At 46.4% G+C, this 109,932-nt stretch overlaps 32 pseudogenes; 15 read left to right on the plus strand and 17 right to left on the minus strand.

The window, feature by feature from the left end:
* Positions 1-25,088: 25,088 nt before the first annotated feature.
* Positions 25,089-25,207, minus strand: LOC143948431 (5S ribosomal RNA; annotated as a pseudogene).
* A 98-nt stretch (positions 25,208-25,305) lies between these two features.
* LOC143949206 (5S ribosomal RNA) lies at positions 25,306-25,425 on the minus strand (annotated as a pseudogene).
* Positions 25,426-27,477: 2,052 nt separating this feature from the next.
* LOC143944919 (5S ribosomal RNA) lies at positions 27,478-27,596 on the minus strand (annotated as a pseudogene).
* A 355-nt stretch (positions 27,597-27,951) lies between these two features.
* Positions 27,952-28,070, minus strand: LOC143949184 (5S ribosomal RNA; annotated as a pseudogene).
* A 5,033-nt stretch (positions 28,071-33,103) lies between these two features.
* On the minus strand, positions 33,104-33,222 carry LOC143949404 (5S ribosomal RNA; annotated as a pseudogene).
* A 99-nt stretch (positions 33,223-33,321) lies between these two features.
* Positions 33,322-33,441, minus strand: LOC143951880 (5S ribosomal RNA; annotated as a pseudogene).
* A 99-nt stretch (positions 33,442-33,540) lies between these two features.
* LOC143944424 (5S ribosomal RNA) lies at positions 33,541-33,659 on the minus strand (annotated as a pseudogene).
* A 101-nt stretch (positions 33,660-33,760) lies between these two features.
* Positions 33,761-33,879, minus strand: LOC143951836 (5S ribosomal RNA; annotated as a pseudogene).
* Positions 33,880-33,978: 99 nt separating this feature from the next.
* On the minus strand, positions 33,979-34,097 carry LOC143942938 (5S ribosomal RNA; annotated as a pseudogene).
* Positions 34,098-36,451: 2,354 nt separating this feature from the next.
* On the minus strand, positions 36,452-36,570 carry LOC143957511 (5S ribosomal RNA; annotated as a pseudogene).
* A 101-nt stretch (positions 36,571-36,671) lies between these two features.
* LOC143950023 (5S ribosomal RNA) lies at positions 36,672-36,790 on the minus strand (annotated as a pseudogene).
* Positions 36,791-37,112: 322 nt separating this feature from the next.
* LOC143945945 (5S ribosomal RNA) lies at positions 37,113-37,231 on the minus strand (annotated as a pseudogene).
* Positions 37,232-39,951: 2,720 nt separating this feature from the next.
* Positions 39,952-40,070, plus strand: LOC143948409 (5S ribosomal RNA; annotated as a pseudogene).
* A 299-nt stretch (positions 40,071-40,369) lies between these two features.
* On the plus strand, positions 40,370-40,488 carry LOC143950986 (5S ribosomal RNA; annotated as a pseudogene).
* A 13,049-nt stretch (positions 40,489-53,537) lies between these two features.
* On the minus strand, positions 53,538-53,657 carry LOC143950377 (5S ribosomal RNA; annotated as a pseudogene).
* A 95-nt stretch (positions 53,658-53,752) lies between these two features.
* Positions 53,753-53,871, minus strand: LOC143944435 (5S ribosomal RNA; annotated as a pseudogene).
* A 4,761-nt stretch (positions 53,872-58,632) lies between these two features.
* Positions 58,633-58,751, minus strand: LOC143955103 (5S ribosomal RNA; annotated as a pseudogene).
* Positions 58,752-58,853: 102 nt separating this feature from the next.
* Positions 58,854-58,972, minus strand: LOC143954078 (5S ribosomal RNA; annotated as a pseudogene).
* A 316-nt stretch (positions 58,973-59,288) lies between these two features.
* LOC143943094 (5S ribosomal RNA) lies at positions 59,289-59,407 on the minus strand (annotated as a pseudogene).
* Positions 59,408-61,536: 2,129 nt separating this feature from the next.
* LOC143947846 (5S ribosomal RNA) lies at positions 61,537-61,655 on the plus strand (annotated as a pseudogene).
* Positions 61,656-77,071: 15,416 nt separating this feature from the next.
* LOC143950200 (5S ribosomal RNA) lies at positions 77,072-77,190 on the plus strand (annotated as a pseudogene).
* A 3,552-nt stretch (positions 77,191-80,742) lies between these two features.
* Positions 80,743-80,861, plus strand: LOC143955861 (5S ribosomal RNA; annotated as a pseudogene).
* A 323-nt stretch (positions 80,862-81,184) lies between these two features.
* LOC143954166 (5S ribosomal RNA) lies at positions 81,185-81,303 on the plus strand (annotated as a pseudogene).
* Positions 81,304-88,157: 6,854 nt separating this feature from the next.
* On the plus strand, positions 88,158-88,276 carry LOC143956075 (5S ribosomal RNA; annotated as a pseudogene).
* Positions 88,277-88,596: 320 nt separating this feature from the next.
* On the plus strand, positions 88,597-88,715 carry LOC143943361 (5S ribosomal RNA; annotated as a pseudogene).
* Positions 88,716-89,047: 332 nt separating this feature from the next.
* Positions 89,048-89,166, plus strand: LOC143953924 (5S ribosomal RNA; annotated as a pseudogene).
* Positions 89,167-89,486: 320 nt separating this feature from the next.
* On the plus strand, positions 89,487-89,605 carry LOC143946078 (5S ribosomal RNA; annotated as a pseudogene).
* A 101-nt stretch (positions 89,606-89,706) lies between these two features.
* Positions 89,707-89,825, plus strand: LOC143949305 (5S ribosomal RNA; annotated as a pseudogene).
* A 6,034-nt stretch (positions 89,826-95,859) lies between these two features.
* LOC143957095 (5S ribosomal RNA) lies at positions 95,860-95,978 on the plus strand (annotated as a pseudogene).
* Positions 95,979-99,960: 3,982 nt separating this feature from the next.
* On the plus strand, positions 99,961-100,079 carry LOC143944446 (5S ribosomal RNA; annotated as a pseudogene).
* Positions 100,080-100,174: 95 nt separating this feature from the next.
* Positions 100,175-100,294, plus strand: LOC143947314 (5S ribosomal RNA; annotated as a pseudogene).
* A 98-nt stretch (positions 100,295-100,392) lies between these two features.
* Positions 100,393-100,511, plus strand: LOC143947735 (5S ribosomal RNA; annotated as a pseudogene).
* The last annotated feature ends 9,421 nt before the right edge of the window (positions 100,512-109,932 follow it).

Genomic DNA, 109,932 nt, shown 5'->3' on the forward strand with positions numbered 1-109,932 from the left:
GGAATTAAATTTCATGTCTATCTCACATCTCTAATGCAATTTGTCTCTTTGCCATTGTCATACTTTGCCAGTTATTATATTTATTCATCCTTAAAGACACGTAAGGATTCTGAAAAACTATAGAAACCTAGTCACGTCGTTGCTGATATTTCATGATTACAGCAATCATCTCATCTAATTGATATTCCGACATTCTGCTTTGGTATTACTTTGCAACGCTCTATTGAACAATGTAAAGGTAAGCTAGATATTTTGTGTATTTCCACTTAAACTCGACTTTTATATACTGTCTCAATATTATCCGTTCTAATTTTGCTAAATTAGATTGTAGAGTTTGCTATGTCTAAATCCAGGTTACCTACTCACCTTTATTACGTATACTGCTAATTTTAGGGTAATACAAATAATGCAATGCTACCGTGAACAGTTTAATTGCTCGTCTCACATTTAGCTGGTATCTCTCTGCTATAGGAAACTGATTTTGTACTACAACGATCACTCATCTAACATCAGTCCACTCAGTGCTACCGGGATAACTTTTACATTTAGAGTAATGAAATGATTTCTCAGTCATTTTGGAGCTACTGCAACTAACGCTTCCGATCTCATTTCGACTGCAATACTTAATCTCTGCTATTGCAGAATATTTAGCTGCTTAGCTCACACTTTGCTGTACGTAGCCGTGGGGATTGGCATTTCATCTCTAATTCATATTCACATTTCTAATGCAGTTTGTCTTTTTGCCATGTCATCCTCTGCCAGTTATTATCATTTCTCATCCTTATGCTATACACTTTTTAACAGCACCAAAATATGAAAAAAGCACTTTACATGTTTCAGAAGTAATTGCATTAGCAAAAAATAAAGTCCTGTCTTCTTTACACGCTAGCTTTTCTGTATACATTAATCTCTCTGTGTACACCAGCCACTCAATATAGACTAGCCTCTCTGTCTTCTGTATACACGTGCCCGTAATCTATATACACTAGCTTGCCTTCTTTTTACAATAGCCTCGGTGTCCCAGCCTCTCTGCATACACTAGCCTCACTGAATTCCCCAGACTGTCTTCTGTATACACAAGCCTATCTGTAAAAAAAAAATAGCCGGTCTTCTGCATACTCTAGCCTCTCTGTGTAACACAGTCTCTCTCTGGATTCCCTAGCCTCCATCTCTGCATACCCAGGACCTTCCTCTGTATAATCTAGCCTATCTGTATACACTAGCCTGTCTTTTGTACAAATTAGCTTCTCTGTAACCGGTCTTCTGTATACACGAGCCTCACTGTCTACTCTTAGTTGTCTTTTGTATACACTAGTATCTCTTTATACATTAGCTCTCTGTATACCCAAGCCTCTCTGTATACACTAGTCCACCGGTATACACTAGCAAGTCTGCATACACTAGCCTCTCTTTGTAACCCAACTTCTCTCTCTGTATACCTTAGCCTCCATCTCTGCATACCCAGGACGTTCTTCTCTATAATCTAGCCTATGTGTATACACTAGCCGGTCTTCTGTAGACATTAGCCTCCCTGTATAAACTAGCTGGTCTACTGTATACACTAGTCCGTCTGTATACACTAGCAAGCCTGCATACACTAGCCTCTCTGTGTAACCCAGCCTCCATCTCTGCATACCCAGGACGTTCTTCTCTATAATCTAGCCTATTTGTATACACTAGCCTGTCTTTTGTACACATTAGCCTCTCTGTATAAACTAGCCGGTCCTCTGTATACACTAGTCCATCTGTATACACTAGCAAGTATGCGTACTCTAGCCTCTCTCTCTGTATACCTTAGCCTCCATCTCTGCATACCCAGGACGTTCTTCTGTATAATCTAGCCTATCTGTATAATCTAGCCTATCTGTATACACTAGCCTGTCTTTTGTACACATTTGCCTCTCTGTATAAACTAACCGGTCTTCTGTATACACTATTCCGCCTGTATACACTAGCAAGTATGCATACTCTAGCCTCTCTCTCTGTATACCCTAGCCTCCATCTCTGCATACCCAGGACGTTCTTCTGTATAATCTAGCCTATCTGTATACACTAGTGACCATCTTGGCATGTGTCAAGAGGGTTGAGAGTGCACAAAGAAATTGCCTACGAGCACAACACCCTGAAAGCGCCCAATCTCGTTTGGTCTCAGAGGCTAAGCAGGGTTGGGCCTGGTTTGTACCTGGATGGGAGACCGCCTGGGTTTTCCAGATGCCGCAGGCTTATTTTTATGTTGTTGGTATTGACCTGTTTTTTTCGCTTATTTCCCAAAGTGATCATCTTGGCATTTGTCAAGAGGGTTGAGAGTGCCTAAAGAGATCGCTTACAGCCGCATCACCCTGAAAGCACCCTATCTCTTCTGATCTCAGAGGCTAAGAAGGGTTGGGCCTAGTTAGTACTTGAATGGGAGACGGCCTTGGAATACCAGGTGCCGTATTCTTCTTTTTATGTTGTTGGCGTTGACCTGTTTTTTTTCGCTTGTTTCCCAGGGTGACTATCTTGGCATTTTTCAAGAGGGATGAGAGTGCCCAAAGAGATTGCCTATGGGCACATCACCCTGAAAGCGCCCAATCTCCGCTGATCTCAGAGGCTAGAAAGGGTCACGCCTTGTTAATACCTGGATGGGAGATCGCCTGGAAATACTAGGTGCGGTAGGCTTCTTTTTATGTTGTTGGCGTTGACTTGTTTTTTTTGTTTGTTTCCCAAGGTGACCATCTTGGCATTTGTCAAGAGGGTTGAGCGTGCCTGAAAAAATCTACTATGGCTGCATCACCCTGAAAGAGCCAAATCTCTTTTGATCTCAGAGGCTAAGCAGGGCTGGGACCTGGTTAGTACCTGGATGGGAGATTTCTCGATGCCATAGGCTTTTTTTTTAAGTTGTTGGCATTGACTTATTTTTTTTTTTTGTTTTATTCTTTTATTAAGTATAAGTAGAACAACATAAATATAACCCAGGGGCCAGATTTAACCCAGGGTCACAATTACATGATAACAAAAAATAGGCAGCCAAATAACTCTGGGTTCTCAGAGGGGAGTCCTAGAGTTTCATGCAGAAAAGAGAGAAACCCCACCTCGGACATGTAGTACAGTATAACTAATGCAGCTCCGTTCGGACAAATGTAATCATGGAGAACAACTGGGACCACAGCGAGCCAGCTTACCATGACCTATGTGAACCAGAGTAAAATATGAGCCGGTCGTGTCCAGAATCCTGGGGTTCTTCTGGGTCCCAAAGGCTAGTAAGGAGACAAGGCATAGTCAAAAGGGAGGACGGGGGAAGAAGAGAGTGCAAAGACGGAGAGAGAGGAGGGGGGGATGGCGGCGGGGAAAAATAGAAAAATAAAGACAAAAAGGGAGGGGTGGGAATGCCACCCAGGGCAGACATGGCCTACGTAGGTAAACGTTAGATGTTCAGTCTTTTTCTGGGACAGGGGCGCTGCTCACCTCCCGAATGTAGTCTCAAGTACCAGTAAAATACCTCCAGGGCCTCCATGTAACACTAAATGCCTCTTCAGTGTTGTGAAGGGTGGCGGTCAATTCTTCCATCCGGAGAATATGATTGACTTTGGAATACCACAGCACCTTGGATGGGGGCTGAGGCTGCCTCCACAGTGTGGGAATGCAGGCCCGGGCGGCGTTCAGGAGTTGCATCGTGAGGGTTTTTTTGTATTTTCGAACAGGCTGTTCAGTCAAGTGTAGAAGGCATGCTGCTGGATTGTCTGCGATATCTACATTTCTGAGAGTTTTTATCATCCCGGTCACCTCCACCCAAAAGTTCCTCAAGGCCGGGCATGCCCAGAAAATGTGTCCCATGGTCCCCGTATCTGAATTGCACCTCCAACAAACATCCGGGATCGATCTATTCATTTTATTCAGAAGGTATGGGACTCTATACCAGCGTGAGACTATCTTGTATCCTGATTCTTGATATTGGTTTGCGATGGAAGCTTTATGTACTAATGTCAGGATCTTCCCTATCTGTTGTGGGGTAAATGTGATGCCAAAGTCCCTCTCCCATTTGTGGATAAATGGTGGGGTCGACTCCTCCTCCTGACTACTTAATAGGTTGTACAGGAGGGAGAGGGTGTGTCGCACAGGTTCCTTTTTGTGACAGATGGATTCATAGGGCGTCAGGTCTCTAGGAGTGTAGGGGGCCCTTTGTATGGCCAGATGAAAGTGACAAAGTTGATAAGCACTAAACAAGTCAAGCGGAGGGTCAGAAAGCTCGGCGACAGTTTGCGTGGTCGGAAGCCCTCCCGAGGGCCACACCTCTCCCAGACGCTGTTTCCCCACCACTGTCAACTGTCGCAGTTTCTTGTTGGTAAATGGCCTCTGATTTCAAGAAGTATCCTGTATATCTGGAATTCCCGAAGGAGATTTGGCAAGGAAACTCTGGGATTCGTCAGCGAGAACAGCATGTCATCCGCGTAGGCAGATATCTTCTCTCAATAGTACCCATTTGGAGTCCCGTTATGTCTGAGTTTTGTCGAATTGTGGAGAGAAAGGGTTCCAATGACAGTGCGAATAATAGTGGCGACAGGGGGCAACCCTGTCTGGTCCCATTCCCGATGTCAAGGGGAGATGAGAGCACCCCATTCGCTTTGACTTGAGCTGAAGGGCGTGAGTATATCTTACTTATCCATGCCAGCATCTGTTCACTCAGACCTATATTGCGAAGGACAGAGAACATGAATGTCCATTTCACCCGATCAAAAGCCTTCTCGGCATCAGTACTCACGAAAAGACAATGGGTCCCAAATGACTTTGCTTTATGGACCAGGGTAAGTACCTTAATGGTGTTGTCCCTATCTTCCCTGGTGGGAATAAAACCTAACTGGTCAATATGTATAAGGGACTGCAAGTGTTGTGCCAATCGCGTGGCGAGGATTTTAGAGAATAGTTTTAGGACCGAATTTAGGAGGAAAATGGGTCTGTAGCTCCCACATAGGCCCGGGTCTTTGCCCTTCTTAGGTATCAACGAGATGTGGGCTCTAAGGGTATCCTCAGGAAAATCCCCATTCGAGCTCAGAGTATTAAATAAATTCACCAAGCGTGGGCCGAGAATAGGGATAAAGGTCTTATAGTATTGTGCGGTATATCCGTCAGGGCCCGGAGCCTTACCCACCTTCGGAGGTCCCACGGCCATCTGGACTTCTTCCAGTGTGATCGGGTCCTCCAAGTACTCCCGTGATTCCGATGAGAGGTTTGGTAGACCAGAACCGGTTACATATCTGTCTATATTGTCCTGTCCGGACCCTGAATCGGGCAGGTTGTAGAGATCAGAGTAAAATTTTTCAAAGACTTCAGCTATTTGGGTTGGGGTAGAGGCCCTCTGGCCATTCTCATCTATCAACTGTGGTATGTAAGAGGCAGATTTCAACTCCTTTACCAACCTAGCTAAGATTTTTCTGCATTTGTCTCCTGACTCCTACGTCAGTTTACGATAAAACTGGAGTGCCGCTTTCGCTTTATAATGGAGTAGGTCATTAATCTGGGTACGGAGTGTCCCCAATTCAATCTCTAAGGTCCGTGAGGGGGCATGTTTATGTTTCGCTTCCACAGAGACAAGTTCACGAAACAGATTAGCAAGCTGTTCCTTCCATATTCGTTTGATGCGCGCCCCGTGCCTGATAAGTACCCTGCGGAGTACTGACTTGTGAGCCTCCCAAATTATCCCCAGGTCGCAGTCCTGCGTTTAGTTTTCTTGGAAATAAAGGTCCAATTCCCTGGTCACATCTGCTAAAACTTCCGGTATCTGGAGGAGGCTCTCATTAAGGTGCCAGAATAGAGACCTAGGTGAGGGGTTCCCAGAGAGGGTGTAGGTAAGGGCTACAGGAGCGTGGTCGGACCAAGTAATATGGCCGATGGAGGAAGAGCTCACCAAGTGCAGTTGGTCATGTGGAATCAAGAAGAAGTCTATCCTAAAGTATGATTTGTGAGGGGAAGAGGCAAAAGAGTAGTCCCTTTCCCCGGAGTGTTGCAGACGCCAGACATCAACTAATTGGTCATTCAGTAAACACTTAGTAATCCGCTTTCTAGAGGAAATGAGGAGCGAGGAGCAAGAGGCAGAAGTGTCAACCGATGGCGAAAGGGGACATTAAAGTCCCCACCTAATATCAACTGGCCCTTCCGAAAGTCACATAATCTGTGCAGGGTAGTTCTGAGGAACGTGTCTTGGTGATCATTGGGAGCGTACACAGTGGCAAATGTAAAAAGGAGCTCCCCAATTTGGCCCCTAAGAAAAAGATATTGGCCCCCAGAATCCACCAGAGAATCCTGGATAACCCAGGGGAGCCTGCTAGAGATCAGAATGGAGACTCCCTCTTTCTTAGAGGAGGGGTTAGTAGAGTGGTAGACCTTAGGGAAGGATCTCGACCATAGAAAGGGGAGGCTAGTATTTTTAAAATGTGTTTCTTGTATAAAGGCCACATCAGTACAGGAAGTCTTCAGTTCTCACAGGAGGATCCTGGGGAGTTCAGTCCCTTAACGTTTAGAGAGGTGACCTTGACTGAGTCTGCCATTGCTCCTCGGGGAGGGGGAGGGAGACGTCAGAGAAAAGCAAAGAAAGTTGAACCAAGGTAGGTATTGGGTAGGTAATGGATAACGGGAACTAAGGGGGAGAAAGGAAGGGCAAATGGAAGGAAAGGTAAGGGGAAAAAGAGGCCGGGCACCTCAACCCCAGGGGGAGAGGGAAATTAAAGGTTGTCCGCACTCAACAGTACAGGAAGGGTATACTAAAACAGCACAATTATGCTATAGCGCTTACCAGATGTACACTGGGTTTAAAGCGCCATCCTACTTGGGTTGGTGGGTAGACAGGTCAGAGAGGGAGCCCCCGGATCCCAGTCCCCCCAGTCCCGGGAGTGGTAAATGTCACGTCTGATACCGGTATGCAAATAAAAGACAATCAGTAACATCATAGAACCAAAAAACAATAGTATAATCAAAACAGAGGTAGAGCATATAACTGTCAGCACTGAAGGGTCTCCTCGGCTCGCCCTAAACGTAGGCATGCACGAGGGAGCCCGTCACAACAGAAAAGGCATCACAGAATGGGATCCACCATGTGTTAGCCTCTCTGTATAAACTAGCCGGTCTTCTGTATACACTAGTCCGTCTGTATACACTAGCAAGTCTGCATACTCTAGCCTCTTTGTAACACAGTCTCTCTCTCTGTATACCATAGCCTCCATCTCTGCATACCCAGGACCTTCCTCTGTATAATCTAGCCTAGCTGTATACACTAGCCTGTCTTTGTACAAATTAGCCTCTCTGTATAAACTAGCCGGTCTACTGTATACACTAGTCCATCTGTATACACTAGCATGTATGCATACTCTAGCCTCTCTCTCTGTATACCCTAGCCTCCATCTCTGCATACCCAGGAAGTTTTTCTGTATAATCTAGCCTATCTGTATACACTAAGCCTTTCTTTTGTACACATTAGCCTCTCTGTATAAACTAGCTGGTCTTCTGTATACACGAGCCTCTCTGTATACCCTTGGTTGTCTTTTGTATACACTAGCTTCTCTTTATACATTAGCTCTCTGTATACCCAAGCCTCTCTGTATACACTAATCCGTCTGTATACACTAGCAAGTCTGCATACATTAGCCTCTCTGTGTAAACCCAGCCTCTCTCTTTATATACCCTAGCCTCCATCTCTGCATACCCAGGACTTATACACTTCTGTATAATCTAGCCTATCTATATACACTAGCCTGTGTTTTGTACACTTTAGCCTCTCTGTATAAACTAGCCGGTCTTCTGTATACATGAGTCTCTCTGTATACCCTTGGATGTCTTTTGTATACACTAGCTGCTCTTTATACATTAGCTCTCTGTATACCCAAGCCTCTCTGTATACACTAGTCCGTCTGTATACACTAGCAAGTCTGCATACACCAGCTTCTCTGTGTAACCCAGCCTCTCTTCTCTCTGTATACCCTAGCCTCCATCTCTGCATACCCAAGATGTTCTTCTCTATAATCTAGCCTATTTGTATACACTAGCTTGTCTTTTGCACACATTAGCCTCTCTATATAAACTAGCCAGTCTTCTGTATACACTACAACACAAGATACTAGCGCTTTCATTTTTTTTTTTTTGTATATGATTTTTATATGATTGTTATATGCTTGATCTCTCGGTTTCTGTACACACAGAACTTAGGTATATATTTTAACTGTGAAGGTTCGTAAACAATTTTTCTTCCCTCCTTCTTTATACATATACCTTTTTATACACATATCTTTTAAACAAAATTTAATCGCATCACCTATATCAATTATGACGCGAGTTTTCACATACAATTGTCAAATATTGATCTTGTATCTCCACCATCAACATCATTGTCGTGCGTTTAAAAATGCGACTAAGTCGCAGTCTATCTGTAATTGGGCTGATGATTATATGTTATCATCATGAGTTTATTCTTCATTTATAATACCTCCAACCAGTCAAGATTTATTATTAGTAGTAGTGGTGGTAGTGGTAGCATTATTACTATTACTACTATTGTTGTTGTTATCTCGCTTATATATTAGTGATCTAATTTCTCTCCTCGTTTCTCTCCTGGAAGGACTGCGATCCCAATGCCAATACCCTTCCCCTCCTCTCCTTGGTATATATACGCATATGGAATACCTTGTTTTTATGTATGTGATTTCTCCTTTTTATGTATATGATTTTTATATAATTATGTTTGATCTCTCCGTTTCTGTACACACAGAACTTGGGTATATATTTTAACTGTGAAGGCTTGTAAACATTTTCCCTTCCTTCCTCCTTTATACATATACCTTTTTATACGCATATCTTTTAAACATAATTTAATTGCATCACCTCTATCAATCTTGACGTGAGTTTTCACATACAGTTGTGATATATTGATCTTGTATCTCCACCATCAACATCATTGTCGTGCGTTTAAAAATGTGTCTAAGTCGCATTTATCTGTAACTGGGCTCATGATCATATGCTATTAACATGAAGTTATTTCTTAATTTATAATACCTCCAACCAGTCAAGATTGATTAGTAGTAAGAGTAATGGTGGTAGCATTATTGCTATTACTACTATTGTTGTTGTTATCATTATGATTACCATGTTCACATTATTCAAGCCTTTAGTTGTTATCAATGTCTCTATAGGCATTCCTCAATTTGGCCTATTATCAATACTTTTGAGATCTAAAATTACCTACCACCTATAAATATACTTACTATTACCATCTTTATATTTATAGTTATTTTCATGTTTATTTTTAATTTTTATATTTATCTTTATTTTTATTATTATCATTTTTTCCTATTATTATTAATATTATTATTATTATTTACATTTTCATTTTCATCTTTATTCTCATTTTTATTTTTTATTTTATTTCCATTACTATCACTATTTTTGTTATTTTTATTATTATTATTATTATTACTATTATTATTATTATTATTATTATTATTATTATTATTATTATTATTATTATTATTATCATTATTAATTTTATTAGTATTTTTGCAAACATTTATTTTATTTTTATTTATTTATTTATTTATTTATTTATTTATTTATTTATTTATTTTTTTCTCATTTTCATTGTTTTTTTCATTTCTGTTCATTTTCCACAACTCTTTTATACATACATTCTTTGTTCCCTATATATATATAACTCTTCTCTAAAACGTTTCACCTTTTTCAAGTTCACCTTCGTTACCATATATTTTACTCACTTGCCATAGTATTATCATTAGTATAACCCTCTCAACCAGCTTGCATCGATTATAGGGTTAATTGCTATCTTGTCTGTCATTATCTATTTACTCTCCTATTTAAGAGCAGTCCACTGCAGCATTGCCTATACCTGCACTTGAGAAAGGAGCGTGCATGCCCGACGAGGCTTGCGCAAGCTCAGAAACGCGTTGTGCTTTTGGGTACCCCCCCGGCTGATGTCACACGCTGCCTACGAGCCAGTCTGAGTCTCTGTGCATCACAGAACACAGCAGAGCTTCCCCTAGCGCGCTGTGGAGGAGGATTCATCCAGTAACAGCACCAGCGAAAGGGAACAGTGATTTGACTATCAAACGGAGGACAATAATAATTATGGATGTAAGTGAGACTTTTATTAATTGTATAAAATAAATGCACTTTTTACTGATTTGGCGCTCTTCTATATATTCCTTTTCTGTATACACTAGTCCGTCTGTATACACTAGCAAGTATGCATACTCTAGCCTCTCTCTCTGTATACCCTAGCCTCCATCTCTGCATACCCAGGACATTCTTCTGTATAATCTAGCCTATCTGTATACACTAGTGTATACAGATGGACTAGTGTATACAGAGGACCGGCTAATGTGTACAAAAGACAGGCTAATGTATACAGATGGGCTAGATTATACAGAAGAACGTCCTGGGTATGCAGAGCGCTCAACTTCAAGGTATGGCCAACGTGAGTAATATGAGGGACACTCCTCACCCCCGCCCCCACCTACCAGATCTGACTTTCATCCCCTTGCCCTCTCTGCCCCGGTCATCTGGTGTAAGTTTTATGCACTCCTTGGCCCCCACCCAATCATAATGCTTACCGACCTTTCCTTCCGCTGCTCACAGGAACACACTGGATGACTTGTCTACTTAACCAACTTGTACAAGACACCGCTATCCTCCTGTCTGACACCGGTCCCCCTTGGAGGCTTTACCCCTCACTGTTTGGGTGGTCCCTGCCTCCCCCTGGATGCTCCACATATACCCCGACGACATTGTCGGAGGGGCACCACTTGACAGGACACGAGGCTGTCACGTCGGTGGCATCTCCCATTGGAGGAAGGGATGATGGCCCCAACCCCTTGGCAGCAGTTTCTTTCATGTACATACCAGGGCGGCTCATCTTCCCTTCTGGAGTCTTGACCTTAGAGGGGGGAGTTGCACTTTGGGGGGTCTGAGTGATACTGGAAGGGCTTGACATTCCCGCATATGTGTCCCCTCCCCCTGGTTGCACCCCTCATCCCCCCCTCTGGCCCCCACCTACTCTTTGCCGACATTGCCTTCTGCAGCTTCGGGGGACCCTGGATGATTTATTTATTGAGCCTATTGGTACAAGACACTGCTTCCCTCCAGTGTGACTCTGGACCCCCCTGGAGGATTTACCCCTTGCTGTTTGGGCGGTCCCAGCCTCCCTCTGGATGCTCTACACAGCCCCCAATGGTGATGCAGGAGAGACACTAATTGGCGGGCCCCAGGACTGCTGCTCGGGTGAAGTCTCCCGTTGGATGGAGGGATGGTGGCCCCAGCCCCTTGCCTGCCAGATTTTCCATGTACCGACCAGGGCTGCTCCTCTTTCATCTTGATGTGGTGACCATGGAGGGGAGTGGGTGAAATTTATGGGGTCCGGGTGGTTGCTGGTGGGAGTGCGCTAAAGGACTTGACATTTCCGCATGTTTGTCCCCTCTCCCCACCCTTCCCTTCCCACCCTTCCCTCCTTTCCCTCCCCCATTCCCCCTTCCACCCCCCTTTTCCCCCCTTCCCTGCCCCTTTTCCCCCTGGGGCGTGGACGGGGGAGAGGGGGTAAGGAGAGGACAATCTGCCAAAGGGAGAAATGCATTTGTTCAGGGACTGCATGTACTTTTGGGGTATGGGACGGGGGGTGGTGGATCCCATTCTGTGATGCCTTTTCTGTTGTGACGGGCTCCCTCGTGCATGCCTACGTTTAGGGCGAGCCGAGGAGACCCCTCAGTGCTGACAGTTATATGCTCTACCTCTGTTTTGATTATACTATTGTTTTTTGGTTCTATGATGTTACTGATTGTCTTTTATTTGCATACCGGTATCAGACGTGACATTTACCACTGCCGGGACTGGGGGGACTAGGATTCAGGGGCTCCCTCTCCGACCTGTCTACCCACCAACCCAAGTAGGACAGCGCTTTAAACCCAGTGTACATCTGGTAAGCGCTATAGCATAATTGTGCTGTTTTAGTATACCCTTCCTGTACTGTTGAGTGCAGACAACCCTTAATTTCCCTCTCCCCCTGGGGTTGAGGTGCCGGCCTCTTTTTCCCCTTGCCTTTCCTTCCATTTGCCCTTCCTTTCTCCCCTTTAGTTCCCGCCATCCATTACCTACCCAAAACCTACCTTGGTTCAACTTTCTTTGCTTTTCTCTGACGTCCCCCTCCCCCTCCCCGAGGAGCGATGGCAGACTCAGTCAAGGTCACCTCTCTAAACATTAAGGTACTGAACTCCCCTGAAAAACGGTGGATCCTCCTGTGAGAACTGAAGACTTCTTGTACTGATATGGCCTTTATACAAGAAACACATTTTAAAAATACTAGCCTCCCCTTTCTATGGTCGAGATCCTTCCCTAAGGTCTACCACTCTACTATCCCCTCCTCTAAGACCAAGGGAGTCTCCATTCTGATCTCTAGCAGGCTCCCCTGGGTTCTCCAGGATTCTCTGGTGGACCCTGGGGGCCGATATCTTTTTCTTAGGGGCCACATTGGAGAGCGCCTTTTTACATTTGCCACTGTGTACGCTCCCAATGATCACCAAGACACGTTCCTCAGAACTACCCTGCACAGATTATGTGACTTTCGGGAGGGCCAGTTGATATTAGGTGGGGACTTTAATGTCCCCTTTCGCCATCGGTTGACACTTCTGCCTCTTGCTCCTCGCTCCTCATTTCCTCTAGAAAGCGGATTACTAAGTGTTTACTGAATGACCAATTAGTTGATGTCTGTCGTCTGCAACACTCTGGGGAAAGGGACTACTCTTTTTGCTCTTCCCCTCACAAATTATACTTGAGGATAGACTTCTTCTTGATTCCACATGACCAACTGCACTTGGTGAGCTCTTCCTCCATCGGCCATATTACTTGGTCCGACCACGCTCCTGTAGCCCTTACCTACACCCTCTCTAGGAACCCCTCACCTAGGTCTCTATTCTGGCACCTTAATGAGAGCCTCCTCCAGATACCGGAAGTTTTAGCAGATGTGACCAGGGAATTGGACCTTTATTTCCAAGAAAACTAAACGCAGGACTGCGACCCGGGGATAATTTGGGAGGCTCACAAGTCAGTACTCCGCAGGGTACTTATCAGGCACGGGGCGCGCATCAAACGAATATGGAAGGAACAGCTTGCTAATCTGTTTCGTGAACTTGTCTCTGTGGAAGCGAAACATAAACATGCCCCCTCACGGACCTTAGAGATTGAATTGGGGACACTCCGTACCCAGATTAATGACCTACTCCATTATAAAGCGAAAGCGGCACTCCAGTTTTATCGTAAACTGACGTAGGAGTCAGGAGACAAATGCAGAAAAATCTTAGCTAGGTTGGTAAAGGAGTTGAAATCTGCCTCTTACATACCACAGTCGATAGATGAGAATGGCCAGAGGGCCTCTACCCCAACCCAAATAGCTGAAGTCTTTGAAAAATTTTACTCTGATCTCTACAACCTGCCCGATTCAGGGTCCGGTCAGGACAATATAGACAGATATGTAACCGGTTCTGGTCTACCAAACCTCTCATCGGAATCACGGGAGTACTTGGAGGACCCGATCACACTGGAAGAAGTCCAGACGGCCGTGGGACCTCCGAAGGTGGGTAAGGCTCCGGGCCCTGACGGATATACCGCACAATACTATAAGACCTTTATCCCTATTCTCGGCCCACGCTTGGTGAATTTATTTAATACTCTGAGCTCGAATGGGGATTTTCCTGAGGATACCCTTAGAGCCCACATCTCGTTGATACCTAAGAAGGGCAAAGACCCGGGCCTATGTGGGAGCTACAGACCCATTTTCCTCCTAAATTCGGTCCTAAAACTATTCTCTAAAATCCTTGCCACGCGATTGGCACAGCACTTGCAGTCCCTTATACATATTGACCAGTTAGGTTTTATTCCCACCAGGGAAGATAGGGACAACACCATTAAGGTACTTACCCTGGTCCATAAAGCAAAGTCATTTGGGACCCCTTGTCTTTTCGTGAGTACTGATGCCGAGAAGGCTTTTGATCGGGTGAAATGGACATTCATGTTCTCTGTCCTTCGCAATATAGGTCTGAGTGAACAGATGCTGGCATGGATAAGTAAGATATACTCACGCCCTTCAGCTCAAGTCAAAGCGAATGGGGTGCTCTCATCTCCCCTTGACATCGGGAATGGGACCAGACAGGGTTGCCCCCTGTCGCCACTATTATTCGCACTGTCGCATCAAACACGGAAGGAACAGCTCTCTAATCTGTTTCGTGAACTTGCCTCTGTGGAAGCGAAACATAAACATGCCCCCTCACGGACCTTAGAGATTGAATTGGGGACACTTCGTACCCAGATTGCTGACCTACTCCATTATAAATCGAAAGCAGCACTCCAGTTTTGTCGTAAACTGACGTAGGAGTCAGGGGACAAATGCAGAAAAATCTTAGCCAGGTCGGTAAAGGAGTTGAAATCTGCCTCTTACATACCACAGTTGATAGATGAGAATGGCCAGAGGGCGTCTACCCCAACCCAAATAGCCGAAGTCTTTGAAAAATGTTTACTCTGATCTCTACAACCTGCCCGATTCAGGGTCTGGACAGGATAATATAGACAGATATGTAACTGGTTCTGGTCTACCAACCCTCTCATCGGAATCACGGGAGTACTTGGAGGACCCAATCACACTGGAAGAAGTCCAGACGGCCGTGGGACCTCCGAAGGTGGGTAAGGCTCCGGGCCCTGACGGATATACCGCACAATATTCTCTGAGCTCGAATGGGGATTTTCCTGAGGATACCCTTAGAGCCCACATCTCGTTGATACCTAAGGAGGGCAAAGACCCAGGCCTATGTGGGAGCTACAGACCCATTTCCCTCCTAAATTCGGTCCTAAAACTATTCTCTAAAATCCTCGCCACGTGATTGGCACATCACTTGCAGTCCCTTATACATATTGACCAGTTAGGTTTTATTCCCATCAGGGAAGATAGGGACAACACCATTAAGGTGCTTACCCTGATCCATAAAGCAAAGTCATCTGGGACCCCTTGTCTTTTCGTGAGTACTGTTGCCGAGAAGGCTTTTGATCAGGTCAAATGGACATTCATGTTCTCGGTCCTTCGCCATATAGGTCTGAGTGAACGGATGCTGGCATGGATAAGTAAGATATACTCACGCCCTTCAGCTCAAGTCAAAGCGAATGGGGTGCTCTCATCTCCCCTTGACATCGGGAATGGGACCAGACAGGGTTGCCCCCTGTCGCCCCTGTCATTGGAACCCTTTCTCTCCACAATTCGACAAAACTCAGACAGAACGGGACTCCAAATGGGTACTATTGAGTGCAAGATATCTGCCTACGCGGATGACATGCTGTTCTCGCTGACGAATCCCAGAGTTTCCTTGCCAAATCTCCTTCGGGAATTCCAGATATACGGGATACTTCTTGAGATCAGAGGCCATGGGGGTTGCAGTCCCCCCGCAAACGTTAATAGACTTGCAGTCCAATTTTCGATTTAAATGGACCCATACAGCCCTTAAGTACTTAGGTACTTACATTCCACCGGACATCGCGCGTTTGTTTATGTTGAACTTCCCCCCACCCCTTGTCACTAAGATCCACAGTTTAGTTCATGGGTGGCATTCTGGCCTCCATTCCTGGTTCAGGAGATGCAATCTCATTAAAATGAACATACTCCCTAAATTTACCCATCTTTTCCAAGCTCTCCCGATCCAGATTCCAGTCCCGTTTTTTAAGCAAGCTCAATCCTTGCTCACTCAATTTAACTGGGCCCACAAAAATCCCAGACTTAAGCGGTCACAGCTGACATTGTCTAAACAACAGGGAGGGTTGGTTCTCCCTGACTTGCGACGCTACTACCTGGCTTCCCATCTGGGGTGTGTATTGGACTGGAATCGAAACAAACTTTCTAAGCTCACTCCCGAATTCCGCCAAGAAGCGCCATGTGGTGCTATAAGGATTTACCCACAGAATTGACGTCACATCACACTATAGGGGCTTAGTTGAAAGTCAGTCACCTGATTGCTACCCAAAACACACTCACGTCTTTGACTTCCCCCCTATTCCCTATACGTGGCCATCCAACCTTTGAACTGGGGACCCACTTAGAAATTCCAACCTAGACAATGCGTCTAAATTCGTCATTGATGGAAAATGGCCTTCTTTCTCAACCCTAACAGATCCGACAGGGCTTTTCCAACTGCCTTTTTGGAGAGCGGCGCAACGACATCATTTTCTCCATTCCATCCCCAATCCTAAAAACGTTCGCTCGCCCTCAGACGGAGTTTGAGACTCTATGCAGAAGCGAAGGCCCTTTGGCCCACATTCTCTCTCAAACAGATTACCCACACTTAACCTGTCTGTCCAACTGGGAAAAGGACATTAATTGCTCGTTTTCCCCAGCACAGAGACAACGCATTATCACTTTGGCTCTCAAAACCTCGCTGTGCACGAAGATACAGGAGACAAATTTTAAACTTCTCACCAGGTGGTATTTGACACCATCAAAGCTGCATAAATGTTTCCCCTCTTCCTCGAACATATGCTGGAGGTGTGGAGAAGAAGAGGGCACGTTGCTCCACATTTTTTGGTCCTGCCCCAGCTTGGTGGACTTCTGGACAGAGATCCGATGCATAACACAAAAATGTACAGACTTCTCCATCCAGGAAGAGGCTGCATTCTTTCTCTTGCACCATTCCCATTAAGAAGTACAAAAAAATAAATTTTACGGCATGTGATAAATGCGGCGAAATCCTGCATCCCTCTCTTTTATTTAAATTAATTTCTCTTTATTTATTTTTCATTTCATCATATCAAAATAAATATACTTTTCAGAAATTACATATTATAAAAGAAAAAGAAACATAATGCAATGGAATTTACTAGCCAATAGATCCATCCCCTTATCTCCCCACACCCCCTCCCCCCCTCCCCAATCCCCCCCCCCCCATCAGCCACCGCCACAGTCTCTATAATCATCATTATTTCAAGACAGTTATTAAAGGGTATTATAACCTATCTTATACTTAACCACATCTAATATAACTAATCAAGTGGATGCTCCATTTCCTTCCACCAAGAGGCCCATATTTTCTCGAACCCTTTAAGATTTCCCCTACGTATATATACCGTCCTTTCCTTCCACACCAGGTCATTAATGACTTGGGTCCATTCCCTCAAGAGAGGTGCTCCCGCTGCCTGCCATTTCTGTGCTATCAGTTTCCGTGCTTGAAACAGGCACCGTATAACTGCAGTTATTGTATTCCACCCTTCCCCTGGGACTCTCCTATAATCCAGTATACAAGTTCCTGGATCCAGGTCCAGCCTTGTCCCAAAGATCCTGTTCATGGTTTCCACTATTTCTTCCCAATACCAGAACAGCTTTGGACATCTCCACATCATGTGTATGAGGTCCCCAAAGCCCCTACATCTGGGGCAGTTAGCGTCCGTCCTCTTTCCAAACGTGAGCAGCCTCTTGGGGGTAAAATAGGCTCGGTGTATCAACATCAAGCGCAATATTCTTTGTGATGGGGAAACCGAGGTCAGTGGTCCTAGTTCCGGGGTTCTCCTCCACTGTTCCTCTGTGATTGCTCCTATATCCACCTCCCATTTCTCCTTTTGCTTAACCAGGTCAAGTTCCTTATTGGGGCCTTTGCATAATAATTCATACATGATAGATATAAACCCCCTGGATTTATCTATCTTATGTATCTTCTGTGACAGAGAGGTCTTATCCAGCTCGGGCATCTGGGAACCAAACTGTGCTTCCAAAGCATGCCGTAGCTGTAAGTATCGGAAAAATGTCTGCTGTGGTATGTTATATTCCTTTTTTAAATCCGTGAATGATTTCAGGATTCCATCCTCATATACTTGACCCAGTCTTATTATCCCCTTTTCCTCCCATGTGTTGATTTTCCCTATTAATAATACCTCCTGCAAGTTCTTGTTGTCCCATAGGGGCGTATATTCTGACCATTCCATACTCCCCGTCAGTTTTTTTTGCAGTTATCCATATTTTACTCATCATTACTATTGTGGGGTCCTTACGTTTAAAAGAGCTTGCCTCTAAAGCATCAGTCAGTATTTCATGTGGAGCCTCTATCAACCTCCCGCTGCTATTTAGGTTACCCACTTCCTCCAGATCACTATCCACCATATGTTGCAGCTGTGCTGCTAGGTAATAATTCCTAGGGCAAGGTACCATTCCCCCTCTGTCCGTTGGTAACTGCAGCGCCTGGAGCCGGATTCTCGCCTGTCTCTTTTTCCAAATCAGCTCCCGAAAGAGGGTTTTAAATTTTCTAAACCACCTCTTGCATATCCAGACTGGTGCGTGATGTAGAGCGTATAACAATTGTGGTAGCCATATCATCTTAATCAGGCTGCAGCGGCCTGCCACCGACAAAGGGAGCCGACTCCAGGCGTCGCAGTTCCGCTTAAATTTACTTAACAACGGATTTATATTTTTGTCCATATATTGGCCAACATTTGTTGTCAAATATATACCTAGGTATTTCAATGCCCCTACCACCTCCATTTGTGGTATCCCCAGTGCAATCACAGCACTCGGGCTGTCAATTTGGAGCAACTCTGATTTCCCCCAATTTATTAACAAACCCGTGAATCCTCCAAAGTTTTCGACCAATTTGATTACCTTCTTAAGGGATTGGCCAGTATCTCCTAAAAAAAGGAGGACATCGTCTGCGTATAAAGCGATTCTCTCCTCCCTGCCCCCTTCTCTTTGGAACCCAGCTATCTCAGAATGTGTCCTAACGGCAATTGCCAACGGCTCCATCGCCATAGCAAAAAGCAACGGGGAGAGTGGGCACCCCCTCTGTCCGTTGGTAACTGCAGCGCCTGGAGCCGGATTCTCGCCTGTCTCTTTTTCCAAATCAGCTCCCGAAAGAGGGTTTTAAATTTTCTAAACCACCTCTTGCATATCCAGACTGGTGCGTGATGTAGAGCGTATAACAATTGTGGTAGCCATATCATCTTAATCAGGCTGCAGCGGCCTGCCACCGACAAAGGGAGCCGACTCCAGGCGTCGCAGTTCCGCTTAAATTTACTTAACAACAGATTTATATTTTTGTCCATATATTGGCCAACATTTGTTGTCAAATATATACCTAGGTATTTCAATGCCCCTACCACCTCCATTTGTGGTATCCCCAGTGCAATCACAGCACTCGGGCTGTCAATTTGGAGCAACTCTGATTTCCCCCAATTTATTAACAAACCCGTGAATCCTCCAAAGTTTTCTACCAATTTGATTACCTTCTTAAGGGATTGGCCAGTATCTCCTAAAAAAAGGAGGACATCGTCCGCGTATAAAGTGATTCTCTCCTCCCTGCCCCCTTCTCTTTGGAACCCAGCTATCTCAGAATGTGTCCTAACGGCAATTGCCAACGGCTCCATCGCCATAGCAAAAAGCAACGGGGAGAGTGGGCACCCCCTCTGTCCGTTGGTAACTGCAGCGCCTGGAGCCGGATTCTCGCCTGTCTCTTTTTCCAAATCAGCTCCCGAAAGAGGGTTTTAAATTTTCTAAACCACCTCTTGCATATCCAGACTGGTGCGTGATGTAGAGCGTATAACAATTGTGGTAGCCATATCATCTTAATCAGGCTGCAGCGGCCTGCCACCGACAAAGGGAGCCGACTCCAGGCGTCGCAGTTCCGCTTAAATTTACTTAACAACAGATTTATATTTTTGTCCATATATTGGCCAACATTTGTTGTCAAATATATACCTAGGTATTTCAATGCCCCTACCACCTCCATTTGTGGTATCCCCAGTGCAATCACAGCACTCGGGCTGTCAATTTGGAGCAACTCTGATTTCCCCCAATTTATTAACAAACCCGTGAATCCTCCAAAGTTTTCGACCAATTTGATTACCTTCTTAAGGGATTGGCCAGTATCTCCTAAAAAAAGGAGGACATCGTCCGCGTATAAAGCGATTCTTTCCTCCCTGCCCCCTTCTCTTTGGAACCCAGCTATCTCAGAATGTGTCCTAACGGCAATTGCCAACGGCTCCATCGCCATAGCAAAAAGCAACGGGGAGAGTGGGCATCCCTGTCGTGTACCTCTACTCATTTCTATTTTTTCAGACTGATCCCTATTAATTCTTATTTTTGCACTTGGTGCACTGTACATCATTTTAATCCATCCGATGAATGTGGGTCCGAAACCATACCCCTCCAGGACACGCCATAAGTACCTCCACTCTAGACTGTCAAAGGCCTTGGTCATGTCCAAAGATAGGATGGCTCTCGACCCCACATTACCGCCGGTGTTTGTATATTCAAAAATGCCCTTGTTATGTTCATACTAGTTGATCTTCCCGTTATAAATCCTGTCTGATCAGGGTGTATGAGCCTCTTAATGATTTTACTTAACCTATTTGAAAGTACCTTAGCCAATATTTTAATGTCAGAGCATAAGAGCGATATTGGCCTGTACGACGCTACATCCTGGAGGTCCTTCCCTTCTTTAAGTATCACAATAATAATCGCCTCCATCATGGAGGCTGGTAATCTCCCTGCTAGCTTTGCCCCTTTCAAGGTCCTGAGCAGCTCCGACAGTAGGGTCTCACTATATTTCTTGTATATCTCCACCGGGAGTCCATCTGGACCTGGAGATTTTTGGGGGGCCATTCCGGCCACCGCCTGCTGTAACTCACTCAAAGTTATGGGGGCCTCTAGATCCTCTCTCTCCTCTTGTGTGAGAGTTGGAAGCTTCACTTTCTCCAAGAAGGACACCATATCTTCTTCTTTCCTCTGCTACCTTGTTCTATATAGATCTCCGTAGTAGGCCCTGAAAATCTCGACTATTTCCTTCCCGCTGGTGGTAATTACCCCATCCATAGATTTAATCATTGGGATGGTGGAAGGGGGGGAGTTAGCTTTCACTAATCAAGCCAGCATTCTCCCCACCCTCTCTCCCTCCCCAAAGTGACATTGTTTCTGAAACACTCGTTTATTTTCTTCTCTTTTAGTAATTACCGATTTATACCCCTGTTGTTTATTTTCCCAGATTACTTGTTTCTCGTGTGTTGGGTCCTTAATGTAATTAACCTCTGCCTCTATTACTTCCTTCCTGATTCTTTCCTCCCAACTCCTGGATTTTTGTTTAATTTTAACCACCTGTTGAATCAGTACCTCTAACAAATGCTTTTAATGCATCCCAAGTTATGTCAATTGGGGTGGTGTTTGTATTGAACATTATAAACTCTTTTAAATTCTTTAAAACCTCCTCTGTATCCTTAATTAGCTCGAGCCAGAATGGACTAATTCTCCAACCCCCCAGCATCTTTTCCCTTCTCCCTATGCTCACTGATATTATCAAAGGTGAATGGTTCGATAATCCTCTGGGCATATACTCAATCTTTCTCACACTTTGTAATGCTTCTTCGTTGCCTAGGGCCAGGTCTATTCTGGAGAGTGTTGAATACGAACTCGAGAAGCACGAATATTGCTTAACGTCCACATTCCCCACTCTCCACATATCTATTAATCCGACCTCCTTCAAGAATTGACTTAATTTCGTTGTCCCTGTCTCTCGAGTTCTAGTGGGGAATCTATCAATCCGACTATCAAGCACTTCATTAAAATGTCCCAGTATTATGCCTGGTACGTCCTCCTTATCCACCAGAAAATCCATGAGCCTATAAACCACCTCCATTTTAAACGGGGCGGTATATAAACCCCCACCAGAACATATAGTCTTTCCTCCAAAGTACAATACAAAAAAACATAACGACCCAGTTCATCAATACTAGCCTGCCTGCTATAACTGGACTACCCAAGCCTCTGACATTCCATGAGGCCATTTTAAGTATTTCATCCTGCATTACTCAACCATAGCAGAATAGTAAAATCTGTGAGAAAAAACAAAAGTGCAAATACATAAAATTCAAATGAAGAACCCTTATAATTTTTCATTCCACTCGTACACAATGCGCATCCATTTAAAGTGCGAATTCTTACCAAGTGCATTATCATTATTTTAATAAGTTCCATAACTTCCCTTTGAGTCAATATTTGTGTATAAACTATATTGAATTCAGCTTTAACCCTCTTGTGATTTTCCAAACACAGTGTTTCTTGAACCTTCCCCCCCCTCCCCTCTCCCCCGTCCCCTCTCCCATCCCTCCCCCCCTACCCTCCACCTACCTAGGTGTTCCCCTAGGGGATTACACGTGACCTTTCCACACTCGTCCCTTCCATCCCACCTCTCCTCCAACTTCCTACTCTCATACCACCTTACTTCCAACAGGGAGTAGATAAAGATAGAAAAGAACAAGAAAAGAAAAAGAAAAAGATAATTATCCCCTTCCCCTATCATGCTTTCTATCCTAAATTCATGTCTCATTTAATCCTCCCCCAGCTCTCACCCCGTGTATTAATATTCCAGACCCCCATCCCCCCCCCCACCCCCCCCACTCCATCCCCCTAGCACGTCTACAACAGCCCCTTATTTGCTTCCAACCATGAGGTTGCTTCCGCTGGAGAGTCAAATAGCTGAGTGCCACCAAGTGCTATTATTCTCAGCCGCGCTGGGTATAAAAGTGCGTATGTAACCTTATGTGTCCGTAAGGTGCGTTTGACTTCCAAAAATTCAGCTCTTCGCCTCTGCAATTCCGGTGAATAATCTGGGTACAGAGAGATCCTTGCTCCATCATATGTAATGTTGCCCATCTCTCTTACCTTACGAATCAAAGTCACCTTGTCATTATAATTAGAGAATTTAAGGATCATTGGTCTGGGGCGACCCCCAGAGGGAGGGGCTTTGAAAGGGACTCGGTGGGCCCGTTCTATTGAGAAAAAAGATGAAAAACTCTCTCTTCCAAACAGTTCAATAAACCAGGATTCTAGAAATGTTATCTGATCAAGACCCTCACATCTCTCGGGTAGTCCCAGCATCCTGATGTTATCCCTGAGAAGCCTGTTTTCTATTTCATCCATTCTGGCATTTTGATTGCACAATTGCTTCCGCATGCTATTGACCTCTTGACGCAATGGATGTAAGTCATCCTCTATTTGGCTCACCCTTGTCTCCAATATTCTTTCCGCTGCTTTCTGCATATCCTGTCTAATCAATAATAGTTCCTCCTGCATGCTTTTAAATTGCCCACACAGTTCTCCCAGCGAAAGTTTGCATGCATTTACAGCTTGTAGGACATCCCTTAATGTGGGATCTTCCTCAGTAGGGGAGCTGCCTCTAGAAATGGTTTCACTCTCACTCTGGGCCACCCCTTGACGCTTACTTGCGTTCCTTTGACCTGGTACAGCAGCAGCAGTTGATCCTGTATGGCCTTGACTCTTTCTTTCCGCCACTCCCCCCTGGTGTGTTTTTACTTGCGACAATTGGGTCTGTTGTAACATCTGTGTCGACTGTTCCCCCCTTGTCGGGGACTGACCTGGGGTGCGAGCATATCTTTCTAACTTTGTTGCAGCTGCTTGTGCTGCCTGAGCATTCTTTTCCTTATAGGAGCGGAGCTGTTGTGCCCCCCCATTCTCCTGTATTACCTGCTCTTCTCCTCGCCGCCTTGACATCTTTCTGCAGGTCACTATAGGATATGCAAGCTCAACAGGGCGGTACAGATATACAGAGCTATTGCTGATGAGCTGAAAGGGAGGGGGACAACAACAAAAAAAGGGGGGGGAGAGGTTCTTATACTGGGTACTGGGTATGTTGAATACAAGTGGATGGATCAGTCAGCTTTCCATCAGTAAAAAACACCCCGCAGGGTTAATGTCCAAGAAATGGAAAAAATGTCTCTTTCCCCCCATAAAAAACGCTGACGTTCCTAAGCTCTTTGTTAAGCTGAGGGAGAGATTCTTAAACTCACAGTCCTCATTCCTGATGCCCCTCTATCAGTATTTAATATCGTGAGTCTATTTATGCCATCTATTCAAAGATTTCTTTCTTCAATATGCTGTTACAGCTCAACATTACACACATAGACTTTATATAGCAGTGCCTGAGGTGAGGGTGAGGGGTGATAGCCATTATTTATAATGCAGCCAAGATAGTGGTTCACCTCACTGCTTCACTCCGACCCCCCCTCCGTCCCGTCTCGTACCTCGTACCTCATGTCGCGTACCTCAAAAGCCTCAAAAGCATCTAGTTCCTTCCAGGCACTGTCCCCCCACGAGGGGTTCTCTTCATCCAGCCTCTCACCTCCAATTCCACCGGAGACACCGCTCAGGATAGTGCTGCAACTCAGCGCCTGTTGCTCGCCCACGCTGGGGCCCGCTGCCACTCAGCTGCCTCCCTCAGCTTCCGTCTGTGCTTCGGCGGGACTTGGCGGTACTCGGCGATTTCCGGAACTTTCCGTCACTCCTCGGGCTTTCTCTGCGCCTCGCCAATCTCCACTCAGCTTTCCCCAGCAAATGTTCGTCAGAGCATAAAGAGACATGGGGTGAAAAGCCTGCCGGCGACCCTCTCACATCTCACACCTCTTCGCTCATGCTCTCACATCTCACATCCGGTCATTCCCCCCTGCATCCCTCTCTATTGGAAAAAATGTTCCCCCCCTTTCATTACTCACTGGCTTAGGAAAAAAAAAAAATGGAGGACTTGATCCTCACATCACAAGGTAAACAAGAATTTTTTAAACAAACCTGGGACATCTGGAATACCTTTATATTCTCGCTGGAAGGATGTCGCCTGCTATCGCCTTAGTGCTCTGAGCTTTACTTGACTGGCCCCTTGGACAGTGGCTGCCATCGTGTCTCGTCCCCTCTGCTCCTTTCTTGATCTTTCACCCCTTCTCTTTTCTGCCTTCCTCCCCTATCTCTCACCCCCTTCACCCCCTCTCTCTTTTGGAAAAAGTGGAAAATTGGGAATGACGGCCCCACACCCCCCTCTGGATGGATTATGCCGGAGCAACCTGGGGTTTGTGTGACCCTGGATCTTGGTACAGTACTTTATCCGTGCCTCAAATCATTGTGATTGATGGAAGGCAGACTCACAGTTGCGAATATACCTGTATCAAGTATTGTTCAGCTGCTTTTTGCTCTGTATTCCTCTGTTCCATTATGTACTCGGGGGACCGTCTTCCCCTATTTGGAGAAAAAATTATATTTGAAAAAAAATAGAAGCCTACGACACCTGGTATTCCCAGGCGGTCTCCCATCCAGGCATTAACCAGGCCCGACCCTGCTTAGCCTTCAAGATCAGACGAGATGGAACAGATTCAGGGTGATGTGGCCGTAGCCAATATTTTCAGGCACTCTCAACTCTCTTGACAAACGCCAAGATGGTCACCTTGGGAACAAGCAGAAAAAAATAGGTCAATGGCAACAACATAAAAAGAAGCCTACGGCATCTGGAAATCCCAGGCGGTCTCCCATCCAGGTACTAAACTGGTCCCAACCCTGCTTAGCCTCTGAGATCAGATGAGATTGGGCTCTTTCAGGGTGATGTGGCCGTAGGAGATTTCTTCAGGCACTCTCAACCCTCTTGACTAATGCCAAGATGGTCACCTTGGGAAACAAACAAAAAAAACAAGTCAACGCCAACAACATAAGAAGAAGTCTACAGACCCTAGTATTCCCAGGTGGTCTCCCATCCAGGTATTAACAAGGCCTGACCCTGTTTAGTCTCTGAGATCAGACGAGATCTGGTGCCTTCAGGGTTATGTGGCCATAGGCGAGCTCTTCAGGCACTCTCAACCCTCTTGACAAACACCAAGATGGTCACCTTGGTAAACAAAAACAAAAAAAGTCAACGCCAACAACATAAAAAGAAGCCTACAGCACCTAGTATTCCCAGGTGGTCTCCAATCCAGGTACTAGCAAGGCCCGACCCTGTTTAGCCTCTGAGATCAGAGGAGATCGTGCGCTTTCAGGCTTATGTGCCCATAGGCAATCTCTTTGGGCACTCTCAACCCTCTTGACAAATGCCAAGATAGTCACCTTGGGAAACAAGCGGAAAAAAAACAGGTTAATGTCAACAACATAAAAAGAAGACTACGGCACCTGGTATTCCAAAGCCATCTCCCATCCAGGGAATAACTAGGCCCAACCCTTCTTAGCCTCATAGATGAGAAGAGATAGGGCTCTTTTAGGGTGATGCTACTGTAAGCGAACTCTTTGGGCATGCTCAACCCTCCTGACAAATGCCAAGATGGTCACCTTGGGAAACAAGTGGGAAAAAAAAACCAATCAACGCCAACATCATCAAAAGAAGCCTACAATAAGCGCAGACTTTGTTGAAACAGCCGGAGGGGAGTTGGTCTCCTGACACTCCTCTATGGTTTAATCCTAAATTGCCACATTTTGGGGGCATACCAGATCCGGTGATATGGGCCAGGGTAGGCGTTAAGCAACTGAAGCATGTGGTGAGTGGGGGGCAGCTCCTGACGTTTGATCAGCTTAAGGTTAATCATGATCTTCCAAACTGGTATTTTTTTAGATACCTGCAGTTGCGACACGCTTTTCTCTCTCAGTTCGGTCCTGGGGTTTTGCGGGTGGGAGTCTCGCCTTTGGAGACTGTGCTGCGGACAGAGGACCTGAAAAAGCCTCTCTCCATTGTGTATAGCATGCTGTTTCCGGACAGGCCGAAGCCTGTTCAAAACTGTAGGGAGGTTTGGAGTGCTTTAATACCTGACTTTGGAAGGGAGGATTGGGACGACATGTGGGGACACCCGTTTCAGACCCTAGTATCGGCTAGAGACAGACTTATCCAGTTTAAAATTCTGTATAGAGTATACTATACCCCAGCCAGACTGGCTAGGATTTACGGTACCGGTGCGGGGGGGTGCTGGCGCTGCACAGCTGACCGAGCTGATTTTGACCATGTGTTTTGGCAGTGCCCGCGGATTGAGGAGTTCTGGAAGGGAGTGACACAGGTTATACAATCTGTCCTTTTGGTGCTGATTCCAGTCACAGTTGCGGTATGTTTGCTCGGACTGGTGGAGGGGTTGGCACCTCGAAGGGCACAGAGGACTCTGATTTCTCTGGCGCTGTTCTATGCACGCAAAGCTATCCTGTTGTGTTGGAAGAAACCCGAACCTCCTACGGTTTCTTATTGGAAAGGTTTAATTAATAAAGCTTTGCCATTATACAAAGCCACCTATCTTAGCAGAGGGTGCCCTAACAAATTTGAGAGAGTGTGGCGGTGCTGGCTTGATGCCGCAGATACTGTGAATTAATTGCTAGGCGAGGGGTTTTCTCCTTGTGGGTCGGGCGAGGGGCGGGGCAGGGAGGTGCTTTCCCTTGGATTGGTTACGTCCCCATTTCAAGTGGTTCTTTATTTAGTTACGGTACGGGCTATGTGTTTCTTATATATGTGGTACTGTTGATGTTTATTGACTGAACTAAGAGGAAGGATGGAGGGCTGCACAGGCGGGAGGTTGGTTGGGTGGGGGGAGGTGGAGGGTGGAAGGGAGGGGGGGGGGGTTTGGGAAGGTTTTTGGGACCGTTTGGTATGTTTGTTTGTTATTAATGTATTGAAAACCTTTAATAAAAATAAATTTATAAAAAGAAGCCTACAATAACTGGTATTCCCAGGTGGTCTCCCATCCAGGTACTAACCAGGCCTGACTCTTCTTAACCTCCAAGATCAGACGAGATTGGGTGCTTTCAGAGTGATGAGATCAGAGGAGATCGGGCGCTTTCAGGCTTATGTGCCCATAGGCAATCTCTTTGGGCACTCTCAACCCTCTTGACAAATGCCAAGATAGTCAACTTGGGAAACAAGCGGAAAAAAAACAGGTCAATGTCAACAACATAAAAAGAAGACTACGGCACCTGGTATTCCAAAGCCATCTCCCATCCAGGGACTAACTAGGCTCAACCCTTCTGAGCCTCAGAGATGAGAAGAGATAGGGCTCTTTCAGGGTGATGCTGCTGTAAGCGAACTCTTTGGGCACTCTCAACCCTCTTGACAAATGCCAAGATGGTCACCTTGGGAAACAAGTGAAAAAAAAAAACGAATCAACGCCAACAACATATAAAGAAGCCTACAATAACTGGTATTCCCAGGTGGTCTCCCATCTAGGTACTAACCAGGCCCGACTCTTCTTAGCCTCCAAGATCAGACGAGATTGGGTGCTTTCAGAGTGATGTGGCCATAGGCAATCTCTTCAGGCAATCTCTTCAGGCACTCTCAACCCTCTTGACAAACACCAAGATGGTCACTTTGGGAAACAAGCGAAAAAAAAAACAGGTCAACGCCAACAACATAAAAAGAAGTCTATGACACCTGGTATTCCCAGGCAGTCTCCCATCCAGGTACTAACAAGGCCGACTCTTCTTAGCCTCCAACATCAAACGAGATCGGGTGCTTTCAGGGTGATGTGCCCGTAGGCAATCTCTTCAGGCACTTTCAACCCTCTTGACAAACGCCAAGATTGTCACCTTGGGAAACAAGCAAAAAAAATAAAAATAAGTCGGAAACTAGAGACAATACGGCCCGAGTCCTCAATTTAATCCATGCGGCGCATGTACAGGGAAGGCCCTTGCTTATGTTGTCAACGGCCTTTGACAGGGTGGCCTGGCACTTTATGCAGGCCACCCTGGAACATATAGGTCTTGGCCCCAACATGATGAGCTGGGTAATGTCGCTTTACTCCACGCCGTCGGCAGCAGTACGGGTGAACGAGTGGTGCTCGGACTCTTTCCCCATCACTAATGGGACGAGGCAGGGGTGCCCTCTGTCTCCCCTAAGTTTTATTCTGACACTGGAACCACTTATGTGTCACGTTCGGAATGACCCGAATATTACTGGCATATCCAAACCCTCGGCACACCACAAAATTGCGGCGTACGCTGACGATCTAATTTTTTTCGTCTCCAATCCACACATTTCGCTTCCCAATATACTCGCGCCTCTCCGGCGATACGGCAGCCTATCAAACTATAAAATCAATTGCGCCAAGTCGGCTGTATTGAATATATCGGTGCCGGATGGTGAGGCCAAGAGGCTACGCTCCGCTTTTCCATTCTACTGAGCTGAAAAATCTATACGTTACCTGGGCGTTGACATCGCAGCGAATTTGGCGCAATTGTACCCGCTTAATTTTGTCCCTCTCCTGAATAGACTGAAATCTGATTTGGGAAACTGGCATGCTTTAACACTGACCTGGTTCGGGCGCTGTAATGCATTCAAAATGACGGCCCTCCCGTGGATCTTATACTTGTTCCAGACATTACTGAACCGGTTACCCCCAATTTTTTTCAGACAACTGCAGGTGCTGACTTTATTTGGGCACGCAAACCGCCCAGAGGCCGTTTGCAATTGCTTGCCAGACCAAAGGACAAGGGGGGTCTGGGTCTCCCAGATCTGAGACAATACTACAGAGCGACTCTGCTAGCGAGAGTCGTTGATTGGCATTGTAATGGCCCTCACAAGCAGTGGGTGGAGATGGAGATTGAGGATGGATCCATTCCCCTATTGACCTCCCCGTGGCTCCTGTCCTCCCTACCAAAAGACCTCAGAGATCACCCCGTAGTGGGAGCTATGTTGGCTGTTGTGCGGAGGTTGTTCCGCTGCACACACATTGCTCCCCTGCCGTCACCAATGACTCCGGTTATAGGTAATCCAGACTTCCCACCGGATTTACCAACAAGAAACTGCGACAGTTGACAGTGGTGGGGAAACAGCATCTGGGAGAGGTGTGGCCCATCGGGAGGGCTCCCGACCACGCAAACTGTCGCCGAGCTTTCTGACCCTCCGCTTGACTTGTTTAGTGCTTATCAACTTCGTCACTTTCTTCTGGCCATACAAAGGGCCCCCTACACTCCTAGAGACCTGACGCCCTATGAATCCATCTGTCACAAAAGGGAACCTGTGCGACACACCCTCTCCCTCCTGTACAACCTATTGAGTAGTCAGGAGGAGGAGTCGACCCCCCTATTTATCCTTAAATGGGAGAGGGACTTAGGCATCACATTTACTCCACAACAGATAGGGAAGATCCTGACCTTAGTACATAAAGATTCGTGGTATTCCAAAGTCAATCATATTCTCCGGATGGAAGAATTGACCGCCACCCTTCACAACACTGAAGAGGCATATAGTGTTACATGGAGGCCCTGGAGGTATTTTACTGGTACTCGAGACTACATTCGGGAGGTGAGCATCGCCCCTGTCCCAGAAAACCACTGAACATCTAACGTTTACCTATGTAGGCCATGTCTGCCCTGGGTGGCATTCCCCCCTCCCTTTTTGTCTTTATTTTTCTTTTTTTCCCCGCCGCCATCCCCCCCTTTCTCCGTCTTTGCACTCTCTTCTCCCCCCGATTCAGGGTCCGGACAGGACAATATAGACATATAAGTAACCGGTTCTAGTCTACCAACCCTCTCATCGGAATGACGGGAGTACTTGGAGGACCCGATCACACTGGAAGAAGTCCAGATGGCCGTGGGACCTCCGAAGGTGGGTAAGGCTCCGGGCCCTGACGGATATACCGCACAATACTATAAGACCTTCCTCCCAATTCTCGGCCCGCGCTTGGTGAATTTATTTAATACTCTGAGCTCGAATGGGGATTTTCCTCAGGATACCCTTAGAGCCCACATCTCGTTGATACCTAAGGAGGGCAAAGACCCTGGCCTATGTGGAAGCTACAGACCCATTTCCCTCCTAAATTCGGTCCTAAAACTATTCTCTAAAATCCTCGCCACGTGATTGGCACATCACTTGCAGTCCCTTATACATATTGACCAGTTAGGTTTTATTCCCATCAGGGAAGATAGGGACAACACCATTAAGGTGCTTACCCTGGTCCATAAAGTAAAGTCATCTGGGACCCCTTGTCTTTTCGTGAGTACTGATGCCGAGAAGGCTTTTGATCCGGTCAAATGGACATTCATGTTCTCGGTCCTTCGCCATATAGGTCTGAGTGAACGGATGCTGGCATGGATAAGTAAGATATACTCACGCCCTTCAGCTCAAGTCAAAGCAAATGGGGTGCTCTCATCTCCCCTTGACATCGGGAATGGGACCAGACAGGGTTGCCCCCTGTCGCCACTATTATTCGCACTGTCATTGGAACCCTTTCTCTCCACAATTCGACAAAACTCAGACATAACGGGACTCCGAATGGGTACTATTGAGTGCAAGATATCTGCCTACGCGGATGACATGCTGTTCTCGCTGACGAATCCCAGAGTTTCCTTTCCAAATCTCCTTCGGGAATTCCAGATATACGGGATACTTCTTGAAATCAGAGGCCATGGAGGTTGCAGTCCCCCCGCAAACGTTAATAGACTTGCAGTCCAATTTTCGATTTAAATGGACCCATACAGCCCTTAAGTACTTAGGTACTTACATTCCACCAGACATCGCGCGTACGTTTATGTTGAACTTCCCCCCACCCCTTGTCACTAAGATCCGCAGTTTGCTTCACGGGTGGCATTCTGGCCTCCATTCCTGCTTCAGGAGATGCAATCTCATTAAATTGAACATACTCCCTAAATTTACCTATCTTTTCCAATCTCTCCCGATCCAGATTCCAGTCCCGTTTTTTAAGCAAGCTCAATGCTTGCTCACTCAATTTAACTGGGCCCACAAAAATCCCAGACTTAAGCGGTCACAGCTGACATTGTCTAAACAACAGGGAGGGTTGGTTCTCCCTGACTTGCGACGCTACTACCTGGCCTCCCATCTGGGGCGTGTATTGGACTGGAATCGAAACAAACTTTCTAAGCTCACTCCCGAATTCCGCTAAGAAGCGCCATGTGGTGCTATAAGGATTTACCCACAGAATTGATGTCACATCCCACTATAGGGGCTTAGTTGAAAGTCAGTCACCTGATCGCTACCCAAAACACACTCACGTCTTTTACTTCCCCCCTATTCCCTATACGTGGCCATCCGAACTTTGAACCGGGGACCCACTTAGAAATTCCAACCTAGACAATGCGTCTAAATTCGTCATTGATGGAAAATGGCCTTCTTTCTCAACCCTAACAGATCTGACAGGGCTTTTCCAACTGCCTTTTTGGAGAGCAGCGCAACTACATCATTTTCTCCATTCCATCCCCAATCCTTAAACGTTCGCCCGCCCTCAGATGGAGTTTGAGACTCTATGCAGGAGCGAAGGCCCTTTGGCCCACATTCTCTCTCAAACAGATTACCCACACTTAACCTGTCTGTCCAACTGGGAAAAGGACCTTAATTGCTCGTTTTCACCAGCACAGAGACAACGCATTATCACTTTGGCTCTCAAAACCTTGCTGTGCACGAAGATACAGGAGACTAATTTTAAACTTCTCACCAGGTGGTATTTGACACCATCAAAGCTGCATAAATGTTTCCCCTCTTCCTCGAACATATGCTGGAGGTGTGGAATAGAAGAGGGCACGTTGCTCCACTTTTTTGGTCTTGCCCCAGCTTGGTGGACTTCTGGACAGAGATCCAATGCATAACACAAAAATTCACAGACTTCTCCATCCCGGAAGAGGCTGCATTCTTTCTCTTGCACCATTCACAGATTCCCATTAAGAAGTACAAAAAAATCTATTTTACGGCATGTGATAAATGCGGCGAAATCCTGCATCCCTCTCTAATGGAAAAAATGTTCCCCCCCTTTCATTACTCACTGCCTTAGGAAAATAGAGGACATTAAAAAAATGGAGGACTTGATCCTCACATCACAAGGTAAACAAGAATTTTTTAAACAAACCTGGGACATCTGGAATACCTTTATATTCTCGCTGGAAGGATGTCGCCTGCTATCGCCTTAGTGCTCTGAGCTTTCCTTGACTGGCCCCTTGGACAGTGGCTGCCATCGTGTCTCGTCCCCTCTTCTCCTTTCCTCATCTTTCACCCCTTCTCTTTTCTACCTTCCTCCCCTATCTCTCACCCCCTTCACGCCCTCTCTCTTTTGAAAAAAGTGGAAAATTGGGAATGACGGCCCCACCCCCCCCCTCTGGATGGATTATGCCAGAGGGACCTTGGGTTTGTGTGACCCTGGATCTCGGTACAGTACTTTATCCGTGCCTCGAATCATTGTGATTGATGGAAGGCAGACTCACAGTTGCGAATATACCTGTATCAAGTATTGTTCAGCTGCTTTTTGCTCTGTATTTCTCTGTTGCATTATGTTCTTGGGGGACCGTCTTCCCCTGTTTTTGGAGAAAAAATTATATTTGAAAAAAAAAAGAAGCCTACGACACCTGGTATTCCCAGACGGTCTCCCATCCAGGCATTAACCAGGCCCGACCCTGCTTAACCTCCAAGATCAGACGAGATGGAACAGATTCAGGGTGATGTGGCCGTAGCCAATATCTTCAGGCACTCTCAACTCTCTTGACAAACGCCAAGATGGTCACCTTGGGAACAAGCGGAAAAAAAATAGGTCAACGGCAACAACATAAAAAGAAGCCTACGGCATCTGGAAATCCCAGGCGGTCTCCCATCCAGGTACTAAACTGGTCCCAACCCTGCTTAGCCTCTGAGATCAGATGAGATTGGGCTCTTTCAGGGTGATGTAGCCGTAGGAGATTTCTTCAGGCACTCTCAACCCTCTTGACTAACGCCAAGATGGTCACCTTGGGAAACAAACAAAAAAAAACAAGTCAACGCCAACAACATAAGAAGAAGTCTACAGCACCTAGTATTCCCAGGTGGTCTCCCATCCAGGTATTAACAAGGCCCGACCCTGTTTAGTCTCTGAGATCAGACGAGATCTGGTGCTTTCAGGGTTATGTGGCCATAGGCGAGCTCTTCAGGCACTCTCAACCCTCTTGACAAACACCAAGATGGTCACCTTGGTAAACAAACAAAAAAAAAAACAAGTCAACGCCAACAACATAAAAAGAAGCCTACAGCACCTAGTATTCCCAGGTGGTCTCCAATCCAGGTACTAGCAAAGCCCGATCCTGTTTAGCCTCTGAGATCAGAGGAGATCGGGCGCTTTCAGGGTGTTGTGCCCGTAGGCAATTTCTTTGTGCACTCTCAACCCTCTTGACACATGCCAAGATGGTCACCTTGGGAAATAAGGGAATAAAAACAGGTCGACGCCGACAACATAATGAGAAGCCTACGGCACCTGGTATTCCCAGGCTGTCTCCCATCCAGGTACTAACCAGGCCCATCGCTGCTTAGCCTCTGAGATCAGATGAGATTGGGCTCTTTCAGGGGGATTTGGCCGTAGGCACTCTCTTTGGGCACTCTGAAGCCTCTTGACAAAGGCCAAGATGGTCACCTTGGGAAACAAGCTAAAAAAAACAGGTAAAAAAAACAACATAAAAAGAAACCTTCGGCATCCAGTATTCCCAGACGATCTCCCAATCAAGACACTAACCAGACCAGATCCTTCTATGGCACCTGGTCTTCCCAGGCAGTCTCCCATCCAGGTACTAACCAGGCCTGACGCTGCTTAGCCTCTGAAATCAGACGAGATTGGGTGCTGTCAGGGTGATGTGGCCATAAGCGTTCTCTTCAAGACACGCCCAACCCTCTTGACAAACGCCAAGATGGTCGCCTTGAGAAACAAGCGAAAAAAACAGGTCAAAGCCAACAACATAAAAAGAAGCCTATGGGCTTACAGCGGACCTTAAAAGATGGGACCCACTAGCTCTGTCATGGTTCGGACGCTGTAATGTGTTGAAGATGAACGCGATGCCACGACTTCTGTATCTACTACAAGCCTTACCTATCAAAATACCCCAGACTTCCTTTCATGCGGTTCGCTTAATCTTTATCAAGTTCCTCTGGCGTGGCAAACATACGCGTATTGGAAGGGTAATGCTATTGCGACCGAAATTGCGGGAGGTGTTGGCTTCCCGGACCCTGCTCTATATTACACAGCGACGCACATGACATGGGTGGTTGACTGGTGCTGGCATGGGGAACTGAAGCTATAGGTCAAGCTAGAGCAGGAGATGGCGCGGGTTCCACTGGCTGGTCTGCCTTGGGCGGGGAGGCCATTGGAGCCCTGTGTGACTACTCACCCGTTAATTGGCCCCTCGCTCGCCGAGATGGATAGTTTTTTTCACCTTTCCCACCTGACTAACTTCCCTTCTCCTATGACCCCAATTATTGGACATCCTAGATTCCCTCCGGGCCTCTCTGACCAGGCCTTTACCAGGCAAGCCCCGAAAGGGCTTCTGAGAGCTGCCCTATTTCTTGAACCAACGGGCTGGATTCCCATGGGGACCATAATGCAAGAGCAAGTACCTGTTGCATTGGATAGCTGGAGAGCTAGACAGCTAATCCATTTTCTCGGATCACTACTTAACCATTCGTTCTTCTCTAGACAATTCCACCCCTTCGAGGAACTTTGCCTGGATGGTGGCCCATTTCGTGGTTCCCTCTCTAGGTCCTACCAAATCCTGACAGAAGCACAATCCTCCACGGATCCGCCCTTCCTAGCTAAATGGAAATGGGACTTACAAACTACATTCTCCAAACCATAAAAGGACAGAATACTCTTTTTCGCCCCTAAGTCGTCACTCTGCAGTAAATATCAGGAGATCTCATATAAGCTGATTACACGCTGGTATCGTACACCGGTGGTGTTGGCCAAAATATTCCCCGGTCAATCTGACTGCTGCTGGCGCTGTGAGCAACAGGCTGGCACCATTCTCCACATTTTCTGGGAATGCCCTAAATTACAAACATTCTGGCAGCCTGTCCTGAGACTCATCCACAAGTTCACAGACATTTCCTTAGCCAATGATCCTGCAGCAGTTCTTCTCAATCTAACTCCTATGTCAAAAAAGCGTTATCATAAGTCCTTACTTAAACATCTCCTCAATGCAGCTAGGGCCTGCATCCCAAGTCAGTGGAAACAGCAATCTGCTCCAACGGTGACCCAATGGTTCGCAAGGGTAAATGATATTGAACGAATGGAAGATCTGACTGCCACAATGAGGGATAAAACGGAGGAGCATGGGAACAGATGGTTCTACTGGACCCAGTTTTGCTTTTCGGAAGAATACCTCCGCGAGACATAGTAAGCTCATGGTGATCGTTGGAGATCGCTGTTCCAAATGTTGGACAGCTGATGACCTGGTGAGCCGAGGGCATCTCTTGCTCCCTGGGAAGGGACCCCACCCTATCCACTCTACCCACGACACCCCCTTACCCCTTCTTTTCCTTTTCTGCCATTTCCTTCCCCAATCTTCTCTTTCCCCTTCTCCCTCCTTTCAGTTCTACTATTTCCCTTCTTAACTCAAAAAAGGGAAAAGAAAATGGTATGTTCCGACCCCATTTGACTACTACACAATACTCTTCCCCTATCTAGGGATATCTAAACTCTTCGAGGGTAGCAGGGCTAGTATCAATAATATTTTAAGTGGTAGAGGATCCCAACGAGATGGAGCTTTAATCTCATCTTGATATGACCGCAAAGCTGTACACGTGCTATTCTCCTCGGACTTCTTACCATTGGCTCTGATATCCATGCAATATGATCGTTTGTTTGTAACTATTTGTATCACACATTCTATGAAGTTGCCTTTGTATTGTATGTCGCATACTACTAAATAAAAAAAAAAAAAAAAAAAAGCCTATGGCACCTGGTATTCCCAGGCGGTCTCCCATCCAGGTACTAACCAGGCCCGACACTGTTTAGCCTCCGAGATCAGATGAGATTGGGAGCTTTCAGGGTGATGGGGCAGTAGGTGATCTCTTCGGGCACTCTCAACCCTCTTGACAAACGCCAAGATGGTCACCTTGGAAAACAAGTGAAAAAAAAATCAGGTCAAGGCCAACAACATAAAAAGAAGCCTACAGCACCTAGTATTCCCAGGTGGTCTCCAATCCAGGTACTAGCAAGGCCCAACCCTGTTTAGCTTCTGAGATCAGAGGAGATTGGGCGCTTTCAGGGTTATGTGCCCATAGGCAATCTCTTTGGGCATTCTCAACCCTCTTGACAAATGCCAAGATAGTCACCTTGAGATACAAGCGGAAAAAAAACAGGTCAATGTCAACAACATAAAAAGAAGAATACGGCACCTGGTATTCCAACGCCATCTCCCATCCAGGTACTAACTAGGCCCAACCCTTCTTAGCCTCAGAGAAGAGAAGAGATAGGGCTCTTTCAGGGTGATGCTGCTGTAAGCGATCTCTTTGGGCACTCTCAACCCTCTTGACAAATGCCAAGATGGTCACCTTGGGAAACAAGCGAAAAAAAAAAAACGAATCAACGCCAACAACATAAAAAGAAGCCTACAATAACTGGTATTCCCAGGTGGTCTCCCATACAGGTACTAACCAGGCCCGACTCTTCTTAGCCTCCAAGATCAGACCAGATTGGGTTCTTTCAGAGTGATGTGGCCATAGGCAATCTCTTCAGGCACTCTCAACCCTCTTGACAAACACCAAGATGGTCACTTTGGGAAACAAGCGGAAAAAAACAGATCAACGCCAACAACATAAAAAGAAGTCTACGACACCTGGTATTCCCAGGCGGTCTCCCATCCAGGTACTAACAAGGCCCAACTCTTCTTAGCCTCCAACATCAAACGAGATTGGGTGCTTGCCCGTAGGCAATCTCTTCAGGCACTTTCAACCCTCTTGACAAACGCCAAGATGGTCACCTTGGGAAACAAGCAAAAAAATAAAAAATAAGTTGGAAGCTAGAGACAATACAGCCTGAGTCCTCAATTTAATCCATGCGGCGCATGTACAGGGAAGGCCCTTGCTTATGTTGTCAATGGACGCGGAGAAGGCCTTTGACAGGGTGGCCTGGCATTTTATGCAGGCCACCCTGGAACATATAGGTCTTGGCCCCAACATGATGAGCTGGGTAATGTCGCTTTACTCCACGCCGTCGGCAGCGGTACGGGTGAATGAGTGGTGCTCGGACTCTTTCCCCATCACTAATGGGACGAGGCAGGGGTGCCCTCTGTCTCCCTTAAGTTTTATTCTGACACTGGAACCACTTATGTGTCACGTTCGGAATGACCCGAATATTACTGGCATATCCAAACCCTCGGCACACCACAAAATTGTGGCGTACGCTGACGATCTAATTTTTTTCGACTCCAATTCACACATTTTGCTTCCCAATATACTCACGTCTCTCTGGCGATACGGCAGCCTATCAAACTATAAAATCAATTGCGCCAAGTCGGCTGTATTGAATATATCGGTCCCGGATGGTGAGGCCAAGAGGCTCCGCTCCGCTTTTCCATTCTACTGGGCTGAAAAATCTATACGTTACCTGGGCGTTGACATCACAGCGGATTTAGCGCAATTGTACCCGCTTAATTTTGTCCCTCTCCTGAATAGACTGAAATCTGATTTGGGAAACTGGCATGCTTTAACACTGACCTGGTTCGGGCGCTGTAATGCATTCAAAATTACGGCCCTCCTGCGGATCTTATACTTGTTCCAGACATTACCGATCCGGTTACCCCCAATTTTTTTCAGACAACTGCAGGTGCTGCTCCGGGACTTTATTTGGGCGCGCAAACCGCCCAGAGCCCATTTGCAATTGCTTGCCAGACCAAAGGACAAGGGGGGTCTGGGTCTCCCAGATCTGAGACAATACTACAGAGCGACTCTGCTAGCGAGAGTCGTTGATTGGCATTGTAATGGCCCACACAAGCAGTGGGTGGAGATGGAGATTGAGGATGGATCCATTCCCCTATTGACCTCCCGTGGCTCCTGTCCTCCCAACCAAAAGACCTCAGAGATCACCCCATAGTGGGAGCTACGTTGGCTGTTGTGCGGAGGTTGTTCCGCTGCGCACACATTGCTCCCCTGCCGTCACCAATGACTCCGGTTATAGGTAATCCAGACTTCCCACCAGGATTTACCAACAAGAAACTGCGACAGTTGACAGTGGTGGTGAAACAGCGTCTGGGAGATGTGTGGCCCTCGGGAGGGCTCCCGACCACGCAAACTGTCGCCGAGCTTTCTGACCCTCCGCTTGACTTGTTTTGTGCTTATCAACTTCGTCACTTTCTTCTGGAGACCTGACGCCCCATGAATCCATCTGTCACAAAAGGGAACCTGTGCGACACACCCTCTCCCTCCTGTACAACCTATTGAGTAGTCAGGAGGAGGAGTCGACCCCACCATTTATCCACAAATGGGAGAGGGACTTAGACATCACATTTACCCCACAACAGATAGGGAAGATCCTGACCTTAGTACATAAAGCTTCCATCGCAAACCAATATCAAGAATCAGGATACAAGATAGTCTCACACTGGTATAGAGTCCCTTACCTTCTGAATAGATGGATCCCGGATGTTTGTTGGAGGTGCAATTCAGATACGGGGACCATGGGACACCTTTTCTGGGCATGCCCGGCCTTGAGGAACTTTTGGGTTCCCAGCAGCGTGCCTTCTACACTTGACCGAACAGCCTGTTCGAAAATACTAAAAAACCCTCACAATGCAACTACTGAACGCCGCCCCTGCCTGCATTCCCGCACTGTGGAGGCAGCCTCAGCCCCCATCCAAGGTGCTCTGGTATTCCAAAGTCAATCATATTCTCCTAATGGAAGAATTGACCGCCACCCTTCACAACACTGAAGAGGCATTTAGTGTTACATGGAGGCCCTGGAGGTATTTTACTGGTACTCGAGACTACATTCGGGAGGTGAGCAGCACCCCTGTCCCAGAAAACGACTAAACATCTAACTTTTACCTGATCTTGGAGGCTAAGAAGAGTCAGGCCTGCTTAGTACCTGGATGGGAGACCACCTGGGAATACCAGTTATTGTAGGCTTCTTTTTATGTTGTTGGCGTTGATTCGTTTTTTTTTTTTCGCTTGTTTCCCAAGGTGACCATCTTGGCATTTGTCAAGAGGGTTGAGAGTGCCCAAAAAGTTCGCTTACAGCAGCATCACCCTGAAAGAGCCCTATCTCTTCTCATCTCTGAGGCTAAGAAGGGTTGGGCCTAGTTAGTCCCTGGATGGGAGATGGCTTTGGAATACCAGGTGCCGTAGTCTTCTTTTTATGTTGTTGGCGTTGACTTGTTTTTTTTTTGTTTGGTTACCAAGGTGACCATCTTGGTGTTTGTCAAGAGGGTTGAGAGTGCCTGAAGAGCTCGCCTATGGCCACATAACCCTGAAAGCACCAGATCTCGTCTGATCTCAGAGACTAAACGGGGTTGGGCCTTGTTAATACCTGGATGGGAGACCACCTGGGAATACTAGGTGCTTTAGACTTTTTCTTATGTTGTTGGCGTTGACTTGATTTTTTTGTTTGTTTCCCAAGGTGACCATCTTGGCGTTAGTCAAGAGGGTTGAGAGTGCCTGAAAAAATCTCCTACGGCTACATCACCCTGAAAGAGCCCAATCTCATCTGATCTCAGAGGCTAAGCAGGGTTGGGACCAGTTTAGTACCTGGATGGGAGACCGCCTGGGATTTCCAGATGCTGTAGTCTTCTTTTTATGTTGTTGCCGTTGACCTATTTTTTTGACCATCTTGGCGTTTGTCAAGAGAGTTGAGAGTGCCTGAAGATATTGGCTACGGCCAAATCACCCTGAATCTGTTCCATCTCATCTGATCTTGGAGGCTAAGCAGGGTCGGGCTTGGTTAATGCCTGGATGGGAGACCACCTGGGAATACCAGGTGTCGTAGGCTTCTTTTTTTTTTCAAATTAAATTTTTTCTCCAAATAGGGGAAGACGGTCCCCCGAGTACATAATGCAACAGAGAAATACAGAGCAAAAAGCAGCTGAACAATACTTGATACAGGTATATTCGCAACTGTGAGTCTGCCTTCCATCAATCACAATGATTCGAGGCACGGATAAAGTACTGTACCAAGATCCAGGGTCACACAAACCCCAGGTCCCTCCGGCATAATCCATCCAGAGGGGGGGTGGGGCCGTCATTCCCAATTTTCCACTCTTTCCAAAAGAGAGAGGGGGTGGAGGGGGTGAGAGATAGGGGAGGAAGGCAGAAAAGAGAAGGGTTGAAAGATCAGAAAAGGAGAAGAGGGGACGAGACACGATGGCAGCCACTGTCCAAGGGGCCAGTCAAGGAAAGATCAGAGCATTAAGGCGATAGCAGGCGACATCCTTCCAGCGAGAATATAAAGGTATTCCAGATGTCTCAGGTTTGTTTAAAAAATTCTTGTTTACCTTGTGATGTGAGGATCAAGTCCTCCATTTTTTTTAATGTCCTCTATTTTCCTAAGCCAGTGAGTAATGAAAGGGGGGAACATTTTTTCCAATAGAGAGGGATGCAGGATTTCGCCGCATTTATCACATGCCGTAAAATAGATTTTTTTGTACTTCTTAATGGGAATCTGTGAATGGTGCAAGAGAAAGAATGCAGCCTCTTCCTGGATGGAAAAGTCTGTGAATTTTTGTGTTATGCATCGGATCTCTGTCCAGAAGTCCACCAAGCTGGGGCAGGACCAAAAAATGTGGAGCAAAATGCCCTCTTCTTCTCCACACCTCCAGCATATGTTCGAGGAAGAGGGGAAACATTTCTGCAGCTTTGATGGTGTCAAATACCACCTGGTGAGAAGTTTAAAATTAGTCTCCTGTATCTTCGTGCACAGCCACATTTTGAGAGCCAAAGTGATAATGCGTTGTCTCTGTGCTGGGGAAAATTAGCAATTAAGGTCCTTTTCCCAGTTGGACAGACAGGTTAAGTGTGGGTAATCTGTTTGAGAGAGAATGTGGGCCAAAGGGCCTTCGCTCCTGCATAGAGTCTCAAACTCCGTCTGAGGGCGAGCGAACGTTTGAGGATTGGGGATGGAATAGAGAAAATGATGTCGTTGCGCCGCTCTCCAAAAAGGCAGTTGGAAAAGCCCTGTCGGATCTGTTAGGGTTGAGAAAGAAAGGTTAGTGTATAGAGAGAGTCAAGTGTATATAGAAAGGACAGTGCATATAGAGAAACTAGTGTATACAGAAAGGGTATACATGAAAGCTGACATTCTATACAGAAGACTGGGTAGTGTATACAGAGAGTCTAGTGGGTACAGAAGACAGGCTGGTGTATTCTAGCTAGTTTTTACAGTCTAGTGTATACAGAAGACAGGCTGTGGTATACAGAGAGTTTAGTGTATTCAGAGAGTCTAGTGTATACAGTCGGCGAGTGTATACATAAGACTGGCTAGTTTACACAGTGTTTACAGAGATGCAAGGGTGTACAGAGAAGCTGGTATATATAGAAGACTACAGCATACAGAAGAAAGGCTAGTTAATACACAATACAGAAGACTCATGTATGTAGATAGGCTTGAGTATACAGAGATGCTAGAGTAAACAGTGAGGCTGGGGTACACAGAGAGGCTAATTTAAAGAGAGGCTAGTATCTACAAAGATGTTAGTGTAAATAGAGAGGTTAATGTATAGAGAGGGTCGAGAGTATACAGAAAGGACAGTGCATATAGAGAAACTAGTGTATACAGAAGACAGGCTTGGGTATACATCAAAGCTGACAGTGTATACAGAAGACTGGGTAGTGCATACAGAGAGTCTATTGGGTAAAGAAGACAGGCTGGTGTATTCTAGCTAGTTTTTACAGTCTAATGTATACAGAAGACAGGCTGTGGTATATTTGAGGGTTTAGTGTATTCAGAGAGTCTAGTGTACAGAGATGCAAGGGTGTACAGAGAAGCGAGAAGCTAGTATATATAAGGATAGTAAATACAGGCTAGTGAATACAGAATACAGACTCGTGTATGCAGATAGGCTTGAGTATACAGAGATGCTAGAGTAAACAATGAGGCTGGGGTACACAGAGAGGCTAATTTAAAGAGAGGCTAGTATATACAAAGAGAGGTTAGTGTATAGAGAGAGTCGCGTGTATACAGATAAGGACAGTGCATATAGAGAGACTAGTGTATACAGAAGACAGGCTTGGGTATACATCCAAGCTGACAGTGTATACAGAAGACTGGGTAGTGTATACAGAGATTCTAGTGGGTACAGAAGACAGGCTGGTGTATTCTAGCTAGTGTTTACAGTCTAGTGTATACAGAAGACAGGCTGTGGTATACAGAGGGTTTAGTGTATTACAGAGATGCAAGGGTGTACAGAGAAGCTAGTATATATAGAAGACTACAGCATACAGAAGAAAGGCTAGTGAATACAGAATAAAGGCTGGCTTCTACGGAGAGGCTACCACTACGGAGATGCAGAACACTATCTAGGGTATATAGAGAGGCTAGATTATACAGAGAGGCTAGTGCATAGAGTGAAGCTATTGTATATAGAAGCCTGGTTAGTGTATACAGAGAAGCTAGTGTGTACAGAAGAAAGGCTAGACAGGCTATAAAGAGAGACAAGTTTTTACAGAAGACAGTTTGGGGTATAGAGAGATGCTAGTTTATACAGAGAGACTAATGTATACAGAAGACAGGCTAGGGCATACAGAAGACAGAAGACGGGCTAGTGTATTCAGAACATAGGCTAGTGTATATCGAAGACAGGCTATTGTAAACATACTGGTGTATATAGAGAGGCTAGTGAATTTAGAGGGTAGGCTAAGTGATAACAGAAGACAATCTGGGCTATACAGAGACATCTCATCATTTCATCTAGCTCACATCTCTAATGGAGTTTGTCTCATTGCCATGTTATGCCTTTTCATTCTTATGCTAAATATAGATCACTACACGATTTTAATCATCCACATCAAGCATGCAATAAAACTATCATACATCAAAATAAACCATGTACTCTTTTGCTCTATTTTGCATATTTGTACCGGAACTGTGAGTATGTGACAGTCCTGACACACCATCCTGACTTATTTTTCTTTATTTCTTATTAGAAATGGAGAGTACTATCTCAAAATCCGCTTAAATCTATTCACTTCCATGAGTTCTACCGCTTATTGTACCTTAATGCAAAATGTTCACAAAACCATCCATTTGCTACCAGACATGCTGCACATACTAAGAGTAATGTAACTATCGCTCTCTAACGATGTAAACAGTTTTATTGCTTTTCTGACATTGACCGAGTATCTCTGACATTAACTGAGTATCTCTCGGCACTATGATCTTAATAATAATAATAATAGGATTGTGTAATGCAACGATCAACTAGTCTAATATAAGCTTTCTCATTGGTACCGGCATATCCTTTAAATTTAGACTAACGCAACCATTTCTCGGCCATTTTCAAGCTAAGCTTTCAATCCCTTACCTTTGAACAGCGATACTTCCTCCCTACAATATTAAGCCATTTAAATGTCCTATTGGTCGCCTATATTATACAACTCTCTGAAAAGCCTATATGTAGAGAATAAAACTAGTCTTACATCTTAATAAAACAGTTTTATTGCTCAACCAGTATCAGCTGTCATGTACTGTATTACTTCTTTTTCTCCACCTTATCTGTCACAGTTAAAACACAGTGACAAAACATTTCTTTTTACCGCAGCAAAATGTTAGAAAAGCAGTGTAAGCCGTCTTTCTGCCATATGCAACCATCTCTCGTTACCTCTATGCAATAGGATTCTCTTTCCAGTGGAAACGGAAAACAGTCAGCCGGTCTTCGTGCGTAACAAAATTAATGGAACGATTTACACGTTAGAATTTGCAAGCTACGTCAATTTACTATTAAATAGAGTACCTTTGCATTTATCCCTTGACTTTGCAACTATCCCTTGATCCCTTTTATGTATTCACTTTATCTCGACCTATATATACTGCCTCAATATTTTCCTAATTTTTTTTGCTATACTTATTATTATTATATTATAGAGATTACTAACTCTAAATCTTTGTAAACCTAACCATAGTTATAATGTCTACAGCTAATTTTACGTTAAAGCAAAATTCACACAAAACCATCTTTTTAAAACCTTTTACACACTGCACATTAAGATTACTGCAACCATCTCTCGCTACCTCTATGCAAGAGGATTCTCTTTCTGACTCTATTTTGTGTATTACTTCTTCTCCACATTAACTGTCACACTGATAACCATTTGTAACACATAACACTTGCAACACATTTTTTAACAGCGGCAAAATGTGAAAAAAGCAGTGGGACGGTTTACTTGATTGAGAAGTGGTTGCAGTAGCAAAGCATAGCAATACAGTTTGATTACATTAATAACACATAATGCAACTATTTTACATTCATTTTACATTCACATCATGCATACATCCTAATGTAAGCTGTCTATCACTATTAATGTTCATGGTTACTGATACATTATGCCGATGACCAGTGGAAACGGAAAACTGTCAGTGTAAGACGTCTTCGTGCGTAACATAATTAATGGAACGATTTACACGTTGGAATTTTCAAGCTACGTCAATTTACTCTTAAATACCCTTTAGCTGCTTAGCTCACACTTTGCTGTATGTAGCCGCGTTTACATGTAAGTAACCGATGGGGATTGACATTTCATGTCCATCTCACATCTCTAATGCAATTTGTCTCTTTGCCATGTCATACTTTGCCAGTTATTATACTTTCTCATCCGATAGAAACCTAGGCGTTGCTGATATTTCATGATTACAGCAATCATCTCATCTAATTGCCATTCCGACATTTTGCCTTGGTATTACTTTGTAACACTTTATTGAACAATGTAAAGGTAAGCTAGATATTTTGTGTATTTCCACTTAAACTCGACCTGTATATACTGTCTCAATATTATCCTTTCTAATTTTGCTAAATTAGATTATAAAGTTTGCTATGTCTAAAGCCAGGTTACCTACTCACCTTTATTACGTATACTGCTAAATTTAGGATAATACAAAACCATCTTATTGCTTCTTTACACGCTGCACATATTAAGAGTAATGCAATGCTACCGTGAACAGTTTAATTGCTCGTCTTACATTTAGCTGGTATCTCTCTGCTATAGGAAACTGAATTTGTACTAGAACGATCACTCATCTAATATCAGTCCACTCAGTGCTACCGGCATAACTTTTACATTTAGAGTAATGAAATGATTTCTCAGTCATTTTGGAGCTACTGCAACTAACGCTTCCGATCTCATTTCGACTGCAATACTTAATCTCTGCTATTGCAGAATATTTAGCTGCTGACACGTAATTAACTTGTTTGATAAAACCTACACACGTTGTATCTGTTATTTCGTGTATTTCCACTTAAACCCGTTATAGTTATTTTGCTATATTTATTACTAGTATAAACAGATTACTATCTCTAAATCCTGGTAAACCAGCTCACACTAAACCATCTAATTTCTACCTTACACGCAGCACATATTAACATATTAACATTTAGCCGGTATAGTGAAATAGTAAACGAAATGTGTAGATCACTCATCTAATATCGTCTTTTCAGTGCTACCGGAACAACTTTTAAATTTAGAGTAATGCAACGATTTCTCAGTTTTATGAAGCTACTGCAACTAACGCTTTGGATCTCTTTCCTGATAAATTACGCTCTGCAATATTAAGCCATGTAAATTGTCCTATTGGTCTGCTAACAATGCTATATAAAATAATACAAATCTTTTAAAAGCAATATCGTCTCACTGCAATACTTACACTCTGCATAATATATATGAATAATGCGAATAATGCTAATAATAAAGTCGTCTAAAACTCGGCTATAAGTAGAGAATAAAACTATCTTACATCAAAATAAACCATGTACTGCCAAACCAATAACGGCCAATTACTTAACGTCTATCAGTCAATGACTTAACAAAATAAACTTTAGCACTCTTTTGCTCTATTTTGAATAGTTGTAGTTCTCCACATTAACTGTCACATTGATATCACCACTGACCACACACCACTTTTTAACAGCACCAAAATATGAAAAAAGCATTTTACATGTTTCAGAAGTAGTTGCATTAGCAAAAAATAAAGTCCTGTTTTCTTTACACGCCACTCAATATAGACTAGCCTCTCTGTCTTCTGTATACAGGTGCCCGTAATCTATATACACTAGCCTGCCTTCTTTTTACAATAGTCTCGGTGTCCCAGCCTCTCTGCATACACTAGCCTCACTGAATTCCCCAGACTGTCTTCTGTATACACAAGCCTATCTGTAAAAAAAAAATAGCCGGTCTTCTGCATACTCTAGCCTCTCTGTGTAACACAGTCTCTCTCTGGATTCCCTAGCCTCCATCTCTGCATACCCAGGACCTTCCTCTGTATAATCTAGCCTATCTGTATACACTAGCCTGTCTTTTGTATAAATTAGCTTCTCTGTAGCCGGTCTTCTGTATACACGAGCCTCACTGTCTACTCTTGGTTGTCTTTTGTATACACTAGCATCTCTTTATACATTAGCTCTCTGTATACCCAAGCCTCTCTGTATACACTAGTCCACCGGTATACACTAGCAAGTCTGCATACACTAGCCTCTCTTTGTAACTCAACTTCTCTCTCTGTATACCTTAGCCTCCATCTCTGCATACCCAGGACGTTCTTCTCTATAATCTAGCCTATGTGTATACACTAGCCGGTCTTCTGTAGACATTAGCCTCCCTGTATAAACTAGCTGGTCTACTGTATACACTAGTCCGTCTGTATACACTAGCAAGCTTGCATACAATAGCCTCTCTGTGTAACCCAGCCTCCATCTCTGCATATCCAGGACGTTCTTCTCTATAATCTAGCCTATTTGTATACACTAGCCAGTCTTTTGTACACATTAGCCTCTCTGTATAAACTAGCCGGTCCTCTGTATACACTAGTCCATCTGTATACACTAGCAAGTATGCGTACTCTAGCCTCTCTCTCTGTATACCTTAGCCTCCATCTCTGCATACCCAGGACGTTCTTCTGTATAATCTAGCCTATCTGTATAATCTAGCCTATCTGTATACACTAGCCTGTCTTTTGTACACATTTGCCTCTCTGTATAAACTAACTGGTCTTCTGTATATACTAGTCCGTCTGTATACACTAGCAATTCTGTGTAACCAAGCCTCTCTCTCTGCATACCCTAGCCTCCATCTCTTGCATAAACCAGGACCTTCTTCTGTATAATCTAGCCTATCTGTATACACTAGCCTGTATGCATACTCTAGCCTCTCTCTCTGTATACCCTAGCCTCCATCTCTGCATACCCAGGACGTTCTTCTGTATAATCTAGCCTATCTGTATACACTAGCCTGTCTTTTGTACACATTAGACTCTCTGTATAAACTAGCCGGTCCTCTGTATGCACTAGTCCGTCTGTATACACTAGCAAGTCTGTGTAACCAAGCCTCTCTCTGCATACCCTAGCCTCCATCTCTTGCATAAACCAGGACCTTCTTCTGTATAATCTAGCCTATCTGTATACACTAGCCTGTCTTTTGTACAGATTAGCCTCTCTGTGTAAACTAGCCGGTCTACTGTATACACTAGTCCATCTGTATACACTAGCAAGTCTGCATACTCCTGCCTCTCTGTGTAACCCAGCCTCGCTCTCTCTCTCAGTATACCCTAGCCTCCATCTCTGCATACCCAGGACGTTCTTCTGTATAATCTAGCCTATCTGTATAAACTAGCCTGTCTTTTGTACACATTAACCTCTCTGTATAAACTAGCCGGTCCTCTGTATACACTAGTCCGTCTGTATACATTAGCAAGTCTGTGTAACCAAGCCTCTCTCTCTGCATACCCTAGCCTCCATCTCTTGCATAACCAGGACCTTCCTATGTATAATCTAGCCTATCTGTTTACACTAGCCTGTCTTTTGTACACATTAGCCTCTCTGTATAAACTAGCCGGTCTAATACAGTAGACACTAGTCCATCTGTATACACTAGCAAGTCTGCATACTCCTTCCTCTCTGTGTAACACAGTCTCTCTCTCGGTATACCCTAGCCTCCATCTCTGCATACCCAGGACGTTCTTCTGAATAATCTAGCCTGTGTTTTGTACACTTTAGCCTCTCTGTATAAACTAGCCGGTCTTCTGCATACACGAGTTTCTCTGTATACCCTTGGATGTCTTTTGTATACACTAGCTGCTCTTTATACATTAGCTCTCTGTATACCCAAGCCTCTCTATACACTAGTCCGTCTGTATACACTAGCAAGTCTGCATACACCAGCCTCTCTGTGTAACCCAGCCTCTCTCTCTGCATACCCAAGATGTTCTTCTCTATAATCTAGCCTATTTTATACACTAGCCTGTCTTTTGCACACATTAGCCTCCCTATATAAACTAGCCGGTCTTCTGTATACACTAGTCCGTCTGTATACACTAGCAAGTATGCATACTCTAGCCTCTCTCTCTGTATATTCTAGCCTCCATCTCTGCATACCCAGGACGTTCTTCTGTATAATCTAGCTTATCTGTATACACTAGTGTATACAGACAGACTAGTGTATACAGAGGACCGACTAATGTGTACAAAAGACAGGCTAATGTATACAGATAGGCTAGATTATACAGAAGAACATCCTGGGTATGCAGAGCGCTCAGCTTCAAGGTATGGCCAATGTGAGTAATATGAGGGACACTCCTCACCCCCGCCCCCACCTACCAGATCTGAGTTTCATCCCCTTGCCCTCTCTGCCCCGGTCATCTGGTGGCAGTTTTATGCACTCCCTGGCCCCCACCCATTCATAATCCTTACCGACCTTTCTTTCCGCTGCTCACAGGAACACACTGGATGACTTGTCTAATTAACCAACTTGTACAAGACACCGCTATCCTCCTGTCTGACACCGGTCCCCCTTGGAGGCTTTACCCCTCACTGTTTGGGTGGTCCCTGCCTCTCCCTGGATGCTCCACATATACCACAACGACATTGTCAGAGGGGCACCACTTGACAGGACACAGGGCTTTCATTCCGGTGGCATCTCCCATTGGAGGAAGGGATGATGGCCCCAACCCCTTGGCAGCAGGTTTTTTTCATGTACAGACCAGGGCGGCTCATCTTCCCTTCTGGAGTCTTGACCTTAGATGGGGGATTTGCACTTTGGGGGGTCTGAGTGATACCTAATGCGCTGTACTGGAAGGGCTTGACATTCCTGCATATGTGTCCCCCTCCCCCTGGATGCGCCCCTTGTCCCCCCCTCTGGCTCCCACCTACTCTTTGCCGACATTGCCTTCTGCAGCTTTCGGGGACCCTGGATGACTTATTTATTGAGCCTATTGGTACGAGACACTGCTTCCCTCCAGGGTGACTCTGGACCCCCCTGGAGGATTTACCCCTTACTGTTTGGGCGGTCCCAGCCTCCCTCTGGATGCTCTACACAGCCCCCGATGGCGATGCAGGAGAGACACTAATTGGCGGGCCCCAGGACTGCTGCTCGGGTGAAGTCTCCCATTGGATGGAGGGATGGTGGCCCCAGCCCCTTGCCTGCCGGATTTTCCATGCACCGACCAGGGCTGCTCCTCTTTCATCTTGATGTGGTGACCATGGAGGGGAGGAGTTGAAATTTATGGGGTCCGGGTGTTTGCTGGTGGGAGTGCGCTAAAGGACTTGACATTTCTGCATGTTTGTCCCCTCTCCCCTGTTTCCCCCCTCCCTTCCCCCCCCTTCCCACCCTTCCCTTCCCTCCTTTCCCTCCCCTTTTCCCCCTTCCACTCCCCCTTTCCCCCCTTCCACTCCCCCTTTCCCCCCTTCCCTGCCCCTTTCCCCCCGAGGCGTGGACGGGGGAGAGGGGGGTAAGGAGAGGACAATCTGCCAAAGGGAGAAATGCATTTGTTCGGGGACTGCATGTACTTTAGGGGTATGGGACGGGGGGTGGTGGATCCCATTCTGTGATGCCTTTTCTGTTGTGACGGGCTCCCTCATGCATGCCTATGTTTAGGGCGAGCCGAGGAGACCCCTCAGTGCTGACAGTTATATGCTCTACCTCTGTTTTGGTTATACTATTGTTTTTTGTTTCTTTGATGTTACTGATTGTCTTTTATTTGCATACCGGTATCAGACGTGACATTTACCACTGCCGGGACTGGGGGGACTAGGATTCGGGGGCTCCCTCTCTGACCTGTCTACCCAATATCCCAAGTAGGACAGCGCTTTAAACCCAGTGTACATCTGGTAAGCGCTATAGCATAATTGTGCTGTTTTAGTATACCCTTCCTGTACTGTTGAGTGCGGACAACCCTTAATTTCCCTCTCCCCCTGGGGTTGAGGTGCCCGGCCTCTTTTTCCCTTTACCTTTCCTTCCATTTGCCCTTCCTTTCTCCCCCTTAGTTTCCGCCATGCATTACCTACCCAAAACCTACCTTGGTTCAACTTTCTTTGCTTTTCTCTGATGTCCCCCTCCCCCTCCCCGAGGAGCGATGGCAGACTCAGTCAAGGTCACCTCTCTAAACGTTAAGGGACTGAACTCCCCTGAAAAACGGTGGATCCTCCTGTGAGAACTGAACACATCCTGTACTGATGTGGCCTTTATACAAGAAACACATTTTAAAAATACTAGCCTCCCCTTTCTATGGTCGAGATCCTTCCCTAAGGTCTACCACTCTACTAACCCCTCCTCTCCATTCTGATCTCTAGCAGGCTCCCCTGGGTTCTCCAGGATTCTCTAGTGGACCCTGGGGGCCAATATCTTTTTCTTAGGGGCCACATTGGAGAGCGCCTTTTTACATTTGCCACTGTGTACGCTCCCAATGATCACCAAGACACGTTCCTCAGAACTACCCTGCACAGATTATGTGACTTTCGGGAGGGCCAATTGATATTAGGTGGGGACTTTAATGTCCCCTTTCGCCATCGGTTGACACTTCTGCCTCTTGCTCCTCGCTCCCTACCCCTCACCTAGGTCTCTATTCTGGCACCTTAATGAGAGCCTCCTCCAAATACCGGAAGTTTTAGCAGATGTGACCAGGGAATTGGACCTTTATTTCCAAGAAAACTAAAGCAGGACTGTGACCCGGGGATAATTTGGGAGGCTCACAAGTCAGTACTCCGCAGGGTACTTATCAGGCACGGGGCGCGCATCAAACGAACACGGAAGGAACAGCTTGCTAATCTGTTTCGTGAACTTGCCTCTGTGGAAGCGAAACATAAACATACCCCCTTATGGACCTTAGAGATTGAATTGGGGACACTCCATACCCATATTGCTGTCCTACTCCATTATAAAGCGAAAGCGGCACTCCAGTTTTGTCGTAAACTGACGTAGGAGTCAGAGGACAAATGCAGAAAAATCTTAGCCAGGTCGGTAAAGGAGTTGAAATCTGGCTCTTACATACCACAGTTGATAGATGAGAATGGCCAGAGGGCCTCTACCCCAACCCAAATAGTCGAAGTCTTTGAAAAATGTTTCTCTGATCTCTACAACCTGCCCGATTCAGGGTCTGCACAGGACAATGTAGACAGATATGTAACCGGTTCTGTTCTACCAACCCTCTCATCGGAATCACGGGAGTACTTGGAGGACCCGATCACACTGGAAGAAGTCCAGACGGCCGTGGGACCTCCGAAGGGTAAGGGTCCGGGCCCTGACGGATATACCGCACAATACTTTAAGACCTTCCTCCCTATTCTCGGCCCGTGCTTGGTGAATTTATTTAATACAGATTACCCACACTTAACCTGTCTGTCCAACTGGGAAAAGGACCTTAATTGCTAATTTTCCCCAGCACAGAGACAACGCATTATCACTTTGGCTCTCAAAATGTTGCTGTGCACGAAGATACAGGAGACGAATTTTAAACTTTTCACCAGGTGGTATTTGACACCATCAAAGCTGCAGAAATGTTTCTCCTTTTCCTCGAACATATGCTGGAGGTGTGGAGAAGAAGAGGGCACGTTGCTGCACATTTTTTGTTCCTGCCTCAGCTTGGTGGACTTCTGGACAGAGATCCGATGCATAACACAAAAATTCACAGACTTCTCCATCCAGGAAGAGGCTGCATTCTTTCTCTTGCACCATTCACAGATTCCCATTAAGAAGTACAAAAAAATCTATTTTACGGCATGTGATAAATGCGGCGAAATCCTGCATCCCTCTCTATTGGAAAAAATGTTCCCCCCCTTTCATTACTCACTGGCTTAGGAAAATAGAGGACATTAAAAAAAATGGAGGACTTGATCCTCACATCACAAGGTATACAAGAATTTTTTAAACAAATCTGAGACATCTGGAATACCTTTATATTCTCGCTGGAAGGATGTCGCCTGCTATCGCCTTAGTGCTCTGAGCTTTCCTTGACTGGCCCCTTGGACAGTGGCTGCCATTGTGTCTCATCCCCTCTTCTCCTTTTCTGATCTTTCAACCCTTCTCTTTTCTGCCTTCCTCCCCTATCTCTCACCCCCTCCACCCCTCTCTCTTTTGGAAAGAGTGGAAAATTGGGAATGACGGCCCCACACCCCCCTCTGGATGGATTATGCCGGAGGGACCTGGGGGTTTGTGTGACCCTGGATCTTGGTACAGTACTTTATCCGTGCCTCGAATCATTGTGATTGATGGAAGGCAGACTCACTGTTGCGAATATACCTGTATCAAGTATTGTTCAGCTGCTTTTTGCTCTGTATTTCTCTGTTGCATTATGTACTCGGGGGACCATCTTCCCCTATTTGGAGAAAAAATTATATTTGAAAAAAAAAAGAAGCCTACGACACCTGGTATTCCCAGGCGGTTTCCCATCCAGGCATTAACCAGGCCCGACCCTGCTTAGCCTCCAAGATCAGACGAGATGGAACAGATTCAGGGTGATGTGGCCGTAGCTGATATCTTCAGGTACTCTCAACTCTCTTGACAAACACCAAGATGGTCACCTTGGAAACAAGCGGAAAAAAATAGGTCAACGGCCACAACATAAAAAGAAGCCTACGGCATCTGGAAATCCCAGGCGGTCTCCCATCCAGGTACTAAACTGGTCCCAACCCTGCTTAGCCTCTGAGATCAGATGAGATTGGGCTCTTTTAGGGTGGTGTGGCCGTAGGAGATTTCTTCAGGCACTCTCAACCTTGACTAACGCCAATATGGTCACCTTGGGAAACAAACAAAAAAATCAAGTCAACGCCAACAACATGAGAAGAAGTCTACAGCACCTAGTATTCCCAGGTGGTCTCCCATCCAGGTATTAACAAGGCCCGACCCTGTTTAGTCTCTGAGATCAGACGAGATCTGGTGCTTTCAGGGTTATGTGGCCATAGGCGAGCTCTTCAAGCACTCTCAACCCTCTTGACAAACACCAAGATGGTCACCTTGGTAAACAAACAAAAAAAAAAAACAAGTCAACGCCAACAACATAAAAATAAGCCTTCAGCACCTAGTATTCCCAGGTGGTCTCCAATCCAGGTACTAGCAAGGCCCGACCCTGTTTAGCCTCTGAGATCAGAGGAGATTGGGCGCTTTCAGGCTTATGTGCCCATAGGCAATCTCTTTGGGCACTCTCAACCCTCTTGACAAATGCCAAGATAGTCACCTTGGGAAACAAGCGAAAAAAAAACAGGTCAATGTCAACAACATAAAAAGAAGACTACGGCACCTGGTATTCCAAAGCCATCTCCCATCCAGGGACTAACTAGGCCCAACCCTTCTTAGCCTCAGAGATGAGAAGAGATAGGGCTCTTTCAGGGTGATGCTGCTGTAAGCGAACTCTTTGGGCACTCTCAACCCTCTTGACAAATGCCAAGATGGTCACCTTGGGAAACAAGCGAAAAAAAAACAAAACGAATCAAGGCCAACAACATAAAAAGAAGCCTACAATAACTGGTATTCCCAGGTGGTCTCCCATCCAGGTACTAACCAGGCCTGACTCTTCTTAGCCTCCAAGATCAGACGAGATTGGGTGCTTTCAGAGTGCTCGGACTCTTTCCCCATCACTAATGGGACGAGGCAGGGGTGCCCTCTGTCTCCCCTAATTTTTATTCTGACACTGGAACCACTTATGTGTCACGTTCGGAATGACCCGAATATTACTGGCATATCCAAACCCTCGGCACACCACAAAATTGCGGCGTACACTGACGATCTAATTTTTTTCGTCTCCAATCCACACATTTCGCTTCCCAATATACTCGCGGCTCTCCGGCGATACGGCAGCCTATCAAACTATAAAATCAATTGCACCATCGGCTGTATTGAATATATCGGTCCCGGATGGTGAGGCCAAGAGGCTATGCTCCGCTTTTCCATTCTACTGAGCTGAAAAATCTATACGTTACCTGGGCGTTGACATCGCAGCGGATTTGGTGCAATTGTACCCGCTTAATTTTCTCCCTCTCCTGAATAGACTGAAATCTGATTTGGGAAACTGGCATGATTTAACACTGACCTGGTTCGGGCGCTGTAATGCATTCAAAATGACGCCCCTCCCGCGGATCTTATACTTGTTCCAGACATTACCGATCCGGTTACCCCCAATCTTTTTCAGACATCTGCAGGTGCTGCTCCGGGACTTTATTTGGGCTCGCAAACCGCCCAGAGCCCGTTTGCAATTGCTTGCCAGACCAAAGGACAAGGGGGGTCTGGGTCTCCCAGATCTGAGACAATACAACAGAGCGACTCTGCTAGCGAGAGTCGTTGATTGGAATTGTAATGGCCCACACAAGCAGTGGGTGGAGATGGAGATTGAGGATGGATCCATTCTCCTATTGACCTCCCCGTGGCTCCTGTCCTCCTTTACCAAAAGACCTCAGAGATCACCCCGTAGTGGGAGCTACGTTGGCTGTTGTGCGGAGGTTGTTCCGCTGCACACACATTGCTCCCCTGCCATCACCAATGACTCCGGTTATAGGTAATCCAGACTTCCCACCGGGATTTACCAACAAGAAACTGCGACAGTTGACAGTGGTGGGGAAACAGCGTCTGGGAGAGGTGTGGTCCTCGGGAGGGCTCCCGACCACGCAAACTGTCGCCGAGCTTTCTGACCCTCCGCTTGACTTGTTTAATGCTTATCAACTTCGTCACTTTCTTCTGGCCATACAAAGGGCCCCCTACACTCCTAGAGACCTGACGCCCTATGAATCCATCTGTCCCAAAAATGAACCTGTGCAACACACCCTCTCCCTCCTGTACAACCTATTAAGTAGTCAGGAGGAGGAGTCGACCCCACCATTTATCCACAAATGGGAGATTGCATTTGGCATCACATTTACCCCACAACAGATAGGGAAGATCCTGACATTAGTACATAAAGCTTCCATCGCAAACCAATATCAAGAATCAGGATACAAGATAGTCTCACGCTGGTATAGAGTCCCATACCTTCTGAATAAAATGAATAGATCGATTCCGGATGTTTGTTGGAGGTGCAATTCAGATACAGGGACCATGGGACACATTTTCTGGGCATGCCCAGCCTTGAGGAACTTTTGGGTGGAGGTGACCGGGACGATAAAAACTCTCAGAAATGTAGATATCGCAGACAACCCAGCAGCGTGCCTTCTACACTTGACCGAACAGCCTGTTCGAAAATACAAAAAAACCCTCACGATGCAACTCCTGAACGCCGCCCCGGCCTGCATTCCCACACTGTGGAGGCAGCCTCAGCCCCCATCCAAGGTGCTGTGGTATTCCAAAGTCAATCATATTCTCCGGATGGAAGAATTGACCGCCTTGAGAAACAAGCAAAAAAAACAGACAAAGCCAACAACATAAAAGGAAGCCTATGGGCTTACAGCGGACCTTAAAAGATGGGACCCACTAGCTCTGTCATGGTTCGGACGCTGTAATGTGTTGAAGATGAACGCGTTGCCACGACTTCTGTATCTACTACAAGCCTTACCTATCAAAATACCCCAGACTTTCTTTCATGCGGTTCGCTCAATCTTTATCAAGTTCCTCTGGCGCGGAAAACATATGCGTATTGGTAGGGCAATGCTATTGCGACCGAAATTGCGGGGAGGTATTGGCTTCCCGGACCCTGCTCTATATTACACAGCGACGCACATGACACCGGTGGTTGACTGGTGCCGGTGTTCTGCCATATACTGTCCAGCCATGATATAGTGTCCGCTGTGTACTCCGAAGCTGAACGGCTCCTGCGCGGTGAGTGGAGGTGGTAGCCCCACCATCCAAGCGGACATAGGGTTGTGAATATTAGAGGGTCCCTCACAGGCGAGCTTAGCTCGCCACGCTTCGGGCTTTTATATTCTTACTCTATGTCCACTTGGATAGTGGGAATAGAACCTGTACTCAGTGCGCAGGCGCCGTTCATGCTCGCAATTTTCGGAATCTGTGTTGCTGTGTACTGTGCATGCGCAGTACACAGCGGACACTATCCGATGGGGGACCATATGTGATAAGACACCGGCATGGGGAACTGAAGCTATGGGTCAAGCTAGAGCAGGAGATGGCGCGGGTTCCACTGGCTGGTCTGCCTTGGGCGGGGAGGCCATTGGAGCCCTGTGTGACTACTCACCCGTTAATTGGCCCCTCGCTCGCCGAGATGGATAGTTTTTTTCACCTTTCCCACCTGACTAACTTCCCTTATCCTATGACCCCAATTATTGGACATCCTAGATTCCCTCCGGGCCTGTCTGACCAGGCCTTTACCAGGCAAGCCCCGAAAGGGCTTCTGAGAGCAGTCCTATTTCTTGGACCCACGGGCTTGATTCCCATGGGAACCATACTGCTAGAGTAAGTACCTGTTGCATTGGATAGCTGGAGAGCTAGACAGCTAATCCATTTCCTCGGATCACTACCTAACCATTCGTTCTTCTCTAGACAATTCCACCCCTTCGAGGAACTTTGCCTGGATGATGGCCCAATTCATGGTTCCCTCTCTAGGTCCTACCTAATCCTGACAGATGCACAATCCTCCACGGATCCACCCTTCCTAGCTAAATGGAAAAGGGACTTACAAACTACATTCTCCAAACCACAGAAGGACAGAATACTCTTTTTTGCCCATAAGTCGTCACTCTGCAGTAAATATCAGGAGATCTCATATAAGCTGATCACACGCTGGTATCGTACACCGGTGGTGTTGGCCAAAATATTCCCCGGTCAATCTGACCGCTGCTGTCGCTGTGGGCAACAGGCTGGCACCATTCTCCACATTTTCTGGGAATGCCCTAAATTACAAACATTCGGGCAGCCTGTCCTGAGACTCATCCACAAGTTCACAGACATTTCCTTAGCCAATGATCCCGCAGCAGTTCTTCTCAATCTAACTCCTATGTCGAGAAAGCGTTATCATAAGTCCTTACTTAAACATCTCCTCAAGGCAGCTAGGGCCTGCATCCCAAGTCAGTGGAAAGAGCAATCTGCTCCAATGGTGACCCAGTGGTTCGCAAGGGTAAATGATATTGAACGAATGGAAGACCTGACTGCCACAATGAGGGATAAAACGGAGGAGCATGGGAACAGATGGTTCTACTGGACCCAGTTTCGCTTTTCGGAAGAATACCTCCGCGAGACATAGTAAGCTCATAGTGATCGTTGGAGATCGCTGTTCCAAACGTTGGACAGCTGATGAGCTGGTGAGCCGAGGGCGTCTCTTGCTCCCTGGGAGGGGACCCCATCCTATCCACTCTACCCACCACACCCCCTTACCCCTTCTTTTCCTTTTCTGCCATTTCCTTCCCCAATCTTCTCTTTCCCCTTCTCCCTCCTTTCAGTTCTACTATTTCCCTTCTTAACTCAAAAAAGGGAAAAGAAAATGGTATGTTCCGACCCCATTTGACTACTACACAATACTCTTCCTCTATCTATGGATATCTAAACTCTTCGAAGGTAGCAGGGCTAGTATCAATAATATTTTAAGTGGTAGAGGATCCCAACGAGATGGAGCTTTAATCTCATCTTGATATGACCGCAAAGCTGTACACGTGCTATTCTCCTCGGACTTCTTACCATTGGCTCTGATATCCATGCAATATGATCGTTTGTTTGTAACTATTTGTATCACACATTCTGTGAAGTTGCCTTTGCATTGCATGTCGCATACTACTAAATAAAAAATAAAAAAAGCCTATGGCACCTGGTATTCCCAGGCGGTCTCCCATCCAGGTACTAACCAGGCCCGACACTGTTTAGCATCCGAGATCAGACGAGATTGGGCGCTTTCAGGGTGATGGGGCCGTAGATGATCCCTTCGGGCACTCTCAACCCTCTTGACAAACGCCAAGATGGTCACCTTGGGAAACAAGTGAAAAAAAAAAACAGGTCAAGGCCAACAACATAAAAAGAAGCCTACAGCACCTAGTATTCCCAGGTGGTCTCCAATCCAGGTACTAGCAAGGCCCAACCCTGTTTAGCTTCTGAGATCAGAGGAGATCAGGCGCTTTCAGGGTAATGTGCCCATAGGCAATCTCTTTGGGCATTCTCAACCCTCTTGACAAATGCCAAGATAGTCACCTTGAGATACAAGCGAAAAAAAACAGGTCAATGTCAACAACATAAAAAGAAGAATACGGCACCTGGTATTCCAACGCCATCTCCCATCCAGGTACTAACTAGGCCCAACCCTTCTTAGCCTCAGAGAAGAGATAGGGCTCTTTCAGGGTGATGCTGCTGTAAGCGATCTCTTTGGGCACTCTCATCCCTCTTGACAAATGCCAAGATGGTCACCTTGGGAAACAAGCGAAAAAAAAAAAACGAATCAACGCCAACAACATAAAAATAAGCCTACAATAACTGGTATTCCCAGGTGGTCTCCCATCCAGGTACTAACCAGGCCCGACTCTTCTTAGCCTCCAAGATCAGACGAGATTGGGTGCTTTCAGAGTGATGTGGCCATAGGCAATCTCTTCAGGCACTCTCAACCCTCTTGACAAACACTAAGATAGTCACTTTGGGAAACAAGCGGAAAAAAAACAGGTCAACGCCAACAACATAAAAAGAAGTCTACGACACCTGGTATTCCCAGGCGGTCTCCCCTCCAGGTACTAACAAGGCCTGACTCTTCTTAGCTTCCAACATCAAACGTGATCGGGTGCTTTCAGGGTGATGTGCCTGTAGGCAATTTCTTCAGGCACTTTCAACCCTCTTGACAAACGCCAAGATGGTCACCTTGGGAAACAAGCAAAAAAAATAAAAATAAGTCGGAAGCTTGAGACAATACGGCCCGAGTCCTCAATTTAATCCATGCGGCGCATGTACAGGGAAGGCCCTTGCTTATGTTGTCAACGGACGTGGAGAAGGCCTTTGACAGGGTGGCCTGGCACTTTATGCAGGCCACCCTGGAACATATAGGTCCAATATATATAGAAAGGCCAGTATGGTGGCCTGAAATTATAGGAGGAGCCCGGTGGAATATATAACCAGCCGTCCGCCCGTCTTCCTCGTCGGTTCCGGTGCGCGATACCCGCCCACCCATCCCCTTTATCAGGGCATTTCTCTAAGCATACTCCTCAAGTGAGTACTCATTTCACCCATTTCATATTCATTTCATTTTAAGGTATGCCCCCTTATTTTGGCATTTCCTGTACGTTAGACCAGGGCACACTTTCAGGTCCATTTCAAGTAAGCGAGTTTATGTTAACCTTGTTTGTCATCCTTATCCGTATCGGTCTGAGGGCTCTGGACCATAAATATATATATATATCCAATGCAACAGGTACTTGCTCTAGCAGTATGGTCCCCATGGGAATCAAGCCCGTGGGTGCAAGAAATAGGGCTTCTCTCAGAAGCCCTTTCGGGGCTTGCCTGGTACAGGCCTGGTCAGACAGGCCCGGAGGGAATCTAGGATGTCCAATAATTGGGGTCATAGGAGAAGGGAGGTTAGTCAGGTGGGAAAGGTGAAAAAAACTATCCATCTCGGCGAGCGAGGGGCCAATTAACGGGTGAGTAGTCACACAGGGCTCCAATGGCCTCCCCGCCCAAGGCAGACCATCCAGTGGAACCCGCGCCATCTCCTGCTCTAGCTTGACCCATAGCTTCAGTTCCCCATGCCGGTGTCTTATCACATATGGTCCCCCATCGGATAGTGTCCGCTGTGTACTGCGCATGCGCAGTACACAGCAACACAGATTCCGAAAATTGCCGAGCATGAACGGCGCCTGCGCACTGAGTCCAGGTTCTATCCCCACTATCCAAGTGGACATAGAGTAAGAATATAAAAGAGCCGAGCGCAGCGAGGCCGAGCCCGAAGCGTGGCGAGCGAAGCTCGCCTGCGAGGGGCCCTCTAATATTCACAGACACAGACACTATATCATGGCCGGACAGTATATGGCAGAACACCGGCACCAGTCAACCACCGGTGTCATGTGCGTTGCTGTGTAATATAGAGCAGGGTCCGGGAAGCCAATACCTCCCCGCAATTTCGGTCGCAATAGCATTGCCCTACCAATACGCATATGTTTTCCGCGCCAGAGGAACTTGATAAAGATTGAGCGAACCGCATGAAAGAAAGTCTGGGGTATTTTGATAGGTAAGGCTTGTAGTAGATACAGAAGTCGTGGCAACGCGTTCATCTTCAACACATTACAGCGTCCGAACCATGACAGAGCAAGTGGGTCCCATCTTTTAGGGTCCACTGTAAGCCCATAGGCTTCTTTTTATGTTGTTGGCTTTGACCTGTTTTTTTTTGCTTGTTTCTCAAGGCGACCATCTTGCCGTTTGTCAAGAGGGTTGGGCGTGTCTTGAAGAGAAAGCTTACGGCCACATCAACCTGAAAGCACCCGATCTCGTCTGATTTCAGAGGCTAAGCAGCGTCAGGCCTGGTTAGTACCTGGATGGGAGACTGCCTGGGAAGACCAGGTGCCATAGAAGGATCTGGTCTGGTTAGTGTCTTGATTGGGAGATCGCCTGGGAATACTGGATGCCGTAGGCTTCTTTTTATGTTGTTGGCTTTGACCTGTTTTTTTTAGCTTGTTTCCCAAGGTGACCATCTTGGCCTTTGTCAAGAGGCTTCAGAGTGCCCAAAGAGAGTGCCTACGGCCAAATCACCCTGAAAGAGCTCAATCTCATCTGATCTCGAAGGCTAAGCAGCGATGGGCCTGGTTATTTCCTGGATGGGAGACAGCTTGGGAATACCAGGTGCCGTAGGCTTCTCATTATGTTGTCGGCATTGACCTGTTTTATTTTCCCTTGTTTCCCAAGGTGACCATCTTGGCATGTGTCAAGAGGGTTGAGAGTGCACAAAGACATTGCCTACGAGCACAACAACCTGAAAGCGCCCAATCTCGCTTGGTCTCAGAGGCTAAGCAGGGTTGGGCCTGGTTTGTACCTGGATGGGAGACCGCCTGGGTTTTCCAGATGCCGCAGGCTTCTTTTTATGTTGTTGGTGTTGACCAATTTTTTTTCGCTTGTTTCCCAAAGTGATCATCTTGGCATTTGTCAAGAGGGTTGAGAGTGCCTAAGGAGATCGCTTACAGCCACATCACCCTGAAAGCACCCTATCTCTTCTGATCTCAGAGGCTAAGAAGGGTTGGGCCTAGTTAGTACTTGAATGGGAGACGGCCTTGGAATACCAGGTGCCGTATTCTTCTTTTTATGTTGTTGGCGTTGACCTGTTTTTTTTCGCTTGTTTCCCAGGGTTTTGTCATTTTTCAAGAGGGATGAGAGTGCCCAAAGAGATTGCCTATGGACACATCACCCTGAAAGCGCCCAATCTCCGCTGATCTCAGAGGCTAGAAAGGGACGTGCCTTGTTAATACCTGGATGGGAGACCGCATGGAAATACTAGGTGCGGTAGGCTTCTTTTTATGTTGTTGGCATTGACTTGTTTTTTTTGTTTGTTTCCCAAGGTGACCATCTTGGCGTTTGTCAAGAGGGTTGAGCGTGCCTAAAAAAATCTACTATGGCTGCATCACCCTGAAAGAGCCAAATCTCATTTGATCTCAGAGGCTAAGCAGGTTTGGGACCTGGTTAGTACCTGGATGGGAGACCGCCTGGGATTTCTTGATGCCATAGGCTTTTTTTTTAAGTTGTTGGCATTGACTTATTTTTTATTTTTTGTTTTATTCTTTTACTAAGTATAAGTAGAACAACATAAATGTAACAGTCAACCATACAGCATGACCCAGGGTCACAATTACATGGTAACAAAAAATAGGCAGCCAAATAACTCTGGGTTCTCAGAGGGGAGTCCTAGAGTTTCATGCAGAAAAGAGAGAAACCCCACCTCCGACATGTAGTACAGTATAACTAATGCAGCTCCGTTCGGACAAATGTAATCATGGAGAACAACTGGGACCACAGCGAGCCAGCTTATCATGACCTACGTGAACCAGAGTAAAATATGAGCCGGTCGTGTCCAGAACCCTGGGGTTCTTCTGGGTCCCAAAGGCTAGTAAGGAGACAAGGCATAGTCAAAAGGGAGGACGGGTGAAGAAGAGAGTGCAAAGACGGAGAGAGAGGAGGGGGGGGATGGCGGCGGGGAAAAATAGAAAAATAAAGACAAAAAGGGAGGGGGGGGAATGCCACCCAGGGCAGACATGGCCTACGTAGGTAAACGTTAAATGTTCACCTCCCGAATGTAGTCTCAAGTACCTGTATCAAGGCTGTTCGGTCAAGTGTAGAAGGCACGCTCGTAGGCTTCTTTTTTTTTTTTTATATAATTTTTTCTCCAAATAGGGGAAGACGGTCCCCCGAGTACATAATGCAACAGAGAAATACAGAGCAAAAAGCAGCTGAACAATACTTGATACAGGTATATTCGCAACTGTGAGTCTGCCTTCCATCAATCACAATGATTCGAGGCACGGATAAAGTACTGTACCAAGATCCAGGGTCACACAAACCCCAGGTCCCTCCAGCATAATCCATCCAGAGGGGGGTGTGGGGCTGTCATTCCCAATTTTCCACTTTTTCCAAAAGAGAGAGGGGGTGGAGGGGGTGAGAGATAGGGGAGGAAGGCAGAAAAGAGAAGGATTGAAAGATCAGGAAAGGAGAAGAGGGGACGAGACACGATGGCAGCCACTGTCCAAGGGGACAGTCAAGGAAAGCTCAGAGCACTAAGGCGATAGCAGGCGACATCCTTCCAGCGAGAATATAAAGGTATTCTAGATGTCTCAGGTTTGTTTAAAAAATTCTTGTTTACCTTGTGATGTGAGGATCAAGTCCTCCATTTTTTTTAATGTCCTCTATTTTCCTAAGCCAGTGAGTAATGAAAGGGGGGGAACATTTTTTCCAATAGAGAGGGATGCAGGATTACGCCGCATTTATCACATGCCGTAAAATTGATTTTTTTGTACTTCTTAATGGGAATCTGTGAATGGTGCAAGAGAAAGAATGCAGCCTCTTCCTGGATGGAGAAGTCTGTGAATTTTTGTGTTATGCATCGGATCTCTGTCCAGAAGTCCACCAAGCTGGGGCAGGACCAAAAAATGTGCAGCAACATGCCCTCTTCTTCTCCACACCTCCAGCATATGTTCGAGGAAGAGGGGAAACATTTCTGCAGCTTTGATGGTGTCAAATACCACCTGGTGAGAAGTTTAAAATTCGTCTCCTGTATCTTCGTGCACAGCGACATTTTGAGAGCCAAAGTAATAATGCGTTGTCTCTGTGCTGGGGAAAATGAGCAATTAAGGTCCTTTTCCCAGTTGGACAGACATGTTAAGTGTGGGTAATCTGTTTGAGAGAGAATGTGGGCCAAAGGGCCTTCGCTCCTGCATAGAGTCTCAAACTCCGTCTGAGGGCGGGCGAACGTTTGAGGATTGGGGATGGAATGGAGAAAATGATGTCGTTGCGCCGCTCTCCAAAAAGGCAGTTGGAAAAGCTCTGTCGGATCTGTTAGGGTTGAGAAAGAAGGCCATTTTCCATCAATGACGAATTTAGACGCATTGTCTAGGTTGGAATTTCTAAGTGGGTCCCCAGTTCAAAGGTTGGATGGCCACGTATAGGGAATAGGGGGGAAGTCAAAGACGTGAGTGTGTTTTGGGTAGCGATCAGGTGACTGACTTTCAACTAAGCCCCTATAGTGGGATGTGACATAAATTCTGTGGGTAAATACTTATAGCACCACATGGCGCTTCTTAGCGGAATTCGGGAGTGAGCTTAGAAAGTTTGTTTCGATTCCAGTCCAGGAGCGTGGTCGGACCAAGTAATATGGCCAATGGAGGAAGAGCTCACCAAGTGCAGTTGGTCATGTGGAATCAAGAAGAAGTCTATCCTCAAGTATGATTTGTGAGGGGAAGAGCAAAAAGAGTAGTCCCTTTCCCCAGAGTGTTGCAGACGACAGACATCAACTAATTGGTCATTCAGTAAACACTTAGTAATCCGCTTTCTAGAGGAAATGAGGAGCGAGGAGCAAGAGGCAGAAGTGTCAACCGATGGCGAAAGGGGACATTAAAGTCCCCACCTAATATCAACTGGCCCTCCCGAAAGTCACATAATCTGTGCAGGGTAGTTCTGAGGAACGTGTCTTGGTGATCATTGGGAGCGTACACAGTGGCAAATGTAAAAAGGCGCTCTCCAATGTGGCCCCTAAGAAAAAGATATCGGCCCCCAGGGTCTACCAGAGAATCCTGGAGAACCCAGGGGAGCCTGCTAGAGATCAGAATGGAGACTCCTTTGGTCTTAGAGGAGGGGTTAGTAGAGTGGTAGACCTTAGGGAAGGATCTCGACCATAGAAAGGGGAGGCTAGTATTTTTAAAATGTGTTTCTTGTATAAAGGCCACATCAGTACAGGAAGTCTTCAGTTCTCACAGGAGGATCCACCGTTTTTCAGGGGAGTTCAGTCCCTTAACGTTTAGAGAGGCGACCTTGACTGAGTCTGCCATCGCTCCTCGGGGAGGGGGAGGGGGACGTCAGAGAAAAGCAAAGAAAGTTGAACCAAGGTAGGTTTTGGGTAGGTAATGCATGGCGGGAACTAAGGGGGAGAAAGGAAGGGCAAATGGAAGGAAAGGTAAAGGGAAAAAGAGGCCGGGCACCTCAACCCCAGGGGGAGAGGGAAATTACGGGTTGTCCGCACTCAACAGTACAGGAAGGGTATACTAAAACAGCACAATTATGCTATAGCGCTTACCAGATGTACACTGGGTTTAAAGCGCTGTCCTACTTGGGTTGGTGGGTAGACAGGTCGGAGAGGGAGCCCCCGAATCCTAGTCCCCCCAGTCCCGGCAGTGGTAAATGTCACGTCTGATACCGGTATGCAAATAAAAAGACAATCAGTAACATCATAGAACCAAAAAACAATAGTATAAACAAAACAGAGGTAGAGCATATAACTGTCAGCACTGAGGGGTCTCCTCGGCTCGCCCTAAACATAGGCATGCACGAGGGAGCCCGTCACAACAGAAAAGGCATCACAGAATTGGATCCACCACCCCCCATCCCATACCCCTAAAGTACATGCAGTCCCCGAACAAATGCATTTCTCCCTTTGGCAGATTGTCCTCTCCTTACCCCCTCACCCCCGCCCACGCCCTGGGGGGAAAAGGGGCAGGGAAGGGGGGAAGGAGGAGTGGAAGGGGGAAAAGGGGGAGTGGAAGGGGGGAAAGGGGGAGTGGAAGGGGGGAAAGGGGGAGGGAAAGGAGGGAAAGGTGGGAAGGGGGGAAGGGAGGGGGGAAACAGGGGAGAGGGGACAAACATGCGGAAATGTCAAGTCCTTTAGCGCACTCCCACCAGCAAACACCTGGACCCCATAAATTTCAACTCCTCCCCTCCATGGTCACCACATCAAGATGAAAGAGGAGCAGCCCTGGTCGGTGCATGGAAAATCCGTCAGGCAAGGGGCTGGGGCCACCATCCCTCCATCCAACGGGAGACTTCACCCGAGCAGCAGTTCTGGGGCCCGCCAATTAGTGTCTCTCCTGCATCGCCATCGGGGGCTGTGTAGAGCATCCAGTAAGGGGTAAATCCTCCAGGGGGGTCCAGAGTCACCCTGGAGGGAAGCAGTGCCTCGTACCAATAGGCTCAATAAATAAGTCATCCAGGGTCCCCGAAAGCTGCAGAAGGCAATGTCGGCAAAGAGTAGATGGGAGCCAGAGGGGGGGATGAGGGGCGCAACCAGGGGGAGGGGACACATATGCGGGAATGTCAAGCCCTTCCAGTACAGCGCACTAGGTATCACTCAGACCCCCCAAAGTGCAACTCCCCCATCTAAGGTCAAGACTCCAGAAGGGAAGATGAGCCGCCCTGGTCTGTACATGAAAGAACCTGCTGCCAAGGGGTTGGGGCCATCATCCCTTCCTCCAATGGGAGATGCCACCAGCATGACAGCCCCGTGTCCGGTCAAGTGGTGCCCCTCTGACAATGTCGTTGTGGTATATGCGGAGCATCCAGGGAGAGGCAGGGACCACCCAAACAGTGAGGGCCTCCAAGGGGGACCGGTGTCAGACAGGAGGATAGCGGTGTCTTGTTAATTAGACAAGTCATCCAGTGTGTTCCTGTGAGCAGCGGAAGGAAAGGTCGGTAAGGATTATGAATGGGTGGGGGCCCGGGTGTGCATAAAACTGCCACCAGATGACCGGGGCAGAGAGGGCAAGGGGATGAAAGTCAGATCTGGTAGGTGGGGGCGGGGGTGAGGAGTGTCCCTCATATTACTCACGTTGGCCATACCTTGAAGCTGAGCACTCTGCATACCCAGGACGTTCTTCTGTATAATCTAGCCTATCTGTATACATTAGCCTGTCTTTTGTACACATTAGTCGGTCCTCTGTATACACTAGTCTGTCTGTATACACTAGTGTATACAGATAGGCTAGATTATACAGAAGAAAGTCCTGGGTATGCAGAGATGGAGGCTAGGGTATACAGAGAGAGAGGCTAGAGTATGCATACTTGCTAGTGTATACAGACGGACTAGTGTATACAGAAGACCGGCTAGTTTATATAGGGAGGCTAATGTGTGCAAAAGACAGGCTAGTGTATACAAATAGGCTAGATTATAGAGAAGAACATCTTGGGTATGCAGAGAGAGAGGCTGGGTTACACAGAGAGGCAGAAGTATGCAGACTTGCTAGTGTATACAGATGGACTAGTGCATACAGTAGACCGGCTAGTTTATACAGAGAGGCTAATGTGTACAAAAGACAGACTAGTGTATACAGATAGGCTAGATTACACCGAAGAAGGTCCTGGTTATGCAAGAGATGGAGGCTAGGGTATGCAGAGAGACTTGCTAGTGTATACAGACGGACTAGTGTATACAGAGGACCGGCTAGTTTATACAGAGAGGCTAATGTGTACAAAAGACAGGCTAGTGTATACAGATAGGCTAGATTATACAGAAGAACGTCCTGGGTATGCAGAGATGGAGGCTAGGGTATACAGAGAGAGAGGCTAGAGTATGCATACTTGCTAGCGTATACAGGCGGACTAGTGTATACAAAACACCGGTTAGTTTATACAGAGAGGCAAATGTGTACAAAAGACAGGCTAGTGTATACATATAGGCTAGATTATACAGATAGGCTAGATTATTCAGAAGAACGTCCTGGGTATGCAGAGATGGAGGCTAAGGTATACAGAGAGAGAGGCTACAGTACACATACTTGCTAGTGTATACAGATGGACTAGTGTATACAGAAGACCGGTTAGTTTATACAGAGAGGCAAATGTGTACAAAAGACAGGCTAGTGTATACAGATAGGCTAGATTATACAGATAGGCTAGATTATACAGAAGAACGTCCTGGGTATGCAGAGATGGAGGCTAAGGTATACAGAGAGAGAGGCTAGAGTACGCATACTTGCTAGTGTATACAGATGGACTAGTGTATACAGAGGACCGGCTAGTTTATACAGAGAGGCTAATGTGTACAAAAGACAGGCTAGTGTATACAAATAGGCTAGATTATAGAGAAGAACGTCCTGGGTATGCAGAGATGGAGGCTGGGTTACACAGAGAGGCTAGTGTATGCAAGCTTGCTAGTGTATACAGACGGACTAGTGTATACAGTAGACCAGCTAGTTTATACAGGGAGGCTAATGTCTACAGAAGACCGGCTAGTGTATACACATAGGCTAGATTATAGAGAAGAACGTCCTGGGTATGCAGAGATGGAGGCTAAGGTATACAGAGAGAGAAGTTGGGTTACAAAGAGAGGCTAGTGTATGCAGACTTGCTAGTGTATACCGGTGGACTAATGTATACAGAGAAGCTTGGGTATACAGAGAGCTGTATAAAGAGATGCTAGTGTATACAAAAGACAACCAAGAGTAGACAGTGAGGCTCGTGTATACAGAAGACCGGCTACGGAGAGGCTAATTTGTACAAAAGACTAGTGTATACAAATAGGCTAGATTATACAGAGGAAGGTCCTGGGAATGCAGAGATGGAGGCTAGGGAATCCAGAGAGAGACTGTGTTACACAGAGAGGCTAGAGTATGCAGAAGACCGGCTATTTTTTTTTTACAGATATGCTTGTGTATACAGAAGACAGTCTGGGGAATTCATTGAGGCTAGTGTATGCAGAGAGGCTGGGACACCGAGACTATTGTAAAAAGAAGGCAGGCTAGTGTATATAGATTACGGGCACGTGTATACAGAAGACAGAGAGGCTAGTCTATATAGAGTGGCTGGTGTACACAGAGAGATTAATGTATACAGAAAAGCTAGCGTGTAAAGAAGACAGGACTTTATTTTTTGCTAATGCAACTACTTCTGAAACATGTAAAGTGCTTTTTTCATATTTTGGTGCTGTTAAAAAGTGTATAGCATCAGGATGAGAAAGGATAATAACTGACAGAGGATGACATGGCAAAAAGACAAACTGCATTAGAAATGTGAATATGAAGTAGAGATGAAATGCCAATCCCCACGGCTACGTACAGCAAAGTGTGAGCTAAGCAGCTAAATATTCTGCAATAGCAGAGATTAAGTATTGCAGTCGAAATGAGATCGCAAGCGTTAGTTGCAGTAGCTCCAAAATGACTGAGAAATCATTTCATTACTCTAAATGTAAAAGTTATCCCGGTAGCACTGAGTGGACTGATACAAATTCAGTTTCCTATAGCAGAGAAATACCAGCTATATGTGAGACGAGCAATTAAACTGTTCACGGTAGCATTGCATTACTCTTAATATGTGCAGCGTTCAAAGAAGCAATAAGATGGTTTTGTATTATCCTAAAATTAGCAGTATACGTAATAAAGGAGAGTAGGTAACCTGGATTTAGACATAGCAAACTTTATAATCTAATTTAGCAAAATTAGAAAGGATAATATTGAGACAGTATATACAGGTCGAGTTTAAGTGGAAATACACAAAATATATAGCTTACCTTTACATTGTTCAATAGAGCGTTGCAAAGTAATACCAAGGCAGAATGTCGGAATAGCAATTAGATGAGATGATTGCTGTAATCATGAAATATCAGCAACGACGTGACAAGGTTTCTATCGTTTTCAGGATCCTTACGTGTCTTTAAGGATGAGAACGTATAATAACTGGCAAAGTATGACATGGCAAAGAGACAAACTGCATTGGAAATGTGAATGTGAATTAGAGATGAAATGTCAATCCCCATTGGTTACTTACAGGTTACCATTAATACAGTTAACACGGCTACGTACAGCAAAGTGTGAGCTAAGCAGCTAAATATTACTTAATATTGCAGAGATATTGAAAAGAGATCGGAAGCGTTGGTTGTAGTAGCTTCAAAATGACTGAGACATCATTTCATTACTCTAAATGTAAAAGTTATCCCGGTAGCACTGAGTGGACTGATATTAGATGAGTGATCGTTGTGGTACGAATTCAGTGTCCTATAGCAGAGAGATACCAGCTAAATGTGAGAAGAGCAATTAAACTGTTCACATCGGTAGCATTGTATTTCTCTTAATATGTGCAGCGTGTAACGAAGCAATAAGATGGTTTTGTATTATCCTAAAATTAGCAGTATACGTAATAAAGGTGAGTAGGTAACCTGGATTTAGACATAGCAAACTCTATAATCTAATTTAGCAAAATTAAAAAGGATAATATTGAGACAGTATATACAGGTCGAGTTTAAGTGGAAATACACAAAATATATAGCTTACCTTTACATTGTTCAATAGAGCGTTGCAAAGTAATACCAAGGCAGAATGTCGGAATAGCAATTAGATGAGATGATTGCTGTAATCATGAAATATCAGCAACGACTAGGTTTCTATCGGATGAGAAAGTGTAATAACTGACAAAGTATCACATGGCAAAGAGACAAATTGCATTAGAGATGTGAGATGGACATGAAATGTCAATCCCCATTGGTTACTTACATGTAAACGCGGCTACATACAGCAAAGTGTGAACTAAGCATCTAAAGGGTATTTAATAGTAAATTGACGTAGCTTGAAAATTCCAACGTGAAAACCGTTCCATTAATTTTGTTACGCACGAAGACGGCTTACACTGACTGTTTTCCGTTTCCACTGGTTATCGGCATAATATATCAGTAACCATGAACATTAATAGTGATAGACAGCTTACATTAGGATGTATGCATGATGTGAATGTAAAATAGTTGCATTATGTGTTATTAATGTAATCAAACTGTATTGCTATGCTTTGCTACTGCAACCACTTCTCAATCAAGTAAACCGTCCCACTGCTTTTCTCACATTTTGCTGCTGTTAAAAAATGTGTTGCAAGTGTTATGTGTTACAAATGGTTATCAGTGTGACAGTTAATGTGGAGAAGAAGTAATACACAAAATAGAGTCAGAAAGAGAATCCTATTGCATAGAGGTAGCGAGAGATGGTTGCATTAATCTTAATGTGCAGTGTGTAAAAGGTTTTAAAAAGATGGTTTTGTGTGACTTTTGCTTTAACGTAAAATTAGCTGTAGACATTATAACTTGTTACAATGATTTAGAGATAGTAATCTCTATAAAATAATAATAATAAGTAGAGCAAAACAAATTAGGAAAATTTTGAGGCAGTATGTATAGTCGAGATATAGTGAATACACAAAAGGGATCAAGGGATAGTAGCAAAGTCAAGGGATAAATGCAAAGGTACTCTATTTAACAGTAAATTGACGTAGCTTGCAAATTCCAACGTGTAAATCGTTCCATTAATTTTGCTGCGCACGAAGACGGCTTACACTGACTGTTTTCCGTTTCCACTGGAAAGAGAATCCTATTGCATAGAGGTAGCGAGAGATGGTTGCATATGGCAGAAAGACGGCTTACACTGCTTTTCTCACATTTTGCTGCGGTAAAAAGAAATGTTTTGTCACTGTGTTTTAATGCCGGTACCAATGAGAAAGCTTATATTAGACTAGTTGATGTTTGCATTACACAATCCTATTATTATTATTATTATTAAGATCATAGTGCAGAGAGATACTCAGTTAATGTCAGAGATACTCGGTCAATGTCAGAAAAGCAATAAAACTGTTTAAATCGTTAGAGAGCGATAGTTACATTACTCTTAGTATGTGCAGCATGTCTGGTAGCAAATGGATGGTTTTGTGAACATTTTGCATTAAGGTACAATTAGCGGTAGAACTCATCGAAGTGAATAGATTTAAGCGGATTTTGAGATAGTACTCTCCATTTCTAATAAGAAATAAAGAAAAATAAGTCAGGATGGTGTGTCAGAACTGTCACATACTCACAGTCCCGGTACAAATATGCAAAATAGAGCAAAAGAGTACATGGTTTATTTTGATGTATGATAGTTTTATTGCATGCTTGATGTGGATGATTAAAATCGTGTAGTGATCTATATTTAGCATAAGAATGAAAAGGCAAAACATGGCAATGAGACAAACTCCATTAGAGATGTGAGCTAGATGAAATGATGAAATGTCTCTGTTTAGCCCAGATTGTCTTCTGTTATCACTTAGCCTACCCTCTAAATTCACTAGCCTCTCTATATACACCAGTATGTTTACACTAGCCGGTCTTCTGCATACAATAGCCTGTCTTCGATATACACTAGCCTATGTTCTGAATACACTAGCCCGTCTTCTGTATGCCCTAGCCTGTCGTCTGTATACATTAGTCTCTCTGTATAAACTAGCATCTCTGTATACCTCAAACAGTCTTTCTTTATAGCCTGTCTAGCCTTTCTTCTGTACACACTAGCTTCTCTGTATACACTAACCAGGCTTCTATATACAATAGCTTCACTCTATGCATTAGCCTCTCTGTATAATCTAGCCTCTCTATATACCCTCTCTCTATATATAGTGTTCTGCATCTCCGTAGTGGTAGCCTCTCCGTAGAAGCCAGCCTTTATTCTGTATTCACTAGCCTTTCTTCTGTATGCTGTAGTCTTTTATATATACTAGCTTCTCTGTACACCCTTGCATCTCTGTAATACACTAAACCCTCTGTATACCACAGCCTGTCTTCTGTATACACTAGACTGTAAACACTAGCTAGAATACACCAGCCTCATTGTTTACTCTAGCATCTCTGTATACTCAAGCCTATCTGCATACACGAGTCTGTATTCTGTATTCACTAGCCTGTATTCACTAGCCTTATATATACTAGCTTCTCGCTTCTCTGTACACCCTTGCATCTCTGTACACTAGACTCTCTGAATACACTAAACCCTCAGTATACCACAGCCTGTCTTCTGTATACATTAGACTGTAAAAACTAGCTAGAATACACCAGCCTGTCTTCTTTACCCAATAGAATCTCTGTATGCACTACCCAGTCTTCTGTATACACTGTCAGCTTTGATGTATACCCAAGCCTGTCTTCTGTATACACTAGTTTCTCTATATGCACTGTCCTTTCTGTATACTCTCGACTCTCTCTATACATTAACCTCTCTATATACACTAACATCTTTGTATATACGAGCCTCTCTTTAAATTAGCCTCTCTGTGTACCCCAGCCTCATTGTTTACTCTAGCATCTCTGTATACTCAAGCCTATCTGCATTCACTAGCCTGTATTCACTAGCCTTATATATACTAGCTTCCTGCTTCTCTGTACACCCTTGCATCTCTGTACACTAGACTCTCTGAATACACTAAACCCTCAGTATACCACAGCCTGTCTTCTGTATACATTAGACTGTAAAAACTAGCTAGAATACACCAGCCTGTCTTCTTTGAGCTAGATGAAATGATGAAATGTCTCTGTATAGCCCAGATTGTCTTCTGTTATCACTTAGCCTACCCTCTAAATTCACTAGCCTCTCTATATACACCAGCATGTTTACACTAGCCGGTCTTCTGCATACAATAGCCTGTCTTCGATATACACTAGCCTATGTTCTGAATACACTAGCCCGTCTTCTGTCTTCTGTATGCGCTAGCCTGTCTTCTGTATACATTAGTCTCTCTGTATAAACTAGCATCTCTGTATACCCTAAACTGTCTTCTGTAAAAACTTGTCTCTCTTTATAGCCTGTCTAGCCTTTCTTCTGTACACACTAGCTTCTCTGTATACACTAACCAGGCTTCTATATACAATAGCTTCACTCTATGCACTAGCCTCTCTGTATAATCTAGCCTCTCTATATACCCTAGATAGTGTTCTGCATCTCCGTAGTGGTAGCCTCTCCATAGAAGCCAGCCTTTATTCTGTATTCACTAGCCTTTCTTCTGTATGCTGTAGTCTTCTATATATACTAGCTTCTCTGTACACCCTTGCATCTCTGAATACACTAAACCCTCAGTATACCACAGCCTGTCTTCTGTATACATTAGACTGTAAAAACTAGCTAGAATACACCAGCCTGTTTTCTTTACCCAATAGACTCTCTGTATGCACTACCCAGTCTTCTGTATACACTCTCAGCTTTGATGTATACCCAAGCCTGTCTTCTGTATACACTAGTTTCTCTATATGCACTGTCCTTTCTGTATACTCTCGACCCTCTCTATACATTAACCTCTCTATATACACTAACATCTTTGTATATACTAGCCCCTCTTTAAATTAGCCTCTCTGTGTACCCCAGCCTCATTGTTTACTCTAGCATCTCTGTATACTCAAGCCTATCTGCATACACGAGTCTGTATTCTGTATTCACTAGCCTGTATTCACTAGCCTTATATATACTAGCTTCTCGCTTCTCTGTACACCCTTGCATCTCTGTACACTAGACTCTCTGAATACACTAAACCCTCAGTATACCACAGCCTGTCTTCTGTATACATTAGACTGTAAAAACTAGCTAGAATACACCAGCCTGTCTTCTTTACCCAATAGACTCTCTGTATGCACTACCCAGTCTTCTGTATACACTGTCAGCTTTGATGTATACCCAAGCCTGTCTTCTGTATACACTAGTTTCTCTATATGCACTGTCCTTTCTGTATACTCTCGACCCTCTCTATACATTAACCTCTCTATATACACTAACATCTTTGTATATACTAGCCTCTCTTTAAATTAGCCTCTCTGTGTACCCCAGCCTCACTGTTTACTCTAGCATCTCTGTATACTCAAGCCTATCTACATACACGAGTCTTCTGTATTGTGTATTAACTAGCCTTTCTTCTGTATGCTGTAGTCTTCTATATATACCAGATTCTCTGTACACCCTTGCATCTCTGTAAACACTGTGTAAACTAGCCAGTCTTATGTATACACTCGCCGACTGTATACACTATACTCTCTGAATACACTAAACTCTCTGTATACCACAGCCTGTCTTCTGTATACACTAGACTGTAAAAACTAGCTAGAATACACCAGCCTGTCTTCTGTACCCACTAGACTCTCTGTATACACTACCCAGTCTTCTGTATAGAATGTCAGCTTTCATGTATACCCTTTCTGTATACACTAGCTTCTCTATATGCACTGTCCTTTCTGTATACACTCGACTCTCTCTATACACTAACCTCTCTATATACACTAACATCTTTGTATTTGTCTTTAAACTAGCCTCTCTGTGTACCCCAGCCTCACTGTTTACTCTAGCATCTCTGTATACTCAAGCCTATCTACATACACGAAACCTGTATTCTGTATTCACTAGCCTTTCTTCTGTATGCTGTAGTCTTCTATATATACCAGCTTCTCTGTACACCCTAGCACTGTAACAGTGCTAGGTTCCTGTATTACAGAAACAGAACACCAGCAATAAGGTGTATACTGTGCAGGAGGCACACAACACCGACACATGCAGATGCATGTATTGCAGAAATTGAACACCAGTAATAAAGGGTAGCTTCAGGTGTGTACTGTGCAGGAGGCACATAACACCCACTGTAACAGTGCTAGGTTCCCAAGCAGTAAAGACACTGTCCCTGCCTATCGTCCTCTTTCCCTGACCACCGTGCTGGCGGCCTTATATAGTGTGGGGTGTGTACTAAACCCCCCTGAGCTATAATTGGCCACAGGAATCCTGCCTGTGGTGAATTGTGGCTCTCCTCACAGAGGATGTCACATCTGTTCTTATTATATAGAACCTATTATGCTCCTCGTAAACTTTTTCAGTTTGGCCGAACGGCCGGACGCAAGTTGCCCCCGGTGCGGGAACATGGGGGGAGACATGATGCCCATGTTTTGGAGATGCCCGAAGTTGATCCGCTACTGGACAGAGGTGACAGGAACCATTGATCGGGTGGTTGGAACCTCCACCAGGATGGGGGCGAAGTATTGTCTCCTGGGATTAGTTGAAGGAGTTGGAAACCCGGGAAGTAGCCAGATGGCAGTTCTGAGATGCCTATTTCAGGCAAGGAAACTGATTGCCCAACCCTGCTTAGCCTCCAATGTTGGCAATGACTTGTTTTTTTTCGCTTGTTTCCCAAGATGACCATGTTGGCGTTTGTCAAGATGGTTGAGAGTGCCCGAAGAGATCGCCTATGGCCCCATCACCTTGAAAGTGCCTGATCTTGTCTGATCTCGGAGGCTAAGCATTGTCGGGCCTGATTAGTAACTGGATGGGAGACCAACTGGGAATACCAGGTGCAGTAGGATTCTTTTTATGTTGTTGGCGTTGACATGGGTTTTTTTTTCCGCTTGTTTCCCAAGGTGATCATCTTGGCATTTGTCAAGAGGGCTGAGAGAGCCTAAAGAAATCTCCTACGGCCAAATCCCCCTGAAAGCGCCCAATCTCATCTGATCTCAGAGGCTAAGCAGGGTCCGGCCTGGATAGTACCTAATTAAAGGTGCCGTAGGAATCTTTTTATATTGTTGGCTTTGACCTGTTTTTCTTTCGCTTGTTTCCCAAGGTTACCATTTTAGCATCAGTCAAGAGTTTTGAGTATGTCCCAAAGCGTTCGCCTGAGGTCACATCACCCTGAAAGCGCCCGATCTCAGAGGCTAAGCAGGGTCTGGGTCAGATGGGAGACCGCCATGGTCTATGTTGTTGGCGTTGACCTTTTTTTTTCACTTGTTTCCCAAGATAACCATCTTGGTATTTGTCAAGAGGGTTGAGAGTGTCTAAATAGAACACCTATGGCCACATCACCCTGAAAGCGCACAATCTCATCTGATCTCGGAGGCCTAGCAGTGTACGGCCTGGTTAATACCTGTATGGGAGACCATCTGTGAATACCAGGTGCCGTAGGCTTCTTTTTATGTTGTTGGCGTTTACCTGTTTATTTTCGCTTGTTTCCCAAGGTGACCATCTTGGTGTTTAACAAGAGGGTTGAGAGTGCCCAAAGAGATCATCTACGGCCCCATCACCCTGAAAGCGCCCAATCTCATCTGATCTCAGAGGCTAAACAGTGTCGGGCCTGGTTAGTACCTGGATGGGAGACTGCCTGGAAATACCAGGTGCCATAGGCTTCTTTTTTTGTTGTTGGCTTTGAACTGTTTTTTTCGCTTGTTTCTCAAGGCGACCATCTTGGCGTTTGTCAAGAGGGTTGGGCGTGTCTTGAAGAGAACGCTTACGGCCACATCACCCTAAAAGCACCCGATCTCATCTGATTTCAGAGGCTTAGCAGCATCAGGCCTGGTTAGTACCTGGATGGGAGACTGCCTGGGAAGACCAGGTGACATAGAAGGATCTGGCCTGGTTAGTGTCTTGATTGGGAGATCGCCTGGGAATTCCGGATGCCGTAGGATTCTTTTTATGTTGTTGGCTTTGACCTGTTTTTTTTCCCTTGTTTCCCAAGGTGACCATCTTGGCATTTGTCAAGAGGGTTGAGAGTGCACAAAGAAATTGCCTATGGGCACAACACCCTGAAAGCGCCCAATCTCGTTTGGTCTCAGAGGCTAAGCAGGGTTGGGCCTGGTTTGTACCTGGATGAGAGACCTCCTGGGTTTTCCAGATGCCGCAGGCTTCTTTTTATGTTGTTGGCGTTGACTTGTTTTTTTTGTTTGTTTCCCAAGGTGACCATCTTGGCGTTTGTCAAGAGGGTTGAGCGTGCATTTGATCTCAGAGGCTAAGCAGGGTTGGGACATGGTTAGTACCTGGATGGGAGACCGCCTGGGATTTCTCGGTGCCATAGGCTTTCGTTTTAAGTTGTTGGCATTGACTTATTTTTTTATTTTTATTATTCTTTTATTAAGTAGAACAACATAAATATAACAGTCAACCATACAGCATGACCCAGGGTCACAATTACATGCTAACAAAAAATAGGCAGCCAAATAACTCTGGGTTCTCAGAGGGGAGTCCTACAGTTTCATGCAGAAAATAGAGAAACCCCACCTCCGACATGTAGTACAGTATAACTAGTGCAGCTCCGTTCGGACAAATGTAATCATGGAGAACAACTGGGACCACAGCGAGCCAGCTTATCATGACCTACGTGAACCAGAGTAAAATATGAGCCGGTCATGTCCAGAACCCTGGGGTTCTTCTGGGTCCCGAAGGCTAGTAAGGAGACAAGGCATAGTCAAAAGGGAGGACGGGGTAAGAAGAGAGTGCAAAGATGGAGAGAGGAGGTGGGGGGATGGCGACGGGGAAAAAAAGAAAAATAAAGACAAAAAGGGAGGGGGGGAATGCCACCCAGGGCAGACATGGCCTACATAGGTAAACGTTAGATGTTCAGTCGTTTTCTGGGACGGAGGCACTGCTCACCTCCCGAATGTAGTCTCGAGTACCAGTAAAATACCTCCAGGGCCTCCATGTAACACTAAATGCCTCTTCAGTGTTGTGAAGGGTGGCGGTCAATTCTTCCATCCGGAGAATATGATTGACTTTGGAATACCACAGCACCTTGGATGGGGGCTGAGGCTGCCTCCACAGTGCGGGAATGCAGGCCCGGGCGGCATTCAGGAGTTGCATCGTGAGGGTTTTTTTGTATTTTCGAACAGGCTGTTCGGTCAAGTGTAGAAGGCACGCTACTGGGAACCCAAAAGTTCCTCAAGGTCGGGCATGCCCAGAAAAGGTGTCCCATGGTCCCCATATCTGAATTTCACCTCCAACAAACATCCGGGATCGATCTATCCATTTTATTCAGAAGGTATGGGACTCTATACCAGCGTGAGACTATCTTGTATCTTGATATTGGTTTGCGATGGAAGCTTTATGTACTAAGGTCAGGATCTTCCCTATCTGTTGTGGGGTAAATGTGATGCCTAAGTCCCTCTCCCATTTGTGGATAAATGGTGGGGGTCGACTCCTCCTCCTGACTACTCAATAGGTTGTACAGGAGGGAGAGGGTGTGTCGCACAGGTTCCCTTTTGTGACAGATGGATTCATAGGGTGTCAGGTCTCTAGGAGTGTAGGGGGCCCTTTGTATGGCCAGAAGAAAGTGACAAAGTTGATAAGCACTAAACAAGTCAAGCGGAGGGTCAGAAAGCTCGGCGACAGTTTGCGTGGTCGGGAGCCCTCCCGTGGGCCACACCTCTCCCAGACGCTGTTTCCCCACCACTGTCAACTGTCGCAGTTTCTTGTTGGTAAATCCCGGTGGGAAGTCTGGATTACCTATAACCGGAGTCATTGGTGATGGCAGGGGAGCAATGTGTGTGCAGCGGAACAACCTCCGCACAACAGCCAACGTAGCTCCCACTACGGGGTGACCTCTGAGGTCTTTTGGTAGGGAGGACAGGAGCCACGGGGAGGTCAATAGGGGAATGGATCCATCCTCAATCTCCATCTCCACCCACTGCTTGTGTGGGCCATTACAATGCCAATCAACGACTCTCCCTAGCAGAGTCACTCTGTAGTATTGTCTGAGATCTGGGAGACCCAGACCCCCCTTGTCCTTTGGTCTGGCAAGCAATTGCAAACGGGCTTTGGGCAGTTTGCGCGCCCAAATAAAGTCCCGGAGCAGCACCTGCAGTTGTCTGAAAAAAATTGGGGGTAACCGGATCGGTAATGTCTGGAACATGTATAAGATCCGAGGGAGGGCCATCATTTTGAATGCATTACAGCGCCCGAACCAGGTCAGTGTTAAAGCATGCCAGTTTCCCAAATCAGATTTCAGTCTATCCAGGAGAGGGACAAAATTAAGCAGGTACAATTGCGCTAAATCCGCTGCGATGTCAACGCCCAGTTAACGTATAGATTTTTCAGCCCAGTAGAATGGAAAAGAGGAGCGGAGCCTCTTGGCCTCACCATCCGGGACCGATATATTCAATACAGCCGACTTGGCGCAATTGTTTTTATAGTTTGATAGGCTGCCGTGTCGCTGTAGAGACGCAAGTATTTTGGGAAGCAAAATGTGTGGATTGGAGACGGAAAAAATTAGATCGTCAGCGTACGCCGCAATTTTGTGGTGTGCCGAGGGTTTGGATATGCCAGTAATATTCGGGTCATTCCGAACGTGACACATAAGTGGTTCCAGTGTCAGAATTAAAATTAGGGGAGACAGAGAGCACCCCTGCCTCGTCCCATTAGTGATGGGGAAAGAGTCCGAGCACCACTCGGTCACCCGTACCGCTGCCGATGGCGTGGAGTAAAGCGACATTACCCAGCTCATCATGTTGGGGCCAAGACCTATATGTTCCAGGGTGGCCTGCATAAAGTGCCAGGCCACCTTGTCAAAGGCCTTCTCCGCGTCCGTTGACAACATAAGCAAGGGCCTTCCCTGTACATGCGCCGCATGGATTAAATTGAGGACTCGGGCCGTATTGTCTCTAGCTTCCGACTTATTTTTATTTTTTTGCTTGTTTCCCAAGGTGACCATCTTGATGTTTGTGAAGAGGGTTGAAAGTGCCTGAAGAGATTGCCTACGGGCACATCACCCTGAAAGCACCCGATCTCGTTTGATGTTGGAGGCTAATAGAGTCGGGCCTTGTTAGTACCTGGATGGTAGACCGCCTGGGAATACCAGGTGTCGTAGACTTCTTTTTATGTTGTTGGCGTTGACCTGTTTTTTTTTCGCTTATTTCCCAAAGTGACCATCTTGGTGTTTGTCAAGAGGGTTGAGAGTGCCTGAAGAGATTGCCTATGGCCACATCACTCTGAAAGCACCCAATCTCGTCTGATCTTGGAGGCTAAGAAGAGTCGGGCCTGGTTAGTACCTGGATGGGAGACCACCTGGGATTACCAGTTATTGTAGGCTTCTTTTTATGTTGTTGGCGTTGATTCGTTTTCTTTTTTTTGCTTGTTTCCCAAGGTGACCATCTTGGCATTTGTCAAGAGGGTTCAGAGTGCCCAAAGAGATCGCTTACAGCAGCATCACCCTGAAAGAGCCCTATCTCTTCTCTTTTCTGAGGCTAAGAAGGGTTGGGCCTAGTTAGTACCTGGATGGGAGATGGCGTTGGAATACCAGGTGCCGTATTCTTCTTTTTATGTTGTTGACATTGACCTGTTTTTTTTTTCACTTGTTTCCCAAGGTGACCATCTTGGCGTTTGTCAAGAGGGTTGAGAGTGCCCGAAGAGATCACCTACGGCCCCATCACCCTGAAAGCGCCCAATCTCGTCTGATCTCGGATGCTAAACAGTGTCGGGCCTGGTTAGTACCTGGATGGGAGACCGCCTGGGAATACCAGGTGCCATAGGCTTCTGTTTTTTTTGTTTTTTTATTTAGTAGTATGCGACATACAATGCAAAGGCAACTTCACAGAATGTGTGATACAAATAGTTACAACAAACGATCATATTGCATGGATATCAGAGCCAATGGTAAGAAGTCTGAGGAGAATAGCACGTGTACAGCTTTGCGGTCATATCAAGATGAGATTAAAGCTCCATCTCGTTGGGATCCTCTACCACTTAAAATATTATTGATACTAGCCCTTCTACCCTCGAAGAGTTTAGATATCCATAGATAGGGGAAGAGTATTGTGTAGTAGTCAAATGGGGTCGGAACATACCATTTTCTTTTCCCTTTTTTGAGTTAAGAAGGGAAATAGTAGAACTGAAAGGAGGGAGAAGGGGAAAGAGAAGATTGGGGAAGGAAATGGCAGAAAAGGAAAAGAAGGGGTAAGGGGGTGTCGTGGGTAGAGTGGATAGGGTGGGGTCCCCTCCCAGGGAGCAAGAGACGCCCTCGGCTCACCAGCTCATCAGCTGTCCAACGTTTGGAACAGCGATCTCCAACGATCACCATGAGCTTACTATGTCTCGCGGAGGTATTCTTCCGAAAAGCGAAACTGGGTCCAGTAGAACCATCTGTTCCCATGCTCCTCCGTTTTATCCCTCATTGTGGCAGTCAGGTCTTCCATTCGTTCAATATCATTTACCCTTGCGAACCACTGGGTCACCATTGGAGCAGATTGCTCTTTCCACTGACTTGGGATGCAGGCCCTAGCTGCATTGAGGAGATGTTTAAGTAAGGACTTATGATAACGCTTTCTCGACATAGGAGTTAGATTGAGAAGAACTGCTGCGGGATCATTGGCTAAGGAAATGTCTGTGAACTTGTGGATGAGTCTCAGGACAGGCTGCCAGAATGTTTGTAATTTAGGGCATTCCCAGAAAATGTGGAGAATGGTGCCACATTTGGTCCACAGCGACAGCAGCGGTCAGATTGACCGGGGAATATTTTGGCCAACACCACCGGTGTACGATACCAGCGTGTGATCAGCTTATATGAGATCTCCTGATATTTACTGCAGAGTGACGACTTAGGGGCGATCCCCCTCAAGGCCCAGACTGAGGGGCCTCTAACAGCGGTCACCTTCATTCTACTGGTCAAAGAGCTCAGCCGGGACCACCCCAAGGGCCGCCCACCCCTGGCTGGGAAATCGAGGGAACAAAACGAAAAGATCCTTGCAATCACCATGTATTTTAATTATACTTGGGAGTTAGGGGGTAGGGAAAGAGGGGGGAGCAAATGGGCAGGAGAAGGGGATGGGGGTAGAAAGAATGAAAGTTATAGGGGGCTAACAGTGCTACGAGGCAGACGGGGGAGAGAGTGAACCAGGGTGGTATACGAGAAGGGAGAGAAAGAAAGAGGACTCCGATGGGTTCCCACGGCCGGACCCTTCCCTCTATACACGTGCCAGAGCCTACAGATAGGATCTGTATGCGTCGGAAAACCTGAACAGGCTCCAAGACAACCAACGTGCAGTGTGCTCTTCCTCCCTGTCGCCTAACGCTGATGTGAGCTGTTCCATATGGTAGATGTTGCAAACTCTTGCAAACCAGTGAGACACCAGTGGAGCGGCCTGCTGTTTCCACATGCTAGGTATACATGCCCTGGCCCCACTCAGAAGATGTTTTAAGAGAGATTTATGGTACTTCTTGCTCGAGAGTGGGGTCAGATTGAGGAAGATCACAGCTGGGTTGTTCTGGAGATCAATAGCCGTGAGGTCATAAATGATATTGAGAACCTGTCTCCAGAAATGGGCCAGTTGAAGGCATTCCCAGAAGATATGTAGTAACGTGCCGGCTTGTTCACCGCATCTCCAGCACAAAGGGCTGTAACCGGGAAACATAGCCGCCAGGACAGTGGGGGTCCTGTACCATCGGGTCAAAATTTTATAAGCTATTTCCTGGTATTTACTACATAGGGATGACTTGTGCGCAAAAAGAAGCGCGCGGTTCTTCTGGTCTGGCGAGAGCCGGACATGCAGGTCTCGCTCCCATTTTTCCACGAACACCAGGTTACCCTGGGAGAGTTGGTCCAGTAGGATGCGATATGACAGGGAAAGAGACCCTCGGGTCGGTCCCTCTCCTGAGCATACCTCCTCAAACGATGTTAGGGGTCTGCGGAATTCGCCACTGTTTGGCAAAGATTTCAAGAAGTGGGAGAGTTGGGCAAGCTTCCACTGTCCCAGGGCCGTGGTTGCTAACGCCTCGTACATAGTGGAGACCGCTGTCCACGTCCTAGGGCCAAGAAAAGAAGAGGCCCGCACAAGGTCCCGGTCAGGGTCGAGGCGGAAAGACTTTTCCGTCATGCCGGGTTCAAAGCGTGGGTGTCCAATAATAGGAGTCATGGGCGAAGGGAAACTGGGCACGCCCGTCAGGGTAAAATATCTGTCTAGCTCTTGTAACGTTGGCTTAATGAGTGGGTGTGCCCACGTCGCTCCCGACCAGCCCGGTCCACTCCAGGGCAAACCCTCAAGTGGAAATGGTACGGATTCACGCTCCAGACGAACCCACAGCTTATCCTTCAGGTGTCTGCACCAGTCAACTACTCTGTTCATGTGCACCGCCGTATCTGGGAGGCCAATCCCTCCCTTGTCTTTTGGTCTGAGCAGTAATGTTCGGCTGAGTCTTGGAGGCCTGCCCTGCCATACGTATCGAATAAAGATGGAGTGCATGGCTTTAAAAAATGATTGGGGGATTTTTATCGGTAAGGCTTGTAATAGATACAAGAGTCTGGGCATTACATTCATTTTGAGCACATTGCATCTCCCAAACCAAGAGGTCGCCAACTTTGACCACCTCTCTAGATCTACGGCAATTTTTTTTAGAAGCGGCTGGAAATTCAATTGGAAAATCAGATGTGGGTCCGGGGGAACCAGCGACGGGAGGTTTGCCGAAGCTAGGTACTCGTCAATGGCCGCTGTGCCGGCCTGGAGGGCGTCTCCTGAGTCCCGGGGGTGCAAGTTATAAAGGGCTTCATAGAAAGATCGGAAACACTCCGCTATCTCCCGTGAATCATGAAGCTTGGCACCCGAAGGGGAGGTTATGGTTGGAATGAAGGACGCGTTGCGTTGGGCACGCAGGGAGTTCGCTAGGGACCTACTACACTTGTCTCCATATTCATAATACGTCCTGCGGACCCACATGAGTCTGGTTCTAGCCTGAAAGAGAGAGAAATCTCTGATTTGTTCTCTAAGATCTCTCACCTCCACCTCCAGCGCAGCAGTCGGCTGGGATTTGTGTCGTTGTTCACACGCATGCAACTTGGCAATACGTTTGGAGAGAGCCTCAGTTTTGGCCACTTTGAGTCTATGACCATGTTTAATAAGAATGCCCCTAATGTAGCATTTATGAGCCGCCCATAACATGAGGGGGTTGGAAACAGAATCACGGTTATGATCAAAGTAACTTTCTAATTCCCTAAGCAGGTCTGCGTGGGTCTCAGGGTCCTTCAGGAGAGACTCTTTCAGTCTCCACCAGGACTGACCACGCGACTCCTGTTGTAGCTTCAGCATCAAAGAAATCGGGGCATAGTCAGACAGGGCTATGTGGCCTATCTGAGCGTCTGTGACCGCCGGGATAGCATTGTGGGCGACTAAAAACATATCTATACGTGAGTAAGAACCATGAGCGGTGGAAAAGAACGTATAGTCCCTATCCTGTGGGTGAAGCGTACGCCACACATCGATCAGTCGGTGGGAGTGTAGCAGGTCTCTTATGTGTGAACGCGTTCTCGCAGAAATCGCAGAGGTGCCCGATGATGAGTCTCTGCGGGGGTCCAAGGTGAGGTTAAAGTCCCCCCCAACGATCAAAGTACCCTCCGAGAATGCAGCCAGGGCATCCAAGGATGCTTCTAAGGCCGGCAGCTGGTCCACATTCGGCATGTATAGGTTGGCAAGAGTAAAAGTTTGCGAGTGGAGAGTTCCCTTAATGAAGAGATATCTCCCTTCACTATCGGCTTGGACAGCTAACAGGCGCCACGGCAAGTTTTTAGCAAGAAGAACACACACTCCTCTCGATTTGGAAGTAGGGGACGTGCTGTGGTGGGCCAGGGGGAAGTGCTTACTATAAAGCCGTGGTATTTGGTCTGTCCTGAAATGGGTCTCCTGGAGGAAAACTATTTGGGGCTTCATCCGCCACAATTCTGTTAGGCAGCTGGACCTTTTTTCAGGTACATTCAGCCCTTTCACATTCCAGGAAACCAGCTTCAGGGCCATGACGGCAGTGGTACCCGGCCGGCGGTCCCCACCAGAGTCAGTAGTAGATATAGAGTTCAAGCACAGAGGAAGAGGAGGAGAAAAAGGAAAAGCAGTAACGAAGCGGAGAAGGTCCGGAGTTAGTAGGGAGGAGGAGGGTAGGAGGGGTGGGGATAGATCGGGGAATTGCTAAAGCTCCTATCGGAGAGACCCTGCCGGTTAGGGCAGAGGGGCTTAGCGGGGGAAGAGGTAAGGCACTGCAGAGAGAGGAACTCGTCGGTGCAGTACCCCTCCAGCATCCCATGGTCCATGCAGTCGCAATCGGGCGTGCACGGAGCTTCTTTGGCATCTTAACTACGACATCAAACGCATTATAGAACATCACTGCAGCAGGTATCGGGCAGTTAACAACAGTAGAACAGTGCATAATTAGACCAACATATTAAACTTTTCAACACAGAGTATAGATAACTTTATACCACCCAGGCACCCACCCCCCCCCCCCAAAAAAAAAAAAGGGAAAAAAGGGGGGGGGGGGGGAGGAGAGGGGGAGGGAGCAGGAACGCCGCCCAGGGGCACCCGGGGGGCACCACCAGGCAGTCCAAAAACACAAAGAGCGCCGAGACTTGGGCACCTGTAGATAAACAGTAACGAGAATGGTGAACAGTACCGCCAATAACTCAGGGCTTCGTCCAGGAAGCGCAGTGTCCAACTCTGTTCTTCCAATGTCCTTCCTCTCCCCTAGCGGGGGCGCTGGGAACAATGGCCCGTGGCATGGTAAACAACACAAAGCTGGATACTCCAGCCGTCTATGTTGGTAGAGAAAAAGAAAACAAAAAAAAAAAGGGTATAACACAGGAATAACGGAAAATTACTGTACTCTCTCAGGGTTCACGATCTTGAGGGGCCTGCGATCTCTGACGTTGGGATCGACGGTGGCGTCTCACTCTCTGTGGCCTGGTTGAGGGGTTGTTCGTCGGGGCCACTGCTCCCTGGGGGACAACAGGAGCCAACCAGTCGGGGACCTGAACCGAGGGCAGGCCCAAAGCCTCCAGAAAGGACGGGACCTCCGAAGGGTGTCGTAGCGCAAGGGGCCTCCCATTTTTGCGCACTATAAGGTGAAACGGATGGCCCCACTTGTATGGAATCCTCCGTTCAGTTAGGTGTTCCAGAAGGGGTCGCAGACAGCGTCTCATCTGGAGGGTCTTGCGGGATACATCTGGCAGAAGGGTGACTTGGGCCCCGTCAAAATCAATGCTGCCTTTGCGCCACGACGCTTGCAGGACATCCTCCCTAACTGAGTAATTGTGGAGACAGCATAAAACGTCACGTGGCCGGTTCTCTGTGGGGCTCCTGGGGCCCAGGGTCCTGTGGACTCTATCAATGGCTATTACTGTGTCAGCAGCGCGGTCTAGACAGGCGTTAAATATAGCTTTAACTGTGGCTTTGAGGTCTGCCTGGCCAGTGGCTTCGGGCAAGTCTCTGATCCTGATGTTGCGTCTGCGGTTGCGATTCTCAAGGTCATCCACTAGGAGTTGCAACTGTGCGACTCTGTCAGCAAGGGTATCATGTGCGGCTTGCAGGCCAGAAACATCAGTGGTCAGGAAGGTCACATCCGATGCCAGGGTGGTCACCCGCTCGTTCGTAGCCGACACGTCACGTTTGACCCCTGCGATTTCATGTCGCAAGGTCGTTTCAATCCTGGCTGCCATACAGCTAAAGTCTGCTTTAGTGGGAAGGTTTTGGAGTAAAGCTAGGATGGCCTTGTCCCCCAATAATGCCGGTGCTGGTGGCAGCGGTGGGTCCCCCTGTGTGTCTGAGGTGAGAGCAGCCTGGCCATTCGGTCCTGGGATGAGGCTTCCACTGCGGGAGGGTCTCTGGGACAGTTGGGAGTTGTGAGGGAACCAGGGTGGCAGGCCGCTATGGTCCGGGCTGTCAAGCGAGGCCATGGACAGTGAGCGGGGGAGACACGGGGACAAGTCACTAGGCGGGGAGAACGGGGGCATGTCGTGTCCCTGCATAGCAGTCTGCTCACCTTCCCTCTGTACCGCGTGTCCTGGAGCGCCGGAGGCCGCGGGCGCCATATTGGCTGGATCCGGCGTGGAGGCCGGAGGCTGCAGCGGGACCAAGTACCTGTCCATGGCAGCAGCGGCGGACCCCGCTCGGCTGGCTGTGTTCCGCCGAAGCGCAGGGATGTCGGCGATGCCGAAATATGCGACCAGACTGTGGTAAAGGGGTGCGGAGGGGTCACGGACCGGGAGCTCCGGAAAAGAGCGTCCTCACTCCTTCATGCCTAGGCCACGCCCCCCCTGGTTAGTGTCTTGATTGGGAGATCGCCTGGGAATACTGGATGCCGTAGGCTTCTTTTTATGTTGTTGGCTTTGACCTGTTTTTTTTAGCTTGTTTCCCAAGGTGACCATCTTGGCCTTTGTCAAGAGGCTTCAGAGTGCCCAAAGAGAGTGCCTACGGCCAAATCACCTATATAGTATCTTATATATAATAACTAAAAATATTATTTATTATTATAGATATAGATATATAGTATAGTGATTTGGCCATAGGCACTCTCTTTGGGCACTCTGAAGCCTCTTGACAAAGGCCAAGATGGGTTGAGAGTGCCTGAAGAGATTGCCTATGGCCACATCACTCTGAAAGCACCCAATCTCATCTGATCTTGGAGGCTAAGAAGAGTCGGGCCTGGTTAGTACCTGGATGGGAGACCACCTGGGAATACCAGTTATTGTAGGCTTCTTTTTATGTTGTTGGCGTTGATTCGTTTTTTTTTTTTGCTTGTTTCCCAAGGTGACCATCTTGGCATTTGTCAAGAGGGTTGAGAGTGCCCAAAGAGATCGCTTACAGCAGCATCACCCTGAAAGAGCCCTATCTCTTCTCTTCTCTGAGGCTAAGAAGGGTTGGGCCTAGTGGGTACCTGGATGGGAGATGGCGTTGGAATACCAGGTGCCGTATTCTTCTTTTTATGTTGTTGACATTGACCTGTTTTTTTTCGCTTGTGTCTCAAGGTGACTATCTTGGCATTTGTCAAGAGGGTTGAGAATGCCCAAAGAGATTGCCTATGGGCACATAACCCTGAAAGCGCCCGATCTCCTCTGATCTCAGAAGCTAAACAGGGTTGGGCCTTGCTAGTACCTGGATTGGAGACCACCTGGGAATACTAGGTGCTGTAGGCTTCCTTTTATGTTGTTGGCCTTGACCTGTTTTTTTTCCACTTGTTTCCCAAGGTGACCATCTTGGCTTTTGTCAAGAGGGTTGAAAGTGCCTGAAGAGATTGCCTACGGGCACATCACCCTGAAAGCACCCGATCTCGTTTCATGTTGGAGCCTAAGAAGAGTCGGGCCTTGTTAGTACCTGGTTGGGAAACCGCCTGGGAATACCAGGTGTCGTAGACTTCTTTTTATGTTGTTGGCGTTGACCTGTTTTTTTTTCGCTTGTTTCCCAAAGTGACCATCTTGGTGTTTGTCAAGAGGGTTGAGAGTGCCTGAAGAGATTGCCTGAAGAGATTGCCTATGGCCACATCACTCTGAAAGCACCCAATCTCGTCTGATCTTGGAGGCTAAGAAGAGTCGGGCCTGGTTAGTACCTGGATGGGAGACCACCAGGGAATACCAGTTATTGTAGGCTTCTTTTTATGTTGTTGGCGTTGATTCGTTTTTTTTTTTTGCTTGTTTCCCAAGGTGACCATCTTGGCATTTGTCAAGAGGGTTGAGAGTGCCCAAAGAGATCGCTTACAGCAGCATCACCCTGAAAGAGCCCTATCTCTTCTCTTCTCTGAGGCTAAGAAGGGTTGGGCCTAGTTAGTACCTGGATGGGAGATGGCGTTGAAATACCAGGTGCCGTATTCTTCTTTTTATGTTGTTGACATTGACCTGTTTTTTATCGCTTGTATCTCAAGGTGACTATCTTGGCATTTGTCAAGAGGGTTGAGAATGCCCAAAGAGATTGCCTATGGGCACATAACCCTGAAAGAACCCGATCTCCTCTGATCTCAGAAGCTAAACAGGGTTGGGCCTTGCTAGTACCTGGATTGGAGACCACCTGGGAATACTAGGTGCTGTAGGCTTCTTTTTATGTTGTTGGCCTTGACCTGTTTTTTTTTTCACTTGTTTCCCAAGGTGACCATCTTGGCGTATGTCAAGAGGGTTGAGAGTGTCCAAAGAGATTACCTACGGCCCCATCACCCTGAAAGCACCCAATCTCGTCTGATCTCGGATGCTAAACAGTGTCGGGCCTGGTTAGTACCTGGATGGGAGACCGCCTGGGAATACCAGGTGCCATAGGCTTCTTCTTTTTTATTTTTTTTTATTTAGTAGTATGCAACATACAATGCAAAGGCAACTTCACAGAATGTGTGATACAAATAGTTACAAACAAACGATCATATTGCATGGATATCAGAGCCAATGGTAAGAAGTCCGAGGAGAATATCATGTGTACAGCTTTGCGGTCATATCAAGATGAGATTAAAGCTCCATCTCGTTGGGATCCTCTACCACTTAAAATATTATTGATACTAGCCCTGCTATCCTCGAAGAGTTTAGATATCCATAGATAGGGGAAGAGTATTGTGTAGTAGTCAAATGGGGTCGGAACATACCATTTTCTTTTCCCTTTTTTGAGTTAAGAAGGGAAATAGTAGAACTGAAAGGAGGGAGAAGGGGAAAGAGAAGATTGGGGAAGGAAATGGCAGAAAAGGAAAAGAAGGGGTAAGGGGGTGTCGTGGGTAGAGTGGATAGGATGGGGTCCCCTCCCAGGGAGCAAGAGACGCCCTCGGCTCACCAGCTCATCAGCTGTCCAACGTTTGGAACAGCGATCTCCAACGATCACCATGAGCTTACTATGTCTCGCGGAGGTATTCTTCCGAAAAGCGAAACTGGGTCCAGTAGAACCATCTGTTCCCATGCTCCTCCGTTTTATCCCTCATTGTGGCAGTCAGGTCTTCCATTCGTTCAATATCATTTACCCTTGCGAACCACTGGGTCACCATTGGAGCAGATTGCTCTTTCCACTGACTTGGGATACAGGCCCTAGCTGCATTGAGGAGATGTTTAACCAGTTGCCGACCGCCGCACGACGATGTACGTCGACAGCATGGCACGGGCAGGCATATTGGCGTACATGTACGTCCCTTGCCTCCCGCGGGTCGGGGGCCCGATCGGGCCCCCGCCCGGTGCCTGCGGCGGTCGGTTTTCGTCCGGGAGCGATCCGGGACGAGGGGGCGGCCATTCATTCATGGCCACCCCCTCGCGATCGCTCCCGACGAATAGGAATCCCCCGTGACATCACTTCCTCTCCTGTAATGTAAACACAGGAGAGGAAGTGATGTATTCTCTCCTCCGTGTCGGTATTTTTCGTTCCGACACGGAGGAGAGCGGATCGGTGAGTTGCACCAACACTCTACACACACAGTAGAACATGCCAGGCACACTCACACCCCCCCGATCACCCCCCCAATTACCCCTGCCCCCCAGTCACAGTGACACCAATGTCATTTTTTTTTTGCATTGGTGTCATTTGTGACTGTAATAACTGTTAGGGCAGTTAGGGTTAGCCCCCTTTAGTTCTAATGTACCCCCTAACCCCCCCAATAAAGGTTTAACCCCGTGATCACCCCCCGTCGCCAGTGTCACTAAGGCTGGGTTCACATTGCAGCGGTTTATGAGAACGAATGTGATTCGCACCGCACTGCAGTGCAAATCACATCCGATCTCTGTGCGATTCGAGTTCAGCCATTCGCCGCACCCGCCACACCCGCCGCACCCGCAGCAAATTCGCACGGGACCCTTTTTTTGGCCCGCAGCAGAATCGGATCGCATGGGTGTTCACACCATGCGATCCGAGTTTGCAGATCGCACTGCGATATGCAAACTGATCTGGGGGTGTCAGTAACATTTCACTGACACTCCCAGCAGTCCGCATAGGGCAGTGTGAACTGCCGCCGGGAGGCATGCGATGCGGGAACCCGCCGCGGATTCGCGGCGTTTCCGCATCGCTCCAGTGTGAACCCAGCCTAATAAGCGATCATTTTTCTGATCGCCGTATTAGTGTCACAGGTGACGCTAGTTAGGCAGGTAGGTATTTAGGTTCGCCGCAGCTTTTTATAGCGCCAGGGACCCCCATATACTACCGCATAAAGCCCCCTGATTGCCCCCTAGTTAACCCTTTCACCAGTGATCACCATATAACTGTTACAGGTGACGCTGGTTGGTTAGTTATTTTTTTATAGTTTCAGGGCACCCGCCATTTATTACCTAATAAAGGTTTAACCCCCTGATCACCCGGCGGGTGTCATTTGTGACTGTAATAACTGTTAGGGCAGTTAGGGTTAGCCCCCTTTAGTTCTAAGGTACCCCCCTAACCCCCCCAATAAAGGTTTAACCCCGTGATCACCCCCCGTCGCCAGTGTCACTAAGGCTGGGTTCACATTGCAGCGGTTTATGAGAACGGATGTGATTCGCACCGCACTGCAGTGCAAATCACATCCGATCTCTGTGCGATTCGAGTTCAGCTATACAGATAGTATGGCTGAATTCGTGTCGCACCCGCCGCACCCGCCGCAAACTCGCACGGGACCCTTTTTTTGGTCCGCAGCAGAATCGGATCGCATGGGTGTTCACACCATGCGATCCAAGTTTGCAGATCGCACTGCGATATGCGAACTGATCTGGGGGTGTCATTAACATTTCACTGACACTCCCAGCAGTTCGCATAGGGCAGTGTGAACTGCCGCCGGGAGGCATGCGATGCGGGAACCCGCCGCGCATTCGTGGCGTTCCCGCATCGCTCCAGTGTGAACCCAGCCTAATAAGCGATCGTTTTTCTGATCGCTGTATTAGTGTCACAGGTGACGCTAGTTAGGCAGGTAGGTATTTAGGTTCGCCGCAGCTTTTTATAGCACCAGGGACCCCCATATACTACCGCATAAAGCCCCCTGATTGCCCCCTAGTTAACCCTTTCACCAGTGATCACCATATAACTGTTACAGGTGACGCTGGTTGGTTAGTTATTTTTTTATAGTTTCAGGGCACCCGCCATTTATTACCTAGTCTCACTAGTGTACCCCTAAATTTAGGGGTGTCTACTTTCCAAAATGGGGTCATTTGGGGGGGGTTTGTGCCATCTTGGCATTTTATGGCCTTCAAAACTGTAACGCCCTTAGAAAGCCTGAAGGCAGTGCTTGGTTTTCGGGGCCCCGTACGCGGCTAGGCTCCCAAAAAGTCCCACATATGTGGTATCCCCGTACTCAGGAGAAGCAGCAGAATTTATTTTGGGGTGTCATTTCACATATGCCCATGGCATGCGTGAGCAATATATCATTTAGTGACAACTTTGTGAAAAAAATAAAAATAAAAAAAAAGTTTGTAATTTTCCCGCAACTTGTGGCAAAATATAAAATATTCCATGAACTCAACATGCCTCTCAGCAAATAGCTTGGGGTGTCTACTTTCTAAAATGGGGTCATTTGTGGGGGTTTTGTGCCATCTTGGCATTTTATGGCCTTCAAAACTGTAATAGGTAGTGAGAAGTGAACTCAAAAATTTACGCCCTTAGAAAGCCTGAAGGCGGTGCTTGGTTTTCGGGGCCCCGTACGCGGCTAGGCTCCCAAAAAGTCCCACATATGTGGTATCCCCGTACTCAGGAGAAGCAGCAGAATTTATTTTGGGGTGTCATTTCACATATGCCCATAGCATGTGTGAGCAATATATCATTTAGTGACAACTTTGTGTAAAAAAAAAAAAAAATTTTTTTTTTGTCATTATTCAATCGCTTGAGGCAAAAAAATTAAATATTCAATGGGCTCAACATGCCTCTTATCAATTTCCTTAGGGGGTCTACTTTCCAAAATGGGGTCATTTGAGGGGGTTTTGTACTGCCCTGCCATTTTAGCACCTCAAGAAATGAGATAGGCAGTCGTAAACTAAAAGCTGCGTAAATTCCAGAAAACGTACCTTAGTTTGTAGATGTGACAACTTTTGCGCAAACCAATAAATATACAATTATTGACTTTTTTTTTACCAAAGACATGTGGCTGAATACATTTTGGCCTAAATGTATGACTAAAATTGAGTTTATTGGATTTTTCTAATAACAAAAAGTAGAAAATATCATTTTTTTTCAAAATTTGCGGTCTTTTTACGTTTATATCGCAAAAAATAAAAATCGCAGAGGCAATCAAATACCATCAAAATAAAGCTCTATTTGTGGGAAGAAAAGGACGCAAATTTTTTTTGGGTACAACATTGCATGACCGCGCAATTACCAGTTAAAGCAGCGCAGTGCCAAAGTGTAAAAAGACCTCTGGTCATTTACCAGCAAAATGGTCCGGTCTGAAAGTGGTTAAGTAAGGACTTATGATAACGCTTTTCTCGACATAGTTAGATTAGAGTTAGATTGAGAAGAACTGCTGTGGGATCATTGGCTAAGGAAATGTCTGTGAACTTGTGGATGAGTCTCAGGACAGGCTGCCAGAATGTTTGTAATTTAGGGCATTCCCAGAAAATGTGGAGAATGGTGCCAGCCTGTTGCCCGCAGCGACAGCAGCGGTCAAATTGACCGGGGAATATTTTGGCCAACACCACCGGTGTACGATACCAGCGTGTGATCAGCTTATATGAGATCTCCTGATATTTACTGCAGAGTGACGACTTATGGGCGAAAAAGAGTATTCTGTCCTTCTGTGGTTTGGAGAATGTAGTTTGTAAGTCCCTTTTCCATTTAGCTAGGAAGGGTGGATCCGTGGAGGATTGTGCGTCTGTCAGGATTTGGTAGGACCTAGAGAGGAAACCACGAACTGGGCCATCATCCAGGCAAAGTTCCTCGAAGGGGTGGAATTGTCTAGAGAAGAACGAATGGTTAGGTAGTGATCCGAGGAAATGGATTAGCTGTCTAGCTCTCCAGCTATCCAATGCAACAGGTACTTGCTCTAGCAGTATGGTCCCGATGGGAATCAAGCCCGTGGGTCCAAGAAATAGGGCTGCTCTCAGAAGCCCTTTCGGGGCTTGCCTGGTAAAGGCCTGGTCAGACAGGCCCGGAGGGAATCTAGGATGTGCAATAATTGGGGTCATAGGAGAAGGGAAGTTAGTCAGGTGGGAAAGGTGAAAAAAACTATCCATCTCGGCGAGCGAGGGGCCAATTAACAGGTGAGTAGTCACACAGGGCTCCAATGGCCTCCCCGCCCAAGGCAGACCAGTCAGTGGAACCCGCACCATCTCCTGCTCTAGCTTGACCCATAGCTTCAGTTCCCCATGCCGGTGTCTTATCACATATGGTCCCCCATCGGATAGTGTCCGCTGTGTGCTGCGCATGCGCAGTACACAGCAACACAGATTCCGAAAATTGCCGAGCATGAACGGCGCCTGCGCACTGAGTCCAGGTTCTATCCCCACTATCCAAGTGGACATAGAGTAAGAATATAAAAGAGCCAAGCGCAGCAAGCAGGGGCCCGAAGCGTGGCGAGCGAAGCTCGCCTGCGAGGGGCCCTCTAATATTCACAACCCTATGTCCACTTGGATGGTGGGGCTACCACCTCCACTCACCGCGCAGGCGCCGTTCGGCTTCGGAGGTTTTCCAAAGCTTCGTCTGCTCCGTACTGCGCACAGACACTATATCATGGCCGGACAGTATATGGCAGAACACCAGCACCAGTCAACCACCGGTGTCATGTGCGTCGCTGTGTAATATAGAGCAGGGTCCGGGAAGCCAATACCTCCCCGCAATTTCGGTCGCAACAGCATTGCCCTACCAATACGCATATGTTTTCCGCGCCAGAGGAACTTGATAAAGATTGAGCGAACCGCATGAAAGAAAGTCTGGGGTATTTTGATAGGTAAGGCTTGTGATAGATACAGAAGTCGTGGCATTGCGTTCATATTACAGCGTCCGAACCATGACAGAGCAAGTGGGTCCCATCTCTTAGGGTCCCCTGTAAGCCCATAGGCTTCTTTTTCTGTTGTTGGCTTTGACCTGTTTTTTTTGCTTGTTTCTCAAGGCGACCATCTTGGCGTTTGTCAAGAGGGTTGGGCGTGTCTTGAAGAGAATGCTTACGGCCACATCAACCTGAAAGCACCCGATCTCGTCTGATTTCAGAGGCTAAGCAGCGTCAGGCCTGGTTTGTACCTGGATGGGAGACTGCCTGGGAAGACCAGGTGCCATAGAAGGATCTGGTCTGGTTAGTGTCTTGATTGGGAGATCGCCTGGGAATACTGGATGCTGTAGGCTTCTTTTTATGTTGTTGGCTTTGACCTGTTTTTTTTAGCTTGTTTCCCAAGGTGACCATCTTGGCCTTTGTCAAGAGGCTTCAGAGTGCCCAAAGAGAGTGCCTACGGCCAAATCACCCTGAAAGAGCCCAATCTCATCTGATCTCGGAGGCTAAGCAGCGATGGGCCTGGTTAGTACCTGGATGGGAGACAGCTTGGGAATACCAGGTGCCATAGGCTTCTCATTATGTTGTCGGCGTTGACCTGTTTTATTTTCCCTTGTTTCCCAAGGTGACCATCTTGGCATGTGTCAAGAGGGTTGAGAGTGCACAAAGAAATTGCCTACGAGCACAACACCCTGAAAGCGCCCAATCTCGTTTGGTCTCAGAGGCTAAGCAGGGTTGGGCCTGGTTTGTACCTGGATGGGAGACCGCCTGGGTTTTCCAGATGCCGCAGGCTTATTTTTATGTTGTTGGTGTTGACCTGTTTTATTCGCTTGTTTCCCAAAGTGATCATCTTGGCATTTGTCAAGAGGGTTGAGAGTGCCTAAAGAGATCGCTTACAGCCGCATCACCCTGAAAGCACCCTATCTCTTCTGATCTCAGAGGCTAAGAAGGGTTGGGCCTAGTTAGTACTTGAATGGGAGACGGCCTTGGAATACTAGGTGCCGTAGTCTTCTTTTTATGTTGTTGGCGTTGACCTGTTTTTTTTCGCTTGTTTCCCAGGGTGACTATCTTGGCATTTTTCAAGAGGGATGAGAGTGCCCAAAGAGATTGCCTATGGGCACATCACCCTGAAAGCGCCCAATCTCCGCTGATCTCAGAGGCTAGAAAGGGTCGCACCTTGTTAATACCTGGATGGGAGACCGTATGGAAATACTAGGTGCGGTAGGCTTCTTTTTATGTTGTTGGCGTTGACTTGTTTTTTTTTTCTTGTTTCCCAAGGTGACCATCTTGGCGTTTGTCAAGAGGGTTGAGCGTGCCTGAAAAAATCTACTATGGCTGCATCACCCTGAAAGAGCCAAATCTCATTTGATCTCAGAGGCTAAGCAGGGTTGGGACCTGGTTAGTACCTGGATGGGAGAACGCCTGGGATTTCTCGATGCCATAGGCTTTTTTTAAGTTGTTGGCATTGACTTATTTTTTTTTTTTTGTTTTATTCTTTTATTAAGTATAAGTAGAACAACATAAATATAACAGTCAACCATACAGCATGACCCAGGGTCACAATTACATGGTAACAAAAAATAGGCAGCCAAATAACTCTGGGTTCTCAGAGGGGAGTCCTAGAGTTTCATGCAGAGAAGGGAGAGAAACCCCACCTCGGACATGTAGTACAGTATAACTAATGCAGCCCTGTTCGGACAAATGTAATCATGGAGAGCAACTGGGACCACAGCGAGTCAGCTTATCATGACCTATGTGAACCAGAGTAAAATATGAGCCGGTCGTGTCCAGAACCCTGGGGCTCTTCTGGGTCCCAAAGCTAGCCTTTGGGACCCAGAAGAGCCCCAGGGTTCTGGACACGGGCATAAGGAGACAAGGCATAGTCAAAAGGGAGGACGGGGGAAGAAGAGAGTGCAAAGACGGAGAGAGAGGAGGGGGGGGGATGGCAGCGGGGAAAAATAGAAAAATAAAGACAAAAAGGGAGGGGGGGGATGCCACCCAGGGCAGACATGGCCTACGTAGGTAAACGTTAGATGTTCAGTCTTTTTCTGGGACAGGGGCGCTGCTCACCTCCCGAATGTAGTCTCAAGTACCAGAAAAATACCTCCAGAGCCTCCATGTAACACTAAATGCCTCTTCAGTGTTGTGAAGGGTGGCGGTCAATTCTTCCATCCGGAGAATATGATTGACTTTGGAATACCACAGCACCTTGGATGGGGGGCTGAGGCTGCCTCCACAGTGTGGGAATGCAGGCCCGGGCGGCGTTCAGGAGTTGCATCGGGAGGGTTTTTTTGTATTTTCGAACAGGCTGTTCGGTCAAGTGTAGAAGGCACGCTGCTGGGTTGTCTGCGATATCTACATTTCTAAAAGTTTTTATCGTCTCGGTCACCTCCACCCAAAAGTTCCTCAAGGCCGGGCATGCCCAGAAAATGTGTCCCATGGTCCCCGTATCTGAATTGCACCTCCAACAAACATCCGGGATCGATCTATTCATTTTATTCAGAAGGTATGGGACTCTATACCAGCGTGAGACTATCTTGTATCCTGATTCTTGATATTGGTTTGCGATGGAAGCTTTATGTACTAATGTCAGGATCTTGCTATCTGTTGTGGGGTAAATGTGATGCCAAAGTCCCTCTCCCATTTGTGGATAAATGGTGGGGTCGACTCCTCCTCCTGACTACTTAATAGGTTGTACAGGAGGGAGAGGGTGTGTCGCACAGGTTCCTTTTTGTGACAGATGGATTCATAGGGCGTCAGGTCTCTAGGAGTGTAGGGGGCCCTTTGTATGGCCAGAAGAAAGTGATGAAGTTGATAAGCACTAAACAAGTCAAGCGGAGGGTCAGAAAGCTTGGCGACAGTTTGCGTGGTCGGGAGCCCTCCCGAGGGCCACACCTCTCCCAGACGCTGTTTCCCCACCACTGTCAACTGTCGCAGTTTCTTGTTGGTAAATCCCGGTGGGAAGTCTGGATTACCTATAACCGGAGTCATTGGTGACGGCAGCGGAGCAATGTGTGTGCAGCGGAACAACCTCCGCATAACAGCCAACGTAGCTCCCACTACGGGGTGATCTCTGAGGTCTTTTGGTAGGGAGGACAGGAGCCACGGGGAGGTCATTAGGGGAATGGATCCATCCTCAATCTCCATCTCCACCCACTGCTTGTGTGGGCCATTACAATGCCAATCAACGACTCTCGCTAGCAGAGTCACTCTGTAGTATTGTCTCAGATCTGGGAGACCCAGACCCCCCTTGTCCTTTGGTCTGGCAAGCAATTGCAAACGGGCTCTGGGTGGTTTGCGCGGCCAAATAAAGTCCCGGAGCAGCACCTGCAGTTGTCTGAAAAAAATTGGGGGTAACCAGATCGGTAATGTCTGGAACAAGTATAAAATCCGCGGGAGGGCCGTCATTTTGAATGCATTACAGCGCCTGAACCAGGTCAGTGTTAAAGCATGCCAGTTTCCCAAATCAGATTTCAGTCTATTCAGGAGAGGGACAAAATTAAGCGGGTACAATTGCGCCAAATCCGCTGCGATGTCAACGCCCAGGTAAGGTATAGATTTTTCAGCTCAGTAGAATGGAAAAGCGGAGCGTAGCCTCTTGGCCTCACCATCCGGGACCGATATATTCAATACAGCCAAAGGTGCAATTGATTTTATAGTTTGATAGGCTGCTGTATCGCCGGAGAGCCGCGAGTATATTGGGAAGCGAAATGTGTGGATTGGAGACGAAAGAAATTAGATCGTTAGCGTACGCCGCAATTTTGTGGTGTGCCGAGGGTTTGGATATGCCAGTAATATTCGGGTCATTCCGAACGTGACACATAAGTGGTTCCAGTGTCAGAATAAAAATTAGGGGAGACAGAGGGCACCCCTGCCTCATCCCATTAGTGATGGGGAAAGAGTCCGAGCACTCTGAAAGCACCCAATCTCGTCTGATCTTGGAGGCTAAGAAGAGTCAGGCCTGGTTAGTACCTGGATGGGAGACCACCTGGGAATACCAGTTATTGTAGGCTTCTTTTTATGTTTTTGGCCTTGATTCGTTTTGTTTTTTTTTCGCTTGTTTCCCAAGGTGACCATCTTGGCATTTGTCAAGAGGGTTGAGAGTGCCCAAAGAGTTCGCTTACAGCAGCATCACCCTGAAAGAGCCCTGTCTCTTCTCATCTCTGAGGCTAAGAAGGGTTGGGCCTAGTTAGTCCCTGGATGGGAGATGGCTTTGGAATACCAGGTGCCGTAGTCTTCTTTTTATGTTGTTGACATTGACCTGTTTTTTTTCCGCTTGTTTCCCAAGGTGACTATCTTGGCATTTGTCAAGAGGGTTGAGAGTGCCCAAAGAGATTGCCTATGGGCACATAAGCCTGAAAGCGCCCGATCTCCTCTGATCTCAGAGGCTAAACAGGGTCGGGCCTTGCTAGTACCTGGATTGGAGACCACCTGGGAATACTAGGTGCTGGAGGCTTATTTTTATGTTGTTGGCGTTGACTTGTTTTTTTTTTTTTTGTTTACCAAGGTGACCCTCTTGGTGTTTGTCAAGAGGGTTGAGAGTGCTTGAAGAGCTCGCCTATGGCCACATAACCCTGAAAGCACCAGATCTCGTCTGATCTCAGAGACTAAACAGGGTCGGGCCTTGTTAATACCTGGATGGGAGACCACCTGGGAATACTAGGTGCTGTAGACTTCTTCTCATGTTGTTGGCGTTGACTTGATTTTTTTGTTTGTTTCCCAAGGTGACCATATTGGCGTTAGTCAAGGTTGAGAGTGCCTGAAGAAATCTCCTATGGCCACACCACCCTGAAAGAGCCCAATCTCATCTGATCTCAGAGGCTAAGCAGGGTTGGGACCAGTTTAGTACCTGGATGGGAGACCGCCTGGGATTTCCAGATGCCGTAGGCTTCTTTTTATGTTGTGGCCATTGACCTATTTTTTTCCGCTTGTTTCCAAGGTGACCATCTTGGTGTTTGTCAAGAGAGTTGAGAGTGCCTGAAGATATTGGCTACGGCCACATCACCCTGAATCTGTTCCATCTCATCTGATCTTGGAGGCTAAGCAGGGTCGGGCCTGGTTAATGCCTGGATGGGAGACCGCCTGGGAATACCAGGTGTCGTAGGCTTCTTTTTTTTTCAAATATAATTTTTTCTCCAAATAGGGGAAGACGGTCCCCCGAGTACATAATGCAACAGAGAAATACAGAGCAAAAAGCAGCTGAAAAATACTTGATACAGGTATATTCGCAACTGTGAGTCTGCCTTCCATCAATCACAATGATTCGAGGCACGGATAAAGTACTGTACCAAGATCCAGGGTCACACAAACCCCAGGTCCCTCCGGCATAATCCATACAGAGGGGGGTGTGGGGCCGTCATTCCCAATTTTCCACTCTTTCCAAAAGAGAGAGGGGGTGGAGGGGGTGAGAGATAGGGGAGGAAGGCCGAAAAGAGAAGGGTTGAAAGATCAGAAAAGGAGAAGAGGGGACGAGACACGATGGCAGCCACTGTCCAAGGGGCCAGTCAAGGAAAGCTCAGAGCACTAAGGCGATAGCAGGCGACATCCTTCCAGCGAGAATATAAAGGTATTCCAGATGTCTCAGGTTTGTTTAAAAAATTCTTGTTTACCTTGTGATGTGAGGATCAAGTCCTCCATTTTTTTTAATGTCCTCTATTTTCCTAAGCCAGTGAGTAATGAAAGGGGGGGAACATTTTTTCCAATAGAGAGGGATGCAGGATTTCACCGCATTTATCACATGCCGTAAAATTGATTTTTTTGTACTTCTTAATGGGAATCTGTGAATGGTGCAAGAGAAAGAATGCAGCCTCTTCCTGGATGGAGAAGTCTGTGAATTTTTGTGTCATGCATCGGATCTCTGTCCAGAAGTCCACCAAGCTGAGGCAGGACCAAAAAATGTGCAGCAACGTGCCCTCTTCTTCTCCACACCTCCAGCATATGTTCGAGGAAGAGGGGAAACATTTCTGCAGCTTTGATGGTGTCAAATACCACCTGGTGAGAAGTTTAAAATTCGTCTCCTGTATCTTCGTGCACAGCGACATTTTGAGAGCCAAAGTGATAATGCGTTTCTCTGTGCTGGGGAAAATTAGCAATTAAGGTCCTTTTCCCAGTTGGCCAGACAGGTTAAGTGTGGGTAATCTGTTTGAGAGAGAATGTGGGCCAAAGGGCCTTCGCTCCTGCATAGAGTCTCAAACTCCGTCTGAGGGCGGGCGAACGTTTGAGGATTGGGGATGGAATGGAGAAAATTATGTCGTTGCGCCGCTCTCCAAAAAGGCAGTTGGAAAAGCCCTGTCGGATCTGTTAGGGTTGAGAAAGAAGGCCATTTTCCATCAATGACGAATTTAGACGCATTGTCTAGGTTGTAATTTCTAAGTGGGTCCCCAGTTCAAAGGTTGGATGGCCACGTATAGGGAATAGGGGGGAAGTCAAAGACGTGAGTGTGTTTTGGGTAGCGATCAGGTGACTGACTTTCAACTAAGCCCCTATAGTGGGATGTGACATAAATTCTGTGGGTAAATACTTATAGCACCACATGGCGCTTCTTAGCGGAATTCGGGAGTGAGCTTAGAAATTTTGTTTCGATTCCAGTCCAATACACGCCCCAGATGGGAGGCCAGGTAGTAGCGTCGCAAGTTAGGGAGAACCAACCCTCCCTGTTGTTTAGACAATGTCAGCTGTGACCGCTTAAGTCTGGGATTTTTGTGGGCCCAGTTAAATTGAGTGAGCAAGGATTGAGCTTGCTTAAAAAACAGGACTGGAATCTGGATCGGGAGAGCTTGGAAAAGATAAGTAAATTTAGGGAGTATGTTCATTTTAATGAGATTGCATCTGCTGAACCAGGAATGGAGGCCAGAATGCCACCCGTGAAGCAAACTGCGGATCTTAGTGACAAGGGGTGGGGGGAAGTTCAACATAAACGTACACGCGATGTCCGGTGGAATGTAAGTACGTGAGTATATCTTACTTATCCATGCCAGCATCCGTTCACTCAGACCTATATGGCGAAGGACCGAGAACATTAATGTCCATTTGACCCGATCAAAAGCCTTCTCGGCATCAGTACTCATGAAAAGACAAGGGGTCCCAGATGACTTTGCTTTACGGATCAGGGTAAGCACCTTAGTGGTGTTGTCCCTATCTTCCCTGGTGGGAATAAAACCTAACTGGTCAATATGTATAAGGGACTACAAGTGATGTGCCAATCACGTGGCGAGGAGTTAGAGAATAGTTTTAGGACCGAATTTTGGAGGGAAATGGGTCTGTAGCTCCCACATAGGCCCGGGTCTTTGCCCTCCTTAGGTATCAACGAGATGTGGGCTCTAAGGGTATCCTCAGGAAAATCCCCATTTGAGCTCAGAGTATTAAATAAATTCACCAAGCGCGGGCCGAGAATAGGGAGGAAGGTCTTAAAGTATTGTGCGGTATATCCGTCAGGGCCCGGAGCCTTGCCCACCTTCGGAGGTCCCACGGCCGTCTGGACTTCTTCCAGTGTGATCGGGTCCTCCAAGTACTCCCGTGATTCCGATGAGAGGGTTGGTAGACCAGAACCGGTTACATATCTGTCTATATTGTCCTGTCCAGACCCTGAATCGGGGCGGGTTGTAGAGATCAGAGTAACATTTTTCAAAGACTTCGACTATTTGGGTTGGGGTAGAGGCCCTCTGGCCATTCTCATCTATCAACTGTGGTATGTAAGAGCCAGATTTCAACTCCTTTACCGACCTGGCTAAGATTTTTCTGCATTTGTCCTCTGACTCCTACGTCAGTTTACGACAAAACTGGAGTGCCGCTTTCGCTTTATAATGGAGTAGGACAGCAATATGGGTATGGAGTGTCCCCAATTCAATCTCTAAGGTCCGTAAGGGGGTATGTTTATGTTTCGCTTACACAGAGGCAAGTTCACGAAACAGATTAGCAAGCTGTTCCTTCCGTGTTCGTTTGATGCGCGCCCCGTGCCTGATAAGTACCCTGCGGAGTACTGACTTGTGAGCCTCCCAAATTATCCCCGGGTCACAGTCCTGCTTTAGTTTTCTTGGAAATAAAGGTCCAATTCCCTGGTCACATCTGCTAAAACTTCCGGTATCTGGAGGAGGCTCTCATTAAGGTGCCAGAATAGAGACCTAGGTGAGGGGTTGGGAGCGAGGAGCAAGAGGCAGAAGTGTCAACCGATGGCGAAAGGGGACATTAAAGTCCCCACCTAATATCAATTGGCCCTCCCGAAAGTCACATAATCTGTGCAGGGTAGTTCTGAGGAACGTGTCTTGGTGATCATTGGGAGCGTACACAGTGGCAAATGTAAAAAGGCGCTCTCCAATGTGGCCCCTAAGAAAAAGATATTGGCCCCCAGGGTCCACCAGAGAATCCTGGAGAACCCAGGGGAGCCTGCTAGAGATCAGAATGGAGAGGAGGGGTTAGTAGAGTGGTAGACCTTAGGGAAGGATCTCGACCATAGAAAGGGGAGGCTAGTATTTTTAAAATGTGTTTCTTGTATAAAGGCCACATCAGTACAGGAAGTCTTCAGTTCTCACAGGAGGATCCACCGTTTTTCAGGGGAGTTCAGTCCCTTAACGTTTAGAGAGGCGACCTTGACTGAGTCTGCCATCGCTCCTCGGGGAGGGGGAGGGGGTCGTCAGAGAAAATCAAAGAAAGTTGAACCAAGGTAGGTTTTGGGTAGGTAATGCATGGCGGGAACTAAGGGGGAGAAAGGAAGGGCAAATGGAAGGAAAGGTAAAGGGAAAAAGAGGCCGGGCACCTCAACCCCAGGGGGAGAGGGAAATTACGGGTTGTCCGCACTCAACAGTACAGGAAGGGTATACTAAAACAGCACAATTATGCTATAGCGCTTACCAGATGTACACTGGGTTTAAAGCGCTGTCCTACTTGGGTTGGTGGGTAGACAGGTCGGAGAGGGAGCCCCCGAATCCTAGTCCCCCCAGTCCCGGCAGTGGTAAATGTCACGTCTGATACCGGTATGCAAATAAAAAGACAATCAGTAACATCATAGAACCAAAAAACAATAGTATAAACAAAACAGAGGTAGAGCATATAACTGTCAGCACTGAGGGGTCTCCTCGGCTCGCCCTAAACATAGGCATGCACGAGGGAGCCCGTCACAACAGAAAAGGCATCACAGAATTGGATCCACCACCCCCCATCCCATACCCCTAAAGTACATGCAGTCCCCGAACAAATGCATTTCTCCCTTTGGCAGATTGTCCTCTCCTTACCCCCTCACCCCCGCCCACGCCCTGGGGGGAAAAGGGGCAGGGAAGGGGGGAAGGAGGAGTGGAAGGGGGAAAAGGGGGAGTGGAAGGGGGGAAAGGGGGAGTGGAAGGGGGGAAAGGGGGAGGGAAAGGAGGGAAAGGTGGGAAGGGGGGAAGGGAGGGGGGAAACAGGGGAGAGGGGACAAACATGCGGAAATGTCAAGTCCTTTAGCGCACTCCCACCAGCAAACACCTGGACCCCATAAATTTCAACTCCTCCCCTCCATGGTCACCACATCAAGATGAAAGAGGAGCAGCCCTGGTCGGTGCATGGAAAATCCGTCAGGCAAGGGGCTGGGGCCACCATCCCTCCATCCAACGGGAGACTTCACCCGAGCAGCAGTTCTGGGGCCCGTCAATTAGTGTCTCTCCTGCATCGCCATCGGGGGCTGTGTAGAGCATCCAGTAAGGGGTAAATCCTCCAGGGGGGTCCAGAGTCACCCTGGAGGGAAGCAGTGCCTCGTACCAATAGGCTCAATAAATAAGTCATCCAGGGTCCCCGAAAGCTGCAGAAGGCAATGTCGGCAAAGAGTAGATGGGAGCCAGAGGGGGGGATGAGGGGCGCAACCAGGGGGAGGGGACACATATGCGGGAATGTCAAGCCCTTCCAGTACAGCGCACTAGGTATCACTCAGACCCCCCAAAGTGCAACTCCCCCATCTAAGGTCAAGACTCCAGAAGGGAAGATGAGCCGCCCTGGTCTGTACATGAAAGAACCTGCTGCCAAGGGGTTGGGGCCATCATCCCTTCCTCCAATGGGAGATGCCACCAGCATGACAGCCCCGTGTCCGGTCAAGTGGTGCCCCTCTGACAATGTCGTTGTAGTATATGCGGAGCATCCAGGGAGAGGCAGGGACCACCCAAACAGTGAGGGCCTCCAAGGGGGACCGGTGTCAGACAGGAGGATAGCGGTGTCTTGTTAATTAGACAAGTCATCCAGTGTGTTCCTGTGAGCAGCGGAAGGAAAGGTCGGTAAGGATTATGAATGGGTGGGGGCCCGGGTGTGCATAAAACTGCCACCAGATGACCGGGGCAGAGAGGGCAAGGGGATGAAAGTCAGATCTGGTAGGTGGGGGCGGGGGTGAGGAGTGTCCCTCATATTACTCACGTTGGCCATACCTTGAAGCTGAGCACTCTGCATACCCAGGACGTTCTTCTGTATAATCTAGCCTATCTGTATACATTAGCCTGTCTTTTGTACACATTAGTCGGTCCTCTGTATACACTAGTCTGTCTGTATACACTAGTGTATACAGATAGGCTAGATTATACAGAAGAAAGTCCTGGGTATGCAGAGATGGAGGCTAGGGTATACAGAGAGAGAGGCTAGAGTATGCATACTTGCTAGTGTATACAGACGGACTAGTGTATACAGAAGACCGGCTAGTTTATATAGGGAGGCTAATGTGTGCAAAAGACAGGCTAGTGTATACAAATAGGCTAGATTATAGAGAAGAACATCTTGGGTATGCAGAGAGAGAGGCTGGGTTACACAGAGAGGCAGAAGTATGCAGACTTGCTAGTGTATACAGATGGACTAGTGCATACAGTAGACCGGCTAGTTTATACAGAGAGGCTAATGTGTACAAAAGACAGACTAGTGTATACAGATAGGCTAGATTACACCGAAGAAGGTCCTGGTTATGCAAGAGATGGAGGCTAGGGTATGCAGAGAGACTTGCTAGTGTATACAGACGGACTAGTGTATACAGAGGACCGGCTAGTTTATACAGAGAGGCTAATGTGTACAAAAGACAGGCTAGTGTATACAGATAGGCTAGATTATACAGAAGAACGTCCTGGGTATGCAGAGATGGAGGCTAGGGTATACAGAGAGAGAGGCTAGAGTATGCATACTTGCTAGCGTATACAGGCGGACTAGTGTATACAAAACACCGGTTAGTTTATACAGAGAGGCAAATGTGTACAAAAGACAGGCTAGTGTATACATATAGGCTAGATTATACAGATAGGCTAGATTATTCAGAAGAACGTCCTGGGTATGCAGAGATGGAGGCTACGGTATACAGAGAGAGAGGCTACAGTACACATACTTGCTAGTGTATACAGATGGACTAGTGTATACAGAAGACCGGTTAGTTTATACAGAGAGGCAAATGTGTACAAAAGACAGGCTAGTGTATACAGATAGGCTAGATTATACAGATAGGCTAGATTATACAGAAGAACGTCCTGGGTATGCAGAGATGGAGGCTAAGGTATACAGAGAGAGAGGCTAGAGTACGCATACTTGCTAGTGTATACAGATGGACTAGTGTATACAGAGGACCGGCTAGTTTATACAGAGAGGCTAATGTGTACAAAAGACAGGCTAGTGTATACAAATAGGCTAGATTATAGAGAAGAACGTCCTGGGTATGCAGAGATGGAGGCTGGGTTACACAGAGAGGCTAGTGTATGCAAGCTTGCTAGTGTATACAGACGGACTAGTGTATACAGTAGACCAGCTAGTTTATACAGGGAGGCTAATGTCTACAGAAGACCGGCTAGTGTATACACATAGGCTAGATTATAGAGAAGAACGTCCTGGGTATGCAGAGATGGAGGCTAAGGTATACAGAGAGAGAAGTTGGGTTACAAAGAGAGGCTAGTGTATGCAGACTTGCTAGTGTATACCGGTGGACTAATGTATACAGAGAAGCTTGGGTATACAGAGAGCTGTATAAAGAGATGCTAGTGTATACAAAAGACAACCAAGAGTAGACAGTGAGGCTCGTGTATACAGAAGACCGGCTACGGAGAGGCTAATTTGTACAAAAGACTAGTGTATACAAATAGGCTAGATTATACAGAGGAAGGTCCTGGGAATGCAGAGATGGAGGCTAGGGAATCCAGAGAGAGACTGTGTTACACAGAGAGGCTAGAGTATGCAGAAGACCGGCTATTTTTTTTTTACAGATATGCTTGTGTATACAGAAGACAGTCTGGGGAATTCATTGAGGCTAGTGTATGCAGAGAGGCTGGGACACCGAGACTATTGTAAAAAGAAGGCAGGCTAGTGTATATAGATTACGGGCACGTGTATACAGAAGACAGAGAGGCTAGTCTATATAGAGTGGCTGGTGTACACAGAGAGATTAATGTATACAGAAAAGCTAGCGTGTAAAGAAGACAGGACTTTATTTTTTGCTAATGCAACTACTTCTGAAACATGTAAAGTGCTTTTTTCATATTTTGGTGCTGTTAAAAAGTGTATAGCATCAGGATGAGAAAGGATAATAACTGACAGAGGATGACATGGCAAAAAGACAAACTGCATTAGAAATGTGAATATGAAGTAGAGATGAAATGCCAATCCCCACGGCTACGTGCAGCAAAGTGTGAGCTAAGCAGCTAAATATTCTGCAATAGCAGAGATTAAGTATTGCAGTCGAAATGAGATCGCAAGCGTTAGTTGCAGTAGCTCCAAAATGACTGAGAAATCATTTCATTACTCTAAATGTAAAAGTTATCCCGGTAGCACTGAGTGGACTGATACAAATTCAGTTTCCTATAGCAGAGAAATACCAGCTATATGTGAGACGAGCAATTAAACTGTTCACGGTAGCATTGCATTACTCTTAATATGTGCAGCGTTCAAAGAAGCAATAAGATGGTTTTGTATTATCCTAAAATTAGCAGTATACGTAATAAAGGAGAGTAGGTAACCTGGATTTAGACATAGCAAACTTTATAATCTAATTTAGCAAAATTAGAAAGGATAATATTGAGACAGTATATACAGGTCGAGTTTAAGTGGAAATACACAAAATATATAGCTTACCTTTACATTGTTCAATAGAGCGTTGCAAAGTAATACCAAGGCAGAATGTCGGAATAGCAATTAGATGAGATGATTGCTGTAATCATGAAATATCAGCAACGACGTGACAAGGTTTCTATCGTTTTCAGGATCCTTACGTGTCTTTAAGGATGAGAACGTATAATAACTGGCAAAGTATGACATGGCAAAGAGACAAACTGCATTGGAAATGTGAATGTGAATTAGAGATGAAATGTCAATCCCCATTGGTTACTTACAGGTTACCATTAATACAGTTAACACGGCTACGTACAGCAAAGTGTGAGCTAAGCAGCTAAATATTACTTAATATTGCAGAGATATTGAAAAGAGATCGGAAGCGTTGGTTGTAGTAGCTTCAAAATGACTGAGACATCATTTCATTACTCTAAATGTAAAAGTTATCCCGGTAGCACTGAGTGGACTGATATTAGATGAGTGATCGTTGTGGTACGAATTCAGTGTCCTATAGCAGAGAGATACCAGCTAAATGTGAGAAGAGCAATTAAACTGTTCACATCGGTAGCATTGTATTTCTCTTAATATGTGCAGCGTGTAACGAAGCAATAAGATGTTTTTGTATTATCCTAAAATTAGCAGTATACGTAATAAAGGTGAGTAGGTAACCTGGATTTAGACATAGCAAACTCTATAATCTAATTTAGCAAAATTAAAAAGGATAATATTGAGACAGTATATACAGGTCGAGTTTAAGTGGAAATACACAAAATATATAGCTTACCTTTACATTGTTCAATAGAGCGTTGCAAAGTAATACCAAGGCAGAATGTCGGAATAGCAATTAGATGAGATGATTGCTGTAATAATGAAATATCAGCAACGACTAGGTTTCTATCGGATGAGAAAGTGTAATAACTGACAAAGTATCACATGGCAAAGAGACAAATTGCATTAGAGATGTGAGATGGACATGAAATGTCCATCCCCATTGGTTACTTACATGTAAACGCGGCTACATACAGCAAAGTGTGAACTAAGCATCTAAAGGGTATTTAATAGTAAATTGACGTAGCTTGAAAATTCCAACGTGAAAACCGTTCCATTAATTTTGTTACGCACGAAGACGGCTTACACTGACTGTTTTCCGTTTCCACTGGTTATCGGCATAATATATCAGTAACCATGAACATTAATAGTGATAGACAGCTTACATTAGGATGTATGCAGGATGTGAATGTAAAATAGTTGCATTATGTGTTATTAATGTAATCAAACTGTATTGCTATGCTTTGCTACTGCAACCACTTCTCAATCAAGTAAACCGTCCCACTGCTTTTCTCACATTTTGCTGCTGTTAAAAAATGTGTTGCAAGTGTTATGTGTTACAAATGGTTATCAGTGTGACAGTTAATGTGGAGAAGAAGTAATACACAAAATAGAGTCAGAAAGAGAATCCTATTGCATAGAGGTAGCGAGAGATGGTTGCATTAATCTTAATGTGC

The sequence above is a fragment of the Lithobates pipiens genome, unplaced genomic scaffold (genome assembly GCF_037356315.1).
Source record: "Lithobates pipiens isolate NorthernLeopardFrog02 unplaced genomic scaffold, aLitPip1_a1.2 Scaffold_10, whole genome shotgun sequence".
NCBI classification, from domain to species: Eukaryota; Metazoa; Chordata; class Amphibia; order Anura; family Ranidae; genus Lithobates; species Lithobates pipiens.